This window comes from Crinia signifera, chromosome 6 (assembly GCF_055691185.1).
Source record: "Crinia signifera chromosome 6, ASM5569118v1, whole genome shotgun sequence".
Taxonomy (NCBI): Eukaryota; Metazoa; Chordata; class Amphibia; order Anura; family Myobatrachidae; genus Crinia; species Crinia signifera.
Genome location: NC_139222.1, coordinates 168,203,991 through 168,348,169, shown reverse-complemented (window position 1 = coordinate 168,348,169; position 144,179 = coordinate 168,203,991). Strand labels below are relative to the sequence as shown.

Genomic DNA, 144,179 nt, shown 5'->3' with positions numbered 1-144,179 from the left:
GCGGAATACATGTGAAGTTATCCGCGTCCCCGCCCGGGGCGCGCTACGCTCGCCACTATCTAAAATCAACTCCACGCCGACGTGGATAGTGGGGGTCGGAGGACGTGTACCGCTACCCCTAGCGGGCTCGCTGAGCTCGCCATGCTTCCGGTTGGCGTTGATAGTGGGGGTGGCGTGGGAGTGCTTTTAACATTGTAAGCACCCCTTATGGTGCTTATACAATTAATAATCTTATAGGGGTTCCATTTTACATTGAAAACACCCATTAGGGTGCTTATACAATTTAAAATCGTATACCATTGTATATGGCATACAGTGGCATGCAATACAATGGTATACAATTTAAAATTGTATAACATCGGCTGCCATCGCGTAACATCGCATCGCATACCATTGTATGGCTTATGGTATGCAATGCCATGGGCGCCATGCTAGGAAACAAGTACCATTTTTTTTTTTTTCGTTTTCAGAATATGTAAGTACTCGGTATAATGTCTGTTATACTCTATTCCGTAAAGTTTATCATTGTCCGGATTCTATTCCCAGAGAGCAACATGGTTTTGAAACCGCTGAGGAATTCCTCTGAGATTCGTGAAGAGAGCTTGAACATGATTTTGAGGAAGGGAGAGTGGGGAGTGCTGGACTTAGTAGTGGAAGACAGCACAGTGCAAGGATATTCAAAGATCAAGTACTCGGTATTATTTTCAATGTGTTTTGGAGAAGGGCTGTGCATGTGACAATAAGTTATGATTATCAGATTTTGTTACCTCACACAAATGTCCATTGACATTTCTATAGTCCTATATACTGTAAGGCAAATATTATATCAATCAATCAGAATAATTGAGAGAGCGCACTGTATTATTATCAATTATACTGATTGATTGATATACTATTTAGCTATTCTTTTTGGGGGTGTGGTATGTGACTCCGACAGACAGGATCCCGACAGTCATTATCCCGACGTCGGGATCCCGACTGTCCGGAGTCAGACAGCATGGCGAGCGCAAAAAAGCCCCTTGCGGGCTCGCTGCGCTCGCCACGCTGCGGGCACGGTGGCTCGCTACGCGAGCCACCTATTCTATTCTCCCTCTATGGGGGTCGTGGACCCCCATGAGGGAAAATAGCAGGCACCCGGCTGTTGGCGATTTGACAGTCGGGATCCCGACGTCGGGTAAATGACTGTCGGGATCCCGACTGTCAGGAATCCGTCCGGCAACCCTTTTTGGGAGCTGCCTTAATTTAATTACAGCTGTGGTTATTCACATTAATATATTTATACAACAATATTACTGCGCCTGAAAATTTTACTGTAGTATATATCAGGCAAGACTTTTGTGGTTTCCTATAAAATTAAAATCAGTAATCAGTTTAAGCATTCAGAAAAGTTCTCTTCTTTTTTTTTTTTCCCTAAGGGAACCTGAACTTTCATCCATCCTTGACTACTTGTAGGCGACAAGGGTATTTTGGGGGGTCAATTGCACAGGACTTCAGAGAAATAGATAATTGAATGGGGATTGCCCCCTGTGGGATATAGAGGGGGAGTATAGTCACCATTGGTGTTACAGGGGTGTGCTACCACGGACAAAAGGAAATTGACAATTAAGAGACAGAGTTTGGTTTGTCACAATGGCCCTTATTCTGATTGACGCGGACTTTACCGCATACTTTCGGATCGCGTCTTTACGGCGTCTGCGCATGCGTGGAGAACGCAACGCGCATGTGCCACGCCTTGACTCGGTACCAGTTCGGCCAAATCCCGTCCAGAACTGTTCACCGCTATCATTCGGGAAATAGGGGCGTATTATGGGCGTCATGCGGAATGACACATGGGCGTAGTTTCAAAGTGGGCAAAACGGGGCGGAAACATGGGCGGACACGGGGGAGTACACTTATGTTGGGGGGCGTACATTCGGAAACCACTCCGAATGCACGCGATCAAAAAGGGCAGAAATGTGCGGTGTCCACAAGTGTACTATTGCTTTGCGGACACCACTCGTTCATGCGGTAGGCGAACGTACGCCTAATGACTACAACCATTAACACCTGAACCCAATAGAATCTACTCCTTTACTCATTACTCACTAATAGGCCGCTTGTCAGTGCTTTAATTGAAACCATTGCTGCTTCAAGGAAACCTTACTAGTCCCCCACATATGCTGTACTTGTCAGACACTTTCAAACTGCTAACAATGGACATGACAGAATATTAATACTATCAATACACATGTGTATTTGACATGTACTCATGAAACCACACATTTAGGGTAAAGTAAACACATTTATTTATATTCATGTCACAGTCAATGCCAGTGTGATGCAATGACCATAAAATAATACATACAAACAATAAACAACATGGCAGGAATGCAGCAAAATAAATAATAATACAAAACAAATATAATTGCACACAGATGGACTCCAGCACCTCCTATGTGCCACTGCACATGCAGCCAGTGGGAAATGAGGAGGCTGCGGGCGGTAGCACCGCTTGGCTCCCGTTCGGATGCGGTATTTCCGAGCATACTCTGTAATACTCTGTAATACCGTGCCGAATCGGAGTGTTTCTCCCGCACACGCATGGTTTGTATGTCGTCCGTAAACACGCCCTGTTCTTAAAGAGTGAGTCCGTCCGAATGCGGAGGACACGTGGGCGTTTCTACGGACGATGGCCGCATGCGGAAAAACAGCGTGGCGTGCGGACCGCTCCGTAAGAATGCGGGAATATCCGCACCGATCAGAATAAGGGCCAATGTGCTGCAGAACCGCTTGCATTTTATATTTCGGTGTGGTAACCCGCAACGGTAAAAGTGGGACAAAAATCCCCCCAGCTGAGATTGCATTGTCGTGCATGATGTCCCCATATTTAATATTGCTCGCAAGAGTCTGCTGCAGAGCCGCTTGCAGATTATTATTTAGAGTGGTGACCTGCAGTGGCACGAATGGGCATTATTCCCCCCTAATTAAGATAATATTGTGCGTCACTGTCACTATACTTTGACATTAATTGTAGCTATAGTCGCAACTATACTGTATAGCGTTTGAGAGATCAGCACTGTAACAAACAATTACGCAGATCACTGCAATTTAGCCCCTGCTACTCTCTAACTGTGGATACCCGCAGCGATTTACAATAAGGGGCAACAAATTCCCCACTGTTTAAATCATAACACACTTCGATGTGGGAACCTACAGCAGGCTTAATGGCCCCTCATTACTGAGGATACAGAACGGCACACATTTCTTTAAATTTGTAGTTAGCAACATTGTGAATAAGTGGCGGCTGACTTAGACTCTGTTATGAATACAGAGACACCAAACTATAATTCAAGTGTTGCGTAGACTACACAGACCAACGTTTCTTGATCCAACAGATTTGTTATTTGTTAAGCTGTGTACACAAGGGGGCAATAGAGGCTGAAATCTCTGGAAATATGGTCGCAGGCGACCATATTGCCAGTGATGGGAGTGTGCCCCGGCAATAAATCACCGGGTGCGCGCTCCAGTTTTCAGCCCCATTATAATCGCTGGTTGCAGGAGCTTGCTCCTGCGACCAGCTGATTACCTCTGCGGCACCGCCAGCAGAGGTTCGTTTTCATCAGCGACCATCTCTGGAAGGAATGAGACACATGGAGACTCCGTACGTGCAATTTTACTATATTCACTTTGGTCTATGTTTCATGTAGTTTGTCATATTTTGCAATCTTAAATTTATTCTAATTAAAAGGTATATTTTATTGCATTGAGTTAGCTTTCTTCTATGGTGCACCACATCGTGACAAACCAAACTCTCTCTTCTTAATTGTCTACTTGTAGGGGATTCAATTCAACAAATGTAGTGATTATGGATCCACTATGATATGAGGCCAACCATATTACACAACAGGGGCAAACGCAGGATTTTCAGAAGGGGTTTCCAGGGTGAAGCAAAGCACGGAGATGGACACTTAGGTGACCCAGAATATGCCACATCAGTTAAAGTATTATAGATAGACCAAATGTATATAAATAATAATATATAAATATATATATATGTGTGTACATACTGGGGCGTCAACAGCAGTGTAGACCCCTGGGCATAGCAATGTATTGGGGCCCCTACCGATCCTCCAGCGGTAGGGGTGGGGGAAGCTTTGATGTCCCGCGGGTGGTAGGTGGTATTACATCAATCGCTCAACATGTAGGGCCTGGATCAGTAATTTCCACTAAATACCCCTTAACTGCACAGATGGTGGGAGAAGGGGGCATTGGGCTGAATGAAGGGGCCCTGATACATAACTTCCAGGGTGGTAGAGGATGTTTAATATGCAGAGGAGGGGTGTATAGTGGAGTGGGCTTATTATTCATAATTTTCTGGTGGGAGGACAGCTTGCTTGACTGCAGATACAGTATCTCCAGTTCCTGGAAATAGATTTCTAAGATTTTAATGGAATTACAAACTAGAGAATCCCACCTACCAAATGTTACTGGGGACTAGGGGATCAGCATTCAGGAGGCAGAGCAATCTGCCAATGAGTATATAAAACTACATACCAGGTGTGTGGAGCTGGAGCAGTAACCAGCTGCTGGAAGGCTGATATCTCTGGTTCTGGGAACAGTAGAGGCAAGCTTCTAGTGTCCATCAAAGGGGGAGAGTTCTAGCTTTTAGAATATATCCTCAGAAAAACTCTAAGTCAGACAGAACCTGAAATATCTGACTGGGAAGAGCAATTAACAGGCTTGGATGGGGACCACTATTTTGAAGTCAGATATCTACAGTTCCCAAGGGCCGATTCATAAAATTCTTGTACCCATGGAAAGAGGGGACCCTCAACTTAGACTCCTGGGGGGTTCTGGGTACTCAGAAACCCCCTGCGTGCACCATTGCACAACATATTGAAAGAATAACCATGCAGACTATTTACTGAGCATTATGCTTACTCCCATACTGGATATATAATAGATGTCCATGAAAGATTACAAATCTTCTTTATTCAAGCTAATCTATGGGGACAATTCAATTCATTGCAATGCTGAATAGTATGAGCATGAGTACGCTGAGCTATGCTTTAAATCCATGACTAGACAATTTCTGCTTGCACCATCAGGTGCTAGCAGAAGTCTGACTAAACCAGTTCCACAATATTAGTTGCGCACTTAACGTAGACACGATCAGCATCATGCTTTGCACTTTAAACAGATAATGTTGTTTACAGCGACTAAACCAGGGGTGTAGAATTTTTTTCCGACGAGGAACAGATTTGGTGAGGTGAAAATGTGTGGGTGCGGACCATTCAGCCTGACATTCTTTGAATCATTAATGACATCAGAATGCCCCATTCACTCTATGTCCCCCAGTCTTCCCCTTCACTGTATATTCCCCAGCCTGCCCCCCCTTCTCTGCATGTTCCCCACTCTGCCCCCATTCACTGTATGACCCCTACTCTGCCCCCTTCACTGTATATTCCCCTGCCTGACCATCCTTCTCTGTATGTCCCCCATTCACTGTATGTTCCCCACTCTGCACCCATTCACCCTGTCCCCCAGCCTGCCCCCCTTCTCTGAATGTCCACCACTGCCTCCACACTGTATGTCCCAAAGCCTGACCCTCCATTCACTGTATGTCCCAAAGCCTGACCCTCCATTCACTGTATGTCCCAAAGCCTGACCCTCCATTCACTGTATGTCCCAAAGCCTGACCCTCCATTCACTGTATGTCCCAAAGCCTGACCCTCCTTCACTGTATGTCCCCCAATCTGCCCCGATTCACTATGTCCCCCAGTCTGCCCCCATTCACTCTGTCCCCCAGTCTGCCCCCATTCACTCTGTCCCCCAGCCTCCCCCCCCATTGTATGAATGGCCATCACTGCCTCCATTCACTGTATGTCCCCCAGCCTCACCCTACTTCACTGTATGTCCACCACCCTGTCCCCATTGACTGTATGTACCCCACTCTGTCCCCATTTACAGTATGTCCCCCTGCCTGCCCCCTCCCTTCTCTGTATGTTTCCCAGCCCCTTGTGTGAGCCAGAGGACAGAGAGGCAAAGCAGGCACTGCAAGGACAGGAGATGCTTGGGCTCCTGCTGCCACCCTCCTCCACTCTGCATGTTACGGGAGTAAGCTTCCCCCTTGCTGCCACCCTCCCCAAACACTGCTGTCACTGGGATTGTGGAGGAGGGTGATTATACCATTGCAACAGCAGGGGTTGGATGCATACTCACCCGAAAGACGCCAAACACATCACACTGGCGTCCGGCACCTCCTCACTGCTGCAGACAGCAAGGTAAAGGCGCTGTGCGTCCTGCCCGCTTCCGGCTGGAGGCCGCTTGAAATTACAGCACAGGCCGCAATTGGCCCCCGGGCCGGACTTTGGACATGCCTGGACTAAACCTTTGGCTTTCGGCACAGAAAACTGGGCTGATGAACTTGCCAAGTGTTACAAGATATTTCTGTCATAGATGACCTTCCGTACCGATGTGGCACTCAGTAATGATCTTGGTGTTGGAATTGTTACTGGCTTTGTTAATGGCATCACCCAAAGTAAAGCAGCCAAAAAGCAGTTTTTTATAATCTATCCTAGTACAGCCGAGCCCGGAGGAACCATTAGCTTTTGGCATGGTAATCTACATCGGCCGACATAAGTGCCAAGCATGATAATGACCATTGAATAGTTCTGGGGCATTCATTCCTGCATTATTTAACATTGCACTGAATTGAATTTGTTCTTTTGTTAATTAGAAGAATAAATGTACACCAAAGTTGGTTTAAACTTGCTCTCACTGTATTGTATTGTGCTATTTTTCCTAAGGTAACCTTAAAGCGACAGGCAAGAGTGCACATACTTTCCTTAATCCTGCCTACCTTATCTCTGATGCTCCTGGACATACTCTGTTTCTTCATTCCCAAAGCATACGTTGAAAAGGCCAACTTTAAGCTCACAGTGCTCTTAGGGGCATCTTTTTTGGCACTTGTCCTTCACGATTATTTGCCCACCTCTTCCAGTGAACCTCCAGTTATTGGTAAGATGAGAATTATTACTTATATATTTAAATTATTTTTTTTTTTAATTTATTAGTATATTGGACTAGCAAAATAACAGGCCACCTCGGTCTGCCTCCAGCTCTGCCCCATCTGCTCCCCATTTTGACACCCCCCACATACACACACACACACACACTCAGTCCCACCCTTTCCTTCACCCCCCCCCCCGCCTTCCTTCCTCCCTCCCTCACATGGCTTACTACCCCATTCATGGCACATTTTTTCTAGCTAGGATGTGCCCTAACACCCTAGCGGTATGCAGTTGATAGGTCCACAATATAAAAGGTCAATAGGTCAACCACTACTGGTCAACAGGCCAAAAGTCGACCCATGAAAAACATTGACATGCATTAGGTTGACATGTTTAAAAGGTCAACATGCGTTTTTCATGATTAAAAAGAAAAAAAAAAACTTTACATACTTTACCATCTCAGTGGGGATAAAGGGAAAATATAATAGTGTGCCGAGTGCAGTGAGGCACCGTGCCCACATGCGGGGGGACGTGGTACACTAATGCGGTGTCAATGTCAATATTTGCTGGCATTAGACAACAAAAAATTAAAAAATCATTTTGACCTTTTCACACGTTGACCTTTTTCCATGTCGACTTTTTGAACATGTACACCTAATGCATGTCGACCTTTTCCATGTTTTGACCTTTGGCCTGTCAACCAATAATGGCCGACCGATTGACTGTTGACCTAAATACTGTCAACAAAACGATCCACACCCCACACTAGCTGTGGGAGCTGATGCAGTGGCGGTCTACAGCTCCCACTGAGCATACATTTTGGAGATGATACTTGATACAAAACACCAAGAGGTCACTTATATTGTAGTAAATTCAGATCCTTCTTACTTGAACAATGTAAGCATATATTAGGTGTTAGGAAATCATACAGTCAACATTGGCCATAGTCAATTGCACCGTGTGAACACATCTTAAGAGTTTTTTTTATTATTTGTATTGCGAATTTAAATATTTGTATACTTATGAGTACAGAAAAAACATATTGGGGTAAATTTAATAAGATGGGAGTTCTGTTGAAGATGGGATATTGCCCATAGCAACCAATCAGATTCTACATATTGGGGTAAATTTAATAAGATGGGAGTTCTGTTGAAGATGGGATATTGCCCATAGCAACCAATCAGATTCTACTTCTTATTTATTTAGCACCTTCTAGAAGATAATAGATAGAATCTGATTGGTTGCTATGGAAAACATCCCATCTTCAATAGAACTCACATTACATTTATCCCATTATGTTGCATTTATAGATATTTCTCATATGCGTTTTCAAAAACTGTTGCCAATACACGGAGGTTTAAATCAACCATTTACATGGCATTGAGTTGTGGAATTAAAACATGGCATCTGTGAATTTTAAAGTTAAAAGGACCACTTAACCAATGGTCTCATCTATGGAAAGATAATTTTGCTAGGCAAAATGTGGTAACACAGCGCTAAAGGTTTATGACAAGGTACGGACAAATATAAAGAAAGAAATTTTGAGGGAATGACAGGTATAAATGAAAATAAAAATAATAAAATAAACTAAAAATAGAAGCAATTAGTTTACAGCCCTTTTGGGTGCCTTTGGTGTGGATCGCACCTATGCTGTGCAGTTGTGTCCAGGGGTCGGTTGGAGACTCTCCCTAACCTTTGCCTACCTTCAGTTGTTTGCAGGCGGTCAGCGTCTCAGCGTTGATCCGCCACGGACTTCGATGATGTCACCCGCCAGCGCCTCGTGGTTTGCTGTGCTTGTCAGGTCCTGGTCAGCAGTTGTGTGTGACTGAAGGGTTACTTTTATTGCAGGGGCTCACATTCCATCCTGTGTGCTTCTATTTTTATTTTATTATTTTGATTTTCATCTATACCTGTCTTATTCCCTCCATATTTCTTTCCATTCTATTTGTTCGTACCATGTCATAATCCAGGGGTGGGGGAACCTTTTTTATGCCAAGGGCCGTTTGTATGGGGAAAAAAATCCTTCGGGGGCCATATGTAAAACTTTCTCTTACAAATTGTCCTGCTGCAGCCGTCCCACGCTCCGGCAGCTGCCGCTGAATAGGACTCACAGTCTCCCGCTGCTGTTGATTAAGAGGATTCTCGCGTGAACTACTCCCCTGTACTTGACTCCTGGCAAAGCCACCAGGTGGGTGGGTGGGCCACTCAGACTGGCTACAGGGGCCGCATACGGCCCCCAGGCCTGAAGTTCCCCACCCCTGTCATAACCCCTCAGCGCTGTTACCCCATTTTGCCTCGCAAAATTATCTTTATCTGTACTTTGAAAACCAGCAGCTTCCTAGTGCAATCATTGTTCCACCTTTACAATTATCACGTATGTATTGAAGATCTGTGGCCACATACCCTACTGTACAAAGCAATAATTGTCCGCAGCATTCTGCTGTCAGTGGCTTATCTATAATGGGTGCAGTCTGCACTGTGCACACGGCCCCTGAGTCCCAGGGGGACCAACACACTGCACCCATTTTGATATTACTTGCCCTCCGGAGTGCAGTGACAGGAACTCTGCAGAAATATCTGGAAAAATGGCACGGAGACAGGGCTATCATGCTTGAAACTGGATGTTCTGCTACAGATTCCACCCTGTCAAGGTCTGCAAGTAGAACCTAAACCCTAACATTATGTGCAGCACCGGCTCCTGTCACAGCATAGGAGTTGGGAAGTGCAGGCAGACAAGTTTCCGGGGGCAGCCAGCATGTCCGGAAAGCCATGCCATCTCCCGAAAAGCCACACACTCTTTTCATCTCACGTGCCTAGGCTATGATGCGTGCCAAGCTTCTTCAGGACTGCACTGAGTGTCACTGGAGTAAGTGATGCCCCTGTCACTCGTTGATGAATGAGCCCATTGTGTGTACCCACACAGACGCAAACCTAGGACATGGTACATTTGGTTGCGCTATAAAGTTCTTGATATGTTCAGGGTGCTCAAACTTTCACACCAAGGGGGGAGGATAGTGTCCCTAGGGACACTTGAGAGCGCTGGATCACTATAATTGGTGATATGAATCACAAAAAATAATATTTTGTATTTTGTATTTTATATGGTGAAGTGCACTTCACACATATAGCATTATGCACCGCTTTGTTTAAATAATAAATTCATCAAAGTATTTTTACTTAAAATTGTGTCAATGTTTATTCAGGTCAGACTGCGCTTCTTAAAGTGACAGCATCTCATTTATTTGAGACAATATCACTTTCTCCCCCCTTCTTTCACACCAAGGGGGTGAATTTAATTAGTCATTGTAAATTACCAGGCCAATTACTGGAGGCCGGCAAAACAAATCCCTGATAAATTCCGGTTCTCGCTATAACACTCACGAAACACAGGGATCCATCTACTTATCTCAGATGCTGAGAGAAATTTACTAAGATGGGAGTTCTATTGCAGATTGAATGTTGCTTTGGGCAACCAGATAATATATATTCTCTTCTAGAAGGTGCTAGATAAATTAGAAGTAGATTCTGATTGGTTGCCCACATCAATAACCCATGTGAGCTAGCATTACCCCCTCCCCCCATGTTTTTTCGCCCAAAAATGAAAATTTTTCATGTGGTAACAATGGAGGGTAACAAAAATTGTATTAAAGAAAAAGTCCTGTTTTTATGCGCACAAAATTTTTAGGGCCGGTTGAATTATCCCCCAAATGTTATAATCAAATTCAGCCTGTGAAAAATGCTAACTTCCTAGGTATGAAGCAAATTCAGAAAAAATGCAGTAAGCCACATGATAAAAAAAAAAACAACTTGCAGGACATTTGTTTTGTTTGTTTTTTTATTTTACCTGATTTTTTTTCACAATTAAAATACTGTTCCATGATAATAGGGCAATTGTTTGTGTTGCAGATGCATGTTGTCCTCTCAAGCTGTCTAGACTAAAGTGGACACATGCGCAGTTTGGTCTTAGTGCTCTAGTGCTCAGACCCTACTACACACAGCTGCTCTCAGCAGAGAGGATGAGCCCCAGCCAGATGAGGAGAATGGAAAAACAATCTGTTGCGTCATGATGCTTGAAATTAATTTCCTTCCCAACAGTTTATGTAGTGCTTGTAAACAGTGGTTTATTTATAATGGTTGCCGGGTGGGTGCACATACGCCTCTGAGGCCTACGGGGGACCGCGCTGCACCCAGTTTTTTTTCTACTTAACCTCCAGTCATTTGGATTATGTATGGACTATGGATCCATGTTGGATCCCTGCAGCACAGTGGAATGGGGCCCATAGACTTCTATGGGATAACGCTAGTTACAGCTGTTGTTAGCCTCTGCAATGAAGCTCCCATGTCCAGGGTTACTGCAAAAAGAGGGTTTTTACCACATTTCTCCTTTAGCGCATCTCATCCTATATATTTAATTGCTTCCCCAACTGACAAAGCACAATACCTCACCACAGCATGCTACATGAGAGCACTGGTAAGCCGATAGTGAGATGAGGCCAAATCATTTTCAAGTATTTGTTATTGCAATTTTTTCATTTGTGGTGGCGGAGAGGAAGTGAGACCCCAACATGATGGAGGCAGACATGACAGGCAGCGACTGATAATGTTGTGACTAGGAGTGGCCTGAACACTAAATTCCCCTTGCTTCTACAATGAAAAGATACAAGTGCCACTCATAAACTGTATTTTTAATCATTGTTATACTGCTATATTAATTATATAACAGGTAATGTACATAAAATGGGGGGGGGGGGGGGGCCTATAAACAAAATTATATACTTGTGACTATATAATTAACAGACAAATTGGTGTAAAGGGCAGCATTGGGTACTACAGGCAGCGGGAGCGAAATAATTTACATGTAAATAACCATTATGTAATCGGCACTGTGACAGTCACATTAGTATACAAGTTCTCTCATAGGGCATAACATTTATGACTACTGAGATGTAATCAGAGGTTAAAATGGGGCAGAACTACATTCCATCAGTTCTAATTGGAGGTGGAACATTTTCCCCTGCCCACCCATGAGTCCCTTGCGTGGTGAACAGTCCCCACAGTGCACGCTGGTGATTAAGAGGAGGTGTAATCCTGTGGCCCCCTGCACTGCTCCAAAGTTCCAGCACCTCAGTAAGACCACTCAACCCAGGGTGTTCCATATGGAGCATTGTTATAAGGTACAGTAACTAAATTGATGTTTACCCTTGTGGTACTTTCACAGTAAACTTCAATGGAAAATAAATAAATGTGTTTGAATCACATTCTCTTACTGGTGTACGTCTTCTCTACAGACAACTTTAAGCTTTTATCTGCAAGCTGCAGTCTGATTTCCATCTCTGTCCTTTGTAGTTTCGTTCTTCATTGGCACAATGTGTCTGATGGTTATTGGAATTCTAGAAATGGTCTTTATTATGTTCATCGGTGGTAGAGTCCACAAGCCACAAGTGACTTCCAAGGGGATATTCTCTTTATACAAAGGTAATGTAGCTGTACATTGTATGGAAATCCTGGCAGCAGTGCCACAAGTAATATTAGCGTACAAATAACAAAGTCTGCTTGTAATACAGTAAAAGCGTTGGAGAGAGGTAAAGTATCAGCCAATTAGCTCCTAACTAGCTATGTTACAGGCTGTAAGGTCATAAAGTGATACACTGGAGCTCTGCACTTTTTGTCTCTTCCAGCATTGATGGACTCCTATAAACTCCTATAATTGATGTTGATGAAAACTTGTACACCATTGTAGCACATAGAAACAAATATAGCAGAACTTGAGACATATACATTGCAGATGTGTATTCATTTACTCTCCGTGGTGGTGAAAACTGGAGAAGTTAACATTACTGGCAAAGGGTTCATGAAATACTGTGAGGTTGAATCTGATTTAGCAGTAAAGTTAAAAAGCAACAACTTTGTATTAGGAACAGACCACGTAGTCCTGCAAGGGTTGCAATTTATGCTTTTAGTTTTTTTTTATGTTGGTTAAATACTGGCTGCATTTGCACTGAGCAGTAGAAAACCTGGCCGGGCCCAGGTACTTTTTCGTGGGAGTGTCCTAAGCGAGGGAGTCTAAGCCATGTCTTCTTAGGATAACATACAGAGAAAAAAAAACCAGTACCACAATGAGCTTGGACAGGGGAGCACAGTGAGGCCCTAAACCAGGAGAAAGTACGGGAAGGAGACATGATCAGTATATGCGTTTGTTCATTCTATTTTAAATAGGACGGACTATGGCTGGATCGGTTTCTCCATGAAATTGGGCATTAAGCTGGTGACAAATAGGTGGTAACATGAAACAGCCCTGACTTGTGGGAGTGTTATGGGAATGACACTTGGAGCTTTACATAAATGTAAAGCTCCAAGTGTTTCTGAGTGTGTACGTGGAAGAGACAATTTTTCTGACGGATGTGGCTGGTGCAAGTGCCAATACTAATCATGACTGTTGTAGCAGTAGACGTAAACCATTTGACGGCATGGCGTCCCGTTTCCAGGTACATTGACCCCTTCATTAGCGCTAAGGACTCCCGCATCAGCATAAAGTAGTAAGTCTGCCCACAACAAAAGTAATTTTAGCAAGCGACTCAGAATCAAGTCCCTTAGCTGTTTAACATATCATTGGTAATAATTTCAGTTCACAAAACAATTTGTTAATAAGATTTCATATTAAGAGAACATTATGAATATAGATGTATGAACCCCACTGATGGTTTATTATGTTCTCCTGTCCCTGAAGAGCAGAGAGGGATCGTGAGTATAGAGTTACTTCACCAAGTTTTGCCATGGTGTCTGGTTATTCACTGTTCTGCCCCTGATAGTGAATATCATATGTGCATATGTAAGTATGGAGTGTGGACTTTAAAGTAAGAAAGTTAACAAGTAGCTCTGCATTTATTTAAGGACTGTCTCTGAAGTCTAGCTCCAAGGAGGTTCAGTCTGTGGATCAGGATCAGGTACCAGAGGACAATCTAGCCTCCATGCTGGAAAAGATATGCAGTGACATGCGTCTGGTGAGGGAGCAGATTCAATCAGTGAAGGACACAGAGAAGTTGGAGAAAGACCGATCAGATGCACAGGAGAGAGTGGAGAAGCTGCTGTTTTTCAATCATCTGATGCTTATTGCTGTTTTTTACACAGCAATATTCATTAATTGGCTTTTGTAACAAAAATTGTATGCAATTAGCAAAGGTTATTTCCACACATTTTCTGGTTGTTGTTTTTTTTATAATTTGTCCTGGTGGTGACAAAGGGAGCCATGAAGGTGCTCAAAGGCTGCTGGAGAACACCATTGAGGTCACCAACATTTTATTTTAAAACCCTTTTCACCTAAAATGTTTGTGTAAAGGTACCCCTCTAAAGGGTGGGCAATTATTTCATTTGGGGGGCCACTTAAAATTTCCAGCAGATATTCGAGGGCTGCACTCCATAAATAGGGGGTGTAGTCACTCAAAAGGGGGTATGTCTTTGTATGTATTGTAGCACACCATATACCCCTTTTACACATCATGCAACACAATAGTAGGCCCCTTACATTAGTAATTCCATACACAAGCTCCCCCTTAGTAATTCCACACACCTGCTCCCATTAGTAATGCCACACACCTGCCCCTCACATTTCCACACACCAGCTTCCCCTTCGTTATTCCACACACCACTTTAGATAATCTGCCCAACCACCACCTACACATTTCCCTATTTTCTTCTTAGTTTATCCTAAAAGAATACCTGTGTGAAAATGCCCAGTTACTGCGCTCATCCTCTGATGACTGTTTTTTTTTTTTTTTACTGGCTGTTAAAATTAAGGTACCGCTACTTAGACCACTTTTGTGCAAGATTCAGTGTTAGTCATTTTAGCCATTTGTTGGCCATTATTTTAAAAAGGGATGCCAGACGTCTCTCCGACAGTCGGGATTCTGACAGTCATTACTTCGACGTCCGAATCCCGACTGCTCCCTCGTGGGGGTCCACAACCCCCATAGAGGGAGAATAAAATAGGTGGCGAGCGCAGCGAGGCCGCAAGGGTCTCCATTGCGCTCCCCCCGCTGTGCAGTCGGGATTCCGACGTCGGGCTAATGACTGTCTGTGTGTTATACCACACCCTTTAAAAAGTTGCTATGAAATGGTCACAGGTATATAAATAGAAGTCATTTGAAGAACGCTACAATTGCTTTGGCTTCTCTTTAGTGAAAATATTTTAATCGGCTGCTACATTTTGGCCACCCTGTTCATCAAACCTCACACCATATGACTTTTGGTTGCAGAGTCAGAAATTTTGAGTTGTGCAGGTCCAAAATATTGGTGGAGAGCTTTAACTATTGAGTAAATGTCAAGTTTAGTGCCTGGAGGATAAGGACAATGGCCCTTATTCTGATTCACTCACAAAGGCAAATTCCTTCTCAAATGAACAAAACCATGTGCACTGCATGTACTAACATGTGCAGAGAGAATTAGATTTGGGTGGGGGATTTACTTTAAAGGGAGATCTATATTGCACTGTAAAAATAAAGCAGTCAGTAATTTCCCTACACAGAAACAAAATAACTCGCCCAAATCTAATTTTATCTGCACCTGTTACATCTGCCCCCCTGCAGTGCACATGGTTTGTCCATTTGAGAAGGAATTTGCCTTTGCGAGTGAACCAGAATAAGGCCAATATGTCAGCAGGTGTCAACAACTAGTACGCAGCTGGAGTTCTACTGGTTATCTCCTTTTTTTCAGCACTTCTTTAAGTAAGAACTAAATGCAGTACTGACCCTAGATGGATGAGGATCACATGTGGATATGTCAGCTTTAAATGTGTACCCTTTGTGGGGGCGTGGCCCGGCTTGGTACGGAGTAGGCAGCACTGTGCTGTAGCTCCCACCGTCCATCCGATATAAATTCTGTTTCTCTGGTGTCTGTGACAAACTCCCGCTGGTGTGTACCCCTCTACCCCTGGGAGTCCCCCTGGTACCTTTAGCCCTGGTGTTCGCCATCAAGCACAGTAGCGGTGCCTTGCATGCGGGTGCGGCCTGTTGTGAACCCGAGCCGCAGCTTGCTGTGGGGACATCTCCTCTTGCGCTCCTCTGCCGTGGGCTCTGTCTCTGGCCCCGGCGGGTGCATCAGGGCAGAGTGGAGCCCTGTGACTCCTGGTGCGGCACTGATCCCGCTGCAGCCTCTCCTCGCTTTTTTTTTTTTTTTTTTTATAGTTTTAGGTGGGAACTTTGATTTACTTTATTCTATTTTGGTTAATTATACATTAGGAGAGTGAAACTATCTCTCACACATGCACATAATATCTGTACTGCATATAATATCTGCCAACCGTATCTGCTACAGTATACTAGTTGTGTTTTTGTGTTAAAAAAAATTAAATTACTTAACTTAAAAAAAAAAGCGTATTCTTTGTAATGTATGATGACTTCTGTTAGATGGTATAGAGGAGTGTCAAAACACAAACCAAAAAGCAGTCAAAAGCTCTGCTTATAAGCGGTTTGTGAATCACTAATGACTGCCAAATAAAGAGTGGTTCTTCAGTTATTTAAAGCTTAAACACCTCTACATGTAAACAGTTTATGAGTAATCAATAATAGCCCACCAATAACACACAAAACAATATATACACTACTTGTTTTATTGTCATCTAATAGGTTTGCTAAGTGTGATTTATAAATCACTGATGGGCTTATGTGGCCAGTATATGTACTTCTCTTTGTCTAGCTTGGTCTCAGGGAAAGCTTCATTTAGGTCTTCAATTGTCATTTGATCAAATGGAATCAGGCTCTTAAACTTGGACAGCTGAAGGGCAGGAAGAAAAAAAAAAAGAAGTCAGACCTTACAGACCGAGATAAGCACAGGAAACCAGATATAATCAATCACTGAATCATACAGCTGCTAAAGTACCCACATGCCAAATACTCTTGGAGCTGTTCTCAAAATGTAGGATTCAAACTAATGCTGTCCATACACGTATGCGATGCAAAATCGCGATGAGAGGTCTTATCGCATTAGATCGCATCTTGTGGTGCCTAAAGTACCCTTTTCTAGCACCCGTCGCATGCCACCTGCGAAGGCTCATCGGGTGCTGGAAGGGGGTGGGCGGCATCCGTCTGAGTAACTTACCAATGTGAAGGAGTGTGGCGGTGGCAGAATTTGAAAAAACGGTTTTAAGACACTGGGACAGCCCTCTGATTGGCTGAGAGAACCGCCAATCAGAGGGCTGCCCAGTGTTTTAAACTTTTTTTTTTATTCTGCCGCTGCTGACCCCCCGCTAGTGCTCCTTCATAGTGTTAAGCTACTCAGACAGACGCAGCCAGCCATCCCTCCAGCCCCAGCATCGCATTAGAGCGATTGCATGTGGTTAAAAACATGCAATAAGCTCGTGCAATTTGCTAGATATTATGTGCAGCACATACTATCTATTGATGTGACATTCGACCGGTGGGCCCGCGCATCGTGTCGCATGGTCCGTAAAATGTGCATACAATCATTCGATTTATCGAACAGATCTGGTGGAAATCGAATGATTGTACGAAATATCTCATAAGTATCTGCTACATAAGAAATTGTGGAATGCTTCGTGGCAGATGGGAGGACAGGGATAAATCTCCAAAAATAAATAATCATAAATCAGCAGGCAAAGTAAAATCATTTAAAGAAACTTGTAATTGCATTACACTCACCTCTTTCTCAAGATGCGACACCCTAGCTTTCGACTCCTCAATGTAGGCGATAGCAGTTTTATTCTTTAAAACAAAAAAAAAAATAAAGAGATAAAGACAATTGCTAAATTCATTCAAATTAAACGCAACAGCAAAAAAAGTTTTCATTAACTATTTGCTTCATCTTCCACAAAGTATACGGTGGAGCGCACAAGTTCTTTTCCCCCACAATGCAGTAAAAAAAGAAATTCCCAATAAATGTCTTATAGTTTCAATAATTTGTTGATATTTAAATATATTCATACCTATATTTATTCGAAAGTTAAAGTTTGGTCATGCTTCTTGATTGGTGGGTCTTTCCCAAATAATTGTGAAGTGGGTTCATATTCACAGTTGGCTAAATGTCTCCTCTCATATCAACCAGAGTTCTTTAAGTATTTCTTATGGGACACCGTTAACGGTTACTACAGATGAAAGTCCTACTCTCATTTGGGGGTGAAGCATGGAAAATAACTTTAGGGAGAAGTGTCAAGTTATTTCATCTGCATTCCCAGCATTATTCCCCAGCTTGGAGGACTGAAAAGCTATGCATGCCTCCTGCCATAAATGCGGTGCACAGAAACAAAAACTCCAAATAAAAGAAAAATTATTATGAGGCTAGTACAAAAAAGTGGTAAATGTTGCCATGAGGCTCTCCGGCCTGTAAATGAATATCCTAGTACACTTTATATTGGGGAAAAAGATCATGTTACCAAACCTGCAGTTACTTTAATCTGCCTCAAGAGGGAAAGAGGAGGTAATAGCATGCAGTGCTTTAATCTGCCTCAAGAGGGAAAGAGGAGGTAATAGCATGCAGTGCTACTATGGGGGAGACAATAGTAGACATCTGGGGTGAAATGTAATAGGATGAGAGATTCAGAAAGTGAGAGATTTGGTAAGAAATCTCCAGTTTTTTTAAAGTGGCAATCATTGACACAGCAAAATCACACTGGTTTTGCTGTGTCAATGATTGCCACTTTAAAAAAACTGGAGATTTCTTACCAAATCTCTCACTTTCTGAATCTCTCATCCTATTACATTTCACCTCTGATATTTACAACTGATATGGTCAGACTCAGGCTCATTTTGAAAGAGGTATCAAAGCTGTCAAAACTGAGTGATTGAGCAACAATTCTAAAGAAAATGTTAAATTTCACTGCAATCAGGAAGACATTTATGAAAACTATTTACAAATAGAAGAGTGCAAGCAGTCAATAGCAACCAGGCCTTCATTTTACAGTACAAATTTAGCCATATACTGCTCGATACAAACACAGTGGATGGATAAGAAGAGGAGTGACAAACCGATAATTGACCCATGTCCATACAATGCACATTGTATGGAAGACTATCTCCAATCAGAGCAGAGCATTAAGTTCTGGAGGATGGTCAGTTGGATCGGACAAGTGTGGCAACCAATCAATGCAGACCGTTGTTCAGGCTGTAAACAATAACTGCTCAGACCAGTGATTTGGCCAGCTGCTTTGCACAATTATCATGCAGTGAATGGTCAGCTTTGGTTTACAAAATGAAAGCAACCGGTCACATTAGTTACTATGGGATAAACAACCCTATATAGTTATATTGCCTTTATATATTTGTCATTGGTTAATTTATATACTGCAGCAATCTGATGTATTCACAGGGCAGCTCTGTTAGCTTGAAAATTATCTCGTCTTTCACACAATCACTGGCTTCCCCCTGCTTTAGAATGATGATAGATAGGGACACACTGCCCTCTGAAACTATGGTCACATTCTATGAAGAATAGAACACACAACTAAACTTAATATGCCCAGCGTATTCACAAAACAGTTGTTTCAGGTATAGTACCAAAAAAACGGTTTAACTTGCTACTGAAAATTGTGCCTATTACAGGTAGTTCTTGCTTCTACAAAACATTCCCATTAATATGGTGTGGATAACTCACAGATTCCTGCTCCTGTGCATTTATCTTCTGTGTGTGGTTATCAACAGGCTCTGGGACAGTAATAGCGCTGAACTGAAATTACAAAACAATGTCGTTTTTAAGTACATTTTATTTTATAAATTAAGCTCTTTAATAACAACTTGTTTAAATTCAAGTAATTAAGAGAGAATTGCATCATACTTGCCTTTTTCTCAAACTCATCCACAAAGCCTGCCTTAGCAACTGCAGTACGGTAATGAGTCCAGTCAATGGTTGGGGGTTTGGCTGGGAGAGAGGTCAACCTATTAAAATAAACTGTGGCTGTTATGGTTGTCCTCTGGTATGTACAGTTTACAAAGTAGAACATTCAGCTGGATCCTTAAGGGGAAATTTACTAAGATAAGAGTTCTATTTCACATGGGATGTTGCTATGGACAACCAATCAGATATTATCTTCTAGAAGGTGCTAAATAAATCAGAATTGAATTCTGATTAGTTGCCAATAGCAACATCCCATGTGAAATAGAACTCACATCTTAGTAAATTTCCCCCTCAGGGTGAGGTTATGGGCCTTACTTATCAAGCACTGTTTAAGGAATCTCACAATATATCATAACAACAAGATGCAATTGCCGTCCTGTTATAAACAGAGTAAGAAAACCTGGGTTTTGCTAAAACTGCAGGTTAGAAAAATTTCCCCTAAGCATTCTTAATTGTTGGATCCCAGTTTCCCCTTTATTTTTCTTCTTACAGTTTGTTCTATTAATTTTGCCAACTCCCCTGTCTAGTGTTCCCGCTAGGCTGTTTTAGCGGGGCGCTGCGCCCTGCCCGATTTCTAATGGGCAAAATGCGCCCTGCTCCTCTAGCAGCGCCCCGCAAAATCAGCCTGCAGTCTGTCCCGCCGGAGTGCCCGGGCCGTCACATCGCTGAAGGGGGCTTGCCCGGCCATGGCTACGTCCCGGCAGCTCAATGACGTAGTCATGGCCGGGCAAGCCCCCTTCAGCGATGCGGCGGCCCGGGCACGCCCCCCGTAGTGACGTCGGCGGCCCGGGCACGCCCCCCCCCCGTAGTGACGTCGGCGGCCCGGGCACGCCCCCCCCCGTAGTGACGTCGGCGGCCCGGGCACGCCCCCCGTAGTGACGTCGGCGGCCCGGGCACGCCCCCCCGTAGTGACGTCGGCGGCCCGGGCACGCCCCCCCGTAGTGACGTCGGCGGCCCGGGCACGCCCCCCCGTAGTGACGTCGGCGGCCCGGGCACGCCCCCCGTAGTGACGTCGGCGTGCCCGGTCCGCCCCTCCAGCGCCCTGCCTCAATTCGTTCCTAGAAGGAACACTACCTGTCTGAATATTATTTTCCATTCACTTTAAATCCCAATCTTTTTCCTTAATCCCAGCACTCTGCCTACTCAGGATCAGATATTAATAGTTAGTAGGGTGACCAACTCATCCCTTTAATCCGGGACACAATTACACAGGTTCTGTGGCTGGCTTTCACCTGGTTTTAAACTGCCACAGAACCTGTGTAATTAATATGTGTCCCAGATTAAAGGGATGAGTTGGTCACCCTAATAGTTAGATACATAATTTCAGGATTTTAAAACTAAAAGTATTTTTGTGGTCAGTTAAATATCCCTAAAGCTGTAAAATCCTCACTTTGCAGCCACAGAGTCACTGCGAGTCTTCAGCGAAATGAACATGACTTTCTGATTTGGAGGAACTCTTTCGGCAAATGCCATCCAGTCTACAGCCTTGATTGCAGCTCTGCGACTCGCCATGATTAGACTAGAAAATAAAAAAATAGTCATAATAAATTAGATTTATTGATCCAAAAAACTTCCACACCAAAACACACTTTATACACAAAAGCAATTAGAACTACTAAACATTGCATACTATGCAGTTTCATACTTCTAAAATCCATAATGCCAGAAAAAAAAAAAAAAAAAACTACAAAGATTTCAACCAGCAAATGTGAAACCATAGGAAACTGCTTATGTGCCCTGCAAACCAGGTAGATTAGCCTGAAAGAAGCCGATCGTGGTGACTAAGATACTTAAAGGAAGGGCTTTAATTTAAGGTTTTGTGTTACACTTTGCAAAAAATGTTCTGATCACTAGACTAAAATCTCCTCTAGATGCTTTCAAGGTGCACATACTGTATGCACAAAATACCGATATAACTAACAATAGATCATTATCAATGCGCACTCCTGCAAGTCATTAACGATATCCCCATCATCTAAACATCTAGTCAAATTTAAATGATAAAATCGCCAAAGACTGCATGTCCGGAGGGGGGTGCTGGGTTATGTCACTGAACTATACCTGTAAGCTCTCACAAGCAGGACCCTCTTCTCTCGTGTTCTCTTTATTCCCTCACTTATGCCACCATCTCCTCTCACTGACGGCTATGGCACCTAACCCTTGGGTTCTGCCTCCCTGCTGCTTACTTGAGTAGGATAACTGCTGATGTAGCAATGTTTATAAAGCATGTCCTGCAAGTTTATACTTTTTCTACAGTAAGAGGGTTTCACCTATACACTATAAACTTTTATACAGGTTAACAATTAAAAACTCATCATTTGTGAGTCTGATACATTGAGAATTTTCTTAATAATAGTGCCACAAAAACAAAATAATTATGTCTGAACTATACGGTGACAGCAGGGACAGTGTTAAAAAGAGACCAAGGTAAAAAAATAAAAACACTAAGCAAAACCAGAATCGCAACATCACTAGCCAGCAGACAAGGTCAGAAGCAGGTAGATAACAGAATATGTTCATATATATGTAAGAAAATGCAGCTTTAGGCCAGATCATGTGACACAAATTCCCAGCATGTTCACCAATCAAAGAATATGGAAGTTGTACAAAACACACTTTACATTTGACACGTTTGATGCATGTAGAGGAAGACGATTAGAATAGAAAGATTTGACAACACAAGAGGCTGAACTTCTTATTAAAGCCATTCGGTTTGCAAGGGTTAATCTGTCTTGGGCCACAAATTTGACACCTGAAATCAACAGGGGGGTACCTGCATATGCCCCAATTGTATTTGCCTGGCCTAACCCTGGTTTGGTCTTGAAACACTCAGGAAAATAGACATAATTGATCATTTTGAAAATTATGTCTATGTGCATACTTTGCCAACATCCATCATGCCCAGACCAGCATTGGGCCAAGCCAAATACATGTTGGTCATATGTAAGTGACACCATAGGCGTACGCAGCACATTTCATTATTGGGTGCACTGTCAAAGGGGTGTGCCTAGCACAACATATTGGGCATGTATAACACCGCTCATTTGGTGTGTCTAACAGCGCCAATCAGGCGTGTCTACTACCATCATCTATTGGTACTCGCTACAATATAAAACGTCTCTCAGTATAATAATACATGCAAATAAAGTAAAAAACATATGGATGATATGAATTGATATGACAATGGTTTGGTACAGTTCTAAAAAGGAAAAGTCTTTGGTGAAAGGTATTGCTGGTAGGGAGGTGTTTATAAGGGTGGGCACAGCATTAGGGGGTGCCTGTGCGCCCATAAGTCTCAATGTGCGCACACCTATGAGTGACACCCCTCTGTTGATTTCAGGGGTCACATTTGTGGCCCAAGACTCATTAACCCTTGCAAAATGATAGCTACATAGTTCATGCCCAAACCAGCATTGGCCCAGTCAAACTACATGCTGGTTATATGTAAGAGACCCCCTCTGTTGATTTCAGGAGTTAATTTTGTGTCCCAAGACTTGTTAACCCTTGCAAAACTACATCTACTTATTAAAAATGATTAAATATGGTGCATATGCCCACTTTGCCCATGCATATCATGCTAAAATTAGTGTTGGGTCAGAGAAAAATCGAGCTAGTCATATGCAGGTGACAACCCTCTGTTGATTTTAGGTGTCAAATTTGTGGCCCAGAACTCATTAATCCTTGCAAAACTGAATGCTTTGAATAAGAAACTAGCCGCATAAGAAGATAACTTCCGTCTCGTTTAGGGACGTAGGAGACCCTAGATTACATGAGAGTTAGGAAGGCACTGATCCCCTGCTGATAGGTCATCAGCTGTAAAACAACAGAGCTACTACCAAGGACAGGGGGCCCTCCTGTCAGCCAGCATACAGGGCAATGCCAGGCAGGCCCGCTTATGCCTTAGTGGTAGAAGGATGTTCAGCGCGCACAAGGGGGCAGACACACCGGCTGGGAGCACTAGGCCTGAGAGCGGACCGCCTGTCTCTCACCTCTCTGCGCTGCGACCTCCAGTCACACAGCCGCCAGGACACTGCAATGGCAACCAGAACGAGTGACGTTACTCCAGCCCCTACATTAACAAATCACAAATCGCGAAAGGAAAGAACCTGAGCCAATCGCTGCACCGCTGACAAATCACCGGTGAGGAGGGAGAGGTCCCCGCGCATCACGTGACTCGAAGCCGGCCCTTTAGGGAACCTGGTTACTCAGCGTCATGACCTTGGGGACTGGCGTAATTACGTCATGCGTCAGTAGCGCTGCTGTTAGTATAACATGTGTTTGCGCTTTGCGTCGCAGGGTTCAGCCCAGCACTGTGATGTGTGTGACAGTGTTGTTGTCACTGTCAGGCAGTGTAGTGGTCGGCTCAACCGGGTAACGCTGTGTCTCTGACATGTGAACCTAAGTACAGACACACCATAGGGGAGGGGAAGCGCCGCCCGGCGGCCGGCAGCAGCAGGCGCAGGCTAGGGTGTAGTAAGATGAGCGCGGGGTGAGTGTAGCCACGGAAGTGACGGCACACCTCCCCGGAAGCCTCGTCCGCTCGCTGTCTCGGTGTTATGGCTCCGCCGCTCTCCCGGTTCCGTCCGGTTTGACTCATTATGGCAGAACCACAGCGGGAATCCACGGAGCCTGTCGGAGTGCGGGTAGCGCCCTATACCCTGACCATAACCAGTCCCAGGAGTGGGCCCCCGAGCCCGGGCCTATCCTGCTCCACTCCCCGCAGCCCCAGGCAGCAAGACACCGCAAGCAGAAAAGGGGGAAAGTGGGTCCGACTCAATGTAGGCGGCACGTACTTCCTAAGCACCAAACAGACACTGTGCCGGGAGCCGAAGTCATTCCTATACCGACTGTGCCAGGAGGACCCGGACCTGGACTCCGACAAGGTGTAAAGAGAGAGCAGGCTTTACAGTACATATACCTAACACTTTGTGTGTGTGTATATATATATATATATATATATATTACACACACGCGCGCACCCATCTGATATACTGTACCTGTTTCTATTCAAGGCGCTGCTATCATATTCCAAGATACCTGTACATATATACACATAGGCCAGTATTCAATGCCTATGATTCTCCATATTTTCTGGGGAATCAGGCAATTCCCCGGGTTTACAGGGAATTTTCTCACTGGAAAAACAATTCGCCTTATTCAATGGACACAATTCTCTGCAAATGAAGAGCGAATGTCTGGCGATTTTCTGTTTGTGATTCTCCGCGATTCGCCAGTGGTTTTCAATGGGGTTTTTAGTGAAATTCGCTGAGAGTGTATTCAATGCTGAAGTGGAGAACTGCTTTCTCCAGTGATTTTCCCCGGATTCTCCATTTTACATTCGTCATCTTTTTCTGGAGAACTGGAATGTGATCTTTGAAAATAAAGCGTTTTTTATTTTTATTTTGGTGTCAAAAAAATCAGATTTTTTTTTCTGTGAAGGGGCATGCTATTTTTATTCATGTGCTTGCAGCACATGAATATATATATATATATATATATATTTTTTTTTTTTAAACAATATATATATATATATTTTTTTTTTACACATTCACCAGCAGGGGGCTGAGCCGGGAGCCGCTCATTAATATTCATATATTCACTGCACACTCGTCCGATCATTACACATGCACGATCGGCAGTGTGTAGCAGCTCCTAACACAGCCCCTTGCCAGCTCTGGGGGCTCTCCCTCTGTCCCCCACAGCCCTCCTTCACCCCCGCAGTGTCCGGTGCAGGCAGGGAGGCTTCCATCTCCCTGCCTGCAGCCAGCTCCCCCGCGGCATTCGCGCGGGGGGGGGGGGGGGGGTGTTAAAATTCGCCGCATGGGGCAGAGAGCCCCTGAGGCGTTAAATAGGGAGAATCTCCCTACAGGAAGAATTGGGGAGAAAGTGCAGCGACTCCTACACAGGATTCGCTGCAGCTCCCCAGAGCAAGCATTGAATACCTGCCTTAGTATGCTACTATCTATATTAGTTACATCTGTATACTTACCTGACACCTGTCGAGATTCCATCATCTGTATTCTGAACTACAGCATCCCCACGTCCAGTCATCTGTATGTATCCCCTAAGGCCCCTTTCACACGCTTTGGCTCCTGCTGGGCGGCGAAACCCTGCACGGCCAAAAGCCGTGCCATACACAGAAGTTAATAATGATTGTATCCATTCACAGTGGATGGCCATGGCCGGTTGCAGCCGGATGTAACCACTGGAAGGGATGGCTGCCTGGCTGTGGCCATCCCCACCATTCTAAACTTCTGAGTGCGGCACGGCTTCTTGGCCACGCTGGGTTTCACCGGCAGGCAGCAGTTCTCAAACTGTGGGTCCCGACCTTCTCAGCATGGAGTCGCGACTCCATGCTGTTGACCATCAGGCTGATGACTTTTATAATCTCAGTCAGTGATTCAAGGTGTCTGAAAAATCTGTTGAATTGTCTGTTACTTTAGACTCGTCACATAATTTTGTGCCTCCACAATGCTGCCATACATGTGCTGTCTACTGACTACACATGTAATGTGATGATCTTCTGCAGTAACTTGCTGGGGTCCCAGAACAAAATAGTTTGAGGAACCCTGCCCTAAGGCATTGGTACTCAAACATGCTGCTATGGACCCCAAACAGTTCACATTTTCCAGGTCAAGTAGCAGTTTTATTCATTACTCACTGACCCATTTTAGAAGACCACTGTTGGAGCTATTTTTTTTTCATTTGTGATTCTTTGAGGAGAAGTGCATAGCATGAACTGTTTGGGTATTACGTTTAAAAACCTATGCTCCAATGGAGACCATACGCGGAGTAATGTGCTCCATTCTTTTTGTACTAGATCACATCTAGCACAAAAAGCATGTGATGTGGAACAGCAGCATGCTTTTTGTATTAGATGCAATGCGATCTAGTACAAAAGTACTGGCTGCACATATTTTCAGTGCTGTGCAATGTGATGCGCATGGGAGCGCGCATTGCACGGAAAAAACGCTTGATGAATCGTCACCTTTAGTTGTGGTTCTCTTAAAAAAATCTTTACCTTGATTTTACCTCAAATTAACTAAACACCATTTACTTTGTCACATTAATCACAAGTGGTTTCTTCACGTGTGACCAGCTATAGTACTACAACTTTTCCTGAATCAAATTGCTGTCATGTTTCACCATGCTAAGAATAATAGGTATGCCTGCAAGTCAGCGGACAGTGTTGTCTACCAGTGTATCTGCTCGTTTGTACACAAAACCTCAATTATCCGCATCATTGGGCCTGTTAGCCACACCTAATGCATTTTACATATATCTATATATATTCACCCACATGAAATGTAATTGTCATATTTTTGGGGGGAGCCTTATGTTATTGTGTTCATTTTGTAGGATGAGACGGGAGCCTATCTCATTGATCGGGACCCAACCTACTTTGGACCTATACTGAACTACCTACGACATGGGAAGCTGATCCTCAACAAAGAGCTAGCAGAAGAAGGTGAGAACATGTATTTAAAACTGTTGTGGGTACTCTGAGGCATTTTACGCTGAATATCTAGAATTGTACCATTGACTCTGATGTGTTTACACTCATGTAAATGGCAGAAATCTGAAAGACTGCAACAGGATATTGTCTTTGGTACTTGTTTCCTAGCAGGGCGCCCAGATTTCTTATGTACGCAAACGTAGTGAAATCGCATATCATCCCATCACATGGTACGTTTTTACCATGTGATGTGTGCGATGTGATATTTGATTGTACAAGCACCCATGCCATGAGATATGATGGGTGCTTACAATGAGATGTGATGCGTGCATAGTATGTGATGTGATGGGTGCTTACAATTGTAAGCACCTGCACCTACGCCATTGTTTAGCGTCAACCTCCGTATCTACGCCACCCTGAAGCGTGGCGAGCGCAGCGGAACGCATCCTCCGACCTTTTCATACCCCCACTATCCACATCGGCGTGGGGTTGATTTTAGATAGTGTGGCGAGCCCGAAGCGTGGTGAGCCCCGCAAGGGGACATGGAATACAGGTAAAGTTATCCGCATCCCCTCGCGGGGCTCACCACGCTTCGGGCTTGTGTATAGTAGGGGTATGAAAAGGTCAGACGATGCGTTCCGCTGCCGATCGCTACGCTTCGGGGTAGCGTGGATCCTGGGGTTGACGCTAAACAATGGCGAAGGTGCTTACAATTGTAAGCACTCATCACATACTATGCACACATCACATAGCATCACATCTCATTGTAAGCACTCATCACATCTCATGGCATGTACAATCAAATATTGCATCGCATCGCATTTGGTGCCATGCGATCCTATGCAATATTTTATTGTATAAGCACTCCTGTGCAGTTAACATGGACATCGCATCGCACAACACTATAGATGGTATGCGATGCAATGCGATTTTCCTTCGCAGAATAGCCCACTAAGCTTGTGGGTGCCCTGGGTGCCCTGCTAGGAAACATGTACCTTGTCTTTCATTACGCGCAGTACATTTGTGCCCCAGCTTTACCCATGTTCCAAATACTAAATGTTGGATAACTGACCTCTGATTATTGGTCTTTGTGTAACTGCACAAGCTAATGTTCATGAATAAACTTCACTGCACAGAAATGCAACATAACTGCTTTAGGAAGTTCAAATGCTATTGGTTGGTATAGCAATGGCTCCCAAACTGTGTGCTGTGGCACCCCATGGTGCCTCAAGACACTTGCAGGGGTGCATTGGGTTGGGTCCAGGACCAACTCAAATGATTTATGATCAAGGTAACAGGCAGCGCCAGTGCTTGTGGGTTCCAATCATAAATTATGTAAACAAACAGAAACAAATCCGTTCCCTAATCACATAACTGAACCTAAATGGCATAGAAATACAAATTACTTAAATTAATCTCTTTTTCCAAATTTGTTCAATAACAATGTTTTGGTCTAGGGGTGCTGTGAAAATAATTCAGATTATCTAGAGTGCCGTGATTCAAAAAAGTTTGGGAACTCCTGTACTATAGGATCTGTGAAAGTTGTGCTTATTTACAGTTTAATTAGCTGAACTGAAATGCTTTTACTGGAACTAGGGACTGCTATTCACATACAGTATGTGGCATGATACTAGTTCTGTGATATAGAACTATGATACTGAGCAAAACTGGAATTGTAGTCATGTGCACTAAATATATTTGTTTTTTGTCCAAAGTCATTCATTGCTTTTTATTTGCTTCATTCATTTTGAATTGTTGCTAGTATTAAAGACACTTTTACATAAAATTCAGCAATAAGATACTAGTCTTCTGCAGCCAGAGAGCATAGCATACCATTCCAAACTGTAGTGCACATGGATTGTAAAGCATTAAAAAGGTCCAAAGAATGGAAAAAAAAATCATAAAAATCATGTTGACATTTTGTCAATGTCTGCCTTTTGATTGTCAACCTATCCACTGGAACCAAGGGGTGTGGGTCGTTTGGTCTACAACAACTAGATCGACAAGCATTGGGTCGACACGGGTCTAGGTCGACACAAGCATTAGGTCGACATGGGCAAGGTGGACAGTCAAAAGGTCGAAATGGAGTTTTTAGCTGTTTGTTTACCCGAATGTCGACATGGACACAGTTTGAAGTGCTCCGCATCACCTCACATCGAAGCTTCGGGCACGGTGCCTCGCTATGCTGGGCACACTATTTTATTCTCCCACCACGCCCTAGTGGATGGTAGGGCATAAAATACCACCTGTCGGCTCAAAAAAACTGTGAAAAACCCCATGTCGACCTAAACCCATGTCGACCTTGTTGCCTGTCGACCTAGTTGCTGTAGACCTAATGACCCTATCCCAAACCAAGAGCATAAAATGCTGCACACAAGTTTCAGTCTCGGTATGGTCACTAGGAGGTGCAATTGAGCTGCTAGAACGGAGACTAAAGCTGGCACTTGTATGATTTGGCCACTTTTCACCGATTCCGATGGATCAGGCAGAGAAATCTGGTGAAAAGTAGCCAATGTGTTTACATCCAATACGATGTGCGACCCGTGTGCAGCATTGGTTCGGAGTTGGAGCAGGTCTGATCTCCGACACAGACAGCCTCCCGGCAGCTGGGAATGGGATCGCATGTGATATATCTGGTACTTGTTTCCTAGCACGGCCACACCGATGTTGATCGGGTCGGTCGCATCGATCGCATGGTCCCGATTTTTACATTGATTGAAATGTGAATAGGGTCCCTGGGACCCTATTTTACATTGGATTCAATGTAAAAGTCTCCCCAGACCCCAATTTTAACCCCCTCAACGGCACCCCACGATTGACACCAACCCGAAGCGTGGCGAGCGTAGCGGCGGTATGCGTCCTCCGACCTTTTCATACCCCTACTATCCACGTCGGCGTGGAGTTGACAATATAAAGTGTGGCGAGCGCAGCGAGCCACCGAGCCCGAAGCGTCGCGAGCGGACGCGTATAACTTCACAGGTATACGCGTCCCCTTGCGGGGCTCGCTGCGCTCGCCACGCTTTGGGCTCCGTGGCTTGCTGCGCTCGACACACTTTATATTCTCAACTCCACGCCGACGTGGATAGTAGGGGTATGAAAAGGTCAGAGGACCATTGCCTCTGGGTGTTCCACCCCTGACTGGGTGGCATTGAACAGGTTCCTAGCATTACTCTTCCATTTCCCAGTGCTACTCCTTGCAGCTGCATAGTGCACCTTAGCAGACTTTCTGTTCTTGCAGGCTGCTGGTAAGTGAGGACCCTCCATGGGGTATGTGGAAGGACTGAAGAGCCACAGCAATGAGTGCACAGCAGAGAGGCATCTAAATAGATCCCTTTACTGCACAAACTGCAATGGAAACAGCATCTTGTGCTCACTATTGAGGACTGTACACTACCTCAATCTGGCATCATTTCTGCAGTTTTTCTGGAAATTATTCTGGCGCCGTCCGCCCCGGGAGTGCACTGTACTGTTTTATTTGTTCTAGCCTTGACAAAGGAATAAACTTCCGAAACGTTGGCCACACCGCCGGTGTGTGAAGCAGTTATTTATGCAAGCCCGTTTGAGTGCCACGTCACCCCCCACAGGTATATATACATATCAAAAATTGTAACCAGGAGATATGTGGCATCTTCTGCGATACAAGGTTTATAAATAACCCTGACAATTTTTACAAAGGTAGGTGAAAATGTTAATTTTAACATGTTTTTGTAGAAATTAAGTAATAATGAATCTGTCGGATTGAAGAACTCCTGGGTGTTCCAGTAGCTTCAAATAAAAAATCCATTCATATGCCATTTCCTAAAAATAGGCACACGGTCTACAAATATAACATTGTGACCTCACAACATCATGCGCTGTCAGTAATTTATCCCCTCCAGTATCTCTGAGCAGTATAAACAAGCACCTAGTGTTTTCTTATGGCACTGATTTCTTCTGCTTGTCTGACCGTGTAATTTAGCTTCCACGTTTATTTCTGCCCTGTGAAAGCATATCTGCAGCAATAGAGATGTCAAACAAAGCTGTTTTGTCCTTTGTTTCTTTTAAATTAACATAATCATTGCAGTACTCATCAGACAGCTACTGTAACTCTTTTTATCCCTTCTACATAGGAGTTCTGGAAGAAGCTGAGTTTTATAATATCGCCTCCCTAGTCCGTCTAGTGAAGGAGCGTATTAGAGACAATGAAAACAGAACCTCACAGGTAAGTTTCTTTAGTAGCCAAAAGTAAATTTAAGGACACAATAACACAGTTTACATCAAGCACACTATGGCAAATATTCTATTATCTTTGATCGTTGTTCATGGGTAATAGGCTTGCTGTAGACTAATTATCCCTGATAAGCTGACGCATGCAAAAATCCCTGAGGCAGACCAGTTTTCTGTAAAAACTGCACTGCGGCTGGGCAAAAATACACAGGCTTCACTGAACCTGTATGTATTTGCATCAAAATGTGCAAACATAGCAGGAAATATCTGCTTTTCACTTTCTATGTTTTACCACCCCACCCCCACCCTATAACTAGAATTTACAGCTAGCTATACAAATCACTCTTTTCACTCTGGCAGTCCCTGTGATTGTTCAATATAGTCTTGGAGGGTTTACTAATCTGTGTCTTGTTATGATGTGACCTTATCTGTTTTGTGTCAGTAATATGTGTTATGCTTACAGATTTATAGGTCTGATGCAGTGTTTTATATATGTATGTAGTAATTTTCTTGGTACTTGTTTCCTAGAACGGCGCCCACGATATTGATCTTAGGCATCGCAAGGAAAAAAATTGCGTCCATCGCATGCGGGCAAAAAAATCGCATGCGATGCGACCGACGCGATTACCGCGATTTTACATAGGGAACAATGTTAAATGGCCCAATTGACCCGATTTCACATAGGGAACAATGTTAAATGGCCCACAGACCCCAAATAGCCACCCTGAAGTGTGAAATGGCCCCCCCAATTGTTAACGCCACCCCACGATCAACGTCAACCCGAAGCGTGGCGAGCGGCGGCGGTACGCGTCCTCCGACCTTTTCATACCCCCACTATCCACGTAGGCGTGGAGTTGAGAATAGAAAGTATGGCGAGTGGACGCGGATACCTTCACAGCTATACGCGTCCCCTCGCGGGCTTCACAGGTATCCGCGTCCCCTCGCGGGGCTCGCTTCGGGCTCGGTGGCTCGCTGCGCTCGCCACACTTTCTATTCTCAACTCGACGCCGACGTGGATAGTAGGGGTATGAAAAGGTTGGAGGACGCGTACCGCCGCCCCTCGCGGGCTCGCTGCGCTCGCCACGCTTCGGGTTGGCGTTGATCGTGGGTTGGCATTAACAATTGGGGGGGCCATTTCACACTTCAGGGTGGCTATTTGGGGTCTGTGGGCCATTTAACATTGTTCCCTATGTGAAATCGGGTCAATTGGGCCATTTATTTATTTATTAACAGTTTCTTATATAGCGCACACATATTCCGTGGCGCTTTACAGAGAATATTTGAACATTCACATCAGTCCCTGCCCCAGTGGAGCCTATAATCTATAGTCCCTACCACATATACACACAGACATTCTAGGGTTAATTTTGTTGGGAGTCAATTAACCTACCAGTATATTTTTGGATTGTGGGAGGAAGCCCACGCAAGTACGGGGAGAATATACAAACTCCGCACAGTTGGGGCCATGGCATTGTTCCCTATGTAAAATCGGTAATCGCGTCGGTCGCATCGCATGCGATTTTTTGGGCCGCATGCGATGCGACCGACGAGATTTACATTTTACCATGCATTTCTATGTAAAATCTCGGACATCGGTCGCATCGCATGCCATTATAATGGCATGCGATGTACATGCGATGGGCGCCGTTCTAGGAAACAAGTACCATTTTCTTTGTCACAATGTTCATTATTTAGATAATATATTCCTGTACAAAATTATTGATTATAATACTCTTTTTTTTTTAGGGTCCAGTAAAACATGTCTACAGAGTATTACAGTGTCAGGAAGAGGAGCTCACGCAGATGGTATCCACCATGTCTGATGGTTGGAAGTTTGAGCAGGTGAGTGACAACAGATGGGGACATAAACTGCTGCTAAATCATTGGTGGTGATTAGTTCTAGTGCCAGCATTGGAACACTCTTTTTTCTTTCTTTTTTTTTACACACAAAGAAGCCTGCACATATTTGCTGGGCACTGAATCCCAGCCGTATGTCACATTAAATAGGTACCAATGGGTGCATTTGTAACCATTCAGTCAAAGTACATTTCCCCCTTAATGTAATTCTAAGCACACAGTTTTGCAGCCAGGTAGAATCTAAAAGCTCCTGCAATCATCAATCACAATTGTTATGGGGTGTGTAAGGTAATGTGGTTAGCAGGTGTTTTTCTGTTGGGTGCCCAGCTTCGTCTAAAGATGACCAATGCCGTGTGAACTGGCAGCATCAAGTACTGTGGTTTCTGCTACTGAATAAGAAAGCTATTCCTCTCTAAACTGACTCGCTGCAAAACCAGTGATTTGGTAAGGTTGCAGCATATTTTTTTTAACCCCTCAATGACAAGACCATTTTTTACTAGATTCTTTGCTTTCATAGAATAATATTAATTTATGTTTTATAGAATAATATTAATTTATGTTTTAAAGTAACCTACCAAATGTTATATTGTATTCTTTTTAAACATGTATGGGTTTAATTTGGTAGCAGAGGAGGAAAGTTACATTTCCTTGATCAGTCTGCTTTTATGATGTGTGCTGATTGTGTGACTTTCATGCAGAATGCATCAGTGTTGCATAGAATGGGTGAAAGATGTGTGAGGACTCGGCTGTAGATAGTTAATTTTGTCTACCCATAGGGATTGTAGTTTCTGTATTTATGTCTTCCAGCTTATCAGTATTGGATCTTCCTACAACTATGGAAGTGAAGACCAAGCAGAGTTTCTATGTGTCGTGTCCAGAGAGCTGAATAACTCTACTAATGGACTGGTCATTGAGCCCAGTGAGAAAGCTAAGGTGAGTCTGACCAGGGAGGGTGTTTGCAAGTCTCCTCCCTACAAAGAGCATTATATAAGCAAAAGTAGAATATAGACTAAAAAAGCCCAGCCTCATTTCATTGCGAATTGGCGTATGCAAATGTTGTTCTACATTATTTCATAAATCTATGTCGTATTATTGTTATTATTATTATCCTTTATTTATAAAGGGATCTGCAGGGCCCAATTACAGAGTACATAAATGAAAAAGCAAGCATTTACAGTTGAGTACAATAGAGGTCAGGTTATTGGTAGGAGTGTAAAGGGACATGAGGTCAGAGATGTAAATGGGAGAGGAGTGGGTGAGGGCTTTGCAAGTGAGCCAGAGAAGCTTGAATTAGATTCTGTAAGGGAAGGGAAGCCAGTTAAGGGGTTGTAGAGGGGAGGTAGACGTGGTGCATTTAGTGAGGAAGATGAGCCTGGCTGCTGCGTTGAGGATAGACTGGAGTGGAGAGAGGTATTTGTCAGGGTTGTCACATAGGAGGAGATTACAGTAGTCAAGTCTGGAGAGGACCAGAGAGTGGAAAGGGTCTTTGTAGAATCCTGGAAATATTTTTCAGATGAAAACAGTAGGTTTGTGAGAGGTGCTGAATGTGTGGTTTAAAGGAAAGGTAGAAGTCCATTATTACTCCAAGACAGCACAATTAAGGGCTAGGCGAAATAGTAGTGCCATCCATCAACCTGAGGCTGATGGATAGGTTTCATTTCAATTATGTGTTGAACCTAAACAACTATGTAACTACATACATAAATGGCCATATGGAATGGTAAGTCAAGTATTACTCCGACAGCGCACTTGAGGGCTAGAGGAAATAGTAGTGCCATGTATAGCTGATGAGATTGTGGGTGGGTGGGAAGATGATCAACTTAAGGGGCGTACACATGGGTCGATTTTTGCCTATTTTTTAAGCAATCTGTCTAGATCGCTTAGAAATTACACCCCATAGTGATGGCAATGCGCTGTTCCGTGTGTCGCCATCACCGGCTCAGATCTTTAGCACATGCAGGCAAAATCTAACAAGTGCATTAATTAGCACAGATCGCTTAGCACATATTGCTATTTGTGTATGGGCGATCTAGACACTGGGAAATCGCATAGGCTAAATTGCGCAGTACACATTGATAAGCAAACATCTCAACATGTGTATTTGCCTTTAGACATGATAAGTTGAAGAAAGCCAATATCTTTGATATCCAAGAAGAGAAAACGGAGAGATAGTTGGAGATATGAGTGGGGGAGATTTCAAGGAAGGAAAAGTAGATTTGAGAATCATCAGCACAGAGATGATATTGGAAGTCAAAATAGCTAATAAGTTCACATAGAGGACGTATAGAGAGAGAAAAACGAGGACAGAGCCTTAGGGGATGCCTACAATTAGTGGAAGTGGTGGTGGTGGAGTCATGAGAAGAGACAAAGGGAACTTAAGCCGTGTACACATGGCAGCGATATGGGCTATAATCGCTGGAAATATGGTCGCTGGCGACCATATTGCCAGTGATGGGAGTGTGCCCCGGCGATAAATCGCCGGGTGCGCGCTCCCGTTTTTAGCACCATTCTAATCCCTGGTCACCTGATTACCTCTGCGGCTCCCCTGGCAGAGGTTCCTTTTCATCAGCGACCATCTGCTGAGCAATATATATCCCCCAGTGTGTACGCACCTTAAGAGATAGGAAGTCCGCCAGGAGAGGGCAGTATCACGCAGACCAAGGGAGTAAAGCATTTGCAGAAAGAGACTGTGGTCCACAGTGTCAAAAGTAGCAGGTTGAGAAGAATAAAGAGAGTAGTGGCCCATAGATTTGTAGCATGGATAAGGTCAACCGGTCATTAGGTCGACAGTCAGAAGGTCGACATGGGGTTTTTCACAGGTTTTTGCCCTGAATATCGAAAAAATCAACATGGACACAGGATTAAGTTCACCGCGTCCCCTCATGGCTCGCGGCGCTCACCATGCACTATTTTATTCTCCTGCCATGCTCTAGCGCAGGCATTCCCAACCACGGTCCTCAAGGCACACCAACAGTGCAGGTTTTGTAGATATCCAGGCTTGAGCACAGGTGACTTAATTACTATCTGAGGGATTCTGATTAAACCATCTGTGCTGAAGCCTGGATATCACTAAAACCTGCACTGTTGGTGTGCCTTGAGGATGGTAGGGCATGAAATACTGCATGTCTGCTCAAAAAACAGTGAAAAACCCCATGTCGACCTTGACCATGTCAACCTAATGCGTGTGTTGACCTAATGACCTGTCAACCTTATCCCATGTCGACCTTGCAGTATGTCGACTTAGTGGTGTCAACCTAATGATTGTCGACTATCTTTAGGTCAACCAACCGACCGCATCCCAGGGAGGGGAGGTGGCAGGCAAAGGAGTGAGTTGACCGTGGCAAAGAGGCGCCGGCGGTTTTTAGACCCGAGGGCTGTCGAAGAGGGTGGATAGCATCAATGTTACTCTTAGTGATGGCAGTCTTAGGCGTTATAGAAGCAGAGAGGGATAAGTAAAAAGAAAGCCGATGACAGTCTGAGAAGGGGAATGGGAAATATCACAATGGTTGTTGCAGACCACATCACTTCCATTCACATGGGAGGGTGGGGAGGTCCACTGGGAGAGACCAAATAAAGATGTGAGGTTAAGTAGTTACACACTATTTACACAGCAGTACTGTATCCATAAGCCACTGATTTCTGCTGATTTAAGTCACTGTTAAATTGATCTCTGTTTGTCCCATCTGAATAAAAAGCCAGGTTTAAGCATTCTGTAGCACTTCAGCTGCTGTGAAACTGCTCGTCCCAGCATTCATTAACATGCAAAACTGTGACAAGACATGTCCCACAGCAGCTGGACTGCCACAGGTTGCCTACAACTGAACTAAGCATTCTGTCTACATATCGCTTTGAGGCAGATGGATATGTTTTCTTTCAAGTTGTGTGGTCAGCCTAAACAACTATGTAACTACATACAGAGATGGCCATATGGTTTATGGTGAAATTTGGCAAGAGGACATCCCATTGTAAAAAATTTAAAGATTGTATTTGTGTTTTTAAGCCCAATTGTGTATTAATGTAATTCTCGGTACTTATGTATTATCTGGTCTCCCATGTTAAATGCACACCATTTTTTCATACCCCTACTATCCAACTACGCATGGAGTTGATTTTATATAGTGTGGCGAGCGCAGCGAGCCACCGTGCCCGAAGTGTGGCGAGCGGACGCGGTCTTATAAGAAAAACGGGAGCCCAGATATTACATAAGTACCTAATTCTCTTAAGTAATGTTTTCCATGTTGAGTGTTATCTTATGATTATGATACAAGACTTTCTGAGATGATTTCAGTGTACACATTAGTGTTGGGTTTATTGCTTATCTAGCTCACTGATTTTCATCTTTCAGATTCTTCAGGAGCGTGGATCCCGGATGTGATGAAGAAGTCAGTGGGTCTGTTACAGAGCACCACTCTGGCTGTAACCAAAGCCCTCACTGCCCATGGAGCTAATGCGCTGTATTACTGATTGCCCTCTTCCTCGGCAGGCCTTAACCCCCATGTTAAAGAGGGGCAATGTGAGCATAGTAAAGCAATTGTTTGTCGTCTCCACTCACAGGCATGTACTTTGTGCTGTCAGGTTATGTGGGAATGATGTCAATTATTGTGGGGTGCAAGGGTTAGAGGTGGCAAACCTTGCTTTTTTGGGGCAAATTGTGTTTTTTTTTTTTTTTTGTGTGTATGTGTCCTCTATCTGTGGCCTGTTTTTAGAGGAGTCAGTATTTCTACTGTGCCCCTTGGATTCGCAGGAACATGAAACGGACTCTCTGCCTTTCTGCTGGAGCAATGGAAACTGGACTTCCCTTGAATTATCTTATTGCAGTTGCCAAAAGTCATGTTTCCTGTCTCGATTCTGGTTTACTGTGCAGTTGTGTCTCTAGTTGTGCAACCATGGGGATCCAATGCCTGCAGTCTCATGGATAAAGTGCAGAACTCTGTTATTCACCAAATCTCAAGAAGTGGAAGGAATCTATAGAAAACTGCTTCTCTTACTGTGGTCAGTGTTCCAGCACTTAATGCTACTGGGGGCATTCCCACAATGCATGCATACCTGTACCATGCAAAATTGTATTCCACTTTGGGGCGTGATATTATCTGAGTTGGGCCTACCTGCCTGTGTCTCAGTCTGCTATTTCATCAAGCACAAACATTTTTTTAGGACCCCTATTATACATGGGAGAGAGCAGGTGGAGCCAAGTAATTTATCCTGTTTGTGTGGGTGTATAAATCTCTCACGCAAGAACTGTCTTCATTGCCAATGCTAGTGTGTGGATTTATAGTGCTCTCCAGCAGTGGCTGCCAATATAACCTGTTTGCGGTGTGCCTGCATAATAATTTAATTTATATATGAGGAAAGAACACCTATGTCATGAGAATATTGACTGTACACTGAATTTAAATTGCATTCTAAAGAAATATAAATAATATAATATTGCATAATTATAAGTATGTTGTACTAAAACCAATTGTGCAAGGTGTGATGCCTTCTGACAGCCGGTAGATGCTACTATACCTATGCACAGTATTATGCTGGCAGTAACATTTCTTAATAAACAGACTGAACACAACAGCATTATAAACTTAATCTACTAAATACTGTGGGTTTTTTTTATGGAAACTTATCCAAAGTTGTATTTTTGTTTCATTTATTTTTATTTTTTTCAACATTTTGAAGAATAATCACAAGTATAAGTTATTGTAGAAGATTAAATCCACTTGAACTCTGTTTAAATAGGGTGCATTTTTAGTTCTAATCCTGCGAATGCCACCGTTCTCCCTTCATGAAGAGGTTTAATCTTCCACGTGAAGGGCATTGCTAGCGTACACACACTGTTGGGACAGCCATTTTGTAAACTGAACTAATTTTCAGAAAAATGCAGCTTATCAATTCACTACGAATGTGAGTAAGATCTCATTAATATTTGTCATTATTATTGTTTCCAAATCAATTAATAGCCTGCATTGTAATGAGTATGGATTAATTGACTTCCTTTGTATGTAAGTGATCAGTGATCTGAAATGTACTTAAGCATGCCCGGAGGTCAGAATACAGACGCCGGCATCTTGATTGCGAGAATCCCAATAGAAGTCTGTAGATTATACTTGCCTTCCCCCTGCCCCCACACCGCTAGTGCCTGAACCCTAACCCTCCCCGCTAGCGCCTGCCCTGCAACCTTAACCTCTTCTAAGTGCCTAACCCTCCCTCCCTGCAGGCTAACACTAACCTCCCCCCCCCCCCCCCCCACACACACACACAGACTTACCCTAAGTCCCTTTCTAACCCAAATCTTCTCCTGACCCCACTCTAACTTGCTCTGCATAGTTATGATTAGATGCTGCCAGTCAGGATACAAGCATCAAAATCCTCTTCAATGTCTGCATTCCAGCAGCAGTCTTCTGGCGAGTAGTCAGGATGCTTGCATCAGTATTCTGGCTGCCGGCATCCCAACCACTGGGATAGTCACTGCATCCCCCCCTGTCCAGATAGAGTGGAGACCACTTTTCTAGATTCTAGATGACCATATACCAAAAGGCAAGTACATAAAAAATCCCACCCCCCCCCCCCCCCCCCAAAAAAAAAAAAAACACCAGGCCGTATACACAACTTTTTAGATCTCTTGCTGCTTCCCTGTGTATACTTATGTTTCATAGTCTGCTTGTCAATAAAGATGATTTACAAAGGTGCAAAAAATATCAGGCATGCAGAAGATTTCTGGTTTCCTAATCGGTGTTCCCCTAGGAGTCCACATTCTGCTTTTAGGGCCTGGGTCCAATGGGAAATGCACATTTTATCTTACTACAATGTTAGTACAATGTACCCACATTAATAATGTCTTACAGTAATCATGAAAGCAAGAGAATGCAACATTTTTACTTTGCCTATGCCACCTTCTTGGCTCACAAATCCATGCAATTTACCCCAAATAACAAGCACCAAGGGAGGCATATATTTTGCACTTTTGCAAATGGCTTGTTATTCTGAGTAGTTATGCACTACAATTTATTCACAAGCCCATAACGGATGTTTTAGTATAACAGAAATCTATGGCTATGGCAAGAATTGGAACATTTGTCTTACAATTTTGCCATGGGATGATGTTTGCTGGAAATAAGTTATTGGAGTACTGTAGTAAATACATATTTCTGGCTAGGAATATGTGATGAGTATATACCAATATTGACTGGCCTACACTTCCAAGATTAGATTATCAATTTTTTAGATTAAAGTACTTCCGATTGTTAAATAGAACAAAAACTGCCATAGGAATATTAACTGAAATCAAATGAATTGGATCCCAGTGTGCTAGAAGCTGTATCAAAATGCAACAAAAAGTGATACCACACAATCTAATTAGTTATTGATAGCATTTCTGAACTACTGAACATAAGTTCTAGAACTGAAATCGCTACAACACTAGTCACTGTTGTTTCGGCAGAGCTGACCTTGTCAACATTACCGATTAGCTGAATATTTGTAGGAGTTAAAGTTTATTTGGGTCTAGATGCAGAAGGCACAGAACAATGAAGCAAAACATAATCTAAAACACCTAAAAATACAGCAGACACAATGTTAGCCAATAGGCTATGCGCTAAAAATAAAATAAACAAAACGCTTCTCATGACATTGCAGCACTTACAAGACTTTCTTGTCAATAAAAGTTACAACCAAGTAAATGGGAACTACTTTTTGCCAGTTTTATATAACCATGTATAAACATCTGTCCATTGCTTCATCCCCTTCCCTCACTCAGGGGGTGAGATTTAATAGGATGAGAGATTCAGAAAGTGAGAGATTTGGTAAGAATTCTCCAGGGTTTTTTAAAGCAGTAATCATTTACACTGCAAGACCAGTTTGATTTTGAAGTGTAAATGATTGTCACTTAAAAAAACTGGAGATTTCTTCCCAAAGCTCTCACTTTCTGAATATCTCATCCTATTAAATTTCACCCCAGATTTCACTTTCTGAACCTCAACAGTTCCTCTAGTTCTTCACTTAATAAGGATGATATGTAAGAAATAGTGGAGGACATAGGGCTATTTCACACGCTCCGGCTCCTCCCGGGCGGCGAAACCCCGCACGGCCAGGAAGCCGTGCCGCCAACAGCAGTTTACAATGGTGGGGATGGCCACTGCCCGGCGGCCATCCCTTCCAGTGGTGGGATCCGGCTACAACCGGGCAGCCGGGCTGTGGCCGTTCCGTGTGAATGGACACCTTTGTATCCATTATTAACTACGGTGTGCGGCACGGCTTCCTGGCACATTTTAACAAATATATAGTATGCAATGATACTTAAAACACAAACAATAAACAGTAAAAAATAATAAATAAAAGCCATAATAATAGATCCAAATATTAAAAATATACTGCCATTGGTTGGACCACATATGCTGCAATGAAACTGGTGTATGTTTTTATATTTTTTGATATATCAGATTACCACCCGTGATGTTATGCTGGGTGTCCACACAGGGGAGTCCTGTCTGAAAACCGCCTGGTTGGAGACTCAAATACAGATAGTAAGTGTGGAGGGTGCCGCGTCTTTCACCTGCGGCGTGCTCCCCGTCTCAGGCTGGCATGCGGCAGGTCTCTAGTACCCCTTTCACACCAGTAATGCAGGGACAAACCCGGGAATTACATTCCCGGTACAAGCAGGGACATTCCTGAGCTTTTTCAAAGCTTGGGTCACCCTCCCGACCTCCAGGAAAGGTGGGCAATTTTACTGCATCAGCCACACAGCCCTCTTCCCCGCTGCACTAAAGCCTGTTTTTTTGCAGGTCCGTGGTGAGGGGTGGGGCTAAAATGAAGTGAATGGCATCATTTTCACCCCTTCCCAATCCACAAACCCACAAATTGCCTTGTTTGACTCCAGACAGTATCAGGTTCCACCCCCCTGACCTGCTACTGTCTGTTCTCTCCGGAATTCTGGAGAGGAGGACAAAAAAGATGGCAAGCATGTTTTAAACCTCTGCTGCAATTGTAAAAAAGAGTGTTAAATGTGGGTACTATACTGTATAAGTAACTTCTAATAATGAAATTCTTTGTATGAATATTCCAAAACTTTTCCAAAAACAGTTACTGTATATCAAGAAGAGACCATATTCTAAACAGTGTAATGCTGTTCCTTTCACATTCTATTTATAAAGTACCTTTGGAAAATAAGAGTGTGTGAGATCAGATATATATTTTAGCTAGCATTTTGTGTCACACATGTATATTGGCTTTAGGTTTCACTTAAAAATAAAATTCCAATTTGCTGGCGATTTCTTGAAGAATTTTTATTTAGTTTTTCATTGCGCCAGGTGCTTCTAAAATTATTCTACCTGCAACCGCTTTACCAGTCAGCCTACAATTTTATTTGTTGCGTCTGTCATTGCTTGCCTTTTTTTTTCTCTCCTGCTGGTGACATTCTCTCCCCCTCCCTCCCTCCCCCCCCCCCCCCCCCCCCACCTCAGGCCACACATAACACCACTGTCTGCAAGGAGCATAGCGCCCACTATGCACTTCCAAACCTTAAAACCTCATTCTTCGCTTTACACTTTTTCACCAATCTCACTAATCAATCCTCCTTTAAATCCCTAATATTCATCAGGATTCCTAGCCTGTTTCACTTAATTCCCACCATCATCTCACTACTCTGCACACCCCATACCAGAGTACCCAATTTACCCTCTATTCTTTCTCTCATTTTAGCAAAGTTTTCCTAATCTTCACTTCACCCTCAGTCCTTTCCCAACTTTTCCATACTGTCCCCAGCCAAAGTCCAACACCAAGTTCACCTCTCCAAACTGTCTGGCTCTACTGGCACTTTCAATTTCCTTTTCATCTCTCCAAGCCTCTTGATCCTACCTCTCTCACCAGCTACCAGCAAATTTCTTCCTGAGCAATTTGTGTACATTTGCCTGACCCATTTTATTTCTCCATTCCATCTTTTATTTGCCTCCAGGGGAATTCATCCTCTAAACCAGGCATGTCAAACTCAAAATCCCAACTGGGCCGAATAATGAAGGCCTATATACCCATTGTCAGCGCTGTACATTCACCTCCTCTATATTATATTATATATCGGTGTCTATTTAGCGTTCAAATTCACATTCTGACACAGAATACGCCGAAATTCACATTCTGACACAGAGAATAAGCCGAAATTTACATTCTGACACAGAGAATAAGCTAAAATTCACATTCTGACACAGAGAATAAGCTAAAATTCACATTCTGACACACAATACACCAAAATTCACATCTTGACACAGAGAATAAGCCGAAATTCACATTGTGACACGGATAATAAGCCAAAATTCCCATTGTGACAGGGAATGAGTAAAAATTCACATTGTGACACAGAGAATAAGCCAAAATTCACGTTGTGACAGAGAATAAGCCAAAATTCACATTGTGACACAGGGAATGAGTAAACATTCACATTCTGACACAGAGAATAAGTACAAATTCACATTCTGACACAGAGAATAAGCCGAAATTCAAATTCTGACACAGGGAATGAGTAAAAATTCACATTCTGACCCAGGGTGCCAGATAAAACATATGCCCCCACGGTGCCAGATAGCACATATACCCCCACGGTGCCAGATAATACACATGACCCCACGGTGCCAGATAATACACATGCCCCCACGGTGCCAGATAATACACATGACCCCACGGTGCCAGATAATACACATGCCCCCACGGTGCCAGATAATACACATGCCCCCACGGTGCCAGATAATGCACATGCCCCCACGGTGCCAGATAACACATATGCCCCCACAGTGCCAGATAACACATGTCCCCACAATGCCAGATAACACACATGCCCCCACAGTGCCAGATAACACACACAAAAAAAGGCATCTTACCGCTGGCAGGCACATGGAGGGTTACTTCATTCCCGTGCTGCACTGCACTGCTCTGCTCCCTGATGCTGCCTCTGACAGGGGGTAACTGCAGACCGCTCTGCCCCCTCACTGCAGCCGCCCTCCGCTACCCTGCCTTCCCACCTCCACCACCAATCGCCTAAAGGTGCCCATACACTAGTAAGATTTATCTGCAGATCTGGCTGGTTGGAACAAAAACATGGTTATGGATGAGTGACAGTTTGTCAGTTTTCCAGCATTTCCAAGCAAATGGTCAACTGTCATTTGCTCTCATCCATAACCATGTTTTTGTTCCAACCAGACAGATCTGCAGATAAATCTGCGTGTGTATGGCCCCCTTTAGTCCTGCACTGCACGTTGACATCACAGGTGCACCCACGCAATGCACTACTGGGAACGCTGAAGCCAGGAGAGGCTTTAGCGTTCAGATAGGGGCTTTGCCCATTCAAGCCCATGAGCCCGTGGGCCGCAAAAGTAGGCGGCCCGCGAGTTTGACACGTCTGCTCTAAACTCTGCTGTGACTGCCATCCATAAGTTACCATTTAATCAGGGCTTAGTCTAGGCACTCGTGGGTGGCCCAGGACACTTGGAAAGGTGTCCTAGGTTGGTGTTCCAGGACCAATTACAATTATTTATGGTGATTGTAATAGGGAAAAACAGTGCTTGTGGCTTCCTTTCATAAAATACAAACAAATGTGAATCCTGTCCTGACCACATAATTGATTCTAAGGATGACCTACAGACACAATTCACTTCATTTATTTATTTTAAATTTCCCAACAAGAAACTTCTGGGCTTGGGGTGCCATGCAAATAATTCTGATACTCCAGGGTGCCGTGATTCAATAAAGTTTGAGAACCGATGGCTTAGTCAAAACATAATTTCTCCCTTCTCATCCTATATCTTCATCTTCTACCTGGACTACTGCAACCTCCTAATTTTTTGGCCTTACCCTTATCTGCCGTTCACCAATACAATCCCTCCTTTATGCAGAAGTGAGTCTGATCATCATCATCATCTCTCACTGAAAAATCCTACTCTATGGGGGTTATTCTGGTTCCCTCCTTCTGGCAAATTCCTTCTTAGATGGACAAAACCATGTGCACTGCAGGTGGGGCAGATGTAATATATGCAGAGAGAATTAGATTTGGGTGAGTTATTTTTTTCTGTGCAGGGAAAATACTGACTGCTTTATTTTTACACTGCAATATAGATTGCACTTTAAAGTAAAACCCAACCCAAATCTAACTCTCTGCACAAGTAACATCTACGCCACCTGCAGTGCACATGGTTTTGTCCATGTAAAAAGGAATTTGCCAGAAGGAGTGAACCAGAATAACCCCCAATATCCCTTCTACCATTAGAAATCCATTCAAGCTACTAACCTTATCATGGGACATACTCCTTGTTCTCTTCAGTATACCTCTGACCTGTGCCTCTCCTCCTCCTTGGTAACCACCTCTAACCACTGCCTGCAAGACTTATCCTCTGATGCATGACATTTATGGGGCTACCTAACCAACCTGAGTAGACTGGGCCTAAGAACTTTGAACTTTCAGGAATTCCTTCCCTTCACATAGATTACATCCTCTTAATATTCTACTAGCTAGTCCTACGTCAACTCCAGATCATACTAGCTCCTATTGTCTCAGAAATATACTCTATCTTCATAATGTCAGCTTTTACAAGCAAGGACCTCTCTATGTTGCACCCCCTCCCTCATGTTAAAACATCACACACAAGTGTTGTCCTCAACTGAAAGATATAATAATATGACTGATTTCTTTTAATGGTAAAACCAGATATTTGTCTATACATCTGTCATTTCCTATGAAACCATTTAACTATTGGTCGTCTGTAGGCAGGGGCGGATCCAGGAGAAAATGACAGGGGGCACCATGATAGGAGAGGGTTTGGGAGGGGGGGGGGGGGGTGTTAGTGGTGCCAGTGTACTTTACAGTGTACTGGGAAGATCAAACCGTGTTGCCTGATGGCGAGCTGGGGGCAGGCCTGGTGTCCTGGAGTCGTTTTATAGACGACATCCTTTTTGTTTGGTACACTAAAATGGTAAATTTTGTGTGCACCCAGCGCTGGACAAGTTTGCAGCTTGTCTTTTGTAAAGGGTTAACACCCTAACCCCAAATGGATACACAAAGTTACAAAAGAATTTAACAAAAGACTAACGCTGTAATAAGTAACAAGTGAATGTTATCTTCAATCTGGGATCTTTATTCTTGGTAACGAATCCCTCCTGTTATCATAAGGAATTGAACTTACAATATGATTCAATCAGGTGTGCCCGTAGCAGGTTCTTTAAACACTTTGAAATAGCGGGGGATAACAGCATGGATTAGACTTACATGAGATTTCTGTCACATTCACTTGTAACATTCACTTGTTACTTATTACAGCGCTAGTCTTTTGTTAAATTCTTTAGTAACTTTGTGTATCCTTTTTGTTTGGTCTGGAGAAAAATCAGATCTTGATGTCTTCTGCACTTATCTAAATGAAAATGATCGTAAAATCAAACTAACCTTTGATTGCAGTCAGGATAATGTCTCTTTCTTGGACCTTAAGTTGTATATGTATTGAAAACTAAAACTTTTAGAAAGGAGACAGACTCCAACAGTTTTATTCAAATTACAAGTCAGCACCATAGCACCATGGCTTGCCATTCCTTTTGGCCAATTTTCACGTATAAAACGCAACTGTACTGACCAATTAATCTGTAATGAACAAATACAAAGTGTCAGAGCGTCTTAGTGTAAAAGGATATCCTAATAGTATTTTGAAGAAAGCTAAAGAAAGAATTGAGAATGTGGAAAGATCCACTTTATTGGAGGTCAAACCTAAACCTGAAATCAACGATCGGTTTAAATGGGCCTTCATTAGTAAATACAGTACAGTACAGTACACAAAGACGTGGAAAAGATTTTCCGAAACAACTGGCATTTACTTCAAAATGACCCCATTATAGGACCAGAACTACCTTTAAAACCGCAGTTCATTTACAAAAAAGCTCCATCTCTAAGGGATCATCTTGTCCATAGTTCAACAGATGGTGAATTGCGCGAAACAATTAGAACCATCGGGTTCCATCATTGTGGCTCCTGCCTGATGCGCAGGACAGTCAAATCAAAAGACAGGAAATTTGACTAATTTACTGTGAATGGCCAATCATTCCCAATCAAACAATTCATTACTTGCCACTCTCGCAATGTGATCTATGTTCTGGAATGTAGTTGTGGTCTTGCCTATATTGGCAAGACATCAAGGCAGCTGAAAACCAGAACATCAGAACACATTTATAACATCCGTAAACAATTTCAAAACCATTCTCTCTGCACATGTTACATCTGCCCCCCCTGCAGTGCACATGGTTTTGTCCATCTAAGAAGGATTTTGCCAGAAAGAATGAACCAAAATAAGGTCCTTAGTGTGGAATTCTTCTATCTTCTTTACTTTTTGGGTGTTGGCATTATAATGGATCGATTAGCTTTTAATTATGTTTTATTCTCTTCAGATTTTTGGAAAATATCCTAATTGTTTTATTATATGTAAACAACCTCCGACTTTCTTGTAAACAACGTTAAATTGGTGCCATAAATGAAAATATAGCACCCTGGAACGCAAGCGGCGCCTTTAAAAACGAGGTGACACGCATATTGGGAAACGGAGTTCCAGGTCTGCCCGCCAGAGAGAGGTTGTGCGCACTCTGAGTATCAGTAGGAACCAACATACAGTGCGTCGCTGAAGCCTGGATGGTTGCACAGGAAGCTCCGTCATTCTTGTGAGAGAAGGTGATGCGTTTCCTGTCATTTGGAACGCACCGCCATGTTGACATACCCGGAAGTTGGAAGTTGGACGCTGATTAGCGGCGATTGGTTCCAGCTGTATTTAGGTATATATAGCAGGGTGAGGACACTAGCCCAACATGCTTCTGAAGAAGGACTAAGCTCCGAAACGTGTCAAGCGTGTTTTATTACCTTTTATTACCTATTGGACTTGCATCTTGGAGGGCTTTGCGGCGTGGATCCCGAGGACTGTGGCTGCCTGTTTCCGGAAGCGGGGAACCCAGACTGGTGGACTGACAACATCTTTGCCTGCTGTTTTGCCCTTAAGGAGTACTTGTCTTGTGCTTTTATCAAAGTCACTTTATTGTAAGTGTAATTAATGTATTAAATTATTTTTTACTCGATTGATCTGCATTATGCTTTGTTGTATTCTGTCTCCCCTGCTTTATCATTAGGGGAGAACAAGAAGCTTGTGGAATTTGGTACTACAACCTGTGAACCCAGTTAATCAGTACCTCTTGAGTATAAGTATATTAAGTATATAAGGTGTATCTTTCCTTATTCACATATTGACCTTTTGAGCGCTGACCTTTCAAATTCACTACCTTTTTTTGTCTACATTGTCTCTTGTCAGTAATTAAAGGTGTTTTCTACTGAGTGAATTTGTGTCTAGCTGCACTAGGGGCTTTACTGCGCACTGTTTGGTTGATACCTCTCTGTATTCTATAAGTGTACTGTACATGCTAAGCGAGCGACGAGAGAGAGAGGAGAGCAGAGAGAGGGTGGGAATGGGATTAAAAATAGGCCCTGACATTTAAAGTACACAGGCCCACCTTGGCTACAAAAGTAAAGGCTGTAGTTGTGCGCATGCCGAAGGTGCGCTCCGGAAAAGGGGTGTGGCCACTAAAAAGGAGGCGTGTCCTTGAGTGTAGTGTACCACACCATATACAACTTCTACACATAATGCAACTAAATACTAGACCCCATTATACTTGCCCCTTACACATGATGCCAAATGGATTGTGCCAAAATTCACATAATGCCACATGGATTGTGCCAAAATTCATAAAATGCCAAATGGACTGAGCCAAAATTCACATAATGCCACAAGGATAGAGCCAAAATTCAAATAATGCCACACAGATTAAGCCAAAATTCACAATATGCTTCATAAACAGGGACATTGCGCACCAAAGGCGCTCATTAAAAATTTACACCATAATAACCATTACATGTTAAGCAACACGCCATTATGTCCATTACGTATAATGCCAAACACCATAATGCCTATTAAACATTATGCAACATGAGTGCTGCTTACCTACATGCCCATTGCCAAGGGTTCCATGCTCATTGCCAGGGGTTTCATGCTCGTTGTCATGTGGGATTACATGCTTATTGCACAGGGGGAATTCATGCTTGCGGTAACACCCGCCGCCAGGCAGAAGTGACAGCCATTGATAGCCAGGCAGAGAGCAGGAGGCTGCCCTGCTGTATTCAGAGCACTGCAGGTCCTGGCTATTTGAAATAATTCCCCTTTCACACCAGAAAATGCATTCCTGGGTTGGCTCCTTTTACACCAGCCTAATCCCTGCATTTTCTGCTGTGAGGGGGAGAGAAAACCACCACATCCCACCCTTTAACTGGCGCTATCATTTAACCGGCTATATCTTCGGAACCAACTGACTCATTTATATGAGACAAGTATCATATTGAAAAACTTTTCAGTGGGCTTCGAATGATTTTGGTCCCGTTTGGTTCCAGAGTAATATGTCCTCAAAGGACATGAACAGCTATGAAATTACATTTCAAAAATAAAAAAAACGGTTTGCCCGCAATATCGCCGAAACCAATTGACCCATAAGGACCAGCGATTTGGGTTCTAATGTTGTGTGCACATGGTGCAATATGATTGCTAGCGATATATTGCTAGCAATATATTGCCAGCAATCATATTGCTCAGTGTCTCCTTTTCATCAGCGATGAAAAGGAGACACTGTTACTATCACGCAGCGGGGGGGAAAGAGCTCCGAACGGAGGAGGGAGGGAGAAGGGGGGCGGGGGATGCGAAGGGAGGAGAGAGCAGCAACAGAAGGGAATCCTTCTGTCACTGATCTCCGCTGACCTCCTGCTCAGCGGCGGGGGAAGCTGCTGGTCGCAGCGACCATTAGGGAGTGCACACGGGAGCGCGCAGCGGGCGATTTATCGCCAGCAGCACTCCAAATTACTGGTAATATGGTCGCTCAGTGACCATATTGCCAGCGATTTCAGCCAATATCGCCCCCATGTGAACACACCTTAATGAGATCAACCACAAGCTTCTGTGAGGCCAGTGGGGGAACTGACAATCGTCGGAACTGGGTGGGGGTTGGAATTAACGGGTCCCATGTTATCCTATGGGGAAAAGGTTCCAGGTTTGCCAGGCGATATCTACGTTCCCGGGGGTCTAGCGACACGGGGTTGGACTCATTGGAAAGCCCTCGTCCTCAGCTACAAAATGTCTGAAATGACAGGAGGGGCACGTGCCCGGGTGCATCCCCCCTGAATCCGCCCATGGCTGTAGGCAGTCTTGTATAGTGAAAAATATGTAGAAACATCACACTATGAGTTATTTCAAATCAGACAGCATCACATTAAAATAGCTGGCTGTTATAGTGTTTGGTAGGTTTAATACATCTGTCAATTCACTGACATTCACTGTAAATGGTTCAGAGAAAAAAATGGCTGAAAATTCATAATTACCACAAACCTGCTGCTTGTTAAACCTGTTTGGGCCATAAGTAGTTTCATCATCAATTGATCAGTTTTTATAATAATATACTTTTTTTTACACTTGCATGTTTTAATATATTATTGTTGTTGAGTATAATGAAGTGGAACTGAAAAAAAAAATTAAGGGTATTTACTAACTTATATATACATTGTAAACTCTCATATAAAGCATATTACAGATCCGTACCCTCCAACATTTGAAGGGGAAAAATCGGTACACATCCAGAAAGGTCACAGGTAAAGTGGGCGTGGTCACTGGTAAAGGGGCGTGGTCACACCTTTTCCGAATGTGTACTCTGCATTTAAAATAAAATAAAAAGTGTTGCCAACCTTCCTTTCTGCAGAGCTTCATGTGCTCTGCCTCCGTTTGCCAGGCTGCAGGTGCTCATCAGATCCCCAGTCTGGCCACCGCATCCCACGCTGTGCAGCTCAGCCTCACTGCACTTCCCCTGAGTGCGCCGGGTCCACGGTGCAGGCGTGTCACGTCATGATGCGTCGCATGCTGGCACGGGACCCGCAATGCACCCTTGGGAATGGGTGCTTGGACAGGGGAGAGCACAGCAGGAATGACAGCCAGGAAGAGTTGTACAAATACAGGGTAGAGCGCACCAGTGATCCACAGCTGAGCCTGGAGGAGTCTGGGCAAATGTAAAAAATCGGTACATTCGGTATGGTCTTTATTTGCCAGTACAAACCGTTAAAAACTGGTACTGTACCGGCAAATTCGGTATAGTTGGAGGGTATGCAGATCAGGGATGCTACTAGAGGCTACTAGAGGCTAGCCAGGATGGCACCTTCCAGGGGTACTGGTGGGAGGGGGAAACCATAGACAAAACCACAACAGTCCTCCATGCCTTACAATCCATAAGATTCCACAGAGAGAGTAACAATGCCAGGCTAGTTTTTCCCCTCTCACAGTGTGCATCATAATGTGGACTGGGGAAAACATCATCATGCACCTCTGGCAAATTTGGGGTGTAAACTTTTTAAGTGGACTCGCATTCGCCATAATTTTGGCAGCAGGAATGTTAAAAAGAATCTAAAACTTATATTCAAATAGAGAATTCCTATTACATTAACATGGGTCACAATGGGGGTTTATGAGAAGTTTAGTTTGCTCCCTTGTGCATGTGAAAAGTAGGGGAACTAATTAAAGGTAAAAAATGTTGAGACGATGGGGGAAATTTACTAAGATGTGTATTCTACTTCACATGTGATGTTGCTATGGGCAACCAATCAGATCCTGTCTACTATATTCTAGAGCAGTGGTTGCCAACTCGAGTCCTCGAGAGCTACCAACAGTTCACATTTTCCAGACTACCTAGCTGCTGCACAGGTGCATTCATTACTCTGAAACTTTTTAAATGATCCACAGGTGGAGCTAATTACTTAATTTGTGATTCTGTGAGGAGATCTGGAAAACATTAACTGTTGTAGCTCTCGAGAACTGGAGTTGGCTACCCCAGTTCTAGAGGGTGCTAAATAAATAAGAAGTAGATTCTAATTGGTTGCCAATAGCAAAATCACATGTGAAGTAGAATACACATCTTAAATTTCCAAAGTAAATTATCTTAACTTTACAAAGTAAATTCCCCCCTACCCCTGTCAATGAATAATCATGCACTTAGAGCAGTGGTTCCCAATCCTGGTCCTCAAGTACCCCCAACAGTGCACGTTTTACAGGTCACCCAGCAGGTGCACTCATTTATTCAGTCACATTTTAAAAGATCCACAGGTGCAGCTAATTATTTTGCACTGTTGGGGGAAAATGTGCACTGTTGGGGGTACTTGAGGACCAGGGTTGGGAACCACTGACTTAGAGGCTTTTAATTAGTAATAATTTTGTTTTACAGAGGTGTAGGTGGGTGTTGGGTGTATGTGTATGTTGTGGTGGTGGAGTAATTTAGTTGGGTGGCCAGAACCCACAGATTTAGGACCATCCTGAAAAAAAATGACATGATAATGTATATATTGTGATAGCTTAATTAGATGAAATACAAAAAAAACAGAATTGTATCGAGTACTGATTTGGTAACCAAGGATGTTTAACATAATAATATAACATAAATAACATCATAAAAGTTGATATATAAGAAGAAGAATTTCACATGCCAGAAATCACCAAAGAATTTAGGAATGTGCAACAGGGGTCATATCACCATATCAGATTCCTAACAATACTCAACCTAATAAACTTGCAAGAAAAGAATGCAGTAGGAATACTTCTAATCTGTTGTAATCTAGATAAGAAAGCAACAAACTTAATGAACCAAACTCCAATTAATTTTCTTGTAGTTTAGAGTTTTAAATTTGCCTTGTAAAATATCTGCTGATTTCCTCATTTGGCTGTATGATTTTGTATGTTTCAAGTTCCACAATAAAGTAAATGACCGCCATATAATGACCACCAATAAAGTAAATGACCACCATATAATGACCACCACTATTAATAGACCGGCTCTAGACAACCTAAGACTAAGGGTTTGTCTAAAACCCTACTGACTATAAATAGAAATAATAAAAACACTGAATAAATAACAAACTTCCTCTCTTACTTATGCAATATATGCGTTACTGCTCGTGGATACTGGTCTGGTACGGCTCCGTCAGCGAGAGAGACAAATGCAGACTCCAAAATGTAGTCAGAACTGCAGAGCAGATCATCAGGACAGACCATCCCTCTGTCCAGGACCTGTAAAAAAAAAAATGGGAAACTAATATAGTCAAGGACCAACTACATCCTGGCCATGACTTGTTTAACCTGCTGCCATCAGGCAGACGCTACAGTGCTATTCCCACCAGGTCCACCAGGAGCCTAAAAAGTTTCTTCCCTCAAGCAGGTCATCTATTGATGCGTGAACTCATGAACACCTCACTGTCTAGTCACTCCATAACCCTTTGCGCATAATCTAACACGATATGCCCTCGGAATAACTTTCTGTATGACCGTACATGTTCCCCCAACTGTTTATATTGTTTATACTGTTTACTTGTTACCCACCTGGCTGCTGCACAGCAAACCGAAAACAAATTCCTAGTATACGCAAGTATACCTGGCCATTAAAGCTGATTCTGATATTCTAATGTTTCTCTGATGAAATGAAGGGGAATTAGCCAGGAGCTCCTTCCCTGTAAAGTTTTTAGATACTTCTCTTCAGTCAGTCATGTGTTGGGTGTGTCCCTTCCCAGCGCTTCTCTTCCAGGCTAAAGAAAGCAGTTAATACTGCCCTTCCCTTTCCCATCTAAAGAAAGAAGCAGCGGGCGGTGTATTTTCCAGAGAGGGTATACCACATTCCAGAAGTCAGTGGGTGCCTCCAAGGCACCCAATACCAAGGGTGCGGGATGACCTCCCGACTGTCGGTAATCCGACGGTCAGTAGACCGATGATAGAATCCTGACTGTTAAAACCCTGACAGTCACTTTTTGGCCACAAGTTCTTTTCTCAATAATGACCTACAAATTTCCTTCACAATACATGGCTTGGGCATTATGGAAATATCACTCACCCTCTAAGTTTATTAAAAGGACATATGTCTTGACCGGCTAGAGTTGCTGCTGTGTCAAAATGTATTCATTTTATCACAATGGATTAAGACCTATTCCACTGTCCTCCATGACTGGTCGCCTACCAGATGGACTGGACTGAATGTTCACTAGATGCAGAATCAAGGGCACTCACATTTTTCGATATATGGCTCCCTTATTTGGTTACTTTACCTCTGTCCACTAGGGAAAAGGTCTGTCAGGTTGTACATTTGACAATATGGTATAACATGGAGGTGGTGGAAAAAGGGGATCACCCATTTTAAATCATTCAGGTGCTTTGAATACCTACTGTATGTCTATGCTAGCTACAAGCTGTTTGTTGTTCTCTCACATATTTTGTCTCTCTTATTCCCGATTCCACTATTATGGTAATTTCATCTGATATGGATACATACTGCTAATTGTTATATGTTTGGCTCCATGTAACACTTTTGTATGTTATATGTGTTTTTGTTTTTGTGTCAATAAACACATAAAAAAGCCTGACAGTCATAGAAGGAGAATAGAACCTGTGTTGAGTGCAATGAGCATCCTAGCCCGCAAAGGGCTTCGTAGTGCTCGTCCCCCTGCCGCAGTCTCAGCAGTCGGGATTCCAATGTCGATCTAATGACTTCCAGAATCCCGGCTATCGTCAGGTCATACCACACCCAATATCAGAGCCAATGCTTGATTTTTGGACATCTTAGACCCTCTTTAGTGATGCTAGAAACCAAATTTCTATTTGGAAATACCTTCTACCCAAATCTCCCTCTGCAGCATTTTCTATTCTGAGCAATCTGGTGCTGGGCTGCAACATCATAGCCTAATATAACACCCCCCAACCCATTATGAACATGAACAGATGCTGCCAAATTTCAACAAGACACTTGGTGACAAGCTATGGCATCATAAGTGGTAACTCGAGTGGATGACCGCAAAGTACTGGCTCTTCTGCAGTGATAGGAGTGGGGTGCTACAGTGTGATATTCTCCTGCAACACCCAGCTCTTTCTACAGAGGAAGAGTCTGCACTACACACAGCCCAGCCTCCATGGCAGCCAGCATCTCCGGGGATGCTGAGCACTTCGCCATTTTGACAGAACATACAGTAGATCCCCACAAGGTCATGCACATTTATATTATGTAACACCCCCTTTTCAGCCAGCCACACCTTCCACACAGTGGGAGTAATGCAAAGTGCACACTGTTGGAAAGACAATGAGTGCCATGATATCAGAGCAGGATTACAATGTTGAAGAGAGTAGGGATCAGGTACTAGTGACCCTGACCCAAGCTTCTTGAACCCCCTACATGTCAACCAGCAACCACAGTCTCTTTCTCTAGCCCATCACACATGAGTTGTGTACTGGGCTGCAGTAGGTCTGTGGAGGCTGCTGCTGCTGAGTACAGAAATATTATCTGTCTGTACAGGCGGGTGAGTAATTGCAGAAGAGTGTGCCTCTTCAATGGATATGACACTGGCTGAGGGGCACATGGTGTACCCCACTGCTGGTCACTGCTTTGTGGTGTATAAAAGGTGTGTCCCACAACTATATTTAAAAAAAAAAAAGGGCATTGCCAAGCCACCATGATTAGGCCACACCCTTTTCATTACCAGAGCACAGGAATACATTCTAGAGCAGCAGTTCTCAAACTGTGGGTCCTGACCCCAAAGTGGGTCCCGACCTTCTCAGCATAGGGTCGCGACTCCATGTTGCTGACCACCAGGCTGGTGACTTTTCTAATCTCAGTCAGTGATTCAAGGAGTCTGAAAGATCTGTTGAATTGTCTGTTATTTCAGACTCCTCCCATCATGTTGTGTCTCCACAATGCTGCCATGTATGTGCTGTCTGCTGACTACACATGTGATATGATGACCTTCTGCAGTAACTTGCTGGGGTCCCATAATTGTTTTTATTGTCTGATGGGGTCCCAGAGCAAAATATTTTGAGGACCCCTGTTCTAGAGGTATTCTGGATTGTTGGAATACTCTTGTATCCACCCTGCTCTGGTTATACCAACAGGGGGCACCAGGAGACCACCAGACAACGGCAGCAGACTTGAATGCCTATCTTCCATTCGTCAGAAACCTCATTCCCAGTATTTGGCACACTCATCCAATTATTCACTGCCTTGTGCACACGGATGGACAGCAAATACCAAACGGAAACTTTGCAGTTTCTGTACGTATACTTAGGTCTTTAATCTAGCACCTGTGCTGTTACAAATCTATTTTTAGTTTTAACTTCAAGTATAAGTGTTTTTGGCTATCGTGAGATTTTTTACACCATATTTTTAGAAATAACAATAAATGCTATATTTTAATATAGTTTCATTCCTCACCTGTTTTCTCCTGCTTTGATTAAATTAACTCAATTTGACTAGTGAGTGCACTACCAGCCATAACTACCATCTGGGAATTAGGCTGCAACAACATATATTAGTCAACTATACTACACCTTACATACCACATACTACTACCTCACGGTGAATAGAGCCAGTGGGGAATCACACCTCTTTTTTCTTGTGTACAGTTTTAAAGTTATTCAGAGGCAGCTGATATTCTTTAGGCTAAATTAGGTTAAATCTAATATACATCACTGGTTTACAATTACTAATCACAATCTTATATAAAACCCAATCCCCGTAGCACTTTGCTGCACTTGCACTGTGCATAGGCAGAATGACAAGTGGGGGTGGTGCTCACAAGATGTGGAGGGTCAGGGTAGTGCTTTTGAGCCCCCTGTCTTAAGTACCCCAGGCAGGGCCGGTGCTACCCACTCAGCAGCTCCTGCAAAGCAGGGAGGCGCCAGGCTGAAAAGGCGCTGTCTCCCTCCATGCTCTGCAAAAGTTGCCTCAGCCCTGTTTGTGACTGCCTCCTGCACGCCGCCCACAGCGCCTGTCTGACAACTGGTGGGCGGCAGTATAAATAGCTGCTCCCTGCACCGCGCACACACTGTCCTCCTCCTGCGACCTGCCCCCTCTTCCTCACGGACACTTGCGCTGAGGCATGAAGCGCTGTCTGTGAATGCCTGGATGTCCGGATCCGCCCCCTACCCATTGCTTCCTGCGCCTGTCAGCTGTCAAACAAATGACGAACAGGCAGCAGCGTCGCCTCCCCTTCCTTCCCTCTTCTCAGTGTGCTGTGCCAGTGCCACTGCCAGTCCTCAACACTCCGCCCCCTCTATCTCCTCCCCACTTCTTCCAACTCCTCCTTCTCTCCCCTCTTCTCCCCCTCATTCACGAGAGGGGTGTAATGGCATCCTCAGCGTCCTGCCTACGCAGATAGAAGAGGAGGGACTGCACAAGAGTTAAACAGCAAAAGAACAGTGAGTCTTTTATTATACATTTATATTTAGATTTTTTTATATTAATTTAGACACTTTTTAAATAATGGGCTGGGTTATGTGCCTAAAGGTGGCCATACACACTGCAATAGCAGTGTGCAATGCGATGTGCGCTCCTGCGGACATCGCACAGTACAAAAAGTATGTGCTGCACATACTTTTTGTACTGCTTTCGGATCGCATCACACACACATTGCATGCATGCCGTGTGATGCTATCTAGCCCATAACGTATGCGAATCTCGCAGCGGGTATGGGCACCTTTAGTGCTGGCAACATTTTGCGGACACAGCACTGAGATGGTGTATGCATACATGTACATGCACCTGAGATCCTCCATAGAATCGCATGTTGCATACGCTCCCACAATCGGGCTTCAGCTTGTTGCAATGGCAATGTGAAAGGGCGCAAATTTTATGGTTTGCAGGAGGGCGCCAGACACCCTAGCACCGGCCCTGACCCCAGGCATCCACAAGGCTTAACTTGGCCTCCTATTCCTCTACACTAAACAAAACTAACAAATGCGTATAAAGGTGCGTACACACAGGGGCGATTTTGTGCAAAATCGCGGGCAATATGGTCGCTGAGCGACCATATTGCCCGCAATGGGAGTGTGCACCGGCGATATATCGCCGGGTGCGCGCTCCCGTTTTTGCCCCTGTGGTGATCGCTGGTCGCAGGAACATGCTCCTGCGACCAGCTGATTACCACTGCCGGGCTCCCCCCGGCAGTTTCAAAAATCGTATAAGCACCTTAATGGGTGCTTACAATGTTAAATGCACCCCCACGCCACCCCCCCACTATAAACGTGAACCCGAAGCGTGGCGAGCGCAGCCACTATCCACGTCGCCCCACTATCCACGCCCCACTATCCACGTCGGCGTGGAGTTGAGAATAGAATAGTGTGGCGAGCGCAGCGTGCCACCGAGCCCGAAGCGTGGCGAGCGCAGCGAGCCCCGCGAGGGGACGCGGATACCTTCACAGGTAAACGCGTCCCTTCGTGGGCTTCACAGGTATCCGCGTCCGCTCGCCACGCTTCGGGCTCGGTGGCTCGCTGCGCTCGCCACACTATTCTATTCTCAACTCCACGCCGACGTGGATAGTGGGGGTATGAAAAGGTCGTAGGACGCGTACCGCCGCCCCTCGCGGGCTCGCTGCCCTCGCCACGCTTCGGGTTCACGTTTATAGTGGGGGGGTGGCGTGGGGGTGCATTTAACATTGTAAGCACCCATTAGTGTGCTTAACATTGTATAAGCACCCATTAGGGTGCTTATACAATGTTTAATCGCATCGCATCGCATCGTATGGCATCGTATGCCATGTACAATGGCATACAATTTCAAAATTGTATGCCATCGTGCACCGTCGTACGATATTGCGTCGCACCGCATACCATCGTATGCGTTATGGTATGCAATGCGATGGGCGCCGCCAAAATACACAAGTACCAAGTTTTTCCCACTCCTATATCCTAGGTGTAGACAAATTACATTTACTCTTTATAAGGGTGTTACACGCTTATGGACCACCCTGTATAAAGAATTTATAATACCATTTCCTTTGATGATACTTGTCCAAATAGGTTATTTCTCAAAATTCCAATATCAGCTTTTCTAAAGAACAGTTTTCTTAGCTTATCTTTTGGCTCTGTGCCAGACATGCAATGACCCTTGAACTATGTAAGCAGTGACATAAGAAAGTAGTATACTCTCATAGATAGTGTTCTCAACTACTATATGCTAAACAATAATCAACATAAGCATATCTCTGGACTTCAACCTTTATTAGCTAAACAAGATGTTGGCAAAGCCTTTGATCCCCTTCCTTGTACTTACTGTACTATCGCACGTTTGGACCCTAAACCATTTGTTTCCTATTTAGATCAAATATACACATCTACCTGATTAAACTATTTTACTAACTTTTTGGCTGCTAAGCTTATGGTGATTACTACTGGTATGTTATGACATGTTGTATTGCTTTTTGGTGTTGTTTTAATCTATCTATCTATCTATCTATCTATCTATCTATCTATCTATATTTAAAGGCTAACTAATCCTCATCTCTGTGATGTTAAATACTGCCACTGACCACTAGAGGCCACTTGATGGACCAAATTACTCCTTTGTCTGCTAAAAGATGTAATAACAGAAAGTGAAAGCAATTTTTGCAAGTACACTAATCTGTTTCACCCTTTATAGATATGGAGAGAGGGAGCTATGAAGACAGAGATTGGAGGTAGAAGCAGATGTGGGGTGGAGAGTTTGTGGGCTACAAATTGTCGCAGTTCAAAAAAAAGTAAAAATTGTCACAGTTCAAAGTGAAAGTACATTGTGGAAGCCGTCATTTTGAAGGGCTTTTAACTAGTTTTGTAAGCTTGCTAGCAGGGCCCTCCTACCTTTTGACTGTCTGTAAATATCCTGTTTGTTGTATCACTGTCTCCTTTGTAAAGCGCAATGGAATATGCTGCGCTATATAAGAAACTGTTAATAAATAAATAAAATAGTATAGTATAGTATAGTTATTATTTATTTACAGTTTCTTATATAGCACAGCAGATTCCGCTGCGCTATACAATAGTAGACAGTGATAAAACAAACTAGTTACTAAATATTATGATCCTTTTCATCGAAATGTCTGCTGAGGGTATGGAAACCCAGTGGGTAGAGCCAAGGAGGTGGGAGGCTTGTATCATAGATTCCATCTGCTTATAACTTATTATAGTCATACTTACCAACTTTTTAAAACTAGTTTCAGAGAAATGATAGTCTGCAGTTAAATGCACTATTGAGGTTGTGTGGCAGATTGCCCAAAGGGTTTATCTATCTCACCATATGGGCGTGTCTAGGTTACATGCTTGTTACTATATTTTCTATATAAAATCAGTAGCAATATTTTGGGAGGGGAAATCTAGCAATGATTAGAATAAACATTGCTTCCTTCCATACTGGATTTCTTTGCAATTATTCACTGTGATGCTTCTTTTCATCTCACTGAGCATGATCAATGTGATACCCAGCGACGTAACTATAGCACCGCAGCCCCCGCCACCGCGGGGGGCGCTGTGCATGTGGGGGCGCCGGGTGCTGCGGTGCTATAGTTACCCCCCCCCCCAAATCCCCCGCAGACTTACCTATCACGCTGGTCCCGGCGGCTCCGTTCTTCTGCTGAGGACCACCACAAAATGGCCACCCCCATATAGCACACAGTTCTCTGAAACTGTCTGCTGAATGGGGGCGGCCATTTTGTGGTGGTCCTCAGCAGAAGAACGGAGCCGCCGGGACCAGCGAGATAGTTAAGGCTGCGGGGGATTGGGGGGGGTTGCCTGGGCGGCGGCGGGGGTGCTTGGCAGGGCGGCGGCGGGGGGGGGGGGGCATAGCTACGCCACTGGTGATACCTATGCAATGATAAATGTGATATCATAGGTTTGGGAATTGCAATAATTCCCAAATGCAATTTGACCTTGTGGACAGTTTTACTTTAACCCTTTGAGTGACAAGTGAATTTGTCAAAATTGGTGTGAAAATTACCAAGCAAACAATTTTATTCATCATAATGATCTGTAATGTTTACCTTTTTTATACAATATTTTTTTTATTTGAATTTATATAACAAATGTGATTGATGCTGGCATTTTTAGCCAATATTCACTCAAATGGTTAAAAAATTATCTCATGGTCAAAAAAAATTCTAACTATTTTGTATTGGGCATTTTGTGTGTTTAACTAACCATCAATAATAAAACATTGCACAACTCACACATAGTAGCAGGAAGCATTTTGATAAGAAGACACAGATCACAGTGGTCAGGCAAACTGTATTCTCTACTTCCAGCAATCTTACAAGGTTTTTCTGAGAGTCGGCCAGCAGAGGCCTGGACAGAAGTCATACTACTAGTGATTGCAGCAAATAACTGTCCTTGACCAGAAATTCATTGGTGGAATCCTAGCTGCAGTGAAAAATTCAGAAAATTGTAGATTTGATTTATAATTGCTCAAAATCGCAGGCTTACCTCAAATCACACATGTAATAGGGTGCGGGTAGTGTAATAAAAAATGCACATTTTACCTTTACCGAAAAAAAAATATTGCATATATAAATTGCATCCAGATGTTTTCACATAAAAATCTATAGAAATCACAAATGTAATAGGATTTTAAAAATCACACACAAAACATGACAAAAAAATTGCCAAAAATAGATAAGGTTTTGACAGGTGAGATGTACAGTATGTGAGAGTTTGGGGAAAAAAATAAAAACCAATGTTTAAGCATATTTTCATTACAAAGCATCACTAACAACAACACATATCTACTTTTAAAAACTGGTACTTGTTTCCTAGCACGGCCACACCGATTTGTATTTGTAAAAATCGCGTCGGTCGCATCGCATGCGACCAAATCGCATGCGATGCGACCGACACGATCGACCCGATTTTTACATTGAATCAAATGTGAATAGGGCCCCTGGGACCCTATTTTACATTGGATTCAATGTAAAGTAGTCCCCAGACCACAAATTTGACCCCCTCAACGGCACCCCACGATTGACGCCAACCCCAAGCGTGGCAAGCGCAGCGAGCCCGCGAGGGGCGGCGGTACGCGTCCTCTGACTTTTTCATACCCCTACTATCCACGTCGGCGTGGAGTTGAGAATATAAAGTGTGGTGAGCGCAGCGAGCCACCGAGCCAGAAGCGTGGCGAGCGTAGCGAGCCCGCGAGGGGACGCGTATAACTTCACAGGTATTCGCCACGCTTCGGTCTCGGTGGCTCGCCACACTTTATATTCTCAACTCCACGCCAACGTGGATAGTAGGGGTATGAAAAGGTCGGAGGGCGCGCACCGCCGCCCCTCGCGGGCTTGCTGCGCTCGCCACGCTTCGGGTTGGCGTCAATCGTGGGATGACGCTCACAATGGGGTTGCTTAACTTTTTAACGATGACGGGGCCATATACAATGTGAAATGGGTCATATTGGCCCATTTCACATTGTTTGCTATGTAAAATGGATTTAATCAAGTTCATCTCATCTTGTGCCATTATAATGGCACAAGACCGACGCGATGCTCCCGATTTCAATGTTAAAAACATTTTAACATTGAAGCCTATGGCAAAATCGCATCCATCGCGTCGGTCGCGTCGCGGGCCATGTTAATGCACGCGACCGACGCAATGCTCCCGATTTTGCCTTTGCCGGCAAAATGGACCTGATTTCAAAGGAAATCGGGTCCATCGCGTCCATCGTGTACCTTAACTTTAAGGTACACGATGGACAAGATTGTGGCCGTGCTAGGAAACAAGTACCTAAAAACTTACATTGACACATTTTAACCCAGAAAATGACAGTGTACAAAAACTTTTATTCCAACCCATTAATTATTATGTACTCCCAAAATAGTGTACCTACAAGTAAAAGTATAGAAAAATACCTTTAACTTTAAAGGGCTTTTGTGCATCTGCATTTACATTGTAAAATCAACATTATTCAGGGTTGCCTACCCTCCCGGAATGGCCGAGAGGATCCCTAAAATCGGGCCTCCTCCCGGCCCCCCGGAAAGGTGGGCAACTCTCTCAGATTCTGGGGACCCCCATGCGTCTTCCCCCTGACCTCTGCATTTAAATGCCGCAATCCGTGGGTCTCAGAGGAGGGGGCGGAGCGAAAATGTCACAATGAATTGGGTTATTTTACATCCTGGGTTATTTTACAAACTGCAGCTGGAAATCTCTCCAGGAGACTGAAAGTCGGCAACCCTGACATTATTAGCCCATAAATAATATTAAAACAAAACACAGACAAATCATTTTCAATTTGACACTTTAACAATGAGAACAATGTAAAATAAACTATTATAAAAAATAAATCATTGTGAGGCAGAACTGCCTCTTCCCTGCCCCTTTAGGTTCTCCCCTTGTATGCGGACATTGCGCATCCGGGGTATAAGTGCCAATACACTTTCGGCCAGCACTTTGGGATGTCATGGATGGAACTTCCTGTTGGGCAGTCAAATCCCTGGCTAAGGTCAGAAAGGCCATGTCTGCTCCTGTATGGCAGTAGTCTGCAGTGACGTGCGGTGGTGGCTGTGAACGGAGAGGCACTGTCACAGCCACCACCGCACCGCAAACCCCCCCCCCCCCCTGGCTGCCGCCGACACCCGCTGCCCCCCTCCTCCAGCAGCAGGCAGCATCCATCCCCTGCCGCAAACCTCCGTCCCCGCCCGCTGTAACACCCCCCCCCCACGCACCTGACACCGGCGCACCTCGCAGCTGTCCTCTGCTGCCACCTCCATCCCCGCCCGTTTGACTCTCCTCCCCCCCCCTGAAAACAAAATGATACTCACTGGGCAGGGGAGAGGGGAGCAGCAGCCACACAGGCAGGGAACCGGGAGCCAGCGCAGGTCACAGCATGGGGAGCAGGGGAGAAGGGAGCAAACGCTGCACTTTCGGAAGCTTACATGACAGGGGCTGCTGTGATTGGCCAGCAGCTGGATCTGCTGTCCAATCACAGCAGCCCCTGTCAATTAGGCACTTCCAGAAGTGCCGCTTTTAGTGTTATTTTTAATGGGCTTTTTAGCCAACAGCTTAGCCCCGCCCCAAGCCCCGCCCCCCGCTTCGTCCCCTTGCCGTTCTGTTTGGGAGGCACGCTTATCGATGCCTCCCAAACTAGGTTAATACATTCAAACCAGTTAAATAATATAAAGAAAATACTTATGACACAGAATATGTGTCATAGGTATATTCTTTGTATTATTTTAAAACAAATTGACAGGGGAAGCACTGCCTCCCCTGCCTCCCCTGACTGCACGTCACTGGTAGTCTGGTCTCTGATGGCCTGTGTTTGGGCCACCATCTTGCTTTCCATATGGGAGCAAGTACTCTGGGCCATGGCACTGGTCCTATTTAACTTCCGGAGCTGCGAGATTATAAAGTAAAAAAAATTATTAATACCCCCATGTCCTTAATTTGGTGGCTCTTACACACTGGGTTGTTGGGGCTGAGAAGAAACCTGTGTGGGAGTCGGTTGCTGGATCATGGATTCAGGGCCTGGTTGCCTAGCGGCCAATCAAGTGTTGCTAGTTGGCCAGTAGCGCTATTCGGAGGGAGGAGCCATAGGATGTAAACAGACATTCTCCAGCTTCTCCCAAGTCCGTGCAGGACATTGGGTACTCAGTTTGTTATTTTGCCAAGTACGCTGGATGCCCACAGGGACAGAAGAGGACATGATCTACGCTGGAGGACCCTGGTGAGTATGGTTTCCTTCCACAGGTACCGCATATGGATTTTCTTCAGAACCAGGGGATGGAGAATACCTACCTAAGTGTCAAGGTAGGTACGTATCTGTAAGTATGGGATGTGCATGTAATAAAGTTATACTTTAATTGTGTTTAATGTGTGTTTATTTCACTATTTGTACTGTTGTGGAACTACAAGTTCCAGCTGGCCTTTTAATGCCCCGCATGCTGGGACTTGTGGTTCCCCAGTCCCTGCATGTGGTGCAGGCTTGCTGGGACTCATAGTGCGACATCAATGCCCAATAGTTTATTCTATACTTTATACCAATATCAGCCCGGTGCCTAATACCCAGGGCTTAAGCCTGGGCAGGGAAATTCTAGAGGGGGGACCCCTTCATTTGGTGGTCCCCACTTCCCCAGGATCCCTGTGCAGGCTGACCGGTCAGGGGGACATGCTTTGGCCACGGGACCTTATATAATAAGTGTCCCCCGGCTGTCGCATTACCCTGCTGGCTGGTTGGGCCTGGTGCTGGTTCTCGAAATACAGGGGACCCCTTCTCGTTTTGTCCTTGGTATTTTGGGAACCAGGACAAGCCCTTGAGCTTGGTGCTGGTTTTAAAAAATATTTGACCCCTATTTGATTTGTTCTCTTATTTTTTAAAACCAGGACCGGCTATTGGAGACTTTGGCTGGTTATGGCTGTGGGGGATACCCCACAATGTTTTTTTTATTTTATTATTATTTATTTATTTTTCATTTATTTTTTTCTCTGCTTTTTAAAAAAAAAATTGGGGGCTTCTGCCAAATAAGCATGGAAATTTAAGTGTATTTTCCAGGAGTATTTTACTGGCCTGTATCCCACTAATGAGCGTCCATATATTACATACGGCCGCTTAGTAAATGAGGATTCACCAGTCGAATTCTTTTGATTGCATATACATTCATATTCGTAAATATGAATACTAATGTGCCATAATTATGTACTAAATGCCCAAAATACAAATATGGCGTATTTACTTATACAAATACGCCTATTTAAGGTGTATATCGCTTAGTAAATTTCCCAGTAAGGGAGGAGCGTAATAGGGTGTGAGAATCAGAAAGAAAGATTTTGGGAGAGTTTTCGCATTTCCATTTAAAGCTGCAATCACTACAATTGGCAAAATCAACCTGGTTTCGCAGTGTAAATGATTGTCGCTTTAAAAAAAGTGGGAAAACAATCACAAAATCTCTCATTTTCTGATTCTCACACCATATTACATTCCAAGTATCAATTGCAAGAAATACAGGAAATGTAAATAATAAATGACAATATAATTCATGAACAATTCCACTGAAATAACAGTTTCATATTGTCGGCATTAGCTACATGACCTTTTTTTACTGTATCAGGCCACAGACGTCAGGAATTCCTGGTGTGCATTTAATACTTTGCATAATACCATAAGCTGCAGCAAATCATGTCAAGGTATAAATACCTTTGGTTAACAGGAATTCTAAACTGTTACTAGTATTGTATTACTAGTGAAAGGTGGAATTGAAGGGTCCAGACCCCTAGCTGAACAGACAAAAATGGCGGCAAAGAAAGGTTGTGAGCGGGATGATTAACCTCCAATGATTGCAACCTGTAATTGTTTCTGTCTCACTCAGTGTTCAGGTTGGATGTATAGTGAGCGTAGGAGCACTGCGAAAGCCAGCATTGTACTGGTTTGGGTCATATAGATATATATTTGATTTCTCCCAAAGCCCAGCTATCCCTCTTGTAAAGCCAAAAACAACTCCCTCTTCATGCACATTAGGTGACTATCATTTGATAGTGAGTGATTCCGAATGATTTACCATTTATGTGCATGTCTGCGATCGCATTTGCAGCCGTTTACATGGGCAGGGGAGTGCAGTTGGTTGGGTGGTGTGTACCTTTTTGCTGGGCTCTGGAAACACGCAGCCTAGCGATCAGGTCTGAATTGGGCCCTGAATCCCTCTATCCCAACATTCTGTTATTCATCAGCCTCCCCACACATTTTATTATCCCCCCACATCTCATTACCGAAACAGAATTTATTCAATTTCCACCATCCAATAACAGATAACAATAATCTGTTGATAAGTTAATAATCAGTATAACCCCACAAGCTCACTGTCTAGGAGTTATCCTTGACTCTTGAATCATGTTACATAAATCTAAAAAAGGTATCAGGATCCCAACACTTGGGTAAGAAGTCCAACATCGGTATCCGATGGTCAGAATCCTGACACCCATTATTTAAGTATGCTAACCCCCCCTCCCACCATCACAACCATAAACCCCCCTGCTGCTGATTCCCCTCGGTACCATACAAGGGGTTGTGTTCGCTAACACTACTAACTACTATATTGAATAATTTGAATTAAGGGTACTATTGTGTGACCAAGGTCCTTCACCAAGATACCACCCTCCTTTTTAGGTGCGCGCACTGTCCCTATGTAAAATATGCTGGATGCTATCCTTGTGTATCAATGCTTATTTCCCTTGTAAACTTTTGAGCAGGGCCTTCCAACCTTTATATCTGTTATTACCTAGTTTTGTTCTACTGCTGTTGTTCCAATTGTAACATGCAACGGAATATGTATTTACTGTTAATAAATAAATAGTAACCCTCTTGACAATTGTGACAGCCTACCCTAGTCACCATAAATGTTGTATTATAATAGTATGTTCATAGATAAGAGACTTTACTGCAAAATAACTTTATATGATAAATGCTTTGCTGGGTGCAGAGACTGAGGCACTGTTAGAGGCATCTCAGCCTCATGCTGCTAGACCGCGTTGGAGTGTTGTGCTTTACTGTGCTGGACTAATAAAGCTGCCTGGAGCGCGCTGTCAGGGAGAAACGACCGCTGCGCACGGGAGCGAGGGGTTAAAGGCGCTGACGGTAACGGCTGTGGCGCAGTCGTTCCAGCGAAGTGAAAGGGAGTAGAGCTGCGGCAGAGGGAAAGCGCAGATTGGAGCGAAGGAGAACGTATTATTACTTACCTGGTGGTCGGTGCCTGTTCCAGAGCCTAGATCCTGGTGTATACTGGGGTGTCTGCAGGGAAATCCGTCACCGGGTATATCGCAGCCAGATCCGCGGACATCAGGGGCGAGAGTTCGGTAGTGGAAAGTCCTGCTGCGTCATCTGGAAGGCCGGGCCTAGCCACGTCACGACCTATGAAAGCGACAGGGGAGTGGTGAGTGACTATCTACACCCGCCCAGCCAACCTTTGCCGGCATAAGTTTCCTCCATATCCCTGTCACTCAAAGTGACTGTTTTAGGGGAAGGGCGAAACCCGACCAATCGGGTCAGGGGAGGCCTTAGGGGAGGAACTATCTCAGTTGCAGAATAAAACTCGATAGAGCATATAGCCATCCAGCCACAGTAGCTAAGGAGCATAGGGCTAAACCCGATGGGGAAACATCAGGGGACGCCCTCTACTGGTCAATGTTGAGTATATAGAGCTGCTAGAGATCTGCAAGCGCCCGCAAGAGTTATAATAATAACGTAGTGAACCAGCGAATTAAGGGTTAAACCCGGCGCGGTGCCAGGGGAAGCCCCGAATTACCTTTTCATCATCAGCTAGGCTGGGAGTCAGTACAGACAGAACTAAAGCAGCAGATAGATGTGTGGTCTTAATTCTGTGCCAGCCAGGAAAACGTTAACAGAATTTGTGGTAATAAAGATTTTACCCTAAGGAACTTCTACACCCAGTAAACTCTACTAGACTATTTCGGGACAGATAAGACTTTAGGACTTCCAGGAAGGGGTGTGACTCATTGGAAACCGGGTCAGAACCACGGTTATATACGAAAGGTATTTTGTATCAGTTGTTATTATTACCTTGTAGCCAAATAGGGTTGCTGTGTTTAGTAAGATAGTCTTATGCACCGTTTCTGTAGTATCTGTAATAGAATAGGTTAAATAGTGGAGTTAGTCATCCGCACTTACCTACATTATTGCGCAATAATATTGCAGTAGGTTCAGTATACTGTAGTGGGAAAATTATTATTTAGGAATGTTATTGCAGTAGCGTAAATGAATTGTTAGTTGTATTAAGTAACCACTCAGGTAAGGTTATGAGATAGTGGCCGCGAAGGAACAGGTGAAGGCGTGAAGGAGCAGTGCACGTTCCGGCATAATAAAATCCTGAGTGTGGTTGTTCTGTTAATTAAACTATTGTTGGCCTGCGTGCCACTTGTTGATGAATTGGGACCACCTGCGGTCCAGTGAGCTTTGTTAATAAATTTTAATATATCTATTTCGTCTGCACGTCCTTATATCAAGAAGAAGAACAAAGCTAAGCTTAACTGAGGATTGCCACTTGGATCCTATCAACCCCCATTGTGACACAATCTCTATTCATTTACACTTCTATTTACATCACTCCCAAATCCATTAATCATTATCCTTTTTAATAATGCAGGCTTGCCTACCCTCCCGGAATTGCCGGGAGGCTCCGGAAAATCGGGCCCCCCTCCCGGCCCCCTCCTGCTCCCCGGGAAGGTGGGCAATCCTACCGCAATGCCCTGGCAGCCCCCTTCATTGCAGCAAAAAATGCTGTTTTTTGTGGGTCCACGGCGAAGGGCAGGGCTAAAATGATGCGAATCGCGTAATTTTGCGCCATTTAACATCATTTTTGCCCCTCCCCCAATTCGCCGACCCGCAAATTGCATTGTTTGATGATCATGGGGATAGGGCTTGATGACATCTGTCCTGCCCCGCCCCCCTGACATGCTAATATCGGGTCTCCTCTCCAGGCTTCTCCCGGAGAGGAGTACACAAAAGTCGGCAAGTATGTAATAATGTCGTCATCACATCTCTACCTTGTAAATCATCCCCTCCTCCTCTCTCTTTATCTCCTGCTACTTTTCTGGGTATGGATCATTTGGTCTACAACAGTGGTTCCCAACCTGGGGTACTAGTACCCCTGAGGGTACTCTGCAGACCAGTTGGGGGTACTTGAAAATAATATTGATAATGGCGGAAGAAGAAGTTTCCAGCATGTCTCCCATTGCCATGGAGACGAATAACGTTGCATCACTACTGGTATTGTGTCTGCATCCTCATTAGCGTCTTCTCATGTTTTTGCCCCATCAGCAATCCACTGGGAGCTTCCTGCGCTGCCACAGGTGGAGGAAGCAGTGGCATTAATCTTACAGGCATTAGCAGGAACCCCGGAGACAGTACACAGCCAGCGGCCAGACACAGAGGGACTCAATTCCTGACCACACACTACTCCTCAGCTACTCCTTAATATAAGAACACGCATACCGCTCACTTCCACTCCACTTGTAAGTACTGTGGATAGTTCAAATTGAGAGGATGGGGTACTTATAAATGAAAAGCTTAATCAAGGGGTACGGGAGAGAAAAAAGGTGCACCGCATCCAGTCACATCGCTCGCTTTGCTCGCCATGCTTTGGGCACGGTGCCTCGCTACGCTCGGCACACTATTTTATTCTCTCACCCCTCCCTAGTGGATGGTAGGGCATGAAATACAACCTGTCAGCACATGTCGGCTCAAAAAACTGTGAAAAACCCCATGTCGACCTTTTGACTGTCAACCTTGCCCATGTTGACCTAATGCTTGTTTCCATCTAATGACCTGTTGACCTAAACCCATGTGGACCTAGACCAGTAGCGCACGCAGGGGGGTTTCTGAGTACCCAGAAACCCTCCCAGGAGTCTAAGGACCCTAGTCTGAAAGCTGAGGGTCCCCTCCTTCCAGGGGTACAAGAATTTTAAAAATCGTCCCTTGGGAACCGGAGATATCTGACTTCAAAATAGTGGTCCCTATCCAAGCCTGTTAATTGCTCTTCCCAGTCAGATATTTCAGGTTCTCTCTGACTTAGAGTTTTTCTGAGGGTATATTCCAAAAGCTGGGACTCTCCCCCTTTAAGGGATACTAGAAGCTTGTCTCTACTGTTCCCAGAACCAGAGATATCAGCCTTCCAGCAGATGGTTACTGCTCCAGCTCCACACACCTGGTATGTAGTTTTATATTCTCATTGGCAGATTGCTCTGCCTCCTGAATTCTGATCCCCTAGTGCCCAGTACCATTTGGTAGGTGGGATTCTCTAGTTTTTAATCCCATTAAAATCTAAGAAATCTATTTCCGGGAACTGGAGATATCTACAGTCAAGTAAGCTGTCCTCCCACCAGAAAATTATGAATAATAAGCCAACTCCACTATACACCCCTCCTCTGCGTATTAAACATCCTCTACCACCCTGGAAGTTATGTATCAGGGCCCCTTCATTCATCCCAATGCCCCCTTCTCTCACCCCATCTCCCACCATCTGTACAGTAAAGGGGAAATTACTGATCCAGGCCCTACAGGCTGAGCGGTTGATATAATACCCCCTACCACCCGCGGGACATCAAAGCTTCCCCCACCCCTACCGCTGGAGGATCGGTAGGGGCCCCAATACATTGCTATGCCCAGGGGTCTACACTGCTGTTATATATATATGTGTGTGTGTGTGTCTATATATATATAAAATTATTATTATTTATATAAATTTGATCTATCTATAATACTTTAACTGACCCCGCATATACTGGGTCACCTAAGTGTCCATCTCCGTGCTTTGCTCCGCCCCTCTGGAAACCCCCTTCTGAAAATCCTGCGTTTGCCCCTGTAGACTCCTGTTGACATTTACCCATGTGGACCTAGACCCATGACGACCTTGCTGCATGGCGACCGAGTGGTGTTGACCCAATACCTGTTGACCTAGTTGTTGTAGACCAAATGACTGTATCCCACTTTTTTTACAATCCATAATAGCAGCAGTAAGTAGAGGAGCAGGAATCTCTATCTACAGATTACTGTCATATCTATAATGGGTGCAAGGCGTGTGGTAGACATGGGTCTCTGGGTCCAGGGTGCCCCACATGCTACATTTAATAACAATGCTGCAGAGTTCCGATATACTGGGAGTGAACAGTGCAGTAAATAAGTCACAGCTCCACTTAGTGCACACAGCAGTTAAACTGGGTACACAATCCTCGAGAGATCCTGACCAGTTTGTCCAACATTAGACAAGTGTGCGCCCTTCGCCGACCGTTGGTACACAGGATCCTGGTCCCTTGTCGGGTCTCCTCTTTAAACATGCTTAAAAACCAATATGCAAGTGGGTAGGCTACTGAGACCAGAGCAGACAACCGATCTTGGCAGCCCTGCACCATCCCAGAATGGTGATTGTGTGGGATCTAAAGGGATTCCAGCACCCTCCTCGGGACACAGAGATGTGGCAGTAGGACAATATGGGCATAAAGGTGTGACAATGTAGACAGGGCAGTGTGCATGGCATCGGGCTTGGATCCTGGAAGATCCAGTCCACACCAGCCATGAGAGCAGAGTTTGGCAGCAGGCATGCCATGTATAAGGCAAGGCAATAATTGCTCTTGTGGGGATGCCCATGTGCTGAATAATATATGCAAGCATGATAAAGCACATGTCAGTGTGACGACAAAAGAGGAGCAAGTAAGAGCTCCTGAAGATGGTAGACATGGAAAGAAGTCCTGGTGAGCGGTGGCGGTGGCCATGCAATAGAGCAGTGGCCATGCAATAGATCTTAGAGGCCACTGTACCAAGGGAAGATGGACCAAAAGGATACACCTGGTGCTGTCAGCCCTGGTAAGGGGTGGCCTGCAAAAGAGCTTTACACCTTGGGTGGTATGCCCGGAAATTTTCCGGGCTCAGCTGCGCTGCTGGGCATACCACTAATATAGAATAGGTGCGCGCCAGTGGTGTCCAGGTGTGCACGACTGGCGCATGCACATCTAGAGGGCCCCCCCCCCAGGCCCAACCCTTTCAGTCCCCCCTGTCACCTTTGCTCCAGTGATCAGTACGACGGAGCTCCCCTGACCCGCCCGCCAGCCAGCCGTCACTCATTTTACAGTGACGTTGGTGGCAGGTATGGTCGGCGCGGCTTGGGGGGACTCGGGAGCGATCAGGCACCCGAGTCCTCCCGAGCCGTCAAGAACATCCCCCAGCTTGCCACCGACATCACTGCTGAATGTGACAGGCGGCTTAGGCAGCGGGGACAGCGGCAGCAGGGAAGCACGGAGGTGAGGGGGGGGGGGGCTTCCAACTTTCTGTGGTGGGTTTTGCTGGGGCAGGACAAACCTGCCCTGGTAGGTTTGTCCTGCCCCAGCAAAACCCACCACTCAAGGGGTTAAAGGATGCTGGCCCTCAAAAAGATCAAAGAGGAAAATGGTGCAAGTCCTGGGGTCGTGGTGGTTATGCCAAAGAGCATAAAGAATGCTACAGTTTAAACAACGCCACCCAAATCTAATTCTCTCTGTACATGTTACATTTGCACCACCTGCAGTGTACATGGTTTTGCCCATTAAAAAAAGATTTTGCTTTTGCAATCCATGCTGTATCAAGCCCTAGGTGCAAGCAGACCCTTAATGTCCAAGCATGCTTGTACTTGTGGTTCTCTAAGTGTAAGCATACCAGGGCTGCCTCACTGAGACAAGTGAGAATGTGGGGCATAGCCCGGCTGGTTAATTCTAATTCTCTCTGCACAAGTAACATCTGCCTCACCTGCAGTGCACATGGTTTTGTCCATCTAAGAAGGATTTTGTCAGAAAGAGTGAACTAGAATAAGGCCCTCAATTCCTGAGCTGACTAGTTTTGAGGCGGGTTAAATGTGATGGCAACAGATTGGAAAAATTGGACAAGTGTGTACTAAAGCATGGAATGCATGTGTAATCTGCTAGCAGGTCTGCAGTAGGATTGCGTAAAAAGTCTGGTCTGCAGAGGATTGCATAAGTGTGTACCCAGCTTAACAGTATTATAAACATGTCTTGAATCCTTATTACATCTTATGTTATTTGTGCTTTAGATTATGGGGCAGATGTATTAAGCCTGGCAAAGAGATAAACTGGAGATAAAGTGGAAGGTGATAACGCAATATTTCAAACACAGCTCGTGCATTATCTCCTTCCACTTTATCTCCAGTTTATCTCCTTGCCAGGCGTAATACATCTGCCTCATTGTGCTTAGTATCGGGCTTTGAATTTAAAAAGTCTCATCTGCTGTGCATGTTATTATTGTTAGGTATTGTTGCCAACTTTTCTTTAAAAAAAAAAAAGTTTTTATTGCAATAAATGGAGAAATTGCAAAGAAGAATAGCATTGAACAATAGTAAAAGGTTTGCATACATTTTCCCATTATTTTCTTCATTTAGTAATAGTTGATTGAATTATAAATTGTACAATAAAGATGTTACATAACATGCTTTCAAATATGAGAAGTAAAATTACAAGTTATGCACTAAAATGCTATTTACATACAGTCAATTGTCAGTATTATATATTCAATTTTCAATAAAGAAACATATTTCAATAATAAATAAGTACTAACTATAGTGGGCGCCCAACTAACATATAAGTACCATAAATTTCATGGGTCTGTAATCTGTATGTTCACTTGCATTAAATTAAAGATCTCGTAAGAACTTCTTTTAATGTTTACACTACTTTTCAGTAAGTTATAGATCAGGCATGGAATAAAATAAAAAGAGAAAAGATGAGAATGAAAGGGGAAAAAAAGTGTGTGTGTGTGTGTGTGTGTGGGGGGGGGGGGGGGGGGGGGGGCACACCATGCATGTCCGAGACAACCAACCCATCCTAATGTTGGCCAATTGGTGGGTCTTGGAAGAGCATTCTGGTTTCATACCAGAGAGTCATGCAGAAATATTTATGTATTTGTTGTTTCGTTTCCGTTGGCAAGGTGTCTATGTAGCTTTTCCATACCTCAAAAAAAACAAAATTACTTGCCAATTTTGTAAAAAATTAAAAAGTATTTCAGAGCGATTGTAAAAAGCAAAACCTTTTACCGTTTTTCACAACTTTTTTTTTTTACTTTTTCATGTTACCATCCACGTGGTCTACGATTGGGAATGGTAAAGTGTGTCAATCGCAGCAGTTGCGGGGTGAGGCACCAGGCCTGACGAATGACAAGCAAGGGTATACGGTACACTAATTGCGGGTCCACATTCTCAAGTCTACAAATTGACAATAAAAAAAAAACATGAAAAACGCATTTCAACCTGTTCATTTGTCTCAAACCATCTCCGTATCAACCATTTGTGTCAACCATTTGCTTGTGTTAAACTTTTTCCCATGTTGACCTTCTGCATGTCAGCCTCCTGGAGTTGACCTAGACACCCCATTCAGTGAGAGTTGGCAAGTAAACTATCCTTAAACAGCAGCACAGAGTGTCCCAAATCCTTCAGGTTTGCTGTAGAGTTATTGATTATAAATACTGAAAAGGTAATGCCTTATATTACTAAAAGCTCTACTACTACTGAAACCAGCAAATGGGGTTTGAGACACATTACTAATATGTGAAACACCAGACACATACAATAATACTGGTTTTATTTTGGATTATACAATAACTTCATTTTGGTGCACAGCTTTAACCAGTATACAGTGTGTTACTACTGAGGAAAACAGGTTAGAAACAGAGCAGGATATAAAGTTCGCTAATAAAACCTGGCCCTATTGTTGCACTAATCCAGCACTGGATTACTGACATAACTCACCCTGTGGAAGGAGATTAACATATGAAAAATAAATGTAAGGATTAAGAGGCCTACACACGGTAAGATGGTGCTGAGTGATCTGAGCAATGTAGATTGCTCAGGATCGCTCAGCACACAGTGCTGCACAGCGATGCATCAGCGCTGTGTGCTGAACTGTCAGGGACAGTGTTTTACGGTGAGAACACTGGCCCTGACCAGCCATTAACTAGATTTATACAGTATGCTGGATCTTAATTGCAGTAGGCCCCTGTCCGCCCCCGGCCACATAGACCCCGTTTCCTTTTCTATTTTATGATACAGATTACCATAAGGGCTCAGAGTCCAATAATTGGCAGGCAGACCAAAGATACAATCAATGCAAATGATCAGACACACACACACACACACACACACACACACACAAGTAGAATATAAAAAAATATTAGGTACTTGTGTAGTTTCACGGCAGCAGCCTAAGCTACGTTGTCAGCGTTGCCGGCGCCATGAAACTACACTGGGAGCAGGGGGAGCAGGGTAGTGGGTGCTTTGTTTTATACTTACCCTCCTCTGGGCGGCGATCCCCGCAGGCGACGGTCACTCCCCGGCGGCAGCTTTCAGTCCGCCTCCTCCGGCAGTCACTCCCCGGCGCCAGCAATGTACATAATTCAGCGTATTGCCGCTGGGGGAGCATCATATGGTTTCCCTGCTCCCCCAGCAGCACTACGCTAATTGCGTACATTGTCTGCTGCGAGTGCCAGAGGAGGGAGACTGCCGCCGGGGAGTGACCATGCATCGGTGGATCGAGGGGAGTCAACGGGGGTCGTGATGGACGCGGTGGCTGGGCCGGAGGAGGGTAAGTATAAAGCACAACACACACACATTTCCCCCAGTATCCACGTCGGCACATTTTATAAAATCAACTCCACGCCGATGTGGATACTGGGAGTATTAACCATTGTGTAGTTCCAGGGCTCCAGAAGCACTTACATAGTTTACGTAGGCAGCATAGTGCTGTACTGGTATTCTCAATACAGCACTACGTAAACTACGCAAATGCCGCCTTGAAACTACACAAGTACCAAATATTATAATTGATTAATGAAATCACACTTGTATGGTTCTCATTCAAACAGTATCCCTGATTCACTTTAACTTGGAACGGTGCGAATTCAGCCCTGCTCTGATGTTTGGTGATCTGTGCAATCAATCAATGGCCCACAGGCACCGAATAATAATGATACCATATCAACGGGATAAGATGCACCCACTATGGGATGATTATTCAAATTCAGGAATATCCCAGCAGTGAGAAGGAAGTCCTAGACAGTCTGGACAAGCAATCAACTCCACTGCAGGTACAAAGTCAAAGTCTATATATGTATTAGGGCGAAGTGAAAAAGTTGAAATTGAGATATTCAAAATCGGCTAGTGTGGAAAAGTTGTGACTTGACCTGAATAAGATACGTGTAAAAGAGACCTAAAGTTTCGCTATTTAGATGAAAATAACGAAATGTAGGAAGAAGCTCCGATCTAGTTAAAATTATGTCAGGATGTCTTAGAGTAGTTCATTAAAGTAGTACTTTAGCATAGTAAAAAAAAGTACGAGCTTGTCCTAGTGCAAAGTTACTGACTTTGGCGGGAGAAAAAATCCCTGATAATTGACCCATTTTCACGGTCACAATTGTGAATATTTTGTGTTTTCCCGCGAAAGTGTTTTTTTTGGGGGGGGATGTGGCCACCGCCGCTACGCTCTCTCAGGGGGGGGGGTGTTGGTGGAGGGAGATGTGGCCGCATATGCCTCCAGGCAGGGGGGGGGGGCGGTTAGAGAAGCGGCTCCAGGGGAGTCAGTGCAGGCTCCAGGGGTGGGGGTAGGCTCAATCACCTGCTCCCTGGACAGAGCTTTCCTCCTGCTCTCCTCGGCGCTGGTGGGAGTCGGAACCCTTCCTGCTGCTGCTCCTCCAGGCAGCTCATTACCGCCCTCCAGTGGCCGGTGCCCTTGGCAAATGCCTAGAGCTGCCTAGTGGTGGTGCCGGCCCTGTCTGTAATTGAAGTGACCAAGAAAAAAAGTTGGTGCAAAAAATCTGGGTAAATCCCTTTTGTTTGCCCTTAATAGAATAGTGCACCTCTGTGTCTTCTAATGTCCAACTCTTTTCTGAATGCTACAGTAAGTAGGAAGAAGGATACTTACCTCAGCAGTTCTGTGCCTAGCTCTTGGTGGTTCAACCATCATTCCGCATTTGATGTTTCAGCCATCGTTCTTGTCGATGTTCTAACCATCGTTCTGCATTCAATGTTCCAGCCATCGTTCCTATTGATGTTCTGACCATTGGTCCACATTTGATGTTCCAGCCATCATTCCTGATGATGTTCTAACCATCAATATAGTCATCGATGTTCTAACCATCGATCCAGTCAACGATGTTCTAACCATCGATCCAGTCATCGATTTTCTAACCATAGATCCAGTCAGCAATGAGCTTGCAGCCCATCACCAAGGGACCCCATTTCACTGTGTAGGACTTGCAGTGAAATGGGGTCTTTAGACGATGGGCTGCAAGCTTAAATGCATTGATTAATTCATGAACTAAAACCCCATTATTTATTTAATCGATTATTTGTATGTTAAGGTGAATTAGTTTATTATGGTGAGTGCTGGGCCCCCTGTATTTGTATTTACTAGAGTGTGTGGTCACAGGCCACTGCACCCCCAACCTGTGAAGTGTGGGTGCTGTTTGCACCCAATTCTAATGCTGGCCACACATCAGACCAACTTTCCTCCAATCATCCAACTAATTGGTTGGTTGGACTGAAAATCTGGTACTGTATGGGGGCAAATGCCAATAAACAATTTGCTCACAAACTCAGGAAAATGGACAAAAACATTCAGTGAAATTGTTTAAATCAAATAGGTCCAACTACAGTACATTGTCTGAGTGGCAGTTGTTGTCCATTTTCCGATTTGGGAAACAAATGACTTAATTACAAATGACATTTGTTCCTATCCAGTACCAGGTTTTTATTCCATCCAACCAACTAGTTGGATGGTTGGAGGAAAGTTAGTCTGATGTGTGGCCAGCATCAGGAATGGCGAGTGTGGTGGTACATCTGTATCTCTATATGTGTGGGTTCATTTTTAATTAACCTCTGTCACTGTGATCATAGCTTTCTCATGCACCCTAGATAAGCTCATTCATCTGAAACCTGTGACAGCTGCCCCTTTAATATTATTCAGGTGTGTTAGGTGACTGCCTCATCTTTAAAAGCCATAAGGTAGTTGGCAGGTGAGCTTTAAACCAAGAAAAAAAACACATTTTCATTTTAGCTATGATGTGTCAGTAGTTGCCAGGTTCTTGAGAGACCAGTTGTTAGTGTAGGTCGGACTTGCAGTAAAATGTATGCCTCCCAACATGACCCTCTCCAGGAGGGATATAATGCTAGTATGATTACCATCACCTGTGGTGAAACACCTTTCTTATCACTTGGCAATTATACATTAAGAGTAAGATCCAGAAACAGAGCATTGTGTCCCTCCTGGAGAGGGTCATGTTGGGAGGTATAGAAATGGGGTCCCTTGGCGATGGGCTGCAAGCTTAAATAAATTGATCAATTCATGAACTAAAACCCTATTATTTATTAAATTGATTATTTGGGTCCATGGGTCCATGGAGACGCATAGCTCAGCCAATCAGGGCTGAGCTATGCGTCTCCATGGAGACGCATTGCCAATCAAGCTCTCAGCCTCTGTAGGACAGTGCAACAGAAGGTGATAGCTGCGCCGGAGAAAGCCGGCTCACCCCGCTGTCAGTGTGGGGTGAGCTGGCTCTGCTGCAGACAGACCAGCACTGAATCCTGGATTGGTAAGTATATTGGTGTAAAAGTGAGGTGTGTGTATGTGTGTAAAATAAAGATATACTTCTCTGTGTGTGTGTTTTCTTTTAACATTCTTTTTACAGGTGAACTACAAGTCCCAGAGGGCCCATTAATGCCCCGCATGCTGGGACTTGTGGTTCTCCAAGTCCCAGCATGCGGGGGAGGTCTGCTGGCACTTGTAGTTCTCCTGCATAAAGCAATGTTACATATGTGAGATTTAACACAATCAGGCCGGTGTCCTCTGGCCACAGACGCCGGTGTCACCCGTCCAGGACTGAAGCCTGGGGGGGGACCCCTTTATTGGGGGGGGTCCCCACTCATCCAGGTACCCCGTCCAAGGCTGAACAGCCACGGTGCTCATGTTTCGGCCAGGGGGACCTTATATAAAAAGTGTCCCCCGGCTGTGGCATGACACTGCGGGCTGTTGGAGGCCGGTGCTGTTGGAGCCCAGATTTTTTGTCCCCCATATTTTTGGAACCAGGTCTGGTCCATGAGTCCGGGGCTGGTTTCAGAAATACAGGGGAACCCCTATGCTTTTTGTCTCCCGTATTTTTGGAACCAGGTCCGGCTCAATGAGCCCGGGTCTGGTTATGCTCAGGAGGGGGACCCGACGCCATTCCCCCCCCCCCAAAAAAAACACTTTAACACATTTTTTAACACAGGACCATACACAGATCTCAATGATCTGTGCAGGGTTCTGGCCAATTCGCCTGTCAGAACCTGGTCTAAATGTTTAGTGATTTTTAGACACATTTTCCCAAATTTGCATCTCATTAAATATGCGATTTGTATACTTTTCAATGGGAAAACATCTGGATGCAAGTTCCAGCTCGACTAAAAATCACACTTTCAGTAAGTACGATTTCGCAGCAAAATAATTTTTTTTCCATCTTTCACATCTCATTAAATATGGGAAAAGGTGCGATTTCGGCCATTTTGGCGAAAAAAATCGCAAAAATCACATTTTTGCATCTCATTAAATGTCACCCATCAGTTCTATTCATTCTATTATTATCTAATATTGTATAATTATTTCAGTGTTTGAGTCTTCACATCTCTATATTGTTGCTTTGATGCTTTATTTACTGTACAAACGGTATTGTTTGATTTTGTCCGATTATGAAACTATGGGCACTTTATGGCCCATCTAACAGTGGTAAACACAGGATTTTTAGAAGGGGTTTCCAAATGTAAGATAGAGCGCAGGGTAATAGAGTGCATCAGTGTGATAGAGTGCAGGGAGAGGGAGTGCGTCAGTGTGATAGAGCGCAGGCTGCAGGGGGAGGGAGTGTGTCAGTGTGAGAGCACAAGGCGAGAAAGTGTAATGCAGTGGAAGGTGAAGGGATTGTGTGATATAGCGCAAGGGGAAGCAGTATGAGGCCAGTGTGTTTGTGTCTCTTCCTATCGAGGCTATTATCATAATTTTTTCCCTGTCGGGTCCAATGTGTTTTATGTTACCTGTAGGTAAAATGTTTTTGTTTGGATTTTCCTGTGGAGTGTCAATGTGTTATATTTATTTCAAGTGGGGGCCAGTGTGTTTTATTTATGCCTAATGAGGCCAATATGTTTTTCCTGTAGGGGCGAATGGGATTGTTTTGTTTTTTTCTCCAGTGTGTGTGCAGGGGGGGGGGGGGGGGGGGGTAGCAGTGTTTGTGACAGTGGGCATCTCATTCCTTATATTTGTATGCTTTATAGTGGAAATAGTATAAAGTCACATTTAAAACTAGTAAAAGAATCAAGGAAGGCTGCAACTGTGTCTATCTCAGTATCCAACCCCTCTTGACAGACTCCACCCCTCAACAGGCTCCGCCTCCATTAGGGCTGCTCCAAGAAATTTCCCTGGCTGGTTTTCCATCCCAATCCGCCCGTGGGCTCCAGCACAGTTCAGTATTCAAAGAGGGGGGTCACATAAACTGTCAGTGAGTCCAGGACAGTGATGTTTGGGGTGGCAGTAAGTGTGGCTCCCCTTTTTTAATATTGGACTGTGCTGCAGGCTCACATCTGTAATTGCCACTGACAGGGAAGTCTAGGAACAGAGCATTTTGCACCTAATGGAATGGGTCATGTTGAAGGGTATGATAATACTCTGATAGAGCATACTACAGATATGGTATATTCAATTAAAACACTGAATTACTGTTCTTGCTAGTTGCCAAATTCTAAAGCCCAAACTCTGAAATTCCCATAGCAGCAATTCCTTTATTATTTTCCCATTTCCTGGAGCCCACACCCATTGTATTTTGGAACCTGAGCGGAAGACTTGGTGGTACTTGTGTATTATCACGGCTCCCACGATTTCCATCTTATGGGATCTTATACAATTTAAAATTGTATACCATTGTATATGGCATACAATGGCATACGATGAGATGAGATGAGATTTTAAATTGTATAATGGGCGCTTTCAATGTTAATTGCCCCCCCTATAAGATTTTTAATTGTATAAGCACCCTAATGGGTGCTTACAATGTTAAATGCACCCCCACTATCAACGCCAACCCGAAGCGTGGCGAGCGGCAGCCATACGCGTCCTCCGACCTTTTCATACCCCCACTATCCATGTCGGTGTGGAGTTGATTTTATATAGTGTGGCGAGCGCAGCGAGCCACCGAAGCCGAAGCGTGGCGAGCGTAGCGAGCCCCGCGAGGGGACGCGTAATACTTTACATGTATTACGCATCCCCTCGCGGGGCTCGCTGAGCTCGCCACGCTTCGGGCTCGGTACTATATATATATATATGGATGGATGGTGGGGGTATGAAAAGGTCGGAGGACGCGTACCGCCGCCCCTCGCGGGCTCGCTGTGCTCGCCACGCTTCGGGTTGGCGTTGATAGTGGGGGTGGCGTGGGGGTGCAATTAAAAATCTTATAGGGGGGCCAATTGACCTTGAAAGCACCCATTAGTGTGCTTATACAATTTAAAATCTCATCTCATCTCATCGTATGCCATATACAATAGTATACAATTTTAAATTGTATAAGATCGGGTCCCATCGCAGCACATCTCATCTCATTGTATGCCATCTTAAGCCTTATGGTATGCAATGAGATGGGATGAGATGGGAGCCATGAAAGTACACAAGTACCGACTTGGTTCACACTACTTACTTCCCTGAGCTGCAGGGAAATATATTTGATTTGGTTAGGTGGGTCTCAAGAAGTAAAACCCTTAAGAAAACATTATAAAGACTCCAGGGCAGGCGGCACTTGACCCAAGTACAGACAAGCTATTTCCCACCTGTGTTTCCACTAGTATCCTAGCAGAAAATGTTTAGCTTATTTATTTAACTATCAGAATCAGAATCATCTTTATTGGCCAGGTATACTTGCACATACTAGGAATTTGGTTTGGATTGCTGTGCAACAGCCAGTTACGTACAGTTAAACAGTGACAGTACAGATATACATAACACATACAGGTATATGCTAGATGTACCCTGGACGCAGTGAACATATATTCTCTGAGCTGCAGAGCACCTAGCTAGCCAACAGTGGCGCCACTGGTTGTTGCAGCAGCCAGGTGGGTAACAATATAGGTAGAGACAGTACAGTTATCACACAGGGAACACATATCTGCCGAGCTGCGCAGTGCCTAGGCAGCCAATCAGTGGTGCCACTGGTCGCCGCAACAGCCAGGTAGGTGACAATATAGCAGGGACAGTGCAGATATACATTGCTGTGCAGTGCACAAGACAGGGGAGACACGGGGGTACATGTGGCTGAGTATACAGTTCCTAGGTAGCCATTTGCGGTACCATCTTGCTCATGCTGCTCACAGCAGCAGAAGGGCTCAACAGGCCATCTTCCCTGGAGGCAGAGGGAGAGCCAGCATGGGTGGGGGTGGCGGAGGGGGTGGGGGAGAGTGAGTCCCTGAGGCCGGGGGAGAGTCGGGGGGGGGGGGGGAGTCCATAAGAACCGGTCGGGCGGTGTAGCCATACCTCCTCCCTTTGGAGCTTACAGCTGGAGCTGGTACATCCTTTGCCTGCCTGCCTCTGGCCATCCTGCGCTAGGGGCTCTCAGCGCTCGCTGCCGGGAGTCCTCGGCACCAAGGGCGTAACTACCATAGGTGCAAGGGATGCAGTTGCTATGGGGCCCAGGGCTGAAGGGGGCCCACCTTTACTGTATAAATAATGTTTTACACACATCTATCACCATCAGTTGATAAATAGGGGGCCCTTAAAAACCTTTGCTATGGGGCCCACGAATATCTAGTTACGCCCCTGCTCGGCACTGTCCGTCTCTGGCCTGGTTTCCCTGCTCCTTTCCTCTTCTGGGGAGGGGGGGGGCGCCCACACCTTCTGGGGAGGGGCGCGCCCACACACAGGCTGATGGTGCTGCTGGCGGCGCCGCGCAGCTTGTCAATGGCCAATCCAGCTACAGGGGCTTTCAGCCCTCGCTACTAGGGGGCCGCAGCGCTGTCTCTGCCCTCTCCCTCACCTCCTCCGCGATGCTGCACGCTGCTTCAGAGGCCGGGGATGGTGGAGCTCCGTGGATGGGGGATCAGAGCTCCACATGCATGCGACCATCCCCAGCCTCCATAGTACCTACACAATCAACTGCATATGAACTTAAGTTTTACTATGGCTCAAATTGTAATGATGATATAGGCTTTTAAGAAACAGGAATGGGGATAAGTAGCTAGACTTGCACATGCCAAGTCATGCTGGCACTTCCTCATAGGACCTCAGTAGAGTCAGCAATTAACAACCACACTTTGATGCAATTCATTGTTCTCACAACAAAATATGGGTCATAAGACAAAATTATAAAACATGTCTGTAAGAAGTGGTGTAGGAAGGAACTAATCGTTTGTTGAACATATGCCTGTTTGTGGACATTATCTTATGGGCTTTCACAAGACGCATGCTCTTTAACTGGGAGCCCACAATTTTGCAAATTAATTTGTGGCATAACAAAAATGTTTGTGCCACCCCCTTTTTATTACCTAGTTGTTGCCTCTCCTCCCTCCCCAGCCACAACCAATGGGTCTGTAGCCGCAGATATATGGTCCTGGCGCTTTTGCTGTCTTTTAAAATTTCTATCACAAAATGGCCCCGCCTCACAGCAGACCAATATTAAGGATGCTAGAAGAGTCCGCCATGTTGTGATAGACATTTTTAAAGGAAGCAGAGGCGCCGGGACAAGCAGATCTGCAGGTCTCAGCAGTGGCGCAGCAATTAGCCCCCAAAGACTCCTAGCACCCACACTTACCAAGCACCTCCAAGCCCGCCTAGACCCTGCAGGGGCTATTGCTACGCCACTGAAATTAATATACAACTATAAGAGATATAATTTAGTGGTAAGCAGGTGTTCTCACATAGGCAAAGCTCAGTATAGAGGCAATTGTAGGCTATTTTAAATTGAACATAAGGATAAATATGACTGTTTGTAGACAAATATTGTTGCACCTAGCATAAAATAAGTGCAAGTGTGCAATGATAATGATCGCCAGGGCCATCTATCTTAACATAAAAAGCCACACTGGGCATTTGCTAGGGCCCCACAATTCTAGAGGCCTTTAAGAAGGGGTGAGTGGTGGTCACACAATCAGAGAAGCTAGGCAGCATTCTGTACCTGCCCCTCAGCCTGGTAGAGAAAGATGACACAGGGTAGCAGGTAGAGCTGGGGATATGTCTGCAAAACCGTGACATCATGGACCAACCCAAAACACACACACAATGCAAATATTACAAGCATTGTGTGACAGGGGGCGGGGCCATGATGATACAATCATTGCAAATTGCATCATTCTTCCAGCTGTGGGAGGATGCAGGCAAGTGGGGGCTGCCCTGGAGACTTGACCTCTCTTCTGGAAAGTTGGGTGCAACACCCGGTTTTCAGAAGCCTCCCAGCAATTTAGGAAGTGTAGACAAGTACATATAATAATAATAATAATAATTTTATTTATATAGCAGTTTTCTCCAGCAGGACTCAAAGTTACTTAACAAGTAACTGTTGTTATTGCCCCCGCATGTCTTACTTCCTTGCAACAACCCTGCCTCTATATGAAATTAATACCACTTTCACACTGCCTAAACGTTTTAAAAACCGGTATATTGAAACAGTATTTAAAACGGGTCTGAGCCTTCACATTGCAGTAGATTACTGTTTTAAATACCATTCACATCAGGCAACCCGTTTAATCCCCACGTTTCAAGGCAGAATGCAGGGGACAGCCTATCACAGTTCTGTAGTCTGTTGATTTTACTAAATACCGTTTCAGAGCCATTCTCACTGCATAAAAAAACAGCTCTGAAACGTGTAGGACTCTGCTTTTTAAACTACCGGTTATCTTTAACCGGTAAATGAACTCTGGTGCTTTCCCACTGCAGCCTTAAACATTTTAAAATGGAAAAAAAACAGCAATATACCGTTTACCAAGTGCGGTGTGAAAGGGGTATAAGTCCATTATGTTTATTGACAAATATAAAACAAATAAAAATGCTATTTATTTAAAGTAAAGTCCTATTTTCTTTTTTAAATGTAAACATTATTAGGATACATAAATTTACTTCTTAGTTTAAATAACACATATAGACAGTTTTATTTTCAGGGTACACAGTATGTCCACAACTGAAGCCTCATGACAAAAAAATACATAACAATAATGGAGTCTCTTCAGAGTATTAGGGATGAAGTGGAACACGAAGAGTCGGAGGCACGTAGAAGCAAGTCAAGAGAATTATAAGAAATTAAGAAGGAGAGAAAAGCATTGGATGACTTAGCATCATGTGCTTTTTTGGGGGGAAAGTAAGCTATAGTTCTAGCAATCTACTCTCAGCTACAGGTAAAGGGGGTCCTGGAGTGTGTGTCGGGGGGTGGTGATGACACCATATACTGTATTTGCGGTATATGAGAAACAACTCTGCTAAATGGAGTTTTGTTTTGAAGAGTTGTTTTAAGTGTCCTTGTGGTGTTTTAATAGCTATGTTCAATGATTTTGCTGCACTGGAAACCCTTTATCAAAAAAAGACTATTGAACTCTTTCTGCCATTACAGGCAAGTGGGAATGCTTCCTGGGGTGCCGGACCATTTCCCGACAGTCGGAATCCCGACAGTCATTACCCCGATGTCGGGATCCCGACAGTCAAAACCTCGACACTCGAGGTCCTGATGGCCACCGGGTATTCTCCCTCATGGGGGTCCACGACCCCATAGAGGGAGAATAGAATAGATTGCGAGCATAGCGAGCCACCATGCCTGCAGCGTGGCGAGTGCAACGAGCCCACAACAGGCTTTGTTGCGCTTGCCATGTTGTCTGAGTCCGGCCAGTCGGGATCCCGACATCGGGCTAATGACTTTTGTACCGGCTTTATTATAGTGTAGCTAGCATTTCACACACTGGCATATTTCTAATGGGTGCAGTGTGTGCTGATTCTAGGGGGGCCCACAACACACACTATGCACCCATTTATTTATTACTCCCCTCTCCAGAGTCCCCTTGGTGACAGCAAGAGCACAAAAAGGTGCAGCAGCCATTTTCATGGAGTTTTGAGAATGCACAGTAGAGTAGCTTAGACTCTACAGCGCTGTCTGTCTGATAGAGAAGAGAGGACGGCACAACAGGGCTTCTCCTTTCTTAAAACGCACCTATATTCACATAGTATCATGTATTAGATTTAGTGGTGCCTATACCTTTTACCGTTATAATAACATAACAAGTGTTTGAAAATAATGTTTATAATTTAAATAATGCATTCCATTGTTTTTCAATTATTAATAGCTTTTAAATATTTTTATTTTGAATATTATCTTCTTTAAAAGTATAGTGTTTTAATTTAGTTCCTGTGTGTGTGTGTGCGCGCGCGCGTGTGTGTGTGTGTGTGTGTGTGTGTGTGTGTATATATATATATACAGTGGTCGAAGTGGAAATTTTGAAGTGGGGGTATGGAAATTTTGAAGTGGGGGTATGGAAAAGTAAAGAGTGAATATAGTGCGCACCTTCGGACACCCCCCTGTCCATCAACGTCCCCTGCCAGACTGCCCCGTTGTACAGGGGTATTACAAAAGCACAATATGTGCTGCTGAGTGATCAGAGAGCATCCTGAGGGGGAAAAAAAAGTTTTTTTTTTTTATCTTCAGATTAAAGTGGCGGTATGGCATACCCCCGTATACCGCCCCACTTCGACCACTGTATATATATATATATATATATATATATATATATATATATATATATATCGCTCATTTATTACAATTGTAGCCGAAAATTAAAATTGAGGAGCCATTCAATAGAAAAGTGAAAAAGTAGATATTACGCATATCTCCAGGTGACCTTTATGGCCATGTTAAGTGGGGTGTACAGGGGGCATGTGGTGTAGCGTGGGGTCATGGCACCGGGAGCAAGCTCATATCACGCAGCCCCTCCCTCCATATACATACATAAGCATACAGTTATACTGCTGCACATACAACCACTGGGATGCAGTCAGGATGCCAGTGTTCAATATACCAATGCCAGCATCCCGACTGCTGTGAGAATACTGGTGCTGAAACATCAAAATGGATCAGGATGCTAATGCCGGAACAACAACTGCCGTATCCTCATCATTAAGTATGCGGGGTGTGCTAGCGTGAGGCTGGGCAATGGGAAGTTAGGTTTAGACACTAGTGTTTAGGCTGCGCGGGAGTGGGGAATATAGGCTTAGACTGAGTTAGAAGGGGGGTTAGGATTAGGCTGCAGGGGTGGGGGAGGTTAGGGTTAGATGGCAGGTTACAGGGGTTAGGGATAGGCACTGGCAGGGAGGGTTAGGGTAAGAGGGTAGGGGGAGAGGGTTAATGTACTATGGAGCCCCTGTAGGGAATGCTCAGGATCAGGATGCTGAGGTCGGTCTTGTGATGCCCGCATCCCCACCGCTGGAATATCGTATGTATCCACAACACCTATAGTACATGGATTATATATATATATATATATATATATATATATATATAGTCAATGATAGACAATTGCGCCTTCAGTGTAAAAGTGACAATCCTTAAATAATTAAGTGATGTGCGTACCGGAAATATTTGAGATATTCACGTGTAGAAAGGTCTTTCTTATATCCGTCTCCTATTCGGTCCTTCCTGTCCACAGTCACGAGACTCGGAAAAGGTATAGGATCCAAGGGAGATGTTTTGTATTAGAAGCAAAAATTGCTATAAAGGTGACTGGTAATAAATGGTGGTTTGCTGCCACCGTGTGGTCAAAACTTGAATTACACCCAGTGAAAAGTGCTAAATATTAAAATATTTGACTCACATTTGACAGGGGTCCAATGTTGATAAGGACCCCTGTAGCCTTTCAAAGTTTGGGTACCTTAAATAGATAAACCTCCCACCAAATGGAGGGGGTAGAGAAAACTGGATAGTGTGATAACGTTTTATAAAGGGTTTTAATATAAAAATAAAAAACATAGGTAATGGACTCGTACAATTTAACAATGTTAAAAAAGCTTATCTGAAGTGTGCATCAATGCACATTGGAGAGTGGAGGTAGGTGTCCAGTGTGACCAACGCGTTTCATCCCCTTTTCTTTGTTTGGGACTTCTTCAAGGGTATATATATATATATATCCCTGTGCACCATGCCTGCAGGTGCTGAGATTGGCATGCCTGTGTGCAGTGCTATTCACCTCATATCTCTGCTGTTGCACACAGCACAGTGTCATTATTTTGTGTCTCTTTTTTACTTTGCATATATTATATTTGACCTTTTTTTAGTGAAATCTGAAGCTGGGGGTCTGCGTCACAACTTCCAGTTCCAATGTGTATGAGCCTTGCACCTAACTGGTCTGTCAAGAAGCAAGATCACTTGCCTCTGCCAACTAGTGTGTCACTGAGGAGCTGAGCAGTGCTTGGTGGCCATGTTGGCTTTTTCTTAATAAAGGCACAAAAAAATGTACTTTTATTTATGTGCCCCAGGACCCATGCTGCCAAAATCATACAAAATTGGACAAAAGCAGTGGGGGAGAGGGCAGGAGCAGTCAGGTAGCTAGGTGCATGTGTTTTCCGTAGCTTTCTGCTCGTGACAAGTATATAGTCATAAATCTGCATTTCTGTGTTTACTGTTTGTACTGTGCACAGGTCCAAAGGGGCCTTGCTAGCACTGCTGCTAAAACGTGTGCGGCTCTATTGACTATCCACAGAGTATCTAATGTGGTTAGAGCATGTATTCATCCCCAATTTCAGTTGCGATCCCTGTATTCCACGTACCTGATAACCAAGCCTACAGAACTTCTTAAATTCAATGTAATGCTGTAGGTGTTACCCCCTCCTGCTAATGGGAAAGGTTTTGCATAGTCCTCACCAAGTCAAACTATTGTGGTGCTGGGCAGGCATTGGCATTTCCCAGTATTAGTTACACTTTGCTGATAGAGCTAGCCTGCCAATCAAATACAGAATCCCTTGAAGAGCGCTCTTAAAAGGTTGGTGAATTGTGGTGCTACTAAAATCTGTGTCGAAAAACGTAATGGCTGCATAGGCATGGAGGAGATTAAACATGATAGCTGGGTGTGACCTTAGAGGTCATGTGACATGGAGAGCCTATGGCTACCTTGAATTTGGGTTGTTGGCTCTGATCATTACTCTGGGAGTAGGAGGAGTCTTCCTCTTCTTCCAGAAAAATTTTCTGAGTGAGTACTCGTTTTTTCTGCTCTGCAGTTTAGGCCCACTTAAATTGCATTCCACCCCTAGTTCTGTGCCCCCATATCGGTAGGAACATGTCCCGCTCTGCCCCCAGTCGCTCAAGGCGTGCTGTGAGGCCGCCCGCCCGCTTTGCGGAGGCCTTGGGTTCAGGGAGGGGGGCTGCGTCCTCACCTCATGAAGGCAGTCCTGGTCTGCATGCCGCTGGGGGCTCCGGGGGAAGGCGCGGGGGCAGCGTGGCTGATGCTGCGGTCTCTGCGCTCCCTGACGTGGAGCTGGCGGTGGCTGGCGGGCGGGGGGCGTCGCGAGGCGGGCGCGCTGGTTCAGCAAGCGCCCGCCGCGGCCTTGCCTTGGTTGAGAGCAGCTTTCCCATGGCTTTCCAGGCGTCCGGGCGAGGTAGGGGACGCCTCAGCACTGCGGCCGGGCGCTCGGGGAGAGGCCGCGTGACGGGGCTTGCAGTGCAGCGGGCGCCGGCTGATGACGGCGGTCCGCGGCGTGTGCAGCCGGCCAGACGCGGCAGAGCCGCATCTCGCGGTGGGCGCAGGTCTGTGGACCGCGCCCGCCGCTCGGCTCGCGGGTCAGGGAGCACGGGAGGCGGCAGGGGCTCAAATAGCGCTGCTGAAGCTAGCGTGATGGCTAGCCCAGACCGGCGGCCATTACGCAGCTCAGCGCGTGCAGGCAATATGGCGCCCGGGTCTAGTCACCCTGGAGGCCGCAGGGGGGTGTTAGACAGTGCTGACACAAGGTCAGAGGGCCGGTCAGGGGAGTCTCAGAGGGGCATCTCCCCTTCCCCTGATCCTGAGACCCCCATGTATGGCTATAGGCCATCGTGGGATAGGCAGAGTAATGACGAATATGATGGGACTCAGGCTCCCCCTGGATCAAGGGGTAACAGCAGCACTGCGAGTAGTAGGTTGCCCAGGAGTGCTAACAGGGATGGGGATCCCGCAAGGGGGTCCAGCAATACACGCAGGCGTTCTCCTGCGGCATTTGATCCTGCCTTATTATCTGCTGCGTTATCATCAATGGCGGGGGCTCTGGCTCCCCTGATAGAGGTTAGTCCTGGGGAGGCCAGTACATCACAGTCTGCCAATCGCAGATCTTCTGCTAGGGGGCAAGCCATTCCTGGTTGCGCGGAATTTGTAAGGGCTTTTAGGAACATCAGCCCCTCTGAGCACAGTCCCAGGTCTAGATCTTCTCGCAGGCAGGACGATAACGTTTCCTCTAGTGGGCGCAGGTCGGGCCGGGGCAGGGCTGGAAGGCCCTCCCGGTCTTTGTCTGTTGTTTCCTCAGATCCTGATGAGGGAGAGGCTGAACCCGTGGACGAAGGAGAGGCAGATTTGGAGGATGACACGGATGACGACACCTGGGCGGCACAGCCCGAATCTACAGGTGAGGAGAATACTGATGAGGGGGCTGGTTCAGTGGCGTACTCATCCACAGTGGGGTCTGGATCTAGTCGTTTTTCCTCTTCCTCCTCCTCCTCATCTGCTGGTGGGTCTGATGTAGGCAGTGCTAAGAAGGCGCGCAAGCAGGCTGCCAAATATGCTAAAAAGGAGGCGGGTCGTCAGGCCCTCAGTCGCAAGCGTAAGCGGGCAGCATCAATTACTAAGAGGGAGCGCAAGCGCCGCAATTTGCCAGGGGTCGTACACTGCGACTACACCGCTGTGCTTAGGGGTCTTAGGGAAAGCTGTAGGTCAAAGATTCAGAAAGGGGAATTTGTGGACTTGTTCAGTCTAACTGACGAGTCCAAAAAAGCCTACAAAGCTGCTAAGGCAAAGGGAGGCATAGGAGCGGAGGCTTTCCGCTCCTATGATAATTGGCTGGCGGGATTCTGTGTCTTCTCCGCATGTTATCTGGAGGATAGGCCAAGGGAACATATGAACATCATTCGATACATTCACATGGTCCATGAGATGAGACGCACATACGGTGGGGTAGCGTGGAGGACGTACGATGAGCAGTTCCGCCGCAAGCAGGACTGCTTACATGTCATAGATTTTGGGTGTAAGGACGTTGAAGTCTGGATGGCCCTCACCAGGACTCCCGTGGAGGCGGTGGAGAGCACGCGAGCTATTGTCGCTCCAACTCCCGCCACAGCGGTGACTCAGCGTACCATAGGGAGTGACTCTGCCGGGCCGAGGCGTTTCCCCACAGGCGGTAGGTCCTTTACACCGGGTGCTGCCAAGGGTAAATGCTACGGCTTTAACAACTCCTTCTGCAATCAGGGGCAGCGATGCCGTTACAAGCACGTCTGCATCAACTGTTCAGGGAATCACCCGGCATTTAACTGCTTTCGAGGAGGCCGCCCCTCTCGAGGGGCGGTTGCCTCGGCAGCACCAAGGCCTGCCACGTCAGGCAACCCTAGATAGAGCCTTTACTCCGGTAAGGGTGGAGGCCATGTCACCATGGCTCCGCCAATACCCGGACAGAGATTCCGCTGTTTTTCTTTTACAAGGTTTTGCTGAGGGTTTTCACCTCCCTATACAGAGTGAAGTGGCTGGGGGAAAGTTCAGAAACCTTCAGTCTGCTCGCGCCTTGTCCTCAGTTTTAAGGGACAAGGTTGACAACGAGCTGCGTTTAGGTCGCATGGCCGGGCCCTTCCCTTCTTCTCCCCTGCCCAATTTAATTCTATCCCCCGTTGGGGTAGTGCCTAAGAAAGTTCCTGGTAAGTACAGACTTATCCAGCACCTTTCTTATCCAGCAGGCTCATCGGTTAACGATGCCATCCCGGAGGAATTCTGTTCAGTGACCTATCAGTCGTTTGATGACGCACTAGAGATGGTCCGGGCCAACGGTGCGGGGGCACTGATGGCAAAGGTTGATATTGAATCGGCTTTTCGTCTCATGCCCTTGCACCCCGATTCTTTTAGGTACATGGGCTTCCGCATAGGTGAGGAGTACTTCATCGACAAGTGTTTGCCGATGGGGTGCTCTGTATCCTGTGCCTTTTTCGAGAGGTTCAGTAGCTTTTTGCATTGGTGCGTGGAGAGATCATCGGGGATGAGCGGGATCGCTCACTACCTGGATGATTTCCTTTGCGTTGGCCCTGCTGGTTCCAAAAACTGCACGGTATTGTTAGAGACGCTTCGTGCTGTCTTCTCGCAGTTTGGGGTGCCTATTGCAGATGACAAAACCGAGGGCCCTACTACCTGCCTGTCTTTCCTGGGGATCCAGATAGACACAGTTTTGGGACATTGCTGTTTACCTCTGGAGAAAGTTGCCAAACTGAAAGGAGTCATTGACGCATGCTGTGATTCCCGTAAGATTACGTTGCGACAGGCTCAATCGCTACTAGGCCAGCTTAACTTTGCCTGTAGGGTCATCCCAATGGGTAGGCTGTTCTGTAGGAAGTTAGAGAGAGCAACCTCCGGAGTAGCCAGAGCTCACCACCTAGTGCGGCTATCCGCTGAGATCAGACGCGACCTAGCTGTCTGGGCTACATTCTTAGAGGACTTCAACGGCATTCGCATCTGGCTGGCCCCCGCGATTGACAACTGCTCCCTGCAGCTATTTACTGATGCTGCTGGCGCAACAGGGTTTGGGTGCTTTTTGGACGGTAGTTGGTGCGCGCAGACGTGGCCCCCTTCGTGGTCTGCTAAGGGCCTCACGAAGGACATGTTGCTCCTCGAGCTGTTCCCCATCATGGTGGCAATGGAAATCTGGGGCGCACGGCTTGCTAATCGCAGTGTACTCTTTTGGTGCGACAACTACAGCACAGTGCATGCGATTAACAACCAAAAGGCCAAGTCGCTCTTAGTACTAAGAGTGTTGTCGCAGCTATTTCTGCAATGTCTACGTTTTAACATCCTCTTTAGAGCTAGGCATGTCCCGGGCACTCAGAACGGAGTGGCTGACGCGCTTTCGCGATTTCAGTGGGAACGTTTTAGAGAGCTGGCTCCTTATGCTGACGCTGTTGGGGTCTCGTGCCCGGTTTATATTTGGCAGGTCATCAGCCCGGACTGGAGGGGCTAGCGGAATTATCGGTAGCGCCGGCTACTCTTAGAACATACCGCCAGGCTTGGTCGGAGTGGGAGGCTTTTTCTGGAGGGTCAGCACAGCCAGGTACGCGGGGTAGTAAGCTATTCCTATCTTTTGTCTGGGGTCTGTACAAGGCAGGTAAATCCAGAGCTGTCGCAGCACGGTACCTGGCGGGAATATCATTTTTTGCGCAGCTGAAAGGGAAGCAGGATTTTACAAAGTGCTTCCTAGTGCGTAGGGCCTTGAAGGGTTGGGCTCGCATTGCTCCTGTGGCTCCGGATTGCAGGCGCCCCATTAGCTTCCCTCTTTTGTTATCCTTGTTGGATAAAATTAGTTTGTTTGCGGACTCTGAGTTCGAGACGCTACTGTTCAGTTTAGCCTTTTCCATGGCGTTCCATGGGGCTTTTAGAATATTGGAGCTGGTTGCGGCATCGAAGGTTAAGGTTGCTGCGCTGTTATGTACAGACATTCGCATAGATTCAGGGTCTTTATGGTGCAGGATTAGGCGATCCAAAACTGACCAAGCAGCGAGAGGGACGTGGGTGCATATGGCCTCGGTGATACCCAATTCAGCTTGTCCGGTGGCAATGGCCGAGCGTTATACACTGGTACGACCAACAGGGGCTGAGTCATGGTTGGTACATTACGATGGGTCTCCCTTGACTAGATATCAATTTACATGGATGCTCAGGAAATGCTTGGGTAGCCTGGGTTTGTCGCCAGGGGAATTCGGCACCCACTCCTTCAGAATTGGAGCTGCAACATCTGCTGCCAGCGCGGGTCGGTCAGTTAGGGAAATTAAGAGGCTAGGGCGTTGGCGCTCAGCGACATACAGAAAGTATATTAGGCCTCACCTCCTGCCCTGAACGGTCTGTGCATGTATGGTTTCCAGCTGTGTGGTTGTACTCCTATGTTACCCCTGCCCGATTGTTTCCTACTCGGGGATTAGCCACGCTCTGTTGTTGGGCCAGCGTCCGGAGTTTTCACGCTTTTTTACCTGAACTGACGGACTGAATTCGGCTATCTCTAATTCGGCTAATTTGGCTCCAATTAAGAGTCCCTCAGCAGGTTCAGACGTTTTTTCCTCCGGCCGAGTAATCCCTTGTTTTCCAAAATCCCATCCAAACCCATTCCTCCCCTTGTTTGTGGCTTCCCTTCTGTGTCCAGGAGTGGCTTCAATTGGTATTGAAGCATTTAAGCACCAAATTGTGCAGAAACCACCAAATTCCTTTTTTTTCTTTTGGCAGACCCTTCTAAAATTAGTGAATTAACGTTCCGGAATTCTAGAGGCAGGTGCTAACTGATTTCAACATCTCCTTCTTTATAGGTGTGGGCTGCGATGCATGCAGAGTATGGATAGTTGGGCACTCCTTTGTGCACTGGGCGGCCAGGTTGATAACTGCAGGCGAGGGCCCCGCGTGTGATTTTGGTCATTTGGTGAGGTGGATGGGCGTGAGAGGAATGTCCTGGCGCGAGCTAAGGGCATTCCTGCTGATGAAGGTGATGAGTTTTGGTTTACCAGAAGTATTGGTGGTGCACCTTGGTGGTAACGATCTCGGGAAAATGTCCCAATTGCAGTTGCGGGCCCTGATTATTGACGACCTGGCTGCCATTAAGGGTGCCTGGCCTGGATGCACCCTGATCTGGTCCTTTGTGGTCCCCCGGTTGTGTTGGAGAGGTGCGAGAGACTGTAGGGCCATAGATGAGGCCAGGAAGAAATTGAATGCAGCGGTTGCGAAATGGGTGATCGGAGCCGGGGGGGCTGTGGTACCACACGAGCGTATAAGGTTTAGGCATCATCAGCTCTTTAGGCCGGACGGGATTCACTTAGTTGAGGAGGGTCTGTATTGGTTCATTGAGGACTTGCTTGCGGTTGTAGGTTCAGTCCTGTGATAGGTGGCGGGCGGGTGCCTCTGGCTAGAGGCCCCGCGTTGGCGGGAAAGAGCGGCAAGTTATTGATTCAAGAGGTTTATCAAGTTAGGTTATTGCGTATTGGGTCATGTTGCGGTGCGCTCGCCTCTCATTTGGCTTAGGCCTTCGCTAGATTACCCGACCGGGGATGGCGAACCCACTCGGAGGAGTGGGCAGCCAGTGCTGTAGGTTGAGTGGATACCGCTTTATATGTTAGACCGATTATGCATGGGTGTTGGGTGGAGCTTAGTTAAAAGCCGCTCTTTTCTGGGCCACCATTAAAATTAAAAAATACAAAAATAAAATAAAAATAAATATAAATAAACAAACAAAATAAAAACAAAAATTAGCATAAAAATTATTTTGAAAATAAAATTCAGCTAACAACTGTTCTGCCAAATTCAAGTCTCCGTGTCTTTATTTATTATATAGAAGTATAAGTATTATGTGACATCAGAACATGCTTGGGGTCACACATCTGCTATTACAATGTTTAGAAAAACGTAATGGCTGCATAGGCATGGAGGAGATTAAACATGATAGCTGGGTGTGACCTTAGAGGTCATGTGACATGGAGAGCCTATGGCTACCTTGAATTTGGGTTGTTGGCTCTGATCATTACTCTGGGAGTAGGAGGAGTCTTCCTCTTCTTCCAGAAAAATTTTCCCCGCCCTCCCAGTTCCTGATGATGTCATATTTAATTAGAGGTTCAGGAACTGAGTTCCTGCTGGTTCCTGCTCAAAAATAGCCCTGCTTGTACATAGGGTGGCCAATCCCGGGATCGGGATCGGCGGGATCCCGGGATTTGGCCCCAAAATGTCCGGGATTTGAATCCCGGGATTGGACTATCCAATCCCGGGATTTCGGGATTGTACAGTCTATTGCCGGGCAGCGTCTGAGCACACGCTCAGACGCTGCCCGGCTGTTACCGACGCGGGGTACGGCCGAGAGGGGTCAGACGGGGAGAGTGTCCGTGACACTGACTGGAGGGGAGGGGTGACGAGCGGGTTTCAGCGCCGGAGGTGCAGCGCTGTGGCCTGCGCAGCGTGACCGCGTGACCTATGGGTCACGCTGCGCAGGCCGCAGTGCTGCACCTCCGGCGCTAGAACACACTCACGGGCCACGGCCGCACACAGCATTCCTCTTTGTCAGCCACCACCTGCCCCGCTCACCACTCATGGGACGGACGCTGCAAGCCCCGCTCCACCACTCCTGGGGGACAGCCGCCGCCAGCCCCGCTCCACCACTCATGGGACGGACGCTGCAAGCCCCGCTCCACCACTCCTGGGGGACAGCCGCCGCCAGACAGACGCCGCCACTCATGGGACGGACGCTGCAAGCCCCGCTCCACCACTCCTGGGGGACAGCCGCCGCCAGCCCCGCTCCACCACTCATGGGACGGACGCTGCAAGCCCCGCTCCACCACTCCTGGGGGACAGCCGCCGCCAGACAGACGCCGCCAGCCCCGCTCCACCACTCATGGGGGACAGCCGCTGCAAGCCCCGCTCCACCACTCCTGGGGGACAGCCGCCGCCAGCCCGCTCCACCGCACTAAAGTAAGGGGGACAGGGGCGGTTTTCTTTTAGGGATGCCAATCCCGGGATCCCGGGAATCCCGGGATTGAGCATTTTTCAATCCCGATTCCCGGGATTGAAAAAATGCCCCGGGATTGGCATCCCTACTTGTACATAAACAGGCCCCTAAACACCCAAACAGTTCACTGGACAGGTCCTGTTTTGCTTGTGGTAATTATTCCATCTCAAATTTAAGACCAATTGTGAAATACTTTAGAAATGTTATAAACGTTAGAACTGGTTTCTTCTACTTTCTAAAAAGGCAAATATGCTAGAATGTAGAAATTGCCAAACGTGACAGGCTTGTGTATGACAAACCACATTTATACGGTGGTCAGCAATGCTTACATTAAATAGATGACCTTTAGTGGACTACTGTTAAAACAAAAATGTGAGTTTAGAAGAAACATGTAATACATTATAAAAAATGCATATACAGCACCTATAAGTATAATATAATACCAACATGGTTGCTCAGTGCACAGTTGAAGCAAAACTGAAATATCTCCAACACAAATTGACCAACTGCACCTTAGGTTTCAAATATGAACTTATGATTGTATTTATTTATTTATGATTTTTTTTCTTTTTCCAATAGCTCCTGTTTGGTTGTAACGTGTTTGTCCAGCATGAAGCAATGCTAGTCTTGTTCTTCCTATAACAAGCTTTGGTTTGCTTCCTTTTTAGTTCTTATAAGCACTTATCTCCCTCTGGCCATTAACCCTGAATTTCACTTTCCTGCACTTTTTTCCGGGTTTGCTTTCTTCATTCCATTCTCCTATTACTCTGTCCGTTAACCCATTCCCCCTTTATATGAGAATTTTAGTTACACTCCTCCTAATCCTGTTTTCCTCTTCTACTCTTACTCTCCGAAGTCTCCACCCCTTTCCTACTTCTGGCTCTCAGCTGAATTCTGTCTCTGTTACAGGATCTGCATGCTGCCCCTATCTACTGACTGGTGGGACAGAGGCAACTGAGAGTGTGGAAAGGACAGGTGAGCCTCACTAAAGAAAAGATCAATACGTGGCAGACATACGCAATAGTAGACTGAAGTATTACAATTTTTACAAACTTATAGTTTATAACACAATACATTTGAAATGATTGATGTTCTATATGGCAACTTACAGATCTTTTTTTACTCCACAGATGTTTTCTTATAACCGTTAACATTACTCAACCCTATCTTAAGAAATTTGTATCCGTTTAACTGTTGCTGCGTGTAACATGATTGACCGTATCTGCTGACTCATATACATGTGTGTCTCTGTATACTAAAACCTTAACCCATTACATACCAGGGGTTTTATATGGGGGCAATTCAATTATTATGCAGGAGTTTTGCTTCAGAGCAAAGTGCTATTCAACTAATTCTTGTGACAGACTTGGGGTCTATTTACTAAGCTTTGGACATAGATAAAGTGGAGAGAGATAAAGTTCCAACAAGCACCATTTCAAACACCCCCTGTAACATGGCAGTTAGGAGCTGATTGGTTGGTACACTATCTCTAAAATATCTCTCTCCTAGGCTAAGTAAATAGAACCCATTATGGTGTCTGAGAATTAGCAGCGTTAAGCAGCTTCTGCCATGCTAAGTGATGGGCACATGTAAGTAATAAGTACCTTTTGTTTATATAGCACACAGGATGCAAGGCGCTTTACAGGCATCAAAAACAATGCACATAATACTTAGGATTTAGGTAGTACAGCAATAGACAAGTAAGCATAACACAGTGTTGGTGCAGGCTAGGGATGCCAATCCCGGGGCATTTTTTCAATCCCGGAATTCGGGATTGAAAAATGCCCAATCCTGGGATTCCCTTCTCTAATACAAAAACTCACCGCAGCCGCCCGCGTATTTACTTACAGGTGCGGTGCGGCTGGGCGGGTGGGCGATGGAGCTGGGAGGATGCAGCCTGGGTGGGTGTCGGGCGATGGTATGGGGTCCGAATGCAGGCACTGGCAGCCTGGGTGGGTAGACGGTCTCATGGATGCGGCGGGAGGTCAGCACGGTGCGCCCAGGATGATGAGGTGGCAGTTGTGTGGCCTGCGCAGCGTGACCTCTGATGTCGTCACGCTGTGCAGAGCTGCACTCCCGGGACGGGAGAAGCCGGGCAGCGTCTGAGCACAAGCTCAGATGCTGCCGGGCATTAGACTGCGCATGCGCAGTCTAATCCCGAAATCCCGGGATTGGAAACTCCAATCCCGGAATTGAAATCCCGGTGTTTTAGGGGCTAAATACCAGGATCCCGCCGATCCCGCCGATCCCGGGATTGGCCACCCTAGTGCAGGCATTTTGGATAACTTTCACAAGTTGTGTATTCCACCAGAACAAGGTACCATGTGAGGCAGCCATCTTGAACGCACTGCATAAAATTACCCAAGGTGGAATAGGTTACCCTTAGAAGGAAATTACACAAAATGTGGTGATTGCAGGGTAGAGTAGGGTCCCAATAAGACAGTCAGGTCTGTGTATTTTTGATCCCATCCACAAGTGTACCAGATGAGGCAGCCTTGTTGGGCGCACTACAAAGGTTACACTGTGGGAGGTGAGACATGCAAGTGCCCAATGCAGATATGGGTAAGCGGATGCTTGTGTAGTAGTATGATATACAGTGTATGGAAACATCCATGTGAAGCACATCTTGCCTGCAGAGGAACCATCCGAGGCAACCAGCTCGGGTGCACTGTGTAGGTCACTGCTGGCAGGGTGTGCAATCCGCGGAGGTACACATTGCAGGAATAGCACATGGGGGGATAGGAGTATGCTGTGTGTGGGGGTACACATTAATATCTTTGCAGGAACCAGGAAAGGGTGAAGCTTTAGGAATAATAATATTGATATAAATTACCTTGTCTCATGTAAGGATGCCAATTCCGGGGCATTTTTTCAATCCCGGGATCCGGGATTGGAAAAATGCTCAATCTCGGGATTCCCGGGATCCTGGGATTGGCATCCCTAGTTGTGTCAGGCGTGTCTCATACCCACCCCCACACCGGCCGACCCGCACATTTACTTACATTAGCGGACGGTTGGCCGGGAGTGGAGTGGGTTCGGAGGTGCACGGTGCCTCCAGGCTTATGCACCTCCTCCTCAGCAGACAGCACAGCAGCCGGAGAAGAAGCAGACGGCCGAGCAGAGGAGAAGAGACGAGCATGCAGATGAGAGTGGAAGGGGGTGGGCACAGGAGAAGGCTGCATCAGAGTGGGCGGTGTGCCCTGCGCAGCGTGACCTCTACTGTCACGCTATGCAGGCCGCACACAGGGGTCAGGATTTGGGAACAGCCGGGCAGCATCTCAGCGAGTGCTCTGACGCTGCCCGGCACGCAGTATAATCCCAAAATCCCAGGATTGGATACTCCAATCCCGGGATTGAAATTCCAGACTTTTTGGGGCTAAATCCCGGGATCCCGCCAACCTAGTCTCATGGAAGCAGTATGGGTGAGTGTTAGAAAGTGGGGAGCACATTCAAGTCCACTGGAAGAGCAGTTATGGCATGCCGAGCACTAGTGATCAGATCCAAAGCTATAATTAACATGGAGAGCGTGAGAATAAACCTTCAATGAATGCAGACTGAGGGCTAATTGTTGGTTTAACTGAATAGCTGTTTTTTTCTTGTTTATTTTTTATTTTTTTCACAGTAGTATGTCATATTGCCACATATGTCACTTGTAAGCATCACAAGACAAACATAGACAGAATTATATATTACATATTTTTTAGATTTTATTTCTGAATTGCTGTAACGTATTTTTTATTTTAATTAGCACAAGCAAAACAGGACCTGTCCAGTGAACTGTTTGGGTGTTTAGGGGCCTGTTTATGTACAAGACACAGATTTTAGTAGCACCACAATTCACCAACCTTTTAAGAGCGCTCTTCAAGGGATTCTGTATTTAATTGGCAGGCTAGCTCTATCAGCAAAGTGTAACTAATACTGAGAAATGCCAATGCCTGCCCAGCACCACAATAGTTTGACTTGGTGAGGACTATGCAAAACCTTTCCCATTAGCAGGAGTGGGTAACACCTACAGCATTACATTGAATTTAAGAAGTTCTGTAGGCTTGGTTATCAGGTACGCGGAATACAGGGATCGCAACTGAAATTGGGGATGAATACATGCTCTAACCACATTAGATACTCTGTGGATAGTCAATAGAGCCGCACAAGTTTTAGCAGCAGTGCTAGCAAGGCCCCTTTGGACCTGTGCACAGTACAAACAGTAAACACAGAAATGCAGATTTATGACTATATACTTGTCACGAGCAGAAAGCTACGGAAAACGCATGCACCTAGCTACCTGACTGCTCCTGCCCTCTCCCCCACTGCTTTTGTCCAATTTTGTATGATTTTGGCAGCATGGGTCCTGGGGCATGGATTTGGGAACAGCCGGGCAGCGTCTCAGCGAGTGCTCAGACGCTGCCCGGCACGTAGTATAATCCCAAAATCCCAGGATTGGATACTCCAATCCCGGGATTGAAATTCCAGACTTTTTGGGGCTAAATCCCGGGATCCCGCCAACCTAGTCTCATGGAAGCAGTATGGGTGAGTGTTAGAAAGTGGGGAGCACATTCAAGTCCACTGGAAGTGCAGTTGTGGCATGCCGAGCACTAGTGATCAGATCCAAAGCTATAATTAACATGGAGAGCGTGAGAATAAACCTTCAATGAATGCAGACTGAGGGCTAATTGTTGGTTTAACTGAATAGCTGTTTTTTTCTTGTTTATTTTTTATTTTTTTCACAGTAGTATGTCATATTGCCACATATGTCACTTGTAAGCATCACAAGACAAACATAGACAGAATTATATATTACATATTTTTTAGATATTATTTCTGAATTGCTGTAACGTATTTTTTTTTTAAACATTAGTTTTTATTAGTGTTTTACGATGATGAACAAATAATAGGGTACAGAAGGAAAAATAAAATAAATTAGGGGAGAGGGAAGAACAAAGGAAAAACACACATTGATACAGTCATATTTATACATACATACATAATAGAGGATACTCAAAAAGCAATAAGTGGCGCAGAGAGGCTAGACTATGGAGAGAGATCAGAAGCCATTTCTGTAGTATTTAAGTATGAGCTACGTTCTAGTGGTCCAGTGCTCTGTCCAACCAAGCCATTTGATTAGTGGGTTGGAGCTCGAGGAAGAGTAGTGCACTCCAGCAGTTTCATATTGACAGTGGTATTGAACAGCTTGTTCAATTTGAGGGATAGTGGGGATTCGGGTGGATCGCCAATACTCTGCAATCAAGGTTTTAGATGTAATCAAAATATGGCCCATAACATATCTTTCATTACTAGACAGACTGTTAGATAGGTGAAAAATTGCGAATTTTGGGGTTGGGGAAATAGGGATTTTTTAAACCTTTGAGATTAGTACAAACACCGCAGTCCAGAAATTGGAGATATATTGGCATTCCCAGAATATGTGGAATAGGGAGCCCACATGTCCACATCCTCGCCAGCAAAGATTGGTGTTAGATGGGCTGAATTTATGCAGCAATACTGGAGTCATATATAGACGGTGGAGTAATTTATAATATTGTTTGGTATGGTAGAAACATTTAGACACTCTGAAACAAACTTGAAATATTTGGTGCCACTCTTCTTCACTAATAGATTCAGCCAAATCCTGTTCCCATTTCAGTAAATAGGGAAATTTTATAAATCCCGTCGGTTCCAACAGTAGAATGTACCATCAGGTGATACCCCCTCTACTATTCGCACATGTTAATTTATTCTATATGTACAGAGGGAATGTGGAGACAATGGGCCTTATTTTGGTTCATTCTTTCTGACAAAATCCTTCTTAGATGGGCAAAACCATATGCACTGCAGGTGGGGCAGATGTAACATGTGCAGAGATAATTAGATTTGGGTGGGGTTTTACTTCAAAGTGAGATCTATATTGCAGTGTAAAAATAAAGCAGCCAGTATATTCCCTGCACAGAAACAAAATAACTCACCCAAATCTAATTCACTCTGCACATGTTACATCTGCCCCCCTGCAGTGCACATGGTTTTGCCCATCTAAGAAGGATTTTGTTAGAAAGAATGAAACAAAATAAGGCCCAATATGAGGAGTTGGGTTTTATCAATTTAACATGTATTTTAATGCAGTTAGAGGATGTCTTTCAGTTTCCTTAGATATGCTTTAATGGCTTTCCCAGGGCCAGATTAACAATGGGCCTGATGGAGCTACAGCTCCAGGCCCACTCTCCAAATAGGCCAAATTTCCAACAAGCCCAGGCCCGCATCGATAGCCCCCGGGAACCTGGACATACCACCAGACAAACCTGGAGCGTTTTCCCCATAGGATAACGCGGGACCCTCTTATTCCAACCCCCACCCGGTTCCAACAGCTGCCAGTTCCCACTTCGGCATCACAGAAGCTCACAGAAGCTCGAGGTTGATCTCAGTCGAATCGAAATTGCTGGGCTTCAATCTGATACCAGGCCAGTCCATATGAGTTCATTCAGGGGCTGGCTGGCAACTTTTAGCCTGGGGAGCAAGTCCAGATCACTGGCCCACAAGAAAAAGCGCATTGTTAAATGGAGAATTTTCGTTTGAAAAATATGGATTAATTAAAAAAAAAGATTAGGCCTGGAGTTGATTATACCATAGATACTTTATTATGATAACTTTTACTTATTCTCCCCCTGTATAATAATAATAATAATAATAATAATAATAATAATAACAATAATAATAATAATAGGAAACCACAGGCTGCTACTCCTGTACAACAACAATAACAACAACCCATTCATAATAACAGTATGCTCCTCCTCTATAACAACAGTATGACACCACAGGCTACTCCTCCTCTATAACAACAGGAGGACACAGCAGGCTGCTCCTCTATAACAACAGGAGGACACCCCAGGCTGCTCCTCCATAATAACAGGAAGACACCGCAGGCTGCTCCTCGTCTATAATAACAGGAGGACACCGCAGGCTGCTCCTCCATAATAACAGGAAGACACCGCAGACTGCTCCTCCTCTAGAATAAAAGGAGGACATTGCAGGCTGCTCCTCCTCTATAATAACAGGAGGACACTGCAGGCTGCTCCTCCTCTATAACAACAGGAGGACACCACAGGCTGCTCCTCCTCTATAATAACAGGAGGACACCGCAGGCTGCTCCTCCTCTATAATAACAGGAGGACACCGCAGGCTTCTCCTCCTCTATAATAACAGGAGGACACCGCAGGCTCAACCTTCTCTATAATAACAGGAGTACTCCGCAGGCTGCTCCTCCTCTATAACAGGAGTACACCGCAGGCTGCTCTTCCTCTATAATAACACGAGGACACCGCAGACAAATTTAGATGGATTAATGGGAGAGGAAAAGTTGCAGGGCAATGGTAGATAAAATATATTGTTCTCCATTATGTACCATTGCCCTGCAACTGATTCACAACACTAACAGTATCTACAAACTGTACAGCATTACATACTGATAATTAGAATTAGGCACTGGTAGCACTGACGCCCAACATTTTACTTGAAATCAATTACAAGGGTTTTGGGACGCTTAAGGCAAAAGCAGTGCCAAATACCTAACTGACTGCCATTGGTGATTATTATAATCACCTGTCCTGAGGTGTGGCATCGTCTCCAGGACTATGGTGCTGCTGCGGCTTCTGCCTCTCTGTCCACCTCTGCTCACCGGCTCTCCTAACACATAAGGCGCACAGTCGGGCAGCGTCGGCATCATGATGTTACCTCTGCACTGAGGACATGTCCTCAGTGCAGGGGAGTGGTGACCATGTTCCTGTAGCCACGGCCAGGGCCGTTGACAGGAGGAGGACAATGCGTCCTCAGTGAAGGGGCGGGGGGGATTTTGCGGCCATGTTCCTGCAGCCTCGGCCAGTGCCGCTGACAGGAGAAAGGGCCAGTGGACAATGCATGGGTGGATTATCACCAAGGGGCCCGCAGCAGCAACTGGTAAAGTGGCCCGGGGGGGTACATGGCACCCTGCCCCCTGGCCCAGCCCGCCACTGGGTTCATTGGTTCCAGAGATATTGGGGGTAAACCGATTTTTTTCTGTTCTGAAATGTAATTTCATGGCTGTTCATGTTGTTTCAGGGCAGCTTTCTCCGTAACCAAATCATTTGAAGCCCACTCAAAAGTTCTTCAATATGATATAGGTCTCATGTAAATGGGTCAGTTGGTTCCAAAGATATAGCTGGTTGGTTTAAGGGGGGGATTTCTCTCCCCCTCACACCAGAAAATGCAGTTGCAGGGACTTGGCTGGTGTAAAAGGGGCCAGCCCGGGAATGTGCCTGCATGATCCCGGGACCATATTTCTGGGTTAGTCCCTGCATTTTCTGGTGTGAAAGGGGTATTATTTCAAATAGCCGGGACCTGCAGTGCTCTGAATACAGCCGGGCAGCCCCCTGCTCTCTGCCTGGCTGTCAATGGCTGTCATTTCTGCCCGGCAGCGGCTGTCCCCCAGTTACTGCGAGCATGTATTTCCCCTTGGCAATGAGCATGTACTCCTACATGGCAACGAATATGGAACCCCTGGCAATGAGCATGGAACCCCTGGCAATGAGCATGTAGGTAAGCAGCACTTATGTAGCATAGTCTTTAATAGGCATTATGGTTTTTGGCATAATACGTAAAAGACATTATGGTGTGTGGCTTAACATGTAATGGGCATTATGGTGTCAATTATTAATTTGGTATAGTGTATATTTTGGCTCAATCCATGTGGCAAAATGTGAATTTTGCCTTAATCTGTGTGGCATAAAGTGAATTTTGACTCAATCCATCTGCCATATTATGAATTTTGGCTCAGTCGGTGTGAATTTTGGCTCATTCCATGTGGCATAATTTGTAAGAGGCAAGTACAGTATAAGGGGGTTACTATTGTGTTGCATAATTTGTATAAGGGGTATATGGTGTGGTAAACGTGACCACATACAAGGTGCTGAAATGTTGTCTACCAAGTTTTGACTTTTCCAGGCACATATAATTAGTTGAAAGTATTTATACAAGTAGAGACAAACCCATGAGCAGACCACCCAAACAGAGCATGCCCCCACATTATTAGGTGCTGGCCACAACCTCTATTATTGCGCATAATAGGCCCTTGATCATTTTTAGCTCCAGGCCCATTTAGACCTTAATCTGGCAGTGGGCTTTCCTCAGGGACAAGAAGGACAGAAGAGATTTTACCTTATGCTGACTACATCATCATGGTGCATATTATCACATATAACCCAGACACATGAAGTGATGAGATGCACTGTAATAAGATATGGAGAAGTATTTTTTTAAAGTTTTATGCGAATGGGGGCTAGATGTATGTGGACACATCTGTATGTATGTATGTATGTACAGTGGCGCACGCAGGGGGGTTTTTTGAGTACCCAGAAACCCCCCCAGGAGACTACAGGCCCTAGACTGAAAGCTGAGGGTCCCCTCTTTCCATGGGTACAAGAATTTTAAAAAATCGGCCCTTAGTAACCGGAGATATCTGACTTCAAAGCAGTGGTCCCAATCCAAGCCTGTTAATTGCTCTTCCCAGTCACATATTTCAGGTTCTGTCTGACTTAGAGTTTTTCTCAAAAGCTGGGACTCTCCCCCTTTGATGGACTAGTAGATTGTCTCTACTGTTCCCAGAACCAGAGATATCAGCTTTCCAGCAGCTGGTTACTGCTCCAGCTCCACACACCTGGTATGTAGATTTATATACTTGTTCGCTGATTGCTCTGCCCCCCTGAAATCTGATCCCCTAGTACCAAAAACCATTTGGTAGGTGGGATTCTCTAGTTTTTAATTCTATTAAAATCTAATAAATCTATTTCCGGCAACTGGAGATATCTGCAGTCAAGCAAGCTGTCCTCCCACCAGAAAATTATGAATAATAAGCCCACTACACTATACACCCCTCCTCTGCATATTAAACATCCTCTACCACCCTGGAAGTTATGTATCAGGGCCCCATCATTCAGCCCAATGCCCCTTTCTCCCATCTCATCTCCCACCATCTGTGCAGTAAAGGGGTAATTAGTATAAACTAATGATCCAGGCCCTACATGCTGAGCGGTTGATATAATACCCCCTACCACCAGCGGGACATAAAAGCTGGAGGATCGGTAGGGGCCCCAATACATTTTTATTCTCAGGGGTCTACACTGCTGTTGACGCCCCTGTATGTATGTATACATATATATATATAAGTCCATTCAATCTTTAAATATTTATTAAAAAGTATTTTTTTTCCACACAGTGGTAATAGTTATTTCAGATCTTTGTACATTTCATTGATACATCTCTGGTACATGGAAACAGCAGAAGAAAGTAACCCAACATGTTTTGCCCCTTAGCGGGACTTCATCAGGGGTTAACGGATCTCACGACAAGATTTTGTATAATTTTCACAGGTAGAGACAATTCATAACAGGATTGTTAATAGGTCCTTGTACAAATGAATGACCTATTTCCAATGTCTATGTAGGAGGACCGACTGGTGGGGAAAGATTTTTCTCCAAACAATGTTGCTATAAAAGATTCCTTTCTCCCTTTGAACAACAATTTTCCAAAAAAAGGAGCCTATCGAGGTGGTGTTCAGACACATTCAGACTGAACCAGTGACCAGAGCACATCTACAAAGGGTGAGGATTGCCTCCTGGAGCACCCCTGATTCTGTACTGAATTTATCACCTTTTAAATTGTATTAAGCTGGACCTACCTGATATCCAGCCCTTCAACCAACTGGGGTCCCCCCAGATCCTTTAGGGAGACCGTTATCATCATTTTTATCCACTATAGGTATAGCCACCTCTAAAGGCTCCTTTTTTTGGAAAATTGTTGTTCAAAGGGAGAAAAAAATACTTTTTTTATAAATATTTAAAGATTGAATGGACTTTTTTCCTATGTGCTAGATTTATATTGACTAAGGCTTGGTTGATCTAATTGGAGTGATCAACATTAGGGGCGCCAACCCACTATTGCTCTCCATATTTCCCCCCCTATCCCCCATCCAACAGGGGATTCAGTGAGTAGGGCAGCCCCGTACAAATTGACCATAAATTCTGTGGCGCGACACAAGGGTCTGTTCACCATATATATATATATATATATATATATATATATATATAACAGCAATGGATGATGAAGGCGGCACTCAGGGAATGCAAATGGTAGACACCAAGTGCAGACAAAGTGAATAATTTGACATTCAGTACCAAGCTTGGGAGGCTATCATGGAGGACATGCAGTTCTATATAGTGCTAGTTACAAAAATATTGACAGTCCAAGTAAAACTCAGGTTTTATAGGTTATTATTTTTGAAGAGATATTGTTTCATGTCATAACATTCATCCCTAGTCAGCAGCATATAATGATTAACAGTTAAGGCATGGCATCATTTGGAAGGCTGCTGCAACCATTCCATCAGTGCTAACCTCGGAAATGTCACAAGCACTGAAGTAAATGCTTCTGCTGCCAGATAATGCTGGCGAAACACCAGCAGGGCTGGGGGGGGGGGGTTTAAATCCAAATCACAAATCCCACAAATAACTATTGCTCTGCTCTGCGAAGCAGCCGGTGATCACTGAATAGTCTAGCAGTGTGGGAAAGGGAGCCGGGGAGTTGCTCAGGGAATGTTGGGCATGCCCTCAAAATAAAGAAAATGGGGGTCGTGGTGCTAGGCCCGCCCACGCCCACCGAGGCTCTGTCTCTTTTTCAGATGCAATCAAGCTTCCGGTTGCTGCAGGTCTCTCTTCTCTGATGGGTACAGTTGGGAGGTATGGCAACATTGTTGAAATGTCAATCTCTAATTCCAAATTAAGGTAAATGCCCCCATTAGTTTAAATCCCCCTGTAGAGGTGAGGTGCAGACTTAGCCTTTTATTATATAGGATGTAGTTTGGGTGGACATTGTATTTTACTGCCCTACAGATTTTAGGAATATGGGGCACAGTGCGAAACAAAAAGGGGAAAATTGGAGAATGGAGTAACAATTCTAGAATGGGGAAAGTCAGGGGTTAAAGTGTGGGGCTGAGTTCTACCACCTGTAATTGTAGGGATCTACACCACCACAGCCCTGCACAGTAATTCATACAAAAAGCCTGTAACTCTCTCTGCACATATATATACATATATATATATACAGTGGTCGAAGTGGGCCGGTATACAGCGGTATGTCATACCGGCACTTCTTTGACCACTGACACGGAAGTGCTTTTATTTCATTAAAAAGTGTGCAGCAGGAGGCAGTGGAAGTGGCCAGCCTGCTGCACTGCTGCCGACAGATGTATGGAGGCTGCCCGCTGAAGATATAATCCACCAGCACCCTCCCCCCGCAAATGGTGCCGCCAGTGGCGTAAGTGCCAACGGTGCAAGGGGTGCAGCTGTGGACCGGAGCCGTCTCCAGGACCCGCTGCTCCCCTGTGCCCAGTTTACACAGACTGCACTGCAGAAAGGGCCCCGGCAAACTGTGCTGCTCTCTCCCCCCCAGACGCCGGAAATCTGAGGCACTCTCTCCCCTGGACGCGGCACCCCAGGCACCAGAGATGATCTGCGCAGCCCTCTCCCTGCCCAGCAGCCTTGACACCTCCATCCTCCAGCGGCTGCACCGTGTGTGAATTTCGGGAAGCAGTGCTTGGCCTGCCTTCTGTCTGTGCCTTCTACCCTCTGCTTCCAGCCTGGCGGGCATCCTTAATTCCCATTTAGGATTCCTCTGCTGCCAGTCTCCCCTTCACCCTATGCCTGGGTCCATGGCCCTTACTCATTAACACCCTGCAGCTCATTACCCCACAGATATGTAAGTGCCTGGTGAGCCCTATACCCACATACACCCCCCAGTGTGTGACACCCTGTGTATGTAAAGCTTTTGTACCCCTACCCTGTTCCTCTTTGTATGACCCCCTCAAACCTCCATCATCTCTGGTGTATGTCCCCATGTGTGTGACACCTTGCCCCCCCCCCCCCACCCTAATCCCCGGTGTGTGGCCACAACCCCTGTTTGTGTAGCAGCTTGTTCCCACTACCGCCCTAATCTCTGGTGTGTGACCCCTGTGTGTGTTTGTGAAACCTTGTCTCCCATTTCTTTCCTCTGTATGTGACCTCCTACACCCTGTGTTGGACCCTCTTTATCCCCTATCCCTGTGCGTGACCCCCCCTGTTGCCCACTATTCCTGTGTGTGTGTCAAACCCTGTCCCCCCACATCCTTCCTCTGTGTGTGTATTATGACACCTTACACCTGCCAAACATCCCCCTCCCGTGTATTACATTGTGTACCCTCCTAACCCTGTGTGAATGTTTTTCTGACAACTTTTATCCTCACACTACCCATGTGTCTGTCCCACTGTACCCCCTATTCCTGTGCATGACCCCCCCCCTGTAGCCCACTACCCATGTGTGTCACCCTGTACAAGGGGCCCCTCCTAAAATGTTGCTATGGGGCCCAATTAGTTCTAGTTACGCCCCTGGGTGCCGCTCTCCCAGTAGAAGAAAACAGCTGCACGCTGCGCTTACATCCAGCCGCACGGCCGTCTGTCACGCACAACAAAGATGCGAGTGTCAAGAGCCGCAAAAAGCATCTGCCAGACCCTCAGCAAGTGATCCCTTGTGTCGCACACAAGCAGAGATACAAGCATCAGGAGCCGCTTCCAATACCCAAGTCTGGTAAGCTTGAATATTAAACCTGAGTCCCCCATCTTCCCAAAAGTACTCCCCAGCGTCCCCCTCCAACCCTGCATCTCTGCGATCCCTGTCCCTGCCTCCATGTGGTCCCTGTCCCTGCATCCCCCCTGTCCCTGCCTCCCCGCGGTCCCTGTCCCCCCGAATTTTGGCTCAATCTGTGTTGCATTATGTCGTTTTGCTCAATCCCTGTGGCAAAATGTGATATTTTTTTCTCAATCCATGCGACATAACATGAATTTTGGCTCAATCCGGGTGGCATGTAAAGTGCTGCGGAATATGTGTGCGCTATATAAGAAACTGTTAATAAATAAAATAATAAATTATAGTGCCATTATCAAGACCATTTTACAATAGCTCCAGATGGATTTACCTGGCCTGTATACCTATACTATCTGACACGTATCATCTATAAATTGGGGTGTGCAAATTTGCTAATGTCAGATGGATATCTGCATATCAGATGGACTAAAGAGATATGTTATATTTATATAAACCTATACATACTGTATATTGTTCTTTGGAATACTGTACAGTTGGCCTCTCCTTCATGTGTAAGCAACTAGGGTATATACATTGGAGTGCAAGAAAAATATATACATAACTTAAATCAGGCGCCTGATTTAAGTTATGTATATATTTTTCTTGCACTCCACTTCATGAGGGGATAAAGGAAAACCCTCTCTACACAACTAGTTAGGCTGCTGTGCGCACTGTTGGGGATCACTACACTGTATAATTGAGGGTATATACATTATTGGTACCTAATGAGCGCTGTAGAAATATTATAGATGTTTTGGTTTTGTTTCTAATTCATCATCGGTTTTTGGTTTTGCCAAAAATGCCATCACTCCTTTTGGATCTGTATTTTTTTCCTCAAAAATGATAAAAACAGCTAAAATCACATAATTTGCCCATTTTTGTTACTACAGTATTATTATTCATTTCCAGAAATATACACTAATGTTAACCACCTCACAGCTCACAATATTGTTTTCCTCCAGTTTAGTCCAAATTTGTATGTAGAAGATGACCAGAACGACTATCGCTGCCTACTATCAAGAAGTACGATAAATCCTTTAGTTGTCGTAGGGAAGTTCTCCTGTCCACTCCTCGTACTTTCCACCTCTTATCAACTTGTCCTTGTTGTATGAGCCTCCCAAGCAGTGTATATGAAAAAGGAGACAAGGAATGTGATATAGTAAAGTACATCTGAAAGGGGATTTTAATACATAAAAGGACAGGGAAATAAATTATATAACATTAATACGAAATAAATCCTCTAGCAATTGGATAAATAAATTACCAGCATGTGGAAAGAACTGTAAATGGGCAGTCCTTAACAAGCGATGGTGAAGTTCACCGGGCTGTGTCGCATGCTAACATTCCAGGTTCCTCTCAGCTGGGCTTTTCTTATCCTCCATCGTCCAGGGTACTCCAAAAGTTGGACAAATTTATGCCAAGTGCCAACGCGTTTTGACCCTGAAGTAGGGTCTTTTTCAAGGCAAGTGGGTGCACCAAGCTAGCTGGCTGACCAAGCTAAGCGAGAGCAGATGGCAGCATATTGTTCGACTTCAAAAACGGTACATCTGGGAAATAGTGGCCCTGCACAATTGCCTTTTTCTCTCCATCTGGGAAAGAGTGGCACGGCACAATTGCCGTTTTCTCTCCTCAGTTGAATGTGGCCTCAAACATGTTAATTTTAGTTAATTAATGAATCAATTAATAAATCATTATGATATTCTGCTATATCTTTCTCTCATCTTTTGCTGCAAAACAGCCCTTTTGAATAGATAAAAAGGACATGCACATGTTAACCAACCAAGCACTTCAACGATCAGGACTGCCACTTTTGTAATTAAAGTGCTTAGTTTGTGTGGGCACCCAAAACTATCAATGAGCAGCTAACATTGTTGTTTATGATTGGTGTAAGGCAGGTAACACCCATAATTAAAAGAAAAGTCCAACCTCTACTAACATTGGCCTCACAAATGGAGCAGATTCACAAATGTTTGCAGGATTTGGGTACAAGTAATTCCATGCCCAAGAAGTGGCATCTATGGTCTTATGCCCAGGTATTACAATGGCTTTCTTGTTTAGCACAGACATGAACTGCTGCTTCTGGTGGCTGACTTACACAAATAACAACCTCATCACAAAAAAAAAATCTGTTTTGTACAGTATTGTCCACCACAGGGATGCTTTATGTATTGTATGGTGGAACCTAGGTAGCACTCTGTATGCTCTCCATAGTGTACAGTGGTTACTAGGATGCTCTAACGTTTACTCTGCTAGGGCCAATTTATTTTGACCCCACCTGTTATGTGTTGGCCCCTGCTAGTTGGTTTAGTGGCTTCTCTATGAGGCAATATTTATAATTGTTTCAGGACCACTTTAAGATCCCAATCCACCCGTGCACTATACTATCTGCTGACACATTCATCATTCTCTTTCAGCTTGCATCCAGAGGCACAGAGTTAAGAAAAGCTCTAGTTCAGGGCAGAGCTAATGAGTTTTTGAATGCAGTTCTTAAGCGATTTTATTTGTTTATGCACATAGGGAACACTGTAGTACATAAAATTTCTTTGCCCTCTAGATTACAGTATGTGAGAGGTGATACACACTATGTTCCGCCCTATACCACACACAGTATAACTCATTGTACGCCCTTGCACAGATGCTGTGTCACGGTTATCTGACGCCAGGTGTCCCTGGGATTCAGGTAAAAGGGGAGGGCAGGTAAGGCTGAGCACTGCAGGTGTATCCTGGTGAGTGAGGAAAACAGTTATCAGAAATGACAGAAGTAGCAGAGACGAAGAAGGTTTGAGAATAAGCTGCCTAATCACAGGTGACCTGATGATAACAGAAATCACAGAATTAAAAGAAGTAGTAACATTGTGTAGGACAGCTTGAGGGTATGTATGCATATGCTTGTTCTGCAGAAGTAATAACTGTACTACTACCTTAAAAAGAAAGTGTGTGTGCATGTGTGTCTGTGTGTGCGTGTGTGTGTGAGTACTCCCAGGTTGCTATGGGGTGGGAGTGGAACTGTACAGTATGTGTGCATACTTGATGCAGTCTTATCTGTATCATTACCATGTATATATTTGCCTGAGTGAACAGGATATGACGGGACAGTTACAGTAATTACAGTATGTGAAACCTATCAGTATTTCAGATCAGAGGGTTTTAGACAAGTTCCCTTTTTACTTCACACTTATTTATGTAAAGTGTTTGCACGCAATTGCTGTGGGAATGCATATGGGTATGTCCACCATGACTTTGAGAGATTGTTCTAAGATGTGTTGTCACGGTGTATAAGGAAAATTGCATGTGATGGCTTTTGTCAGCTAGATGGTTTGATTTTGATATTTCACAGTGACGATGTGTCTTTCAAAAATGGAAACTTGTAGACCATATGTTCCTTTTTTTTTTAAATATTGATGACCAGATAGGAATTATTCTCTTGTTATAATTTCTGAGTGCAATGATTTTTCTAATAATTTATTCTACATAGTTTGTTAAAATGAGCATTAAAATACATATATGTATAATTCAGGGGTGTAAGTAGTCATTTATGGGCCCAATGAACAGCCCAATGGGGAGAAAAAACTTACGGCCTATTCTCCTTATGCACATGGTATTGTAATACATATTATGTTCAGGGATCTTAGCTACAGGGGTGCAGTGAGGGGTTATGGAACAGGCATAAAGAACCAGGAGCTGGGCCTCTCTTGGAGTCCAGCAGTGGCAGATTATGGTAGAAAATTCCTACTGATCTACTATGTAAATCCCCTTCTAGGCTGCATGCGGGGTACCAGTTGTTCTGAAGCTGATCATGCAATACACAAAGATCCAGGATTTGGGCTGGGTCGGAGTAATTCATTTATGCTTTTAAGGTCATACAGGTACAGATCGATGTGTCTACTCAATACTTTAACTTTCTCAATTCATGTTATAGTTTGTATTATTATTGCATTATTTTTATATTAATAAATGTAATTACCTGACATACACAAATAACACAACTTTCTGTGCAGGTCGAGCCATAGCCAATTTTCTGTGTAAAAAGACAGAATGGAAACCCCTGATGGGTCCTGGGCATGGGGGGTACTCGCTTCTGCTATGGTCATCCACGGATTGACTTTAGGGTTTCCTTCCTCCATCGGAGTATTTTATACAGACCTGCAGGTCTCTTTCCAGGCATCCAACACAGAAACTTCCTGGTTTCCATCAATTATCATGGCTGTACTACATGCTGGAGGTTAGTATATTTACCATAGTGTCAAAAATACTCAATTAAAATAAGCCTCCATCTTCTCCTATCTGTGACATTACTTCTACACATCCCTATACACGTTGTTTAATCACCACAAAACTTTTTTGTTCACCACTAAGGAAGAAGTAAATCGAATAACCATAATACATTTGATTTGCCTTGATGCACACCTTTTGGTGGCTCTCAGGATCTGCCTTTTGAGAGCAGAAGTGCAGACAATGTTTAAAGAGACAGAAACATCTTGTGCTGACTTAGAAACTTCCCATCTAAGGGGGTAGCTCAGATTCAGACCTACTTGCTCTGCTACTTTTCGTAGTCCAGCAGTCAGTTAGCCACTTCCCCACCATAGGAAAATCCCGCCCCATGGGCATGGCTTGGAATAATATCACAGCCGTGCGAATATGAGGAATCCATTCACAATCACTCACCATCAAATAGATCCCCCAACACCCCCAACTTGTCCAATGGTTGATAGACTTACTTGGCACTGCAATGATCCTGGGGAGATCGGGGCCAGAGCTGATGTCAGAGATCCTACCTTCCAATGTCCAGGATCTGCCTGCGGTTTTCCATGGCACTCCCAGAAAAGGTGGGGTGCCGCCCCAAAACGCCGGAAGCCTATCAATCAGGCTGAATGCAGCCAGCAATGGAAAGCCATTGCAGGCTATCATCGCTGGATTGCCGTGCACATGTGAATTACAATCCGTGCGCATGCACGGTACTTGATTAGCGCTAGGGCTGCGATTTTGCAGCCCAGCATTAGGGTCTGAATTAGTCCATAAATCCAAACTCTACCACATAAGAATTACCCTTTTCATTCAAAGTATAAATCCTTTTCCAGCGAGAATGGTTCTGCTCTCTTCAGCATGGCAAAGGGTACCTTTGAAATTGCGCTATTCCTACTCCATTATTTCATTACACTAAAATCTCATTCCGCAAATTGAAATACTAATTCTGTCACTGCACTTTAAATTAAAATGCCCAAATGATTCTGCTGTGTACTTTGCTTAATTCTGTCCACCTTCTCCATTGTTCTTCTAAAAACTGCCGGTGTGCAGGTATATTACTGCATAAACCCATATGACCTGATCATACTGTATATACAATTGTAGGTGCACGTGTGCAAATCATGATGCAAAGTGGGTCCAAAGATCATTTGACAAAGCAGAGTGACTCCTGCATTTTGCATATAATCATCGATAGCACTGCATACTTGCCTACTTTTGAAACCTAGTTTCAGGGAGATTATAGTTGGCAGCAGAATTTTGAACAGCGCCCATTGAGGGGGTGTGCCATGCTCCAATTGAAGGGCGTGTCTAGTTCCATATATGGAGAGAGTATGAAAAGAGTTTGTAGGTGTGTACTACTACATCTGAGAGGAATATTTTAAAATGACTTATATCCAAATTTAGATGAGCCCCAAAGCAGTTGGTAAGAGCTACTATACCTGGTAAAGTGCTGGGAAATGGTGCTGATGATTCAGCGTTAATGTATCTATCTCTCATTCCTTTTTTCCCCAAAAAATGTAACTGTATTATGTGGGTTAGGTGAAATGAGGGAGATTGCTAGACTAATGAGGGAGAGAGGGAGATTGCTGCTATTTCAGGGAGTCTCCTGCAGAATGCAGGAGGGTAGGCAACTATGTAGCACTGTTTGATAAATCTCTCAAATGTATACATTTCTTAATAGACTCCTAGATAATGCAAGATTTTAACAAATGAATGCTTTTCTCAATGGCATGCCATAATCACACAATGTGTTATTACTGTATACAGCAACTCCCACCCCAGACTGCAAAGATGAACAGCTTGAGGCCCTTTAACATTTCTCTGCGATTAAGAGATTATTATTTACCACCCCTTGGGCAATTATCTGTCCCTGATTCTGTAAATTGATATACATAATATGCAGACTCACTCCCACCAGCTTAATAGCATTGGTCATGCAATTCATTAATAACCTTTTTAACATAGAAGACAATACTTTTCTTCAGACGCTGCATACTTTCCTGGCATTGGATGCGTTTGAATATGAGCATAAAGCACGCACCCTCCCATACACTGCTTCTAATCTCCTCCTGTTACACATGTAGTATGCAGTGTCTATTTACCGTGCCTGCAGTGTAACGCCCTGTAATTATTATGTAATACCTAGCACTCTGTATTGATGATGTCATACTTATTTTCATTTGTTGATTCTTTTATTTAATTGCTATTCTCAGTACCATTGTTTTCTTATTGCAAGGTTATTTACATGGGATATGGTTGTTAGGTCAACACGATGGAGGACGACATACATTAGGTCGAGCACTAAATGCCGACACATGAAATAGGTCGATATGACTAAGGTCGACAGGGTTGGAAGGTCGACACAAACATTATGTTGACCATGGAAAGGTCGACAGTCCAAAAGTTCACATGATTCTTTCTTGTTTTTTTGTGCCGACGGGCGGAATTTCATACCCTACCATCCACTAGGGCACCGGTTCTCAACTCGGTCCTCAGGACTCCACAGTGCATGTTTTGTAGGCCTCCTCGCAGAATCGCCAGGGAACTAATTATCTCCACCTGTGGATCTTTTAAAATGTGTCATTCAGTAATGAGTGCACCTGTCGGGTGACCTGGGAAACATGAACTGTGTGGGGTCCTGAGGACCAAGTTTGAGAACCACTGCACTAGGGCATGGAGGGAGAATATAATAGTGCGCTGAGTGCAGCGAGGCTCCGTGCCCGAAACATGGCAATTGCAGCCGTACACTGATATGGTGTCCATGTCGACTTATTACGAAATTTGGGTAAAAAAAACTGTGAAAACCCCATGTTGACCATTTGACTGTCGACCTAATGCTTGTGTTGACCTTCCAAAACTGTCAACCTCAGCCAGGTCGACCTTTTGTGGTCAACCTTCATACAGTCGACACTATGACCCATACCCCATACTTGCCTACGGTTGAAAACTAGTTTCATGGAGATTATAGTTGGTAGTAGAATATTGCACAGCGCTCCATTGAGGGGGCGTGTCATGCTCCACCCAAAGGGCGTGTCTAGTTCCATATATGGAGAGTTTGTGAAAAGAGATTGTGACGTGGCATCTAGAGGCCTGGGTGTGTACTGCTACATCTGAGAGGAATCTTTTAAAAGGACTTATATACAAATGTAGATGAGCCCCTAAGCAGTTAGTAATGACTACTATACGTGCTAAAAACAAAAAGGTCACTGATACATGTCAGGGATTGTTCCATATAAATAGCCACAAAAAATGCATGTAGCCTTCATTGTAACTGTTAATAATTGTGGGATTGCTGTGTTTTATCACCAATGCTGGGAAATGGTGCTGATGATTCAATATAAATGTATCTATCTCTCATTCCTTTTTTTATCAAAATTGTAACCGCTACATAATGTGGGCTAGGTGAAATGAGGGAGATTGCGAGGGAGAGAGGGAGATTGCTGTTATTTCAGGGAGTCTCCTGCAGAATGCAGGAGGGTAGGTAACTATGCCATACCTATTTACACTACAAATAAACATTACATTAGTAAATACTTTAACATAAACAATCTTGTTTTGAAGTTTTTTTTATTTATTTAACAGCTAATTCCAGATTGCAAACATGCAAGTATTGCTCTGTTAACATACTAACAAAATACGTGTACAAAATAATGTCATAAGCTTATTAGACCTGGAGGGATAGACAGTGTATTTAACATGTTCTCTCACGCACACACTTATACATCATCCGAAGCTGCCGTGGGTGGTAGTACACTAATAACCCTTAATGATTGATAATAGACAACAGCTTGCAAATTAGATTGTTAAAAAAAATTGTAAACACAATGTGAAACATCTTAATATGATAATGCCATTATCAGACAACCAGCCATTTATAGGATGTCTAACTGAGCATCCTAGAGCTACCATAAAACAAAATATTTAAGGCAAATCTATACATGCATAGGATTTCTTCTGTATACAGTATACATGTCAGACCTGTCTTTAAGCAAGCTGGAGGACAGACAAGTATGAATGAATGTCACCAATCTTCCAAAGGTTTCCTTTAACAATAATTACCAAGCAAGAACATATATATATATATATATATTTAGCCAGATCTGTCACTCATCCCCTGTGTGTATCACGTTCCCGCCCAGCATTATACACAAACCTGCCCCCCCTAGGGAAAAAAACAGTGTTATACACACCACCACTCCCTTGACATCACCTCCCCCTGCCCAGCCAGGGCTACAGTACACGCCCACCATCCACCATAGTGTAGGTGAGCGGCACACACGCACCCCGGACCCCAGCGCCCTCCATCCTCTCCCGCGATTCGCAGACCCCCGCGCCCCCCCTCCTGCGATTCATGCCCCCCTCCCACAATTCAAGGCACCCCCCAGCGATTCGTGGACCCCAGCGAACCCCCCTCCCGCGATTCGCGGCACCCCCCTACCACGATTCACAGACCCCCCAAAAAAACCTCCTGCAATTCGCGGACCCCCGCGCCCCCCTTTCCCGCAATTCCCACTCCCCCACTGCCAGAAGTGTCCCCACGGTCCTCTGCACCATCGCCACAACTTTTATCAATGTCTTTCCCACATACCACTATTAGACAGCCTCCTGCTCTCATGCACCCTCACTCCCTCCCAGTGGGAGGAGACGCTCACCCACTGCCGGGAGCTGCATACTGTCCCCCAACCTCCAGTTCTAGTGATGCCCATCGACCATCAATGATTTCAAATCATCAATGGTTTATGGCCAATGTTGAATACTTTTGCCATCGATGTGGGAGGACCAGATGGTTTCCCTACATCAATGGCAAAGAAACCAATCAAGTTTCAATTTTTTTTAAGGTGCCAGGACATGGAGCATAGCTCCGCCCCCCCACACCCGGAAGTTCCCCCATCGAGTTCTGATTGACCCACGGCCTATTCAGTCAGATATAACGGATGACCATCGATAGCTACAACAATCGATGGTTATCCAAGTAATATTTTACTACTATCGATGGCAGGGTGAAAAATCACCATCAATGCCAACCATCGATGGGGTCTGCACCAAAGGCCATACCTACTCTGCAACATCCAAAAACCTTTACTACCCCTCATGCCCACACACCCCTATCACTGCCCTGTATCCTGTTCTCCTGCCCCGTAACTTCCGCCATTGGGGACCCGCTCACCCTGTGTTGGCCACATTCCCCTATAATGCTTTACCACCCAGGCTCCTGCTCTCATGAACCCTAACTCACCCAGTAGGAGGAGACACTGACTCAGGGGCACCGTCCTGTACTCCTGCGCTGGCATGCTGGATGCTCACCCTCTGGCTGGAGCTGCACAGTGTCCCCCACCCTCGTCTGCACCAGCGCAAAAGCTTTAGTCCCCCTCATACCCACACACCCCTATCATTACCCAGCTTTCTGCTCTCCTGAACCGTAACTTCCACCACTGGGGAGTCGCTGACGCTGTGTTGCCCACATACCCCTATCATGCCTCATAGCCCAGCCTCCTGCTCTCATGCACCCTAACTCCCACCCAGTAGGAGGAGACACTGACTCAGGGCCACCGTCCTGTACTCCTGTGCTGCCATGCTGGACCCTCACCCATTGGCAGAAGCTGCACAGTGTCCCCCACCCTCCTCTTTAGTCCCCCTTATGCCCACACACCCCTATCACTACCCAGCCTCCTGTTTTCCTGTGTCGTGACTGCCGCCAGTGGGGAGCCGCTGACTCAAAAACACCCTACTATACTATTGCACACACACACCTAAACAACACGCACACACACACACACCCACAAATATCACTGTACCCTCCACACTATCAATATACATCATTTTAATTAAACAAAACAATACACACCCCCTTCCAAATCATATGCTCTCTATTTAACACATTTCACCTATAACTCAGGCCATCTTTCATACAATTCTAACCATATTTCTCACAATACAAAAGTTTACAAATTAAGGGGGCGCAGCCCCTTACGACAGTGTGAAGAGCGCCCGTAGGGCGCGATGAATCACCTAGTATATATATATAAATATAATATAAATATAAAATGCAGTATGTATGCATCAATCGACTTTGCCTAATATCAAATACTAAATATTATTACTTGTTTCATATGAAAAATAACTGCATTTTATGGTCACTAAGAACTCATAAGCAGCCAGATAATAGAACTTGATATATGTTATTAACGTAGGATAATAGCATTCCTCCCTCCGGAAGATCCAAGTGGTAACTGCAGGGGGCGTAACAACACAAGTGATGTCATTATTACCCAGCTGAGCTGTGTGCATCCTGTAGCGTGGGGAAGGGGGGAGGTGATGAAGTAATTAACAGCACCAGTATATTCACAAAGTAATAAAATGACAATTAATGTTAATAGAGAAAAAGCAAAGAGGGCCCTACTTGCAGGATTTACGCCTATATGTATATGACAATAATATAGTTTCATTCATGAGATTAAGGGCATATTAATTATCAGGTCTAATGGTTGCTGTCCCCTTAGTGCCCTGAAATGTATTCTGTGAACCAAGACAGCAGTAGTAAGTAGATGTACTGTAATTAGGCAATACGTATAGATGGTTAATCTTGTGGCATTATATCAATAAAGGATGATAATAAATCATCATCATCATCACTGACAGATGCTACCTTGGGGCTGCAAGATTCAGGCACCCCAGTAAGATCTGCCACTCGCAGGGAATGACTAGCTGTGGCAGTCACTTCCCATAGGACATGCTCTCTGCTAATCACAGCCAGACAGGCAGTTCCAGGACAGCAATAGCAGAGAACTATTTTCAAAAGAAGCCACTCCCTTGCTAACGCATCAGCCCTCACTGGCTTCTTTGGGTTGCAGCTAATGCAGTGCGTAGTAACCAGGCTGTTTCCTAGCAGAGTCAGAGTTAAGTCCTGCCCAAGGACTTAAGCCCCACCCCCTGGTCAGCTCAGCCATCAATCATTAGGAGGACATGGTGTAGCAATAACTTCTGTAGAACCTGTGGTGGCTTGGAGGCACTAGGTTGCTTGAGGGTGCGGGGGCTATTACGACAACTGGTTCATCAAGGGATTACCCCCTCCCTCCATCGCTGAAAATGTCCCTCCCAAAATGGCAGCCTTAGAGGAGAGAATTATTATGGTTGGCACAGGAGGAAGAGTGTGGTATGACTGCCTTACAATTGGGATCCCGACAGTCAGTATACCGACATCTGAATCCTGACTGCCAATGCTCTGACAGGGGGGCAAGCGCAAAGAAGCCCCTTATGGGCTCGCTCCACTCGCCGCAGGTTCTATTCTCCCTCTATGGGGGTCGTGAATCCCTAAATGGGAGAATAGAATTCCCCCTGTTGGAGCACCGACAGTCGGGATTCCGATTTTGGTATACTGATTGTCAGGATCCCAATTGTTGGGCAGTCATCCGGCACCTGAGGAGGAGGTGACCATATTGGGAAGGACATGAGGACAATTTTAATGGTGGCAGATGTCACCTCAGTGGCAAGCAGTGGCTGGAGGGGGTATCCCCTGACAACGAAAGGGAGGGGAGAAAATCCCAAATCCACTGCCTAGCAACCAAGTGCCAATCATTAGTGAAAGCCTTCCACCAGAAGGAAATTTAAGGGATTGGTGAATTTAACATGTTTTATTTTTATTTATTTTTTCATTATTGCTTTTCTTGACTTGATTTGCCTTCCATACAGGTCCTTTATGCAGCATCATGGTAGAAAGGTTTGGCTGCAGAGTAACAGTAATGGTTGGTGGTCTTCTTTGTGGAGTTGGCTTGGTCACCAGCTCCTTCTCTAAGAATATAGTTCACCTGTATTTGACTGCTGGATTAATTGGAGGTAAGTAAGTCACTATACTTTCTTGCAATAGCAACTCAAATAACTAAAACCCACATGACTGAGTTTGTTCCATTAAGATTTATTAGCTGTATACCTAAAAAAAAGTATGTTTGACATGTTATACTAAAATGTATGTAACGCTAGACTTTGTTCACATTGGAGAGCTATTCCATTACCATATGATTTTACAATTTTTGCGGAATATGTGTGCACTATATAAGAAACTGTTAATAAATAAATACATATTAATAAATTTGGAGTTTGAATTGTGCACCTGCAACCTTATCTTTGTATGCAGTACTACTGAAAGGTCTCTGCAGGGTCACATCTCTCATTATCAGTGTGCACCCCAGTTTACATACACAATAGAAGGCCAGAGACCCCTAGTGCCTGGTGGTAGCACCCCCGCCCACCTGTCCTATATATTGGTTTTAATTAGGTTCCTGACATTTGTTAGACTGCATGCAGAGCAAGGTGAGCCCTGCACAAATGTATATCGGATTATCAGATGGGGGTGGATTTCTGGGTTGTGGGTCACCCTGGACTATTGTGGCTGTTTGGCCTCAGGAGCAACACTGATTAACACTTATTTTCATATTTACTTCCATCCCTATAGTGTGTTTTGTTTCATTGGGGGATATGTATAAACCTGCTGTTTTCGTTTTTTTAAAATAAAGGGTCCCACTTCTCCATTATAACGCGGATAAGCGAGCACCTGTTATGGGCAGATGTATTACCCCCCAAGTCGATAAGGAGAGCCGATATGCTCAGCGTTAACAGCTCGGACAACGCTAGCCCTGAGCTGGTGAAAGCAGCCGGGCGGCTGTTAATACATTGCCCCGGGCGCTAATCACTGGGGGGGGATTACAGGGAACAGCCTGTTACTAGCTCACGTTAGGTGCGCTAGTAATATATTGGGGAAAACTTAATTCCACCCCAGTTAACAAGCGTTATGTGCAGAAATCCACTTAACACTGTTTAGTACATCTGCCCCAATGTAACTTATTTTACACTTTCACTTCTCACTACTTTACCTCTCACTAATTTATTTCTCACCTCGTTCCCTCTCACTAATTTACCCCTGCTATTTTCAGCAGCCTCTCTCACTAACCTAAGTTCACTTTTTTCACTATATATTTTTCACTTTTGTATTGCCCTGGGGTCACAAAGCTGCTTTGCTTTGGAATGCCCCATGCCCTAGATTTGTACCCCCCCAAAATGTTAGGGACTAGGGACCTCTCATTACCGGTGTGCACCCCAGGACCCCTTCCCTGTATACTGTAGGAAATACACCTTATTCCTGTGCAGTACAATGTTACATATGCATAATGTACTATATAATTCAAATCTTGAACCTGATCCCTATCAGAGGTGAGCCCCAGGACTGTACCCATGGGCAAGTCAAGCACTGTATTGTATTGCCTCCAACTCATACTGTGCTACATTCAGTGCCTCCTAGTTCATATTATGCCAGCGTCTATTTACGGACTTCCTGTAGGAAGCCACTCCCTGCCTGATCATCAGTCCTATCCAGCTTATATGGGGGCTACAGCCTATGCAGTCCATAGAAGTCGGGGGTTCGCATATTTGCAGTCAAGCCAGCTCTTATTTGCATGTGCTGGTTCCGGCAACTGCCAGTTCCATAGGGCAGGTGGTGGGAAACAGCTGACACCAGGGGCTCCCCTCTCCACTCCACTCTGGATGACCAGGCATCATGGCTTGTGGCAGCCCCCCTCCTCCACATAGGTAGAAACTGCCGCTGCTCCCAGTTCATATTGTGCTGATCTGTGGTACCTCCACTGTACAAACTCCTCAGTTAAAATTATGCCACATTACAGTACACCCAATGCATTGGAACATTATATAGGCCTAACATAGAGTTCACAGTTCATAACGTGCAATATTTTTTGCCACCATTTTTTTTTTGCCATAGTACAATCCCAGTGCAATAGCATCCACCGTTTCCTCTATAGCTATGACCTGAATATGCCATTACAATATGGGATATATGCCTGCATGCCCCTCCATCCTTGTTCCACCATGTAAATGCATGAGCATGCATTTGATGTATGGAAATGTGTACTTTGCGCACACTTTTTTTTTCTTTTGAAAATGCACCACCACACTGCTCCTTCTATTTGATTTATTAATAGTGGCACACTTACAAGATCTGTTGGCCTAATTTTGCTAATTGATACTGTTATGATGTGTAGTTAAAAGGCTGCAGGTTTTACAGGTTTCCTTTAGATTATTACAGGTAGCACACCCCATTTTCTTTCTTAATAAAATACTACCGTTCTATTACAGAGCTGTCTATCGCCCTTACTCGATAAACCACAAGGTCATGTACCTTAAATTCTGAAAACACAAGGATTTATTAAACCTCTCATGTACAGAGATGTGCGTGCAATACAGGATTTATATGACAGAATCATAACTCGATGAATCACATCATTTCGACATCCCCATACTAAAGTATGAGGAGTGTCAGAATTATAACCAGGAAATTTCAGTGATATCTTCTGCAGTACTAGCGTAATAATTGGCACTGGAACATAAAAACATAAAAACACTGAGAAGAACCTTGTTTATGGTGTGATGTATAGGCCCCTTAAACTACTCTCTTCAAAAACAATTTATTCAGAGAAAACCGGAAACCTTCCTACAACAGTCGAGTAGTGTATGAGTAAATGAGAGGGATGTGATTGATATCCCCAGACTATTATTATTTAAATTTTATTTTTAATTATGATTTATGTATTTTAAATATTTACAGTTTACAATCTAAAAACATATTTTTAGATATATTTGCGTCTTGTCCACCTAAAATATTAGTAGAACATGTTTAATACATTGGTAACTATCTAATTTGACTTTCTTTCACTCAGGTTTAGGACTCTGCTTCTGCTTTCAATCTGCCGTCACAGTCCTTGGCTATTATTTCATTAAACGACGGACGTTTGCCAATTCTCTGGCCTCTACGGGGGCCTCCATAGGCATGGCTCTCTGGCCACTGGCATCTCAACATCTCCTGGATGCAGTGGGATGGAGAGGTTCCTTTTTGATCTTTGGGGGAGTATTACTCAACTGTTGTGTATGTGGTGCTATGATGAGACCAGTTAAAATGCCACCAGCTGCTCCTGATAAGAATGTCTCTTCATCAAAATCCAATGGGGCCACTAATGGTGCTGCAGAGATGGAAAAGGGCAAAGGCCTGCAGAAGTACATGGCTTTCGACCTACTGCTTGGACATAGGCGATATCAGATTTACACAATAGGTGTGACTTGGCTAGTTCTAGGCTTTGTCTTGCCACTTTTCTATTTGGTACCATATGCTACCAACAGTGGAATAGAAGAGTCAACAGCTGCACTCCTGCTCTCTCTCATTGGCTTCATCAATATCTTTGCACGTCCAGTGGCCGGACTTGTGTCACAGCAGCGGATATTTTCTGGACGATTAATTTACCTATTTAGTGGAGCAGTCATTTTGAATGGACTCAGCAACCTTGTGTGCGCAGCCTCTGCATCCTTCACCTCTCTTCTAATTTATTGCTCACTATATGGTATCTCCATGAGTGTAATTGGATCTCTAGTATTCCAGGTATTGATGGATATAGTGGGAATGAAGAGGTTCCCTGGAGCCTTTGGACTTTTCACCATCCTTGAAAGTGTTACTATCTTGGTGGGACCACCATTAGCAGGTAGGTAACTTTATAATGTGACATGTTAGCAGTAATGTTATATAGAAGGCTCTACAACTGTGCTGATATGTTGATCTTACTGCTCTCTCTTGTCTCGGCTAAATAACCATACTATTTCAATGGCAAGGTGGGATAAAAAGACAACTGTCTACATAGGTAATTCTTGAAATTTCAAAATAATAGACAATATTGAAATATAGTTAGTATATAATAAGGCAAAGTAATTAGTACAGTCAGGAGACCTATATTTTGTAGATCTATATTTATAAAAGGTTAAATTCTCCTCACCTGAATGAGGTGAAGTACCGTCAGTGACCACTAGAGGCCACTCAACGGACCAAATGACTACTTTTATTGTGCTAAAAGATGCCATAACTTAAAGGGAAAGCAATTTTGGCTGGATATGGATAGAGGGAGCTGTGAAGACAGAGACTGGAAGTAGAAGCGGATAGGGACTGGGGGTGGGGTGGAGAGCGTGTGGGCTAAACATTTTCATACTGTAGCTCAAAGTGAAAGTAAAAACTCTCACAGCTCAAAGTAAAAGTACATTGCAGAAGCCTTAATTTTGACAAGCTTTTAAAAAATTACTCTATAATAGTTATCAGTTACACATTCAAACAGTCATTTAACAGATTTCCCACATGGCTTCAGGAAAAAAAATAGATATAGCCCAGGGCTGCCCACTTTTAAAGTCTCCTCTTCGGGAGAAGCCCAGAGAGGAGACTGTCAGCTGCACTTTGGGGGCGTGGCCTGGCAAAGGCATCATCAAGCCCCGCCCCCAGTACTGTAAATCCCGCAATTTGCGGGTCTACGCAGATAGGGGGGCTAATGTCATTTGCATTTTTAGCTACTCCCCCCAAAAGTGGCAAATCGTGGTAATTTACTGATGTGGCCAGGGAGATTCAGGGGGTGCTACCAAAAATCCAGGAGGGTTGCCCACCCTTCCAGGGGCCGTGAGGGGGACACGATTTTTGTGAGCCTCCTGGCCATTCTGGGAGGGTAGGCAACCCTGATATAACCATGGCTCCTTGTAGGAGTTGCTATTTGTGCACTGCATTCCATTACCTGTAATGTTGGTTGGTAGTGATATTGTATACTGGCCCATTTGTTCTCCAAAAGTTGCTAGTCCTATTCTGGTCATGTGCCCTTATTTTGCTACTAAGCCTGCTTTCTTCTTGGCCTGTAGTTTACATATTATCTCTGTGTTTTATTTTTGACAACTTTATTAATTGATCTGCATATATTTTTTTCAGGTTTGCTGGTAGACATCACTGGTCAATATAATTTGGTGTTCTACTTCAGCAGTATTGCTGTGGTATCCTCTGGACTCTTCATGTGTATAGCCTCCTATATTGTTGACAAAAAAGAAAATAAGGCTGGAAAAAAACTCAAAGGGGAAGCAACAGACAGCAGTGGACGCCAAAATATTATATATTGCCCCGCAAAACAAGAGGATATTGTAATATGAAGGAACAGATGATCCAACTAGGCTCACACTGATACGTATCAGTTCAGACAAGATAAAGTCACAACTTTGTTTGAAGATCTGAAATAGTATTTCAGTGTCTCCATAAATTCTAAGCACAATGCCTCAGTTCACAGTAATGAGGTAAGGTTTCTCTGGAATAAAAATAATGTTTTCTCAGGGAGCTGACATTTGACAACATTGTTCACTGTCAATGAGATGAACTGAAGTTATAATTGGTGGATGGAATTCACTCAGTGGCTGAGATCTAATTTCTATGTGCAACCTTCTTTTTGTAAATGAAGTCCATGAAATGAGTGCAGCTGGGGATTACAGAATGTCCTAACGTAAAAAAACCTATAGGAAATATGTATTGCTCCACCCACAAAGGAAGACATTGGCCCTAGTGTAATAGTCTGTGAGATGGAGAAACAGCAAGAGTTCGACAATATACTGTAGCTGCTAGATTTAAAGCAGCAATTTGTTTAAAATGCAGGTTGTTTGTGCCATAAATAAAATTGGTGCTATAAATCGAGCAGCTAGATCACCAAAATCTTGCTACTGCCAACATCTTGTTGGCTGTTACATATGGGCACTAGCATCTTGTTGGCTGTTACATATGTGCACTAGCATCTTGTTGGCTGTTACATATGGGCACTAGCATCTTGTTGGCTGTTACATATGTGCACTAGCATCTTGTTGGTTGTTACATATGTGCACTAGCATCTTGTTGGCTGTTACATATGTGCACTAGCATCTTGTTGGCTGTTACATATGGGCACTAGCATCTTGTTGGCTGTTACATATGGGCACTAGCATCTTGTTGGCTGTTACATATGTGCACTAGCATCTTGTTGGTTGTTACATATGGGCACTAGCATCTTGTTGGCTGTTACATATGTGCACTAGCATCTTGTTGGTTGTTACATATGGGCACTAGCATCTTGTTGGCTGTAACATATGTGCACTAGCATCTTGTTGGCTGTTACATATGGGCACTAACATCTTGTTGGTTGTTACATATGGGCACTAGCATCTTGTTGGCTGTTACATATGGGCACTAGCATCTTGTTGGCTGTTACATATGTGCACTAGCATCTTGTTGGCTGTTACATATGGGCACTAACATCTTGTTGGCTGTTACATATAGGCACTAGCATGTTTGGATGTTACAATTTTCTGCTGTAAAATATACACTACTTTCTGTGTGTTTGTTTGTTTGTGTTTGTGTTTGTGTGTGTGTGTGTGTGTGTGTGTGTGTGTGTGTGTGTGTGTGTGTTAAACCAGTAATGATCTAGCAATAGCACAAGTTCTAAACTGCTGAAGAGATTGAGACTTTATAATAAAAAATAAAAAATAAATAATAAAATAATAAACAAAACAAGCAGTTACAGCAACAATAAATGTAAAACCCAGTCTGTGTCTTGTGCACCCTAGTATCCTCCAATCTGGTTTTGAATATCAACAGGGCTTAAATAATGAATTACAGTTAATTCTAGAATGAATGTGTGTGCGTGTACATAGGGAGAATAGATTGTAAACTCCTCTGGGGCAGGGATTGATGTGATTGTTCCAATATTCTCTGTAAAGCGCTGCGGAATATGTTTGTGCAATATAATTAACTGATAATAATAATAATACTTAATACAGTAGGACCACAATGAAAACTAAAAATACACTATTTATTAGAGGGCATCTCTGGCAAAAGTACCTCTGACAACAGCTACTTATGCTGCTTTCAAACCGCAAATGCCAGGTCACACAAGGGATTATGACACGTGCTGCTGATGTTATCAGGAGGGCGGGGCAGAGCAGCAGCGCATCACCGGGGGGTGGGGGAGGAGGCATGTATATGTATGACCTGTTTACCAGGTATGCAGAGAGAAATTTGATGTATTTTATGCTGGGTCTCACTCGGTTAAATTATACACATGCCTCAGAGATACTTAGAGCCTAATTGTGAGTTGGGTGCAGCGGCGATATCAAATGCAGTGCTGTGATTTGTTTCTTTATTCTGCACATGAGTAAGCATTTACATAGCATGTCTCCAGAGTCAGATGTGTGATAGAGATGCACAGTCTCTGAAATGTTCTGAAAATGTATTAGGCATCTCTGTATGGTAGAGATGACCTAGCAGACACACAGAGATGGTCCATCTTATCATGGGAGTATTATGGGAGTGCCAAAGGCGTTCCGTTGGAAGCAGTTGCTTAAAGAGAGGCACAGTCACATTAGAGACCTTACCTGCACCTGCCCCCGCCACAGTTAATGGCCAGATAGTCTGAATATTTAGTACCCAAGTGGCGTGGAGCATCTGAAATGCACAGCGGATGATTATTGATACACTGGGCATGCGTATGGTCCGATGTGTGCGTGCACGAGGCCATCCTGTGATCAAGTCCTGCTACTCTTTTTCTTACACAAAGTGATTGACAGGAAATAGGCGTCTGGGGTGGAAACTGTGCATTTAGTGGGAATGCTGAGGAAATGCAGGCCTGCCTGGGAACATGCTGGGAGTGTCAGGTAAATGCTAGGCGTACCTGAGCGTTTATGGGAGGGTGTGTGACGTCAGCTCCAGGCCTGATATGCCTTGTTCCATGGCATCGCCGAGTAAGTTCCTGGCTACTCTGAGCCAAATACATACTTGTACCCAGTGTAAAAATCATTTGATGGTGAGCCTGTTATTATGGGTTTTGGAGATATTCGCTCGGCCGCGAATAATGTGTAGCCATATACATCCATTCACACAGGGAGCATATTCATTTGCAAAGGTGGGATTTCACTCTAGTGGGCGGTGTCTTAACTGAACAGCCTTGCGATCAGGTCTGAATTACCCCTAGTACTAATGGATGCTTCCCCTTTACCAACTGAGTTTGTCTTATAGCTACAAGGTTCTGCAGTGCAAAGTTCATTTTAAAACACAGTATTGATAATGTGACTTGTCAACACCCATTTTAGTTGCCATTTGCCTCTACCTGTAATTTACCTGCACGCCCACTCCAGCTCCAGTCGCACCCCCTCCAGTTCTACACATTCCAAAAAGACGTGCATCACGTGCAGCACGCAATAAAGAAATGTTCAACTTAGGGATCCAAATCATGTTTATGTCTGATTAGGCAGAATTGTTAGCAAAATGGGAGTAAACTAAACTAAAATTGCAAGGAAAATTGTTTATTTCTGCTCATATGCAGAATACATCAGCATATGCATCAGTACATCATAGTAATCATCATCATCATCATTATCATGTATTTGGACCTACCCTATAGTAGTAGCAAAACATACTCCTCCTTACTGGCATATATTGGTGTTTCTGTAGGTAAGCTTGAGTCAGATTTGTGTTATCACACCTGTACTGTACTTGTCCTATGTTAGACTGCCCTCTCCTGACTTTCAGTTGTAGGGAGCCATATTAAATGGTTAATGGGCAGCGATTGCTCTAGTCCAGGCATGTCCAAACTGTGGCCCTCCAGCTGTTGTGAAACTATACATCCCAGCATGCCTTGCCATGGTTTTAGCATTTCCTAATAGCAAAACTGTTGCAAGGCATGATGGGACTTGTAGTTTCACAACAGCTGGAGGGCCATAGTTTGGCCATGCCTGCTTTAGCCTGTGTTCATTTTCTAATCATGGGAAGTGGAAATCCAGATAAGATACACTTCACAAACTGATGTGTACTCTACCTCAGGCACTTATAATGGACACAATTTGAAAAACTACTGAGCTACGCAATCTTATGGGCCCCATACATCAGCAATTAATTGTGACAATCCTCAGATCTGGAGATGATTGTCACAATTACGGTAATCTTTAATGTGTGGGCTCCCCCTTTTGGCAATCTAAATAAACAATTAATAGGGATCGCCAATCGATTGCTGAATCAGATTTTTAAACATGTTTAATAATCTGGTATTATCTGCGGTTGTTTATTATATGTGTGGGCATTCCCATTTCGTCTTCTTCTTCTATTTACATTATGAAAAGAAGTAACATCTGAAATGACAATCGATTGAGGTGCTGTATGGGCACTTTACAGATATGAAGATGCAATCTTTAGATGGGAAAAATCTGCCGATCACTGAAACAAATCTGTAATGTGTGGGCAAGTCAAATAGATTGTAGAAACTATTTATCTGGCCAAAAAAATCACTGGATCTGGAAAACCATTAATTGTGATTGTTGATGTATGGGGCCCATTAGTTCATACTTGCCGACTTTTTAAATAGCCTCTCCGGGAGAAGCCCGGAGAGGACAGCCGGATCTCCAGGTCGAGGCGCTGATGACTGAAAGCCCCGCCCCAATCCATGCAAAAGCCGCAATTCGTGGGTCTGCAAGTAGGGGGCGGGACTAAAATGACGCAAAATTACGCGATTTGCGTCATTTTAGTCCCGCCCCTTGCCGCGGACCCACGAAAGACCAGTTATTAGTGAGGCACAGAAGGGGGAGCAGGAGCTGTCTGGCAATGGTGGGAGGATTGCCAACCTTCCTGGGGGGCCGGGAGGGGGACACGATTTTCGGGAGCCTCCCGGCAATTCTGGGAGGGTAGGCAAGCCTGTCTTAGTTAGACATCACAAAATCCATAACTCCATATCATCATAGTCTCATGACGCTACCATATTGCATTGTATTCTAGACTGTTTCATATAATAATACCTCAAGCTAATAACCTTTGAAAGTTAACTTTATCCACCATGCAGCTTTGTATGCACTAGAGAACCCACCCTGCTGCCTTCTGCTATTGATGGCTATCAGGCCTCACAATGATTACAGTGTCGCTGTTCCTTGCCACTGGCTAGAAATCATAACAAGGCTGTACACAGTGGCAGCACTACTCCTTGGCAGCAGTGTCATTCTCTCACAGGGAGAGCAGTTGCTGCGATCATGCTTCCTCCCAGGTGATTGTTGGCAGGCTAGGGACTGTCCTAAGTCACCTGGGACACAAACAGGTGGGCAGTAAGCGATTATGTTTCCCTCTTGTAAACATTATATACAGCAGAGATTATGGTAGGCCTAATCTGAAGATTATATTTGTTTGATAATACAGCCTTCCAAACACTCCAATTAAATTCCAAAGAAGATGTTCTCTAACTGTAATACATCTTAAATAGTACTGATTGTTTCTACTTGTTGAATAGCACATTCCTACGCTGATACAGGTTTTGGGATTGTTTCCGAGTGATCGAGCGTAATCATAAATTTAACTAATAAGGAGCAAGATTGAACTCTTATTTGTTGCATCACTATAATTCCTGTTCCAGCACTGAACCACCCTGCCCATCTAACTATATAAATATTGCTAAACTGATACTGTATCTAAAGAGTGGAGCACTAGAGGGTTCCTGCATAAGTCTCTCATGATGGTATCAATTGGCATAGGCTGGTTGTTATAGTAGCAGACGGCTTATGTGCTGGCGAGTGCCATGGATATGCTTTGTGTATAGGTTAATAGGTGGGCATGAGGTAGCTATGGTATGTATAAAACTGTATGGAATCAACTCAATTGCCCCACAAGTCTGAGCATATTTTACTGAACAGATATTGTATACGTGGGGCACAGGATTTATGCATCGGATGTAAGATTATAGAATATGTTGGACAATTGAGATTACTGTGCCTTTGTCTGTGTAGGGTACTATGCACTATGCAAAAAGCACACTGTTGTAAACCATACATGCCTTCCCTCCCAGAAGAAAACGGGACGCTTTCGGAAATTGGGTGGACAACTCTCCCAAAACTGATTGCACTCGTTAAGTGATGGGCAATTTGCATTGAATCGTGTCATCATAGCCATTCCAAATGCCCCCCCCCCCCCCCCCCACACACACACACTGAATCGTGTCATCATAGCCATTCCAAATGCCCCCCCCCCCCCCCCCCACACACACACACACACACACACACACACACACGCACACTGTTTAATACTGGTAATTTTGTGTTTCCATGAATACCAAATATATGCATAGTACATTTCTAATGCACTTTAAATGTACATCTTAATTTAGAGTTACGATGGCAAATCTTCGATACCTGGGACTGTCTGGAAATGAGGGACAGTTAGCAACTATGACTGTATTACCTGTTTCTTTTTTTGACCTTTGGAGAGGTGTAAAGGTTGGTGCACCAAAAAGTATGTACAGTACCTGTTATCCTTTAGAAGGGTAAATATTAGCTGGGTGCTGCCTACAGACAATGACACATGCTTGTAGGTCACTTAGCTAATTATTTTCTAAACTAGATAGAAAGACTGTATAAAAAGGTTACCTGAAAAATATATCAACAGTCAATAGGTTGACACCATGTGGTCAACAGGTACAAATGGACAACAAGTTCAAAAGTTGACATGAGTTTTTAACATTTTCCCAACATTTGCTAGACTTACTGTACCATGTGGACTATTGGAATGAGCAACCTGTCTGAAGAGTGGCAAATGAAGAGATCCCGGGAGAGTACAGGCTTGTGCTTATGGTGGTCGTATAACATAGGATATGCAATATTTGGCCTAAAGAAAACAAAAACTTGTGTCAACCATTGTCATATCAGCCTTTTAAACCTATCAACCTTAAACACTGTCGACTTTTGTACCAGTGGACCTAAAGAATGTCAGTTATACGTTGTCTACCTAGAAACTGTAGATTATACCACACCCGTATAAAAGTCAGAATAGAAACACAATTTGATTATCAACTTTATGTTTGTGTCTACCAGTAAAATGTGTGTATGTACTCATAAAGACCTCAGTCTGATTATATGCACTTTGTTCTCAAGAACTATGATCCTTCAGACAATGGGTAAATTGAAGGACACAAAATGTCTGATGTAAATGCAGATTTCTTTCCTTAGGTAAGAAACTACATCAGGATATTACACAATGTATTTTCTGTCAAAGAATTACGAAATAAATATTTATTTACATTGCTAAGTGCGCACAATCTCTATTTTGTCCTTTACCTTGATCTGTAATGAATATAGTTGGGTCATTTGTTTGTTTATTGTACAATTGTTTAACAGACTTCTCTTACATGGATAATAAATACGCTCTTTATACTGGTAGTATACTGTTCCACCAGTGTTCCCATGCCAGGAACTAAGAGGAAGGCTACTAATCCAATGTTCCAAGACTCAACTTGGACAGAAATGTAAGTTTTAATGTTAGTTGATATGTTTGCCATAAGGATCTCCAGGTCCACAGATTTACTTGCAAACAAATTGTTATGAAGTCTCTACAAATGATCATAATTAAAATTGGTAAGTTCTTTTTGCTATTATGTTTTTATTGAAGCATTCATTTTTTTATTTTTACATACTGAATACAATGAAAGACATAATAGGACTGATGCAGAGATGAATGCAGAAGCAGCTGTGTCTATTGGTGGTTGTTGAATGTGCAAGGACTGAGAAACCTATTGTCAGCATCCACAGGTGCTAAAATACAGATTGATGAGTTTTTAGATCCAGCATCAGTCGCACTTTCAAAACTGCCATCATCCTTATGGCAGGTGCAGTTTCTCTGTGGGTGCAGTACAGATGACCTGATCACCCCACAGATTTGACATCCACGGTCCTTGCTATTTCATTTGGATCCAGCATCGTTTTTACCAGGAGAATTCTACTCCCAGCGGAATTGCTGCAAATACCAACCATCCTTGCACCAACAGTGGGTGAAATACTCTGGTTACCTATACATCTATCCGAGGCTCCGCTACATCTGGAGGTACACCACCCCCTTAAGAAGGCCCGGCTCAGATTGCAGAGGTTCCAGTGCTCCCCACAAGTGCCATCCCTAATACCAACTTGGTACCACAACCCATCCAGCTGTGAGAAAATCATTCCCAGACAAAGTGAATTGGCCCCTCACTTTGCCACAACATCACAGGAGAATCTAAATCTCCAGGTGTGGATCCACCCATCCAATTCCATTAACGGATTATAAATACAGGACCTACCAATTGGACTGGATTTTTCTGACCAATCTAAGGGTGACTATATCATCAGTGTCATTTTTTATTGTTATTTTTATTTGTCTCTATTTTAATTCATGTAAGAGTTTTTTAATAAATTGTACAATCCTTTTTCACCATACACCTGACCATTTCAAATCTATTATTATATTACAACTGTTTAGATAATTTTTATTGTTTAGCGCAGTCAACCACTTCTTTTCCTTTGTTCGCCATTGTATTGGGGTTGACTCCCCCTTTTTCCAGACTGCTGCTCCATTAGCCAAACCTACTCACACACCAGCGCCTTTTTGTGGATATTCGTATCCCCTTTCCGCAGTTTCTCTGTATGTATGTTCTCCTATGTGACCAGCTGAGGGTTGGTGAAAGCTGTTGTGTGTACACAACGCAACCACTTTAAGCAATGTGCCTGCAACACTCATCTTAAGACAGATCATATCCATGTAACGGTTTAGTCCCCGCCAGTCACTCTCCGGAACACTCAGCACTTTTCCAAGTCATTCTGTGCTTACATTTTATCTAGTGGGTCAGCAGAGTGATCATCTATTGAACTTTGTGAGTTTAATACTTAGCAAAAAAATATCCACTTGGTGGTAATGGCAGTAGTATATGCAGCCTCATAAACAACATTTGCCCACATGTTTAGAATGTAAGTAATGCTTTCAATATCGTTACTTGGTTTTACTTATTTAAGGTCAGGGCATTTGACAAGGATTTTATTACCGTTCTTGACACATTCAGTATAAGAAAGGTTTAGAGAACCATTTAATCTGTGAGTATAAATGTGCTTATCTTTAAAAGGGAATCCAGATATATGGACAGGTGGTAGAAAGATGCAACAACCCATGTTCTAATGAAGGCTATTGGAGTGCCATTTGTAATAAAGGCAGTCATGATGTCTCCTGACTCTAATGATTAACTTATTCAGTACTGATGACCATCCTTATATACATAGAAATGTTTCATCAGCAGTGCTGCAGGGCAATCATAATAATAAAGTATTTACCTTGTTCTTATCGGTACCAGTGAAGAGCTGGGCACACAGCCATAGAAGAGTGACATTGTTGTGGTAGGACACAAGGACTTTAACAAACATAAAGTTTCTCCATTACAGTACATAAAAAAAATATGGGGAGCAGGTTCGCCCCCAGTTTCGCAAACCTATACATGGGCATCTATTAAGATGTCCATGTGTGGGGCACGGACTGTGGGGCGAGCCTGGTCCTATACGGTAGATTTATTGACGATCTCTTTATTATTTGGGATGGGAATGACACTTCACTAACCACATTCACAAATAATCTTAACACCAATAACTTCAGTCTCACCCTCACCTCGACACACAGTGCACATTCTATCTGTTTTCTTGATGTTGCGCTCCAAATGAAAGATGGCACTATAACCACAGAAACGTTCACCAAAACTGTCGATCAGAACAGATATTTAAATTTTCATAGCACACATGCAAGACCCTGGGTGTCAAATATACCCAAAGGTCAACTGGTTTGTATAAAGCGCAATTGTTCAACTAACGAAGCGTTCGAAAGACAAGTCGATCTGTTACTCGAATATTTTAAAGAAAAGGGATATCCTTCTGAAATCTTGACCAAAGCCCTTATGGAAGTCCAGAAAATCCCGGGACAAGCTCTATTACAGGAAGCCAAAAAAATGTCAAACTCTTCTACGGGGAATATTGATAACAATAGAACATGTTCATTCACCACTCAATATAATAGCTATGCCAAGGAGATAAAAACAATTACAGTATAAGTAGGAACTCTGAGATTTTGCGACATGACACACTTCTAACTCAAGGTATAGGAATTGTAGACAAGGTTACTTTCCGGAAATTGTACAATTTGAAAAGTAAACTAATACAGGAAGGCTTCTGGTAATTAGCGCAGCTGTGCACTCCAAGCCAGCAGGGTTTAATCAACACACACTTGTGCATAATTGATGCACAGAGGACTGGACTGAAATGGCACAGACTCACCACTGGAGGCCACCAGAGAGTAGATACCAACACAGGCTGCAATAAACCCATGACAGGTAAGAAAGATAGGAGTCATAGGTGATGACTCCTAACACAGGCCACCATAGATATGGCAATTTAAACTGTGCAGTCTGCAAACTCTGCCCTAGAAAAGCAATTAACTTCACCTCAAAAACAACCGGTGAATCATTCAATATTAAAGAATTCATAAACTGTAAAACAACCTATGTGGTCTACCTCATTACTTGTAAATGCGGTATACAGTACATAGGCCGCATTACACGAACCTTACATATCAGAATGATGGAACAGAGACGGAACATATTGAGTGGAATCTGTAATCATCCCCTCTCTAAAGATTGTCACCCCTGCCAGCAGGGCACGCTAGATGGCATGTCAGCTATAGGGATTGAGCATGTTAAAGCCACAAACCGTGGTGGAGACCGTTTTGGCCATCTCAACAGACGCGAGGCCTACTGGATCTTTCGGATGGACTCCCTGGTACCTAATGGCCGAAACGACACTATAGAACTTAATAACATCTGATTCCTGGAAATATGACCAATAAAGAATATTCTACCCACCACACCAGAGGTCCGTCTGGGTGAGGGTGAATCTGTAATGTGGACTAACTTCGCCTAAACAAAGGACTCCCAGGGGTCTATTTAAATTATGTCATATTTGTTAGATATCTTTTTAGATATGGCCATTTCAATCGTGTCATATTAGGAACCCTTATAAGAATATTACCCTGCATTTTCACACACACATGGTATGTATTCTAGGGGCATACTGACATCTATGTTTTTATGTATGGGAATCCATTCTCAATTCTGATGGTGTGTGCCTACTGTGAATTTTCCCTTTGTTATGTGTACAGTGGATAAAGTAGCGGTGACTAATTGTTTATAAGCAGCAATCTGGAACCGGAAGTATATGGTTAATATATATATATATATATATATATATATATATATATATATAAAATTTTAAAGGTAAAAAATGGTATTTATTTAAATCAAAAAGGTAAAAGAATATTGCATATAAAATAATTTTTAAACAATAAAACAAGGTGGAAGTGGATATAAAAGTTTGTAATACAGTGCTTATCTTAAAGAGAAGGTTTTGGAGGCTAGGATCACCCAACGCGTTTCATCCTGTCTGACTTCATCAAGGGGTAGAGTAAGACTGAGACCAGGCTGATATTTATACCTGTGTATCAGCCTCATTACTGATGACATCATATCCTGTCATTAATTGGTCATTATACTGTATAACCATATCTAATTCCTCTAAGCATGTAATAAACATCCCACTGGGTAAGGCAAATCCCCCCTAACTGGGGCACTATGTTTATGGAGTGCACAAAGTAAATAAAAGTGTATAAAACATTATAATTTGTAGAACGGCAGCATTTCCGCCACACATCCGGTATTCGGGAAATGTTAGTGCGCATGTGCGGCCCATCATTGGTCGCGATATAGTCTATGTGTCACACTTCCTCGTGTGTGTGCGCACGCACAATTGATGTCCCCTGGACATCCCATTCCGTCCTCTAAGTGCTTCAACAGGGTGGTGATTATGTCTCTATATTGCAGATCCCGGCGGCCATTTTCTTGGAGTTTTTAGTGATTCTTTTAATCAGAGGTTGCCGCAGCCATCTTTCCTAGGTCTCTTATGCCGAATTTTCACCATAGAGAAAATAAATGAACATAGTAACCATTCAGATCAGGTTTTTAGTGTACAATTTTTCAGTAATAATAAGGTCTATATAACCTCGTGATTTACATTAAGTGCTTGTGCATATTTTATATTGACTACTATAAATCTTAAAGATAATGCATATACAATTGTTAATATGTAAAATATATATATAATTATTTGTGACACTAGTGATTATGAATAAGGTGCTTATGTGCCTATAATATTAGGTCAATTATATAAAGCAAGATTTCTAAAAAGGTAAAAACCATACTTTCATGTTACGGTATGTCGCTTCCTGTCACTACAGCACCAGCTTCTACCTTTTAAAAAATAAATTATATATATATATATATATATATATATATATATATATACTTGCACTTTGCCGGCACTCCATGAGGTCTTTACAGGACATTGTCAAGCCGTTACGTTACCGTAGCAACGAAGCCAGATGTCTGGGGTACAGCAGGGAGATCTCGTAGACCCGGAAGTACGGGTGGAACGCGGAAGCAGGGAACTGGAACGCATCGCTGCGTGCGTACCAGTCCGTCCGCCGGATACCGGAAGTTCGGGTCTGACAGCTTCCGGGACGCTGACTCCGGCGTGGAGCGCGGGAGACCATGGCTGGTAATGTATAAATGTCCGTTTTATGTGGGGAGACACTGGGGGAAACACTGTCGTGATTACTGTTTGTAGCTGTGGTTTATGCCCTGAGGACGGAGCGGAGGCTCCGAAAGTACTTGGCGATGATTTAACCTCAATACAGCTTTTTATTGTGCAAATTATCTGCGTGGAGTGCCTTTCTTCTGGAGGAGTTATATATATATATATTTTTTTTTTTACCATATGCTTCCGGTTCCAGATTGCTGCTTGTAAACAATTAGTCGCCACTACTTTATCCACTATACACATTTCGTTTTGAGTATTATACCAACTAGGTGATTCATCGCGCCCTCCGGGCGCTCTTCACACCGTTGTGAGGGGCTTCGCCCCATCAGAAGTAGAAATATATGTGAGTGTGAGATATAGTGTGAGGGGAGGTGACGTTGGGGGATGCGGGTGGGGCACAGTGCGCATCCCCCTTGGTGGTGGGCAGGCGCTAGGCTGTTTTTTTTGCAGGGGGGGTCTGGCGGACTATACTACTGTCCTCCCCCCTCCTTACAGCAACAGCCTGTAGCGTGCCCCGGCTCCGTCACCCACATGAACCCGCCCCCCTTCTGACAGAAAGGTGACGTTGGGGGATGCGGGTGGGGCACTGTGCGCATCCCCCTTGGTGGTGGGCAGGCGCAAGGCTGTTTTTTTTTGCAGGGGGGGTCTGGCGGACTATACTACTGTCCTCCCCCCTCCTTACAGCAACAGCCTGTAGCGTGCCCCGGCTCCGTCACCAACATGAACCCGCCCCCCTTCTCACAGAAACCCGACACACAGATCTGTGTTTGGTGACGGGCGGTAGCCGGCTCAGGGTGCAGTGGTAATATAATAACAGACCCTCGGAAAATGGCTGCCCCCATAATGCTGTATGGAGGCAGCCATTTTCCGACTGTGTGTTATTATTGGTGCTGGAGCCCGGTACCGTCCGTCGCCCGACACTGATCAGCGGGTCTGGGGGGCAGGTTTTTTTTATCTGCCTTTGCCGGGGAGCGCTGTGGCAGAAGGGAGCCATATTGACAAAGATATTGTGCCGCAGCGCCCCAGATGAGCGTGTCGGGGGGCGGGGTTAGGCGGGGACCGGTGTAGCAGAAGGGGGGGCCTGGTAATGTTGCTGCATGTGTGAGGCAGCAGGGGGGCGGGCGAAATGTCCTGCGGGGCGGTGGGATAATGATGATGTGCCGCAGGCGTGGTCCAGCCGTCGCCCGACCCAGATCAGCGTGTCGGGGGGCGGGGTTAGCCGGGGACCGCTGTGGCAGAAGGGGGGGCGTGTTAATGTTGAAGGGGGGCGGGTGAAATGCTCGGTGGGGCGGTGGAACGGCGCGCGTATATGAGGGGGGGCTGGGCGCGCGGTGTGTAGATGCCTTATGGGCGGGCAGGGGATGAGTGTGTTAGGGGAGAGGTTGTGGGTGGTGAGCAGGCGTGGATGGAGTTAGTGGGCAGGCATGGGGAGTGGTGTGCGAGGAGGGGTGTGTGCTTGTGGAGAACAGTAGGACGGAGGTGCCTTGCTTTTGCAGTGTGGCTGACGGTGGATGGGCCTGTCAATCACCCGTGAAACCCCGCCCACTGTTTGCCACACTGCTTGACTGACAGATCTGGCTAAATATATAAGAGATACTCTTTTTCTTAAAGACTGGCTGACACCCTTTTAAACAAGGGAATATTTGGCACTGCTTTCCTAGCACGGCGCCCGTCTCATTGATTGTATGCCTTAAGTTTAAGGTACTTAAGGCATACAATCAACGCGATGGACCCGATTTTTTAATCTCATGGATCTCATGCATCCATAAGATGCATGAGATCCTTGAGATGCATGAGATAAAAAATCGTGAGCCCCCAATAACCATTGTTAACGCCACCAGCACTATCAACGCCAACCCGAAGCGTGGCGAGCGCAGCGAGCCCGCGAGGGGCAGCCGTACGCGTCCTCCGACCTTTTCATACCCCCACTATCCACGTCGGCGTGGAGTTGATTTTATATAGTGTGTCGAGCGCAGTGAGCCACCGCTCTGTTCTGCTGCCCGGCTCTCTCCCCAACTGCTGTTCCCGTCCGGTTTCCTGACACGCTGCCTGAGCCTTGGTGATTCCAGCGGGGATTCGTGGTTCCCGGCGGTGCCCCGGCGTGGTGGTAGGAGTTATGCCTGGCTTTCAATATTGATATCTTGTGGTACCCAGCCCACAGTGTTGAATCTAACGGCACAGGTACTTTGTTGCTCATACTTGGTACTGTTTCTACCTGTAATAAATATCATCTTTTATGCACTATGGAGCGCCCCTCTTGTTCTTTCTTCCAATAAGTTACTTCAGCAATAAGTTACTCCATACAAGTGAAGATTTTACGAGCTTTCGGGCTTTATTATGCCCTTCATCAGGCAACGGAAGACATAAAAACCATAAACCTCTCACCTTATATACAAATGTGCAGACAGTATCATCACCGCCCCCCCCCCCCCCCCCCCCCCGCCGCGTGCTCCGGCGTGCGTTCCACTGGAGACTTCCGGGCAAAAGGTATCCCAGCCTGCTCCTCATGTAAGGCACGTCACTTGTCACCGCGGCAACGGGGCTTACAAACATATCCAATCATAATACAGAAATACACACATCAAGAAACAATTACAACAATATATACAAAAAGTAGCAATAGCATTTCATCAAAGGGCATTATCTCACAACACAAGCTAGTTATTTAAATGCGGTAACAGGTATTCAGAATGTAGCAGACATCTAGCAAGAAGGATCAGCATATCAAAAAAATACATTTAAATTTAGATGATCGTTTAGACCTTTAGGTTTCACTGTGTCTAAAACATGAATCCATTTGGATTCGAGTTGTAACAAACTCTTATGGTGATCCCCTTTCCTCTTGCTCTTAGGTATATGATCAATAATAGTGTGTTGAAAATTAGCCTTAGTATGTTTAGCAGTGGCAAAGTGCCTAGCTAAAGGTTGATCAGAGGCTTTACCTGACAAAGCCGCTCTGATCGATGTCCGGTGCATTGCCATTCACTCCTTAAAGGGGCGAATGGTCTTGCCAATGTAGCACAGCCCACATGGGCATTTTACCATATAAACAACGTAGGCGGTACTACAAGTCACAGCGTGTCTAATAATAAATCTCTTCCCTGTATGCGGGTGAAAGAAATATTTAGTAGCAATCATGTGTCGGCAGGTCTCACAGCCGACACACTTATAGCAACCAGGTTCTCTCCTACGGATCCTAGTGTTGTTACACTCTGTCCTGTCTGGCTGGCTGCTAATGGCAAGCAGCTAGGAGTGCTTCATGTTGCTCTCAGCTGCATCTATTGATTACCTCAGCCATGGTATAAAAAGGGATCAGTAGGACTCCACCTTGCTGGTCATAGTTCCTGCTCCTGCTCCTTGTGTGGATGGCCTGTACGTCTGCTCTCCCTGGAAATAAGCCTGGGACATTTGCCTTACCTTGTCTGTTCCTGTCATCAACCTGGTCTGGATATTTACTTTACCTGCTATCAAAAGGACTTTAAGTTAAGTATT

General features: G+C 44.6%; 4 protein-coding genes and 1 long non-coding RNA gene across 6 annotated transcripts in view; 3 read left to right on the top strand and 2 right to left on the bottom strand.

Annotated features, from left to right (window-relative positions):
* The window catches only part of LOC146007140 (5-hydroxytryptamine receptor 3A-like), a 25,503-nt gene extending 10,148 nt beyond the window's left edge, over window positions 1-15,355 (top strand). For both annotated transcript variants that reach the window (XM_083145517.1, XM_083145516.1), the window contains exons 6-9: window positions 547-695; window positions 6,789-6,999; window positions 12,339-12,467; window positions 13,884-15,355. In XM_083145517.1, coding sequence (XP_083001643.1) covers window positions 547-695; window positions 6,789-6,999; window positions 12,339-12,467; window positions 13,884-14,146 — 752 coding nt within the window. In that variant the 3' untranslated portion in view covers window positions 14,147-15,355. The remainder of the gene's footprint in view (window positions 1-546; window positions 696-6,788; window positions 7,000-12,338; window positions 12,468-13,883) is intronic.
* A 1,225-nt stretch (window positions 15,356-16,580) lies between these two features.
* On the bottom strand, window positions 16,581-23,979 carry ATP5PD (ATP synthase peripheral stalk subunit d). Its single transcript, XM_083148047.1, has 6 exons — window positions 23,822-23,979; window positions 21,223-21,351; window positions 19,777-19,873; window positions 19,593-19,664; window positions 17,645-17,707; window positions 16,581-16,760 (listed from the first exon to the last, which is right to left on the bottom strand). The coding sequence occupies exons 2-6, from the start codon at window positions 21,342-21,344 to the stop codon at window positions 16,629-16,631; spliced, it is 486 nt and encodes a 161-aa protein (XP_083004173.1). The 5' UTR covers window positions 21,345-21,351; window positions 23,822-23,979; the 3' UTR covers window positions 16,581-16,628.
* Window positions 23,980-24,144: 165 nt separating this feature from the next.
* On the top strand, window positions 24,145-38,931 carry KCTD2 (potassium channel tetramerization domain containing 2). The gene is made up of 6 exons (XM_083148046.1): window positions 24,145-24,715; window positions 27,192-27,300; window positions 31,398-31,489; window positions 33,241-33,336; window positions 34,159-34,284; window positions 37,697-38,931. The coding sequence occupies exons 1-6, from the start codon at window positions 24,431-24,433 to the stop codon at window positions 37,724-37,726; spliced, it is 738 nt and encodes a 245-aa protein (XP_083004172.1). The 5' UTR covers window positions 24,145-24,430; the 3' UTR covers window positions 37,727-38,931.
* A 22,561-nt stretch (window positions 38,932-61,492) lies between these two features.
* LOC146008589 (uncharacterized) lies at window positions 61,493-88,433 on the bottom strand. Its single transcript, XR_014444535.1, has 4 exons — window positions 88,315-88,433; window positions 68,743-68,804; window positions 67,902-68,073; window positions 61,493-61,610 (listed from the first exon to the last, which is right to left on the bottom strand). It is a non-coding gene; the product is annotated as an uncharacterized LOC146008589 (long non-coding RNA).
* A 9,190-nt stretch (window positions 88,434-97,623) lies between these two features.
* Window positions 97,624-134,159, top strand: SLC16A5 (solute carrier family 16 member 5). The gene is made up of 5 exons (XM_083148045.1): window positions 97,624-98,396; window positions 115,115-115,338; window positions 123,051-123,194; window positions 126,083-126,895; window positions 128,149-134,159. The coding sequence occupies exons 2-5, from the start codon at window positions 115,152-115,154 to the stop codon at window positions 128,361-128,363; spliced, it is 1,359 nt and encodes a 452-aa protein (XP_083004171.1). The 5' UTR covers window positions 97,624-98,396; window positions 115,115-115,151; the 3' UTR covers window positions 128,364-134,159.
* Window positions 134,160-144,179: the final 10,020 nt, after the last annotated feature.

Coding starts and splice junctions, on each gene's coding strand:
- ATP5PD (XM_083148047.1), bottom strand. CDS start 21,344: ATGGCGAGTCGCAGAGCTGCAATCAAGGCTGTAGACTGGATGGCATTT. Junction 19,665..19,776: donor TGGATGAGTTTGAGAAAAAG/GCAAGTATGATG, acceptor TTGTAATTTCAG/TTCAGCGCTATTACTGTCCC. Junction 16,761..17,644: donor TGTCGCATCTTGAGAAAGAG/GTGAGTGTAATG, acceptor CCTGCCCTTCAG/CTGTCCAAGTTTAAGAGCCT.
- KCTD2 (XM_083148046.1), top strand. CDS start 24,431: ATGGCAGAACCACAGCGGGAATCCACGGAGCCTGTCGGAGTGCGGGTA. Junction 24,716..27,191: donor CGGACCTGGACTCCGACAAG/GTGTAAAGAGAG, acceptor TTCATTTTGTAG/GATGAGACGGGAGCCTATCT. Junction 33,337..34,158: donor ATGGTTGGAAGTTTGAGCAG/GTGAGTGACAAC, acceptor TATGTCTTCCAG/CTTATCAGTATTGGATCTTC.
- SLC16A5 (XM_083148045.1), top strand. CDS start 115,152: ATGGAAACCCCTGATGGGTCCTGGGCATGGGGGGTACTCGCTTCTGCT. Junction 115,339..123,050: donor GGCTGTACTACATGCTGGAG/GTTAGTATATTT, acceptor CCTTCCATACAG/GTCCTTTATGCAGCATCATG. Junction 123,195..126,082: donor GACTGCTGGATTAATTGGAG/GTAAGTAAGTCA, acceptor TCTTTCACTCAG/GTTTAGGACTCTGCTTCTGC.